The following is a 144,179-nucleotide window of genomic DNA, read 5'->3' on the forward strand; positions in this document are numbered from 1 at the left end:
CATGCTGTTATCTGGGGAACATGGCTACTTAACTTATGCATGTAGGGCGCACTTTGCTAAGCGTTAGAAAAGAGGACAGAGAGTAAATAACGAGCTATTTCCAAAAAAAGTAACCTCAGGCTTCCTTAAAGGGAACCAGAGATGAACGTTTTACACAAAATAAACATATCAGTTGATAGCTTGTAAAGAATAAATGCTCTACCTGATAATTTTGCCGCTCTGGTGTGCCTTTTTTAGTGTTTTTTATCCATTATTGCTGCAGGAAAAATCAAATATGGCCGCCGGCTCATATCCCTTCTCCTTCCGGGTTATATAAGTTGTTCTGGATGTGCTGTCTATGCTATATGAGACTAGGCTGCTATCTAGCCTATATGAGAAAGGCTCATCTGTGTGCTTTCATTTTGGTATGATGTACTGTAAGAAGTGTCTCTCATAGGAATGAAACTGCAGTCAGTATCTAGTGCACACAGAGCACACAGGGATCATATTACAGCCACAGAGCTTCTCTCTCAGCAGTGCAGCCCCTCCCAGTCATCACAGCTCTCAGTATGCAAAGCAGGAAATCTAAGCCAGGAGAGGGGAAGGCTTGGGCTTGAAAAGACTTCACAGAAGAGTGACTCAGCTATAATGATTCCAGGTCAAACCTCGACTGAATAGTCGGTGGACTCTTATCACAGTTGCTAATAGACTAATTAAGCAGATAACAATGAAACTAAAAGCAGGGTAGGTGTTTACTGTCATGTTCCCACTGATAAATGTAATAAAATACATGAGGGTGCTTCGTCTCTGGTTCTCTTTAAGCTCCCTTAAGGCCGCTAGTGCCTCGCCGTCTCCCTGGGCGGCTTCTGTCACCTACAATAGTGCCCGAAAGCCTAGCCGGCTCGTGATTCTACATGCATGCGTGGCTCGGTGCTCTCCCCCGTAGTGCTCTCCCCTGTGGATCTGTTTTGCGCCTGCACAACTGCAGAACGCTCCCAGCCGTGGGAGCGCGACGGGAAGCGTGCCAGACCGTGTATGTGTGATGAAGCGTGACTTGGCCAGGCTACTGGGCAGAATTGCGGGCGATAGAAGCTATCCTGGGAGATGAGGAAGGACAAGCGGCCTCAAGGGGGCTTCAGGAAGCCCCAGGTAAGTGTGGTACCTGAGACGCTTCTCGCCTCAGGTACACTTTATCTCTTCCAGCTGCTGCCTGGGATCAGCCTCTAGAAGGGGAATTTGGGGTGTAGGAAGTGGCTTCTCAGAAGTTAATTTTCTTACATGTAGCTGGTGACAGCTGGTGACAGCGACATCCATCAATCCGGCAGCACGGCGTGCCTCAGCAAAGTGTCTGACACACGGCACAGAGATGTTTGCCTCCCACTCACAAATGATTTGAATTGTTTGAAAGAGGGAGATAAACTTGGCAGGCGTATAATTTACTTTCCTCTCTGACCCGCCTCTATGTACTGGAGTAACTTGGCTGGCAACAGGCCTCTAAATTAAATGGTGTCTCTCCGATCACAGAAATAGGACTGAAGTGTATTGCTTTCCACATGGACAGGCTGATCCCCAGTATCCTGGGTATTGGAAAATATTTTAATTATATTCTAAAATTGCTGTTCAAGTTCCCGCCCACTCAACACTGATAACTTCCTTTGCTCCTTTAGAACATATCAGGACAGAGGGAGGCACCGCTGGCTCCACCCAGGCTGTTGACTGGAGAGCCATCCTAACCACCCCTGGGTGGGGCCAGGGCTGACACACACCAAGCCAGAGTGAGCTGACCCAGGCCTGCACAGCGCCATCTTGTGTCAAAATATTAGACATATACTCATGGGTGGACCTTTCATGACGCCACTTGAACAACGTGCATCAGGCAGCGTCTTCCATAGGGGCGACATCCTGCCCGCCCCCCTTCCTACTGGAGTTCCAACAGTCCCCTGATGTCTGACCCCCTCACTGCATGTCCAGCGTGGCATGTAGCAGAGACCTCAGCGGTGACCTGCAGTCAGTCAGACAGAAGAGCTGCTCCTCCTAGTGGCGGCAAGTATTCAGGAAGTACTTACATCCTGTATACGCTCCGTTACCAGTGGAACCGCTCTTCTATCCGACTGTCTACAAGTCACCGCTGAGGTCTTTGCTGCATGCCACGCTGCACATGCAGTGAGGGGAATTGGATCTGCAATCAGGAGACTGTGGTGGTGGAGAAGGTGGCTGCCCAACTCCAGGAGGTAAAGGAGTGATGGCTGGGGAGGGGGGGTGCACACTGGCTACCTATACTGGGGGCACCTACCTAACAAACCTATACTTGGGGCAACTATACCTGGCTACCTATTATGGGGCCACCTATACTTGGCTACCTATACTGGGGACACCTATACCTGGCTACCTATACTGAGGCACCTATACCTGGCTTAGTTATATTGGGGGCACCTATACCTGGCTACCTATACTGGGGGCACCTAAACCTGGCTACCTATACTGGGCCACCTACCTGGCTAACCTATACGGGGGGCACTTATACCTGGCTATCTATACTGGGGAAACTATGCCTGGCTACCTATACTGGGCCACCTACCTGGCTAATCTGTACGAGAGGCAATTATACCTGGCTATCTATACTGGGGAAATTATGCCTGGCTACCTATACTGGGGGCACCTACCTGGCTAACCTATACTGGGGAAACTATACCTGGCTACCCTATACTGGGGAAACTATACCTGGCTACCCTATACTGGGGGAAACTATACCTGGCTACCCTATACTGGGGGAAACTATACCTGGCTACCCTATACTGGGGAAACTATACCTGGCTACCATATACTGGGGGAAACTATACCTGGCTACCCTATACTGGGGGAAACTATACCTGGCTACCTATACTAGGGCTCCTATACCTGGCTAACCTATACTGAGGGAAACTATACCTGGCTACCCTATACTGGGGAAACTATACCTGGCTACCCTATACTGGGGGAAACTATACCTGGCTACCCTATACTGGGGAAACTATACCTGGCTACCCTATACTCGGGGAAACTATACCTGGCTACCCTATACTGGGGGAAACTATACCTGGCTACCCTATACTGGGGAAACTATACCTGGCTACCATATACTGGGGGAAACTATACCTGGCTACCCTATACTGGGGGAAACTATACCTGGCTACCTATACTAGGGCTCCTATACCTGGCTAACCTATACTGGGGGAAACTATACCTGGCTACCCTATACTGGGGAAACTATACCTGGCTACCCTATACTGGGGGAAACTATACCTGGCTACCCTATACTGGGGGAAACTATACCTGGCTACCCTATACTGGGGAAACTATACCTGGCTACCATATACTGGGGGAAACTATACCTGGCTACCCTATACTGGGGGAAACTATACCTGGCTACCTATACTAGGGTTCCTATACCTGGCTAACCTATACTGGGGGCACATATACCTAGCTAACAATTATGAGGGCACCTACACTTGGCTACCTATACTGGGGACACCTACCTGGCTACCTATATTGGGGGCAACTATACTTGGCTATCTACACCGCGGCTATAATGTGCGGTGCAAGTTGGCGGGTGCTGTAATTTACAGATATTCTACTAAGTTTAAAGAAGGATCGTAAAATATTGGTATTAAGTACCAATATTTTACTATAGCTAAACCTAACCCTACTCTCACAGAGAACCCTCCCTCCTGATGTTTAACGATAATCGCCCCCCCCCCCCCCCTGCCACCCCCGCACAAAACACCCTTCTTGAAGCCTAACCGCCCCTCCTTCCACAAACACTCCACCTGACACCAAGCCCCCGCCTCCACATCCCGCACAAACACCATATGCCCAATGTCTAACCTTAACCAACCTCCACGCCTAACATTAACCCCTCCCCCCGCTGCCAATCTTTTGGACGCCGCCATAGGTGCCCATTGAAACATTGAAATAGCGGCATTTGGGTGCCCTCTGTCCCATTGTGACAGGAGGTACAATGGGACAGAGAGATGCACAAGGGGGCAGGGGTAGCACAAGGGGACAGAAGGAGGCACGGGGTAACAGAAGGGGGCACAGGGGTCACAGAAGGGGGCACAGGGGTAACAGAAAGAGGCCAAGGGGGACAGAAGGTGTTACAAGGGGGAACAGAAAGAGGCACAGGGTGACTAAAGAAGGAAGAAGGGGACAGAAGGAGGCATAAAGGGGGACAAAAAGGTGGACAGAAGGAGGCAGTGTACTCCACCGGAGCGGTGACAGCTTCTGCTGGGCTATACGCTGCATTTACACACAGGGCTGGGGGTGTGCAGGAAGGGGATGTGCAACAAAATGTGACTGGATTGGTGGGTTATCTGTATCTCGGGCAACTCCTGCAACCACCTTATACACCACATGGTTCATACTCTTTAGTGTGGGTGAATGTTTTTGTTTTTGCGGGGGGGTGGGGGGGATTGATACAGGACTTCTTGGCTGGGGTGACAAAAAGGCTAGAAACGACACAGGCTGGAGGGCTGCCAACAATCTCATTTTTTGGGTTTTGTCTCACCAGAACTCCTTCCGCTGCAGGTACCTGCTTTAAGTCACACACCGTTCCTGTACTGTAAAAAGATGGCCAAGATACGTTTTCATCTTAATGACTTTTATCTACGATGGATGCAAGGGGGAAGGGGTGTGGGGAGAACAATTTTTAGTCTTGATGACTAATTTAAAGTTTTGTCAGTGACATATAAACTTTCAAAGAATTGATCTGCGCTGTGATTCAGGATCCTCCTCCCTCTCCCTCTTGTTAGGTGAAGCTGTTCGGAAGACGTGATTTGAAGTGACAGGTTGGTGGGGAAACACAATGCACACATCACAAAGAATTAGGAGCAAGGATAGAAGGTGGAGGTATTATAAAAATATCTCTTTGGTTGTCGCAGAATGTCTGACTCACACGGGGACGGCAGCATGTAGCTTCTGCTACAGCCCAGATGTGAGATTTCTGCCCTTTATCTATTATTTTGTTTAGCTGCCCACCGGTCTGGAAACACATGATAAAAGTACAGGCCTGTAAAACATATGCTAACCCAGTGGGTCTCCAACTTTTCCACTTCATAGCACCCTTATGGATTCGGATATTTTTTTTTAAGCGCCCCAGTGTGGAAACACATATCGAACTGCCGTTAGGACCTATTAGCAGTTAAAGGGGCACTATAGCGAAAAATTGTAAAATGTAAAATATGTGCTAACATAGACAAATAAGGAGTCCGTTTTTTCCAGAGTAAAATGAGCCATAAATTACTTTTCTCCTATAATGCTGTCACTTAAAGTAGGTAGTAGAAATCTGACAGAAACGACGGGTTTTGGACTAGTCCATCTCTTCATAGGGGATTCTCAGCAATGCTTTTATTCTTTATAAAGATATACAGTATATGCTGGCCAGCTTCCCTGCTCGCTACACAGTTTTTTGGCAGTTGGACAGAGCAACTGCCATTCACTAAGAGCTTTTGAAAATAAATAAATCCCTGAGAGTCTCCCCATGAAGAGATGGACTAATCCAAAACCTGTCACTTCTGTCAGATTTCTACTACCTACAGTGACAGCAACATAGAAGAAAAGTAATTTATGGCTCATTTTACTCTGGAAAAAACCTACTTATTTGTTTATGTTTGCACATATTTTTTAAATTTTAAAATGTTTTGCCATAGTGCCCCTTTAACCTCCTTGCCAGTTATCCCGAGCTCAGCTCGGGGTAACCTGCGTAGGAGGATTTCTCAGGCCCCACTGGGCCGATTTTCACAAATTTTTTTTCCTGCACGCAGCTAGCAGTTTCCGCTCGCCGCCGATTCGCCGCTACCCGCCGCGCCACCCCCCCCCCCCCCCCTCCAGACCCCTTGCGCAGCCTGGCCAATCAGTGCCAGGCAGCGCTGAGGGGTGGATCGGGATTCCCTCTGACGTCCCGACGTCCATGACGTGGGTGACGTCATCCCGCCCGGTCGCCATGGCGACCGGGGAAGCCCAGCAGGAAATCCCGTTCTGAGTGGATAGGAAGATGCCTGCTGCGCTGCCCCCTTGCCGCCAGAATTGTAACGGCAAGGGGGTTAAAGCATAGCTCCCTCTTTTGGAGGGACAGTCCCTCTTTGGGAACTCAATCCCTCTGCCCCTCTTTCTTTCTCATTTTCCCTCTTTCAGGACTTACATCTGTGTAAATACATTATACTGAAAAATGTGTTTAAATTATTCTACACTTCCCATCCTTTAAATTGATACATTTCTTAGAGGAGCATTCCATACCACAGTCTGAGCATTTCCGTGCCCACCAACTTCACCATTACACCTTATCTTTAGCTCCCGCAGGCCAAGAGATTAAAGTGTCAACCCTGGAAAGCATTTGTATGTGTGGCCCCCTGCATAAGGGAACTCTATCACTACTTTACTCAATGTTGAATGCGGGCCCTCAGGATATTACATTTCAATTCCAATTAGACTGGGAAAGAGATACTCACACTACATTAGATAATGAACTGTGGTTACAATCTTTTGATACCCTTTCCAAAGGTAGTTTATGTGTAACAGATATGGAGGTATCTATACGACTTTTACATAGGTCCTATATGGTTCCGGACAAAATACACCGTCTCTATCCTGACAGATCTGAGCTCTGCCTCAGAGGATGTTCAAATAAAGGTACCCTATATCATACAGTATATGGGAGACCTGCCCTGTGGTAGCTAATCTTTGAAGTAAAGTTAGACGTAAAACCAACTCTATCCTAGCTCTTCATCTCCGAGCTGACTCAACAGTCTGTCTTCTAGGATTGCAGCCAGATAAGTTGTCACATGCGCATCATAAGCTCATTTAATTTATCATGAATGCCACCACAACTTACATTGCTTCTCAATGATTGCAATCTTCATTGTCCTGTAGTTGTGTTCTCTCTAAAACACATATAACTATGCTAAATGAAAAGATAAAGGCAAATTTGCTGGACAGAACAGCCCCTTTTGAAAAGATTTGGGTCCCCTAGATCCAGACTACTTCTGTCGGTGTGCAGGAATGTTCTTGGGACTTTTTGATATAGCCTGGAAAGGTTTTGTATCTGGTTTGGATTGTTCTATGTACAGTATATGCATATTTTATGTTTGACATTTGTGGGTGCAGTGCAGACGACCACTGAATCTTAGTTCTAATTTTCTGCTGTTCTGATAAAGTTATTTTTAGAAAATCAGTAGCACTTTCCTTATAATGCTATACTTTTGTACCGAGGGTAATGTTATAATGCCATATACAACCATGCTGTCAGCTTTTGTGATTCTATTGTATATAGCCAACTATGGCTTATTATTATGCTGTACTGTTTGATAACTTTTTGCTACCAAATAAATACGTTTTTGAAACTAAATTGATACATTTCTTATTTTCAAATGCTATTATGAAGGAAAATAAACCAGGATAGAAAGTACCAGTGTGGTCTGAATAATACATTTTTTTAAATGAAATCTTTATGGTATGCGTGATTAAGGGTGTGTCTGGGGTGTGGCAGGGGCATGGCTTAAGTGTCCCTCTTTCTTATCTCAAAAAGTTGGGAGGTATAGTTAAAGGGACCCTCAGCAGTGGTTAAAAAAAAAAAGGAAATCTGGACTTACCTGGGGCTTACTCCAGCCACCATAGCCCGCAAGGTCCTTCGGTGTCCTTTGGGCAAATCTGGCGACTTCCACTGAAGTCACTCATGCGCGGCTGGTCCAGGCAACTAGCACACCATTGCGCTCATTGTCATAAGGGTTCTGCCCATGCGCTGTTCAGTCTTTCCGGTATACCACGCATGTGCAGGACCCTTATGGTGACAGGTGCGAAGATGCAATCAACAACAATCAACAGCTGCATCAGGTACTTTAAGGCTGGATTCACACTTAGATGCGTTGCGTTGATTTGTGCCGCGTTGCATTACATGCCATTGAAAAAAGCATGTTACAATGCAACTCAACGCAACACATCTAAGTATGAATCCAGCCTAAACGTTTTCATTGCAAAATCTAAACTTCTTTTTTAACTGCCTTATGACTTCTCCACGCCGATTGGCGTGAATGGCTCTGGGCGGAGATTGCAGGGGTTTGCGCACGCCAATGCGCGTGCATCCACGCTTCCGTCATCAGTCTCCCAGTGGCGATCGCCACTAGGGACTGTTAGATGGCGAAACCACCGTCTACAACATTGTACAGTACAGCGCTGAGATCTGAGGCAGCGCTGTACTGGGGACAGCCGTGTGACACGGCTGTCCCCTCTGTAGGCAGGGAAGTGATCCGCTGTCATAGGCTGAAGCCTATGACAGCCGATCATGCTGATTGGCTGGTGGGGGGAGGGAGGAAGGGAGGGAGAAAAAAATATTTAGAAAAAAAATCTTTATTTATTATAAAATGAAAGACATAAATATTTAAAAAAATAAACATCCTGGCAGGGATAAGAGCCCACCGACAGAGAACTCTGTTGGTCTGTTGGTGGGCAGAAAAGGAGGGGGGGAATCACTTGTGTGTTGAGTTGTATGGCCCTGCAGCAAAGCTTTAAAGCTGCAGTGGCCTATATTGTAAAAAATGGCCTGGTCACTAGGGGAGTGTAAGACCGCCATCCTCAAGAGGTTAAAGTATGTCAAAAAATATAAAATGCTTTGCTAATAAATGCAATTAGAAAAAAATGCCCTTGAAACAAGCTTTGAAAGGCAGAGGGTTCAGCACAAAAGCCAGGCAAAGGGAATTTTTTAAGAAACAAGACAATGGTCCCCTCCTTATTCCCCTCCATTCAGGTTTCCTTTAAATCCCCCCCCCCCCCCCCCCCCCATCTCATCACACAAGGACACATTATCTGTCACAAGCGTGGTGTCGGACTAAAGTGATCCTATTACATCCCTGAGCGGAGGGAGGAATTACACACGGATGTCATTTAAGAATCCTGGGCGATCGCTGCTGGGAAGCTCATTCTTCTCAGTTCAATACACGCTAATAGCTATTGTGACTGCGAGCGGTTCGGGCGAGCTGAAGTGTCAGAAATTAATAATGTGCAGAGATAAACCATGCATAGAGCTGTAATTAACAACGCAGAAAGCAGATTGCAAGAGAGATGCTCACACTCACATTAAAAGCACGCCGCTCTGGTGACGGCAGCCGCAGCAAAATGCGGACGAAGCTCATTGCTACACGCAAGCCCCGGGCAACAGTGGAGAGAAGAGGACTACAAACATTGTAACAGCAACAAGGGTCACAGCGGGTGTAGATGTGAAAGGGCCCCAGTGCTATCGGAGGGGCCACAAGGATCCTCTCCAGGACTGCTGTCTGCCAGGTCCAATAATGCAGGGGACCCCAATCACTTTTGACCCGAGGACCTCTGAGCAGTTTGAACTTTTTACTGGGGGAGAAAGGGGGGGAAAGTGTTTGTCTCAAGGGGCTGTGTTTTTTTTTTCCAGGGGAGGATCTTTAAGGTGTCCAGGTGGTCGTGACAGTGGTATTTGTCTGGAGGGGGGGGGCTCTTGGGGGGGCTGGCGTGGTGTTTTAGGGGGTGGGAGGAGATTTGTGGTGTGCAGTAGGGCTTGGTGGTGGTGTGCTGGTGGCCTTGATCACAGTGCCTGTCTCTTGGGGGGTTCGGCATGGTGTGGTGGTGTTGGGGGGAGGGGGCGATTTGTGGTGTACAGTAGGCCTTGGCGGTAATGTGCTGGTGGCCTTGATGGCGGTGTTTGTCTCTTGGGGGGGGATTTGTGGTGTGCAGTAGGCCTTGGCGGTGGTGTGCTGGTGGCCTTGATGACGGTGTTTGTCTCGGGGGTCCATGGTTATTCCCCCAAGGAAGAGTGGAGGTGAGGTATGGAGGTATGTTAAAAAGAGTAAGGGGTTAGGGAGAGGTGCAGGTGAATGGGATTGGGCCCTCTACCTCACACAAGCACAGTTTAACTGGGCCTGGTCTCGCCCCAAACCCAACACAGTGCACCCTGTATTTCCATGCAGAGCAGCGCGCAGCAGAGCAGTCGTACCATCAGGTGTGCCGGCCCATGGGCCTGGCCTCCCTCTAGTTTCATTCATGCAGAGCAGCGCGCAGAAGAGCAGTCATACTACCAGGTGGTACCAGGGGTCTGCCTTCTCTCTCTAGTTTCATTCATGTAGAGTAGTGTGCAGCAATGCATCACCTAGTGGCGCCATCCTCTCATTACAGCGCACTGTGCACACTTTCAGCCTCATTTTACCCAAAAAGGTATATCCTCGAAGATAAGTCAACCTCATGTTTAAGTCGGCTCCAATATTTAACCCTATTAAGCTAAATTTTTTTATTGACTCAAGTATAAGTCTACCCAGCAAAGTTAATAGCAGCACTTGGCGACCAGGAAGAATTTAAAGCTGCCCTTGGTATTACAGCCATTAACCCCTTTTGTCCCTTGAGTGCAACCAATAATTCCTTCAGGCCCTCAAGTGCAGTAATTAAACACTCCCCTTCCTTCAGCCCAATATTTTTCTCACTGCCCCTTTCCTTGATAATTGTTGTGGCCAAGACTTTCAGACCTGTGTTTTCTTGGCATTTCCTTTATCGAGAAAGTGAGTAAATTGCTGCAAATGGGAATGTCACTAATAGCACACACATTACTCAATGTTGCCTGTGACTCGTATATAAGTCGACTTATACTTGAGTATATACAGTATTTGAGCATGCATTAGATTCAATGCCTTGGGCAAGAGTTTGTGGCTGAATGTCGTACAGACGAGTAGCTAGCCCATAGGTTAACAATGCATTCGGGTTCCTATGGGTGGGCGGGGAGGACAACACAGCGATGCACAATGTAGCACCTTCAGACAGGAAGGGTATGGACGAGAATAATAAGCTGAGACAATCCAACGCAATGCATCAGGGACTTTGTAAACACTCTGGATCCTTGGCCGCTTTGGCCCCAAATTTTAACTTTATTTCAAACTCCATCACACAATGGACTGTATATCATTTTTTCAAATCTCCCCCCAATTAGATATATGATAACTGTAAAAAGGTGCCCATTAACTGCACAATTTTTCCTTCAGATTCAATGTTTCGACATGATTTTTATGATCGAATTGTAAAGAAAACTGCCCCATGTGTCACGCAAATCAATGTGAAATGATTCTTTGATTGATTGGAAAAGGAAAAAATATTGATTCATAAGTTAAATTTTATGATCGAATTGGAATTTAGAACCTTCTTAAATTGTTCCGTTAATGGGAACAATTGATTATCACCATCCAATTAGTTTTGATTGTTCAAATCGCGTCAAAAGATGAAATCTGAAGAAAAAATTTGACTGCTTCTTTTTGGGCGAGAAACAGCCGCCCCCACCCTCTATCATGGTGTGCTGCTCTGCTTGTAGTACTCCAACCTAGAAGTGTCCTTCTGGAAGCCTAGCAACGCCCTTGGACTCTTTTCGTAAATGACAATATGTTGGTTACCAGGTACCCAGGTCATGGTAAACAGCAAAGATTATCAATCCATCATTCAGAATCTTCTACAAAATCCCCATTGTCACCGGTCGGTAATTTATCACCCTCGGTGGCATCCTCCATCAGACTTAACCTTCAGGAAGTCTCACGGAGCTTGTAAACTCCCAGCTATAGCAGAATGGTCTCCTGAATTGTCATCTTACATTCACCGTCACATACCTTGTCTCAGCGGGTGACGTTCCATGGTAACCTTTTCCCATGTTGTCGCAGATCTCGCCCCACCACGCTGCTTCCAGCTCTCCGCGGCGTCCTGACAGAACTGAGCCATAGGGAAAGTGACATTTGGCTGCCGTGGTATTATTAGACAAGGCACAGTTTACAGAAATACAATGTTTATGATGACCAACTACTGAGAGTGAAGAAACATTTATTAATCAATCACCATAAAATATTTATTACTCATTGTAAACAGGCCAGCAGCTTCAACACATTCAGCATTAGCTCCTACTTAACGTACAGATTTTTTATATGTATTTAAAGCAGTGGTGTCAAACTCAAGTACAAAGTCGGCCGAAATTAAACACTGGGACCTAGTCGCGGGCCAAACGCAATATCTACTGGGCACCTCCCTCCCTTATAAAGTTCCCTGGTGTCTAAAGGATCCCCTCCAACCCTTATACAGTGCCATGGTGTCTTGTGGTCCTCCTCCCTCCTCTATACAGTTCCCTGGTGTTTAGTGTCCCCCACCCTCCCCTGTACAGTTCCCTAGTGTTTAATGCTTTTCCTCACCTCCCTCATATGGCTTCCCTGGTGTTTTAGGGCTTTACCTCCAATATAGCTTCCCTGGTGGTCTAGAGAGGGCCAAACATAATGCAAAGTGGGAAACAACTTGGGGGCCAAATTGAATGGCTCCGAGGGCCAGATTTGGCCCGCAGGCCGGAGTTCGACGTGTATGATTTAAAGGGACCCTGAGCACTCATTAAAAATGAAATCATGACTTACCTGGGGCTTCCTCCAGCCCACCGTAGGCCGCAAGGTCCCCCAGCATCCTTCTGGCTCCTCTCCTGGTCCTGCTGACGGCTCCGCTCTGTTATATGACTTCAGCCTAAAGTTGTCAGGGTTTCTTCCTGCTTTGGCGATATGCGTAATCATGCCGGCCACGCATCTTTACGCTGGCCGGCATGAGAGTCCTGCGCATGCACAGTAATATTGAACTGCACATGCACAGGACTCTGATTATGCATATTGGCAAAGCGGGAAGCAGCCCCGATGACTTCAGGTCGAAGTCGTACCATAATGGAGAAGCCAGCGGGACCGGGAGAGGAGCCAGGAGGATGCTGGGGGACCTTGCGGCCTACGGTGGGCTGGTGGAAGCCCCAGGTAAGTCACAATTTCATTTTTAATGAGTGCTCAGGGTCCCTTTAAAGTGAATCTAAAGTGACGTGACATGATGAGATAAACATAGTTACATATGATACTAGCCCTACTAAGAAATTAAAGAGAAGCAGAGATGAAGCACCCTCTTGTATTTTACCTTATAAATCAGTGGGAACATGATAGTAAACTCCTAATCTGCTCTTTGTTTTATTGTTCTCTGTCTAATCTGACTGTTATCACCTCTGATAAGAATCCCCGACTGAGCACTCAGTCTAGCTTTGCTATGGAAAGAATATAGCTGAGTCTGTCTTCTCTGGTGTCTTTTCAAGCCTAAGCCTGCCCCCTTGTGGCTCTGTTATAATGACTCAACTATAATTATTCCATGCAAAGCCAGACTGAATGCTCAGTCTGGGATTCTTATCACAGCTGATAACAGACACTTTTAGCAGTGAGGATGAAACAGAGAGCATGGTGTTTTCTCTAATGTTCTTACTGATATATATGGTAAAATACACAAGGGTGCTTTGTCTCTGGTTCCCTTTAAGTCCATTTCTGTTTTCACAGCCAAGAAATGGTGAGAGACAGCTCTAGATAAAGTTTTACTACAGAAAAGCTCAAAGGGTCATTAATTTGGCTTCGTCTTAAATAGAACCCGAGGTGGGTTTGAAAAATCCTATTAGGACACAGAGGAACATTCTGCATACAATGCCCAGCCTCTGTGTCCTTACAGTGTCCACCATGAAAAAAAAACGCCAGGCTAGCGACACGTATATTGTCGCTAGCAGGCTGTTTACTTGAAGGCTGTCAGTCACCGCCGCTCTCCCACCTCCTCTATAGCCCAGCTCCCCGCCTGTGTCCCTTCCCTCCCCGCCTCCGTAAGCTTCCTCCAATCGGCTTACGGAGGCGGGGACGGAAGGGACACAGGCAGTGAGCCACCCTATAGAGGAGGCAGGGGAGTGGCGGCGCCGGTGACAGACAGCCTTCAGGTAAACAGCCAGCGTGTCACTAGCCTAGCGTTTTTTTTATGGGGGACAGCAGAGCACGGGGGGAGACTGGGGGGACAGTGTAAGGACAAAGAGGCTGGGCATTGTATGCAGAATGTATACAGTGGATTGCAAAAGTACTCAGCCCCCTTGAAGTTTTCCACATTTTGTCACATTACTGCCACAAACATGCATCAATTTTATTGGAATTCCACGTGAAAGACCAATACAAAGTGGTGTACATGTGAGAAGTGGATCGAAAATCATACATCATTCCAAACATTTTTTACAAATAAATAACTGCAAAGTGGGGGTGTGCGTAATTATTCAGCCCCCTGAGTCAATACTTTGTAGAACCACCTTTTGCTGCAATTACAGCTGCCAGTCTTTTAGGGTATGTCTCTACCAGCTTTGCACATCTAGAGACGGAAATCCTTGCCCATTCTTCTTTGCAAAACTGCTCCAGCTCAGTCAGATTAGATGGACAGCGTTTGTGAACAGCAGTTTTCAGATCTTGCCACAGATTCTCGATTGGATTTAGATCTGGACTTTGACTGGGCCATTCTAACACATAGATATGTTTTGTTTTAAACCATTCTATTGTTGCCCTGGCTTTATGTTTAGGGTCGTTGTCCTGCTGGAAGGTGAACCTCCGCCCCAGTCTCAAGTCTTTTGCAGTCTCCAAGAGGTTTTCTTCCAAATTTGCCCTGTATTTGGCTCCATCCATCTTCCTATCAACAGCTTCCCTGTCCCTGCTGAAGAGAAGTACCCCCAGAGCATGATGCTGCCACCACCATATTTGACAGTGGGGATGGTGTGTTCAGAGTGATGTGCAGTGTTAGTTTTCCGCCACACATAGCGTTTTGCATTTTGGCCAAAAAGTTCCATTTTGGTCTCACCTGACCAGAGCACCTTCTTCCGCATGGTTGCTGTGTCCCCCGCATGGCTTGTGGCAAACTGCAAACGGGACTTCTTATGCTTTCTGTTAACAATGCCTTTCTTCTTGCCACTCTTCCATAAAGGCCAACTTTGTACAGTGCATAACTAATAGTTGTCCTATGGACAGAGTCTCCCACCTGAGCTGTAGATCTCTGCAGCTCGTCCAGAGTCACCATGGGCCTCTTGATTGCATTTCTGATCAGCGCTCTCCTTGTTCAGCCTGTGAGTTTAGGTGGACGGCCTTGTCTTGGTAGGTTTACAGTTGTGCCATACGCCTTCCATTTCTGAATGATCGCTTGAACAGTGCTCCGTGGGATGTTCAAGGCTTTGGAAATCTTTTTGTAGCCTAAGCCTGCTTTAAATTTCTCAACAACTTGATCCCTGACCTGTCTGGTGTGTTATTTGGACTTCACAGTGTTGTTGCTCCAAATATTCTATTAGACAACCTCTGAGGCCGTCACAGAGCAGCTGTATTTGTACTGACATTAGATTACACACAGGTGCACTCTATTTATTTAATCATTAGCACTCATCAGGCAATGTCTATAGGCAACTGACTGCACTCAGATCAAAGGGGGCCGAATAATTATGCACACACCACTTTGCAGTTATTGATTTGTAAAAAATGTTTGGAATCCTGTATGATTTTCCTTCTACTTCTCACGTGTACACCACTTTGTATTGGTCTTTCACGTGGAATTCCAATAAAATTGATGCATGTTTGTGGCAGTAATGTGACAAAATGTGGAAATCTTCAAGGGGGCCGAATACTTTTGCAATTGCAACCCACTGTATGTGTGTCCTAATAGGATTTTTCAAACTCACCTCGGGTTATCTTTAAGGTGCCCATAGATTACTTGACTTGGCAGGCGATCGACTATCTGATTTGATAAGTATAATCGAATAAAAATTGGTGCCAGGCAGGAGCATGCCGATTGAGGATGTGAACAATTTCAGGCCAAAATTGGTTGCATGTATCGATCGGACTTGCTGGAAAATCTTGGCCCAACATGCGTGAATGGGTGCTCATCGGTAACAGCGTGCGACAGAAACCCTCAGCCACTGTCCCTCCCCAATGTTTTATGTCACACATCCCCCATCCCCCCGTGCAGTTACACTTTACCTGTCACACCGTCTGCTAGTGTTCGCCACTGTGTCTGCCGTACTTCCACACTCTGGCCCCACGACGTGACTACCGACATATAGCATGTGGGGCACATATGTGACGTAACTCACGTGCCCCACATATTATAACATCGACAACCAAGTGGGGGAGCAAATGAGAAAGTACGGGGACCTCGGCAGTGCAGACATCAGCAGGTAAAGTGAAACTTCCCGGGGCACAGGGACATAAAACTTCAGGGGACAGTGGTCGGGGATCACATGCTGAAATTGATTGGGAAATCAGCCTGCAGTTTATGGCAGACAACAAATCTCTCTCCAATCAGATTCACAGAGAGATTTGTCTCTTGGTCAAAACGGCCTCCAAAATCGGTAGATGTACGAGCACCTTAACAACTTGAAAGATGTGGATTTTAAACTGCAACAGTCTGATACAATGTTATAAATAAAGCTATATAGTGCAAAATCAAAATTTAAGACTCTTTTCTTTGCTACTTATGTTCTATTTATTAACCGTACTACACATACAATTCATCATCTCATTAGTTTATTTTTGCTTCAGATTTGCTATAACCTATTAGCAGCCCTGCACGCATTATCTTGTCTTCCAACAGCATATCCTGTTTAGCTGCCTAATGCAACTATGCAGAGCAGCGCAGGGAGCTTCTTTATATTTACCTGTCCTGGACGGCTGGATTGGCTTCTCCTCTTCATCCACCGGGCGGCGCTGCACTCCCGGGATCCTCTTCTGAGTTCTGATCACATATAGGTGGCCATACACTGGTCGATTTGCCATCAGATTCGACCAACAGATAGAATTCTCGCTGATTGAATCTGATCAGAGAAGGATCGTATGGCCACCTTACTGCAAACAGTTTGTGAATCGATTTCAGCCTGAAACCGATCACAATCTGTGAAGCTGCCGCTTCTGCCGCCCCCCCCCCCCCCCCCCCCTCATACATTACCTGATCCGGCCGGCGCGAGTCCCCTCGTCCCAGCTGTCTTCTTCTCCGCTCCGGGCTCCAGACCGTTCCTGCAGCTACTGAACTTCCTGTCCAGGGGAAGTTTAAACAGTGGAAGGCGCTCTACTGTTTAAACTTCCTGCCGGGACAGGAAGTTCTGTGTAGCAGCAGCCGGTCTGGAACCCAGCGCGGAAAGAAGACATCGGTGACCCGCGCCGGCGGAGCAGGTAATGTATACCCGCTGTATTGCGTCGGTCGTCGGGCATTCGAACGCCGCTATCGACGCACTCCCGACCCGCCGGCAATCGAGAGAAATACTCCGCACAAACGGATCAACGGGAATCGACGGGAATGATCGATTTCGGACGGAAATCGATCGTTCTGTCAGCGGTGTGCGCGGTGATTTCACAGCCGATTCGATCATTGTGATCGAATCGGCCGTATATCGGCGGGAAAATCGTTAGATGTATGGGCCCCTTAAGACGTGATCGTAACCCAGGGGATGGTGCCAGGCTTGCAGCGCCACCTGGTGGTGGAAGAGGGATGATGGAAGTTATACGTTTGCCTTGTATAACTTTGTCCTAGGTTGTATAACCTTGTTACGTTACAACTGCCATCCTTCGTACCATTGTATGTATTTATTATCCAGCATTCCGTAATATTGTATATATGTTGGTGCTTTATAAATACATTACATAATAAATACAGATAATTGCCTGATGCATGTTCGCAGCTCTCCAGCCACTTCCTCAGAGGCTCAGCAAGGAATTGCAACCTTGAGTTTCCAATCAATTGTATATTACAACATACCAATCTAAGGATGATTCCTTCATACATTCCATAGTATGAATAAAATAAAGTATGCCATCAATCAGTTGTGCATTGCATCCCAGATTCGGGAGTCAGCCCGGTTTCTTAGTGTTACTGGTGTCTAGTGATGAACAGAAGTTACAATAATAATACAATACAATAACATTTGTAAAGCGCTTTTCTCCCACAGGACTCAAAGCGCATAGTTGTGTCTCAGATTAATACAGGGTTGCAGGCTGGGTTGTGTTACAGAGGAGATAGTCAGATGTTCATGAATGCCTGAAGAGGTAGGTTTTCATTTTAGACTTAAATGCTTCCAGGGATGGAGCTGTCCTGATTGGGTGTGGCAGGGAGTTCCAAAGTGTAGGAGCAGCATGACAAAAGGCTCTGTCTCCAAAGGTTTTGAGGTGGACTGGGGGTGATCAAGGTGTTACGTCCTTTTGATCTAAGATTGTGTGGGGGGGGGGGGGTGATGCAGTTGCAACAAGTCCTTCAGGTATCCTGGATACCAGAAGGACTAGATTGTGCAAGGATTTGAATGTCAGTAAGCCAATCCTAAACAGAATTCTCCATTTTATCGGTAGCCAGTGGAGTGAGCACAGGGTTGGTGTTATGTGGTGATGGCGGGGTTGGCTCGTTAACAGCCTTGCGGCGGCATTCTGTACTAATTGCAGGCGGCGTATGTCTTTCTTATGCAGGCCTGTGTAGAGGACGTTGCAGTAGTCTAACCTTGATGTGCAGGCCCGGCCCTAGACTTTTTGCCGCCTGAGGCAATTTTTAAAGAAATTGCTGACGCCCCCCCCCCCCCCCAGCCGTTGTTGTGGGGGGCCGCCCGGGCTGGAGGGGATAGCGGGCAGGAAGGGGGTATTGGGCCTAGCGGCGGGGAGGGGGGTCGGACCCCCCCCCCTCCCTCGCCTGTGTCCCCCGTCCTCTGCTCCCCTCCAGCTTTAAAAAGGTCCGTGCTGTGGCTGCAGCTATTCGTAAGAGGCAACGGGCGGGGATTACTCACCTCTTCCTCGTTCCAGGCCAGCGTGCGCTCCACTGACGTCACTTCCTGCTAGGCCCAATACCCCCTTCCTGCCCGCTATCCCCTCCAGCTCGGGCGGCCCCCCACACACATGGACGGGCGGGTGCCGCCCCCCCAGAAGTGCCGCCTGAGGCAAAAGTTTCACCCCGCCTCATGGGCGGGCCGGCCCTGTTGATGTGATGAAGGCATGAACTAGGGTTGGAAGATCCTCTGAAGGAATTAGGTGTTTAATCCTTGCAATATTCCTTAGATGAAAGAAGGAATGTTTCACAACAGCTGAGATTTGATTCCTGAAGCTTAATTTGCCATCAATCAGTACTCCCAGGCTGCGCACACAGTCTGAGTTGTTCAGGTCTGAGCTCCCTATCCTTAGCGGTGTTGGTTGAGACTTGGGCTGCTTTGCTGTTGAGCCCTGGCCCTCGATAACAAGAACCTCAGTTTTATCAGCATTAAGTTTTAGCCAATTGTTATCATCCACTCCTGAAGCTCAGCTAAGCATGCGTTTATTTGTGGAGTAGGGTCTGTGACGCCAGGTTTGAATGACAAATATAGCTGGGTGTCATCAGCATAGCAATGATATGTTAGGCCATGTTTTTGTATGATTTCTCCAAGTGGCAGCATGTATATGGTGAAAAGTAAAGGGGATAATATTGCGCCCTGAGGTACACCGTATTTTAGTGGTACAGGGTTGGAGAGGAAGGGCCCTAAGGCTACCCTTTGTGTTCTGCCAGCCAAGAAGGAGTTGAACCACCGGAGGAGGAGTTAAACTACCTCCTATGCGTAATTATGCATCGTAATTCGCAATTATGCATCCTAATCGTAATGCAACATTTCGAGGGGAAAGCGTAGCTAATTTCGTAGTTGTTAACATTCGTAATTATGCATAAATTTACATGTAATTTCATGCGGACTTTGGCGGTGAATAGCAAAACCACTAATCTATGAAATTACGCGTAAATTCACGTGTAATTAAACAATTGTAATTATGTACAGGCGTAATTGTGAAAAATTATGCGTAATCATAAGTAGCTGAGTACGATCATCACTACGGTGTCCCTCGTGGAACGCAATGTGCTCGGCAATTTGAATCTCTTGGCAGCACTAGATTCTTGGCAGAAGTGGCCCTGACCACTTGCCTCTGCCAAGGACCATACAGTATGTGAGCAAATTCTAATATACTTTTCTGCCTACCAGAGTTGTAGAGTGGTTATCTGAGTTATTGTAGCTTTTCTGTCTGCTTGAGTCAGAATCAGTCTGGCCATTCTATTATGCCCTCTCTCATCAACAAGACATACCTGTTACCAGAACACCTACTCACTGGACTCACTGGACTTTTGGCATATGCCACCATCCTGAATAAGCTCTAGATATTAATGTGCATGAGAATCCCTAGTGATCAGCAGGTACAGAAACACAAAGTGGGTAAACTTTATTAGGAACTCCTGTTTATTCCTATAAACAGGTTTATTCCTTTAAAGAGGAGCTGTTAGGTATAAGGTCTCAGAGAAAAAAAACACATATATCAGTAGCTAAAGATTGGCTGTACTTACATTACATATGCATTTCACTGTCCACGTTTGGATTTCACAGAATTTTTATATAGTATTTGCAGAGAATGATGCTCCTGACAGCTCATGGCAGGTTCCATGTTTGTCTGTCTCCTATGAAGCCAAATGTGTCGTCATGTCCTGCCTGCTTCCTGATGATTCCACTCACAAAAAAGATCCGTAATGGAAAACACTACTGTACAGTGAATATTGATTAGCCATGTGGCTAGGAACAATAGCGGGCTCCTGCAGTGTACTCTGCCCGGAGATTTTTCAGTGCTATGCTGTTGTAACATGAGCCTGTACTTTCTCACTAGCAGCCGAGGGGAGGACCCAAGCAGCCCCAGAATGCTTTGCAGTATGGTATGCGGCCTTTCGTCCTTTTGAGAGCTTGGGTCTAACAGCCTTGCAGTTCAGCACACATCAAAAGTAAGAGAGATTTTTAACTTCAGTATTGCCTTTTTGGCTTCCTTTTAAACTGTTAAACACAGGAGAATAGAGGTTTAAATTAGCTTTTGCAGTCTGACAGTTACTCTTTAAATAGGTGCTCCTAATACTACAAATAGAAATACTTACCTAAATAAAAAGAGCGAAGGCTCTGGATCCTAGAGGCTTCCCATGCCATCCTCCGGTTCCCCGTTGCTGAGCACGGACCCCTTCTGGGTAGGAACATCAGGCACAAGTGCTTCCATACTGTGCCTGTGTGGGTATGGCAGCTCCTTCACAGCAAGCTGGCCGCACAGGCAGTTCCATGCTACTGCACAGGCACAGCCGTGTCCACACACATGCAGCGTGGTTGTGCTCGTGCCAGAAGAGGAGTGTTAAGGAGGGTCCCAGGCAGCAGTTGGGGACTGGAGAACAGCACTGGGAGCCTCTGGAGGATCCTTAGGTATTAACTTTTTTACTTTTTTGATGACATGGATTCTCTTTAACTAATCTTGTCTAGACTCAACAATCAGGCCACAGTCCAAATTACTGAGATCATTTTTTCCCCCCATTCTGATCCTTCATGTGAACATCAGTTCCTGACCAGTATCTGTTTGATTCCATGCACTACACTGCTGCCACGTGATTATTTACTTACTTACTTACTTAAAGAGAACCAGAGATGAAGCACCCTCTTGTATTTTACCTTATAAATCAGTGGGAACATGACAGTAAACACCTAATCTGCTCTTTGTTTCATTGTTCTCTGTTTAATCTGACTCTTATCACCTCTGATAAGAATCCCCGACTGAGCTCAGTCTAGCTTTGCTACAGAAAGATTATAGCTGAGTCTGTCTTCTTTGGTGTCTTTTCAAGCCCAAGCCTGCCCCCTTGTGGCTCTGCTATAATGACTCACCTATAATTGTTCCCTGCAAAGACAGACTGAATGCTCAGTCCGGGATTCTTATCACAGCTGATAACAGACACTTTTAGCAGTGAGGATCAAACAGAGAGCATGGTAAGTGTTTTCTCTAATGTTCTTACTAGTAAAATACACAAGGGTGCTTCGTCTCTAGTTCCCTTTAATCCTGTGTCTCCCACTGGAGCAAAGAGCCTCAACAAATGTATGCCACCAGTTTCTGTCCTGGGCGATTTTTTTCTGTCTTGGTCCATGATGTCCATGCCTTCTTTATTTTTTCCTCCACAGTGCCATGTGATTAGCTGATGGGTTAGCTGTAGCAATAAACCGGTGTTCCTAATAAAGTGCTCAGTGAGTGTAGTTCTCTGTATTGGGTTTCCCTAGGTGGAAAAAGTAATAAAACTTTCCTTCATGGATGACATGATTGGCCGTAAATTAAACATAATTAGACACATTTGCATACATATTACATTATTCTCCCATGAGCTGCAATGAGGTTGATCTCACTAAGGCCGCATTTAGATGGGAGGCCAAGCAGTTCAGTCTCCCGGCAGTGCAATTCGGGGGGAGGGGGGCGGGGGACACCACGACATGTCAAGCCTGAGAATGGCTGCAGCCATGTTCAGATGTGACTCCATGGGGTGGCTGCCTGTCTGGTGTCGATACTGAGCGCTAGCAAGCGCATGGCCGGTGCAGGTGAGCAGCTGACAGGCAGAGAATTCACCACCTGTCATTCATCCGTGTGAAAGGAGCCTCAGGGCCCTTTCACACCGGGGCGGTGTGCCAAATTGCCGCACTGCTACGCAGTCTAATGCAACCCTATGGGGAAGTTCATACTTCCCATGTTGCGTACACCGGAAGTCCCTAATCTAACGCTAGCGCGAAACTACGTTACAGTGCGTGATCCACGGCGACCTGCCTTGGCTGGAAGTCATGTTAGTCTTTTGGCCACGCAGAGTTTTTTAAAAAGTCGACATCGTGGTGTTGCGGCGCGCATGCGCGAAAGCTTATTTTTACAATACGCTTCCGTGCACTTCCGCAAACCCCGAAGCAGGAAGTGACCGCAAGAGCACGCCTCTTCCTGCTTGGCTGGTAGCCAGACAGGAAACACCGCGTATTAGCGCAGTGTTCCCTGAAGGCTGCATCGCTTCCACCAGTTTGCAGTGTAAAACTCTCTCCCTGACACTGACATCGTACACGTGACCACGGACACACTTTTCTCTCCCCACATTGCAGTGGAAGTATTGTGGCTTTCGTCAATTATAAGTTCACCAACTCTGTTTAAAAGAGCACAGGAATGGTGAAGAGGAGTCCAGGATGAATACAAATTTAGTTAAAAAGCACAAGAAAGTAAGAGGTGTCTTACCTCTCCAATGACACTAACAAGGATTAAACGACTAAAGCTTTTTATTTGCACAGCAACGCGTTTCGTGCGTCCTGCCCACTTCCTCAGGCCAGTAACAGTGCCACTTAAACAAGCCAGATAGTTAGGGACGCCTCTCTGTTTTAAAGACAACGGAACCTACTGAGTTGTCCACATGCAGTTTATTGTAGAGCAACAGCTAACAGCGCGTCACAGCAGTACCATAAACTGTAATATCTAATTTCAGCTATGGGGGAACAGGATGTTTGAATTTGGTGCGGGCATCGATGTTTGGCAAGCAGTGTGACTGTTCAGCAAGTGGCACAAGGGTTTGGCAAGTGATTGGTAAGTGGTGCCAGGTTCCATAGGATGGGTAGTGTTAAGCGTATTGTAGAAGGGTTAGTGTTAGGCATGTTAATAGGAAACTTAGTGTATGGGCCTTTTCACATTGGCACGGTGCGGCAATTTACCGCAGCCTACCGCTTGATAAATGTAAGTCTATGGGGTAGTTCACATTGCCTGTGGTGCGCTGTGCTGGAAGTACCCTAATGCGAGGGCATACTAGGTTACCGTGTGGCTCCTGCGGCAGACCGTAAATCATTTAAGGAAGAACTGTCGCAAAAATCTTAAAATTTAAAACAGAAACAAATAAGAAGTATGTTTCTTCCTGAGTAAAATGAACCATAAATTACTTTTCTTCTATGTTGCTGTCACTTACAGTAACGTAGTAGAAATCAGACATTAACGAAAGGTTTTGGGCTAGTCCATCTCTCCATAGGGGATTCTCAGCATGGCCTTTATTCTTTGATGTTCCCTGAAAAATATTTATACAAAGATGCTGGCTAGCCTCTCTGCTCGCTGCACACTGTTTTGGCAGTTGGACAGAGCAACTGCCATTCACTAAGTGCTTTTGAAAATAAAGAAATCCCCGTGAACCCCCCATGAGGAGATGGGCTAGTGGAAAACCCGTCAGTTCTGTCAGATTTCTACTACCTACTGTAAGTGACAGCAACATAGGAGAAAAGTAATTTATGGCTCATTTTACTCTGGAAGTAACGTATTTCTTACTTTTATATGGTTACATATATTTTAAATTTTAAGATTTTCATGACAGAGGTCCTTTAAAGGGAACCAGAGACGAAGCACCCTCATGTATTTTACCATATATATCAGTAAGAACATTCGAGAAAAAAACTTACCATGCTCTCTGTTTCATCCTCACTGCTAAAAGTGTCTGTTATCAGCTGTGATAAGAATCCCGGACTGAGCATTCAGTCTGGCTTTGCAGGGAATAATTATAGCTGAGTTATTATAGCAGAGCCACAAGGGGGCAGGCTTGGGCTTGCAAAGACACCAGAGAAGACAGACTCGGCTATAATCTTTCCGTAGCAAAGCCAGACTGAGTGCTCAGTCGGGGATTCTTATCAGAGGTGATAACAGTCAGATTAAACAGAGAACAATGAAACAAAGAGCAGATTAGGTGTTTACTGTCATGTTCCCACTGATTTATAAGGTAAAATACAAGAGGGTGCTTCATCTCTGGTTCTCTTTAAGTCTATAGCGACGCATGTTTTTTAAAATGACCGAAGCAAGTTTTACATGTCATGCATGCATGGAAGCGTACTTTAGCAATACACTTCCGTGCAGGTTATCGCTTCGGCCACAGGAAGTGAGTGTCACTCACTGCTTTGCCAGCAGCCAGACAGGGATTACTGTGTACTAACACAGTAATCCCTGAAGGCCTTTTTTTTGCGGTGCGGTGCCTGGACCGCACCACACCGCTACCGCAAATATGCAGTGTGAAACTGGCCTAAGGCTCGTCTCCCGTGTATGCTGGTCTGTTCGGCACAGAGCAGAGTGAACCAGTGAGTCTGTTCTGCACCCTTTCCTTGTCTTGTTGGTGTCCGGGGCTGATGCAGACGCCATGGGTGACTATGGGAAATGCACCTGCTCGTTGGAAAAAATAGAACATGTCAGGAAAGGTACGGAACAGGTAAGTTTTCTGCTCAAGGGAGAAAAGAGTCTTAGGCTTATCGATAGGAAGGTTAGGGGTATCGGTAAGAGGGTTAATGTTAGGCCTAACGGTAAGAAGGTTAGTGTTAGGCGTATCGATAGGAAAGTCAGTGTTATCCATATTTGTAGGGTTAGTGTTAGTTGCATCGGTAGATGATCAACATAGAACTATAGCTAACTGTAGCAGGCTAGGTAACAGTATGTTAGCAATATTCAAAATAACAGCACAGTCTGTGCCAAATTTCCATTGTGTCGTTTATAAACGTACTCGTTCACTTTTGTGTGGTGTGGGGAGGCCCCTTTATTTAACCCCTTTTTCCTGTTCGTCTCTTAATCACAGTTTGCTTTTGCAGGACAAGAGCGCTAGGGAGGCTGCAGGTGGGAGCGCTAGGGAGGGGGCTGGCGGTAGTGCTGGAAGGCAGCGATGTGAAGGCTGCGGGCGGTAGTGTTGGGGAAGCTGCGGCCGGTAATGCTGGGGAATCTGCAGGTGAAAGTGCTGGGGAGGCTGCTGGCAGAGCGATGAGAAAGCTGCAGAGCGGAGCACTGAGGTGGCTGCAGGTGAGAGCGCTGGAGAGGCTGCTGGCAGAGCGATGAGAAACCTGCAGGGCGGAGCACTGAGGAGGCTGCAGGTGAGAGCGCTGGGGAGGCTGCTGGCAGAGCGATGAGAAAGCTGCAGAGCGGAGCACTGAGGTGGCTGCAGGTGAGAGCGCTGGGGAGGCTGCTGGCAGAGCGATGAGAAAGCTGCAGAGCGGAGCACTGAGGTGGCTGCAGGTGAGAGCGCTGGGGAGGCTGCTGGCAGAGCGATGAGAAACCTGCAGGGCGGAGCACTGAGGAGGCTGCAGGTGAGAGCGCTGGGGAGGCTGCTGGCAGAGCGATGAGAAAGCTGCAGAGCGGAGCACTGAGGAGGCTGCAGGTGAGAGCGCTGGGGAGGCTGCTGGCAGAGCGATGAGAAAGCTGCAGAGCGGAGCACTGAGGTGGCTGCAGGTGAGAGCGCTGGGGAGGCTGCTGGCAGAGCGATGAGAAACCTGCAGGGCGGAGCACTGAGGAGGCTGCAGGTGAGAGCGCTGGGGAGGCTGCTGGCAGAGCGATGAGAAAGCTGCAGAGCGGAGCACTGAGGTGGCTGCAGGTGAGAGCGCTGGAGAGGCTGCTGGCAGAGCGATGAGAAACCTGCAGGGCGGAGCACTGAGGAGGCTGCAGGTGAGAGCGCTGGGGAGGCTGCTGGCAGAGCGATGAGAAAGCTGCAGAGCGGAGCACTGAGGTGGCTGCAGGTGAGAGCGCTGGGGAGGCTGCTGGCAGAGCGATGAGAAAGCTGCAGAGCGGAGCACTGAGGTGGCTGCAGGTGAGAGCGCTGGGGAGGCTGCTGGCAGAGTGATGAGAAACCTGCAGGGCGGAGCACTGAGGAGGCTGCAGGTGAGAGCGCTGGGGAGGCTGCGGGCGGTAGTGCTGGGCAGGCTGCTTGCAGGAGCGCTGGGGAGGCTGTTGGCAGGAGCGCTGGGGATGCGGTTGGCAGGAGCGCTGGGGAGGCAGTGGGTGAGAGCATTGGGGAGTCTGCTGGCAGGAGCGCTGGGGAGGTTGCTGGCAGGAGCACTGGGGAGGCAGTGGGTGAGAGCATTGGGGAGTCTGCTGGCAGGAGCGCTGGGGAGGTTGCTGGCAGGAGCGCTGGGGAGGCAGTGGGTGAGAGCATTGGGGAGTCTGCTGGCAGGAGCGCTGGGGAGGTTGCTGGCAGGAGCGCTGGGGAGGCTGCTGGCAGGAGTGCTGGGGAGGCAGTGGGTGAGAGCATTGGGGAGGTTGCTGGCAGGAGCGCTGGGGAGGTTGCTGGCAGGAGCACTGGGGAGGCAGTGGGTGAGAGCATTGGGGAGTCTGCTGGCAGGAGCGCTGGGGAGGTTGCTGGCAGGAGCGCTGGGGAGGCAGTGGGTGAGAGCATTGGGGAGTCTGCTGGCAGGAGCGCTGGGGAGGTTGCTGGCAGGAGCGCTGGGGAGGCTGCTGGCAGGAGTGCTGGGGAGGCTGCTGGCAGGAGTGCTGGGGAGGCTGTTGGCAGGAGTGCTAGGGAGGCTGCTAGCAGGAGCGCTGGGGAGGCAGTGGGTGAGAGCATTGGGGAGTCTGCTGGCAGGAGCACTGGGGATGTTGCTGGCAGGAGTGCTAGGGAGGCTGCTGGCAGGAGTGCTAGGGAGGCTGCTAGCAGGAGCGCTGGGGAGGCAGTGGGTGAGAGCATTGGGGAGTCTGCTGGCAGGAGCACTGGGGAGGTGGCTGGCAGGAGTGCTAGGGAGGCTGCTGGCAGGAGTGCTAGGGAGGCTGCTAGCAGGAGCGCTGGGGAGGAAGTGGGTGAGAGCATTGGGGAATCTGCAGGCAGGAGTAATTGAGGCCCACGGGCAGAAGCAGTGGTAAGGCAATGGAGGGGAGGGACACAAGGAAGGGTAGGGGGGCAAGGAAGTTGGCCTAGGAGATGAGGTGTAGTAACTATCATTCCAACCAAGCATGACAGGTTCCCTTGCTGGCAGGGAATGATTTGGGTGATATCTTTATCCTTACCAGACAACAAGCATAAATCCAGCACAGGTAATAATTATGGCAATAATTCTGGCTACAGTCAGAGAAACAGAAGACCTGGTTTAGCTTTTATCCATCGGAGGAGATGGTTTTCCTGACGTGAATGGCAAGGTGACTGGAGAATTCTGTTAAGCAGATTAGTTTACAATGAGGAATATCCAGCGCCGGAAGCAGCAGCTATTCCGGCTGTGTCGCGGTTTTTGAAAAGAGTCAAAAAAATGAAAAGAGTCTTGTCAAATTCTGAGTGGGTATCCAGGAAACAGTCTGATTATGGATTCATTCAAGAATCTCTGAAGGGCAGATGAATGTACTTACAGGAGAGGATGGGGAGCTGAACTATTGGCAGTCACCAGACAGGGATTGCCGTTGTGAGTGACGACAGGCGACAAATGCATTACTGCCTTCCAAAAGATATACCCACTTCACACTGGTCCAAGTATGATGCAGCGTTACCGTCCCCCATACACGTTAACCTGAGTTCAACTATGCAATAATCAAACTATGGCTGTACTCACCACCACACCCACAGCCGCTAGCCTGAGGGCGGTTTTACACTGCATATTGGCGGTGCGGCAGCAACACCGCACCGCTAGAAACTGGCCTTTAGGGAATACCGCGCTACTATGCAGTATTTCCCATCTGGCCATAGCAGGAAGTAAAGTTTACTTCCTGTTCGGCAATCGATGACGTACGCGGACGTGTATCTCTAAAATACGCTTCCACGCATGTGCGACACAGATAATTGTGGCTGTTTTTTTTTTTTTTAAAGTGCACGCATTACCATAGACTTACATGACTTCCAGCCTGACGCAGATCGCCGCTCGGTAACATAGGTATTGAGCTCATTAGATAAGGCACTTTCGGTGCAGAGTACCGCAACGTGGGAGTATGAACTCTACCATATATTTTCATTAGGCTGCGGCAATTTGCCGAACCACACCGCCACAATGTGAAAGGGCCCTGAAGCTTAATTCCTGTTCCCAAATCACACACTTGCCTAGCCGCCCAAGCAGGATCATCCACCAGGCAACGGGTGCTTAGGGCCCAGTAGGCATCAAAAGGCCCACCTCCCATCTTCTTCGACCTCTCTCTACTTCAGCTTACCAAAAGGACCACAAGGGGGTCCCAACTTTACTACCTTGCTTAGGGGTGCATTACATGTTAATCCATCTCCACTAGCTGTATATTGCATTGTGGCCTATGGCGGTACCCAAATTACCAGGCACGCATCACACCCATTTTACCTGCTTCAGTAGTAATCCCCTGTGGCAATCAGCAGACACACACTAGATGGTTGTTGGTCGAGGCGGGGCCATCTCTGACCTTCCTCAGTGCCTTGCCCAGCAATCAGCCTGGCAGATCAACTCGGCCGTGCACTGGCCAAAGGCACCGTTCTCCCCACTCAACCCGCCCACTCTGTGCGCTCCATCATGGCCACTCCCATCAGCCCTCATCCCCCCACACATCCAGGGCCGGTTCTAGACTTTTTGCTGCCTGAGGCAAACTTGTGAGGATGCACCCCCCTCGTCTCAATTTGGAATGATCGCACAGCACCCGACAATTTACTCTGCTTCATTAAAGAAAACCTGTAACGAAAAAAACCTCCCCGGGGGGATACTCACCTCAGGTGGGGGAAGCCTCAGGATCCTATTGAGGCTTCTCCTGTCCTCCTTGGTCCCACGGCAGCGGCGACAAAGCTTCCCGAACGGTGGCGATGTGAATATTTACCTTCCCGGCTCCAGCGCAGGCGCAGTATCGGCTCTCCGCTCGGAGATAGGCGGAAATAGCCGATTGCTGTCGGGCCGCTCTACTGCGCAGGCGCAAGTCTCCTGCGCCTGCGCAGTAGAGCGGACCTGACAGAGATCAGCTATTGTCGCCTATCTCCGTGCGGAGAGCCGCAACAGCGCCCCCGCTGGAGCCAGGGAAGGTAAGTAAATCAGCGCTTATCAGGCTTGTCGAGGAGGATTCCGGGACACTTCGGGGGAGCCAGCGCTAGACTGCCTGCAGCTACAGGGGAGGGGGAAGCCTCATTGGGACCCTGAGGCTTCCCCCTCCCGAGGTGAGTACCAGGGGAACCCAGGGGAACTTTTTTTTGTTACAGGTTCTCTTTAATGTTTTCAGTCAGCAAAGAGAGCATATGCAACAACTTGAGACATGACAAGCAGCAGCTCAACACAATAACACACTGGCTGTCAGTCTGTGACAAAGTACTCACTCTCAGCCAGTCAGCTGTCTTCCATTCCTCCTCAGTCAGGACAGCAGTGCCACCTCCTCCCTTCTGCTGTGCAAGTCAAATGAAAAGATATATATAGAAATAATGCGTTAAAACCAAAAGTGTCCAAGACGGTGGTGCGCTAATCCAACATTCAAAGATATATATTATAAGTCACAGTGCACATATAAATGTCCAATATGAGCCTCAGACTTTATACTTCTGACGTATTCACTTGATATACTGTTACAGTCCGTGATGCAGATAGCCTTACAACGTGTGTATACCACCACCACACCCTCAAGATGGTGCACTCACCGCTATGTATTGACCCCTCTGTGAGATTGGGTCTTCAGCGCTTTCAGGAAAGTTAAAGGGGAACTGAAGTAAGAGTTATACGGAGGCTGCCATATTTATTTCCTTTTAATCAATACCAGTTGCCTGGCAGCCCTGCTGGTCTATTTCTCTGCAGTAGTATCTGAATAACACCAAAAACAAGCATGCAGCTAGTCTTTTCAGATCTGACTTTAAAGTCTGAAACACCTGATCTGCTGCATGCTTGTTCAGGGGCTATGGCTAATAGTATTAGAGGCAGAGGATCAGCAGGGCTGCCAGGCAACTGGTATTGCTTAAAAGGAAATAAACATGGCAGCCTCCATATACCTCTCTCTTCAGTTCCCCTTTAAAGGAGAACTGTAGTGAGAGGTATATGGAGGCTGCCATATTGATTTCCTTTTAAGCTATACCAGTTGCCTGGCAGCCCTGCTGATCTATTTGGCTGCAGTAGTGTGAATCACACCAGAAACAAGCATGCAGCTAATCTTGTCAGATCTTACAAAAATGTCAAACACCAGATCATACCATAGCTGGGAATCGAACCCAGATCTCACTGTGTGGTGGGCACGTCACCCTAAGCACTGTACCACTACAGAAGTAAGTGAAGCTTGCCTAAAATTTAACATTTATGCTCAATGCAATAGAACCATTAGGTTGCTTAAAGGAGAACTGTAGTGAGAGGTATATGGAGGCTGCCATATTGATTTCCTTTTAAGCTATACCAGTTGCCTGGCAGCCCTGCTGATCTATTTGGCTGCAGTAGTGTGAATCACACCAGAAACAAGCATGCAGCTAATCTTGTCAGATCTTACAAAAATGTCAAACACCAGATCATACCATAGCTGGGAATCGAACCCAGATCTCACTGTGTGGTGGGCACGTCACCCTAAGCACTGTACCACTACAGAAGTAAGTGAAGCTTGCCTAAAATTTAACATTTTTGCTCAATGCAATAGAACCATTAGGTTGCTTAAAGGAGAACTGTAGTGAAAGGTATATGGAGGCTACCATATTGATTTCCTTTTAACCACTTGAGGACCCACCCTTTACCCCCCCTTAAGGACCAGCGATGTCTTAGCTGATCTGTGCTGGGTGGGCTCTGCAGCCCCCAGCACAGATCAGCGTGCAGGCAGAGCGACCAGATCGCCCCCCTTTTTTCCCCACTAGGGGGATGATGTGCTGGGGGGGTCTGATCGCTCCTGCCTGCCGGGTGTTGAGGGGGGGGGGGGCACCTCAAAGCCCCCCTCCGCGGCGAAATCCTCCCCCTCCCTCTCCTACCTGGCCCCCCCTGGAGATCCGGGCTGCACAGGACGCTATCCGTCCTGTGCAGCCAGTGACAGGCTGTCTCCTGTCACATGGCGGCGATCCCCGGCCGCTGATTGGCCGGGGATCGCCGATCTGCCTTACGTCGCTGCTGCGCAGCAGCGCCGTACAATGTAAACAAAGCGGATTATTTCCGCTTGTGTTTACATTTAGCCTGCGAGCCGCCATCGGCGGCCCGCAGGCTATTCACGGAGCCCACCGCCGTGAATTGACAGGAAGCAGCCGCTCGCACGAGCGGCTGCTTCCTGATTAATCAGCCTGCAGCTGGCGACGCAATACTGCGTCGCTGGTCCTGCAGCTGCCACTTTGCCGACGCACGGTATAAGCGTGCGGTCGGCAAGTGGTTAAGCAATACCAGTTACCTGGCTATCCTGCAGATCCTCTGCCTCCAATACTTTTAGCCCTAGACCCTGAACAAGCATGCAGCAGATCTGGTGTTTGACATTTTTGTAAGATCTGACAAGATTAGCTGCATGCTTGTTTCTGGTGTGATTCACACTACAGTGGCTGGATAGTGTACTGGTTAAGGGCTCTGCCTTTGACATGGGAGACCAGGGTTTGAATCCTGGCTAGGTCAAGTACCTATTCAGTAAGGAGTTCAAGGCAAGACTCCCTAACACTGCAGGGTGGCCTCTTGAGCGCGTCCCTGTGGCTGCAGCTCTTGAGCGCTTTGAGTCTGACAGGAGAAAAGCGCTATACAAATGTTTGGATTATTATTACTGCAGCCAAATAGATCAGCAGGGCTGCCAGGCAACTGGTATAGCTTAAAAGGAAATCAATATGGCAGCCTCCATATACCTCTCACTACAGTTCTCCTTTAAGCAACCTAATGGTTCTATTGCATTGAGCATAAATGTTAAATTTTAGGCAAGCTTCACTTACTTCTGTAGTGGTACAGTGCTTAGGGTGACGTGCCCACCACACAGTGAGATCTGGGTTCAATTCCCAGCTATGGTATGATCTGGTGTTTGACATTTTTGTAAGATCTGACAAGATTAGCTGCATGCTTGTTTCTGGTGTGATTCACACTACTGCAGCCAAATAGATCAGCAGGGCTGCCAGGCAACTGGTATAGCTTAAAAGGGAAATCAATATGGCAGCCTCCATATACCTCTCACTACAGTTCTCCTTTAAGCAACCTAATGGTTCTATTGCGTTGAGCATAAATGTTACATTTTAGGCAAGCTTCACTTACTACTGTAGTGGTACAGTGCTTAGGGTGACGTGCCCACCACACAGTGAGATCTGGGTTCGATTCCCGGCTATGGTATGATGTATACTGGTTTTTAAAATAGTATAATTCCCTGGCAGAAGAGACCTGGGAGGAGGGAATAGGTAGAAAGGGAGGTGGGAGGTGGGAGGTGGGAGGTGGGAGGCCAATTAAAATCTCCCTAGCAGAGTGTGTAGCAGCTGTCCCATAACTAATTAGTGTAGGCAGACAACTGAGTCAAATGGTATAAAAGGACCTAGCTTGAAGGGAGGGAGGGTGGGGTCTTAAGCAGTGTGTTTCACAATAACATGTCTGCTGACAGTAAAATGGAGGCGAAAAATTTTGCTCAATACAGCTTTATGGGGCGAATCGAACTTCCACAAAAGTTCGCCTGATACAGGCGAACGCGAACCCCCAAAGTTCGCCTGGAACCGTTCGCCGGCGAACCGTTCGGCCCATCTCTAGCGAACACCACGCTACCTCACTTCCGCCTTGTGCGTTCCACTTACACGTGTACCGGCCCTACCGGTTTCGTCACTACCTGTGACTCATCAGGGGCATGCGCACACGTAGTATGACGTGGATTTTATATTACCGGCTCCATGTGCCGCATCACTAACTCCCTACGACTAGTATATTCGTTACCCCAGCAACCTACCATATGTACGGCTCCCCGAACACTCCGCCTACCAGACCGCGCACAATAGGGTCAGCCTTACATAAGATTCCAAATACAATACATTATGCACATCATTACAATATACATAAAAAATGAATAAAACCGCACTCTTACTAATGCAATACAGATCGATAATATAGGCAAAGCATCCATACAATTCATATTCTATTTATAAAGTCTTCCCCACTTAGTAAATGCCAACATACTTATATCCTGCAGCAAACACTTTATAATACAACAACATTTACCCTTTACAATTCACACAAAAAGATTATATAACTACTAGTTGACCTAAGCCCGTTTAAAACCGAGCTCTAGGTCTCTGTCCAGCCGCCGCTTGTCAGTGCGCAAGTGCGCACGCCCGTCCACCACGCGCGCACTCGCCCATTTGGCTCCTTGGCCCCGTCCTCCTCCTGTCCCCGTGTGGTACACATGCACAGTAGCACAAAACCACGGACAGGAGGATGACGCAAGGACACCTGCGGTTTTATTATATAGGATTGATAGAGGGCTTAGCTGCACCCGATTTCCATGTAGATCCCCATACACCAACCAACCCCAGTTGATGTACCTTATATTCAAATTGCTCACCCCTCCAAATACAATTACCACCTTCCATAGGAGATCAGGTCCAGCCTCCCCCTCCACCCTATTCCATTCCGATATTAAAGTGAACCTCCAGACTAAAAATCTACTCAGCAGCACTGAAAATGCTTAGTGTTTCTTTAACAGTTTCAAAGCATCAGAACTTTGTTTTTCTTACCCAAGCCTCATTTTTAACTACACAGAAGAAAACTGCCCGTGCATTTTTCCCCTGATGCTGTGCAAAGCATGATGAGATTTCTGATGTTGTTGTTCTCATTGCCTAGAAGCTGGGAGAGGTGATCAGGACATAGGTCAGTTGGAACTGTGTCTCATGCTCCCTGTCACCTCTTTTCAACCAAAAAGATGGCTGCCCCCATGAAATCACAAACATTTGCCTGTTCTTTTAAAACAGGGTGGGTAAGAGATTATATTACCTATCTATTTTAATTAACATAACTAATGTAACTTAATGACAGGCTGAAGTTCCTCTTTAAGTTTATAACATACATGAGATGCAGGGACTCTAGATCACCAAATCACACCCCACATACACACCATACCATACAAGGCCAATAACAACATAAACAGAAAAGCGCCGTAACTGGCATGCTTGTTTCAGGTGTGTAATTTAGACACTACTGCAGCCAAAAAGAGCGGCAGAACTTCCAGGCAACTAGAATTGCTTACAAGGAAATAAATATGGCAGCCTGCATATACTTCTCACTTCAGGTTCCCTTTAAGAAGAATTTCTCCAACATTGTTACTAACAGGAGCCGCCACTAGAGCAGAGCGCTCTACCGCCCGGCATCAAGTGCAGAAGTCCGTGGAAGCCAATCACAGCCTATCGCCTTCCCGATCTGCCTGAAGCCATTTGTAATGTGATGGGTTGCAGTGGTTACTGCACACAGGCACATCTTTTAAAAGACTTTATTGAACAAGCCCAGAGCTCCTCAGTAATCCTGTTCAGTAAATATGCCAATATGTAATCATTGTGTCTGAGTCAAAACCCTGGAACAAGCATATGGCTAATCCAGTAAAACCTGAGTTAGCTGAGTCAGAGTACCTGATTTGCTGCATGCCTGTTCAGGGTCTGTGGCTAAAAGTATGAGACACAGGATCAGGAGGACTGCCAGGCAACTGGTATTGTTTAAAAGGAAATAAATATAGCAACCTCCATATACCTCTCACTTCAGGGGCCTTTCCCACTGGTGCGGTGCAGTGGGTCATTTTACCGCACCTTACCGCTATGCTAATGAAAGTCTATGGGTGCTTTCATACAGAATGCTGTGCGGTGCGTCCGAAGTCGTCGATCTACCGTGAGCACATACCGCCGTTACCACGTGACCGCATTGATGACCAGTGGGGACCGGAAGTCATGTAAGTCTACCGACATGGTGGCGTAATGGTTAGCACTACTTGTCGGTGTGGGTTTCCTCCAGGCACTCTGGTTTCCTCCCTCATCCCAAAAATATACAGATAAGTTAATTGGTTTACCTCTAAATTGACCATAGACTATGATACAAACAGATTAGTTAGTTTGTGAGCTCCTCTGACAGTTAGTGACAAGAGACTATATACTGTATATATATATATATATATATATATATATATATATATATATATATATATATATATATATATAGTCGGCCGCTTTATAAATAATAAATGGCGGCGCAGGCATTGATGGCGGTGTGGCACATTTTCCAAGGCTGTGGAGTCGGTACTAAAATCTTCCAACTCCGATTCCTCTGGTTAGGACTCCACCGACTCCTCGACTCCTCCTCCTCTAATTTGCATATTACAATCGTGTTGATTGAAAGCATGTAACATAAAATGCATCTCTTAACTGCCAACACTTAGGAATTTTAAAAGACACCTGAACTGAGAAGGATATGGAGGCTGTCCATGTAAACAATACCAATTACCTGGCTATCCAGCTGATCCTCTTCTGCCTCTAATACTTTTAGTCATAGACTTAGGCCTCGTTCACATCATACGCGCTTCCGTGCGCATTTGAAAGCATGTATGATGTGGTAACATGCAAGAACGGCAGAAGGGTATAGACAGCCCTTCTGCCGTTCAGGCAGAAGGGTATAGACAGCTCTTCTGCCGTTCACATCAAATGCGCTGCGCAGAGATATAATGCGCTATGATGCGCTTTCGTACTGCTGCATGCATTCTGCCCGCAAGCGCAGAGCTGACACATTCACTGTCAATGGATGGGATCAGCAGTGGAGCGAGTAGCAGCGCAGATGGCATGTGATCGTACGCGTTGCGTTCCAATCGCATGGCCATTTGCGCTGCATAGATGCGAACGAGGCCTAAAACTAGTCCTTGGTAAGAGGACTTGTAGAAAGTACAGACAGGAACAAAGAACATCTAACAGGCCCTAGGCAATGTGACTGTGGGTACATGTAAGAGTGATGTGCAGGTACTCTGCAGGAGTATGAGGGAATTCTTCCTCCATTACACATTCTTCATGTACAATCTGAACCAGGTTTATGGGTGACAGACAACACCTCTGTGTTCAATGTGCACAACATTCATTATTTTTATAATAAATACAGTGGAATGCGAAAGTTTGGGCTACCTTGTTGATCGTCATGATTTTCCTGTACAAATCGTTGGTTGTTAAGATAAAAAATGTCAGTTAAATATATCATATAGGAAACACACACATTGATATTTGAGAAGTGAAATGAAGTTTATTGGATTTACAGAAAGTGTGCAATAATTGTTTGAATAAAATTAGGCAGGTGCATAAATGTTGTCATTTTATTGATTCCAAAACCTTTAGAACTAATTATTGGAACTCAAATTGGCTTGGTAAGCTTAGTGACCCCTGATCTACATACACAGGTGAATGCAATTATAAGAAAAAGTATTTAAGGGGGTCAATTGTAAGTTTCAATCCTCTTTTAATTTTCTCTGAAGAGTAGCAACATTGGGGTCTCAAAACAACTCTCAAATGACCTGAAGACAGAGATTGTTTATCATCATGGTTTAGGGGAAGGATACAGAAAGCTGTCTCAGAAATTTGAGCTGTCTGTTTCCACCGTTGGGAAGTGGGAACATATTGAGGAAGTGGAAGACCACAGGCTCAGTTCAATTTAAGGCGCAAAGTGGCAGACCAAGAAAAATCTCAGAAGCGACAAATAATGAGAACAGTCAGAGTCAACCCACAGACCAGCATCAAAGACCTACAACATCATCTTTCTGCAGATGGAGTCACTGTGCATCGTTCAACCATTTGGCGCACTTTACACAAGGAGATGCTGTATGCGAGAGTGATGCAGAGGAAGCCTTTTCTCTGCCCACAGCACAAACAGAGCCACTTGAGGTATGCTATAGCACATTTGGACAAGCCAGCTTCATTTTGGAATATGGTGCTGTGGACTGATGAAAGTATAATTGCGTTATTTGGGCATAATAAGGGGTGTTATGCATGGAGAAAAAACAACACAGCATTGGAAGAAAAACACCTGCTACCTACAGTAAAATATGGGGGTGGTCCCATCATGCTTTGGGGCTGTGTGGTCAGCAGTGCTGCTCGGCAGTGGTGCTCAAATACCCCTTTTTAAAATTCGAGTTTGGTCGAATTCGAATAGTAAATTATTCGAGGTCATTCGAATATTCGAGTCGAATAATTTTTACTATTCGATTCGACCTCGGACTTCGAGCTCACTATTCGAGTCGGTATTCGAGCTAACTATTCGAGCTGACTATTCGAATTGGCCTTAAATAGCTTCCAACACTTGTTTTGAGGGTGAATGATGCAAGAAACCTCTTTTTTTCCAAGTAACAACAGCAAGTGATTATGTGGGGATGTTCCTTTAAAAAAAAAATGTGGAAAGAGAAGTTGTGTCCTTAATTTTGTTCAGTAGTGTTACTGTATATTATTCCTCCTCCTCCTCCTCCTCCTCCTCCTCCTCCTCCTCCTCCTCCTCCTCCTCCTCCTCCTCCTCCTCCTCCTCCTCCTCCTCCTCCTCCTCCTCCTCCTCCTCCTCCTCCTCCTCCTCCTCCTCCTCCTTCTTCTTCATAGTCTTATTCTTCATAGTCTTATTCTTCATAGTCTTATTCTTCTTCTTCATAGTCTTATTCTTCTTCTTCTTCATAGTCTTATTCTTCTTCATAGTCTTATTCTTCTTCTTCTTCATAGTCTTATTCTTCTTCTTCTTCATAGTCTTATTCTTCTTCTTCTTCATAGTCTTATTCTTCTTCTTCTTCATAGTCTTATTCTTCTTATTCTTCTTCTTCATAGTCTTATTCTTCTTATTCATAGTCTTATTCTTCATAGTCTTATTCTTCTTCTTCTTCATAGTCTTATTCTTCTTCACGTATTTCTCTTTTCAATTTTTTTATAAATAAATAAATAAACACAACAGGAGGTCCCAGACAGCGGTCGTGCAGCCCACATTGTGTCCAATACACAACTGGGACAACACAGTTTTCAACCCGGGCACCTCAGAAAAATTAAACCTTTTTTTTTTTTTTATGGTTTTTTGGTTTTTGGTTTTGCAACCAATATAGCTATTGTTTGACGTAATAGCTGGTAGCAGAGTGGCAGCAGAAGGTAAATCATCTGTGTACCCTGGCAGTGGGAAACACAGACAGACAGCAGCAGCAGGAGGAGGAATGGAGGAGTAGGCGAGCAGCTATTGTTTGACGTAATAGCTGGTGGCAGAGTGGCAGCAGAAGGTAAATCATCTGTGTACCCTGGCAGTGGGAAACACAGACAGACAGCAGCAGCAGCAGCAGGAGGAGGTATGGAGGAGCAGTGTGAGTGTGGCAGCAGGTAGGCAGCGTGACATAATAGCCCTGGTACCTAGCGGTGATACCAGGGCTGTAAATAAACACAACAGGAGGTCCCAGACAGCGGTCGTGCAGCCCACATTGTGTCCAATACACAACTGGGACAACACAGTTTTCAACCCGGGCACCTCAGAAAAATTAAACCTTTTTTTTTTTTTTATGGTTTTTTGGTTTTTGGTTTTGCAACCAATATAGCTATTGTTTGACGTAATAGCTGGTGGCAGAGTGGCAGCAGAAGGTAAATCATCTGTGTACCCTGGCAGTGGGAAACACAGACAGACAGCAGCAGCAGGAGGAGGAATGGAGGAGTAGGCGAGCAGCTATTGTTTGACGTAATAGCTGGTGGCAGAGTGGCAGCAGAAGGTAAATCATCTGTGTACCCTGGCAGTGGGAAACACAGACAGACAGCAGCAGCAGCAGCAGGAGGAGGTATGGAGGAGCAGTGTGAGTGTGGCAGCAGGTAGGCAGCGTGACATAATAGCCCTGGTACCTAGCGGTGATACCAGGGCTGTAAATAAACACAACAGGAGGTCCCAGACAGCGGTCGTGCAGCCCACATTGTGTCCAATACACAACTGGGACAACACAGTTTTCAACCCGGGCACCTCAGAAAAATTAAACCTTTTTTTTTTTTTTATGGTTTTTTGGTTTTTGGTTTTGCAACCAATATAGCTATTGTTTGACGTAATAGCTGGTGGCAGAGTGGCAGCAGAAGGTAAATCATCTGTGTACCCTGGCAGTGGGAAACACAGACAGACAGACAGCAGCAGCAGGAGGAGGAATGGAGGAGTAGGCGAGCAGCTATTGTTTGACGTAATAGCTGGTGGCAGAGTGGCAGCAGAAGGTAAATCATCTGTGTACCCTGGCAGTGGGAAACACAGACAGACAGCAGAAGGGCAGTACACAGCAGCCCACTGTAGGTGTAAAATGTGTGGCTGCAGGCGACGTAATAGTCAAAGTGAACCAGGCTGGCTTAGTGAGCAGGAGCCAGGAGGTGGTAAAGGGTGGTAAGGCACATTAACGATGGTTCCGGCAGCCAGTTCATGTCCCCCTCTCGCCGACAACAGGGGCCAGGAACTCGCCTTCCACCCACGCCTGGTTCATCTTGAGAAACGTCAGTCTGTCCACAGACTTGTGAGACAGACGTGAGCGTTTCTCGGTGACCACGCCACCAGCTGCACTGAAGCAGCGCTCGGACAGCACGCTGGAAGGGGGGCAGGACAGCACTTCCAGGGCGTACTGCGCCAGCTCGCTCCAGATCTCCATGCGCTTGACCCAATACTCCATGGGATCAACAGGGGCATCGCTGTCAAGCCCGCTGTACGACCCCATGTAGTCAGCCACCATGCGGGTCAGGCGCTGGCTGTGACCGGAGGAGGATGCTGCTGCATGCATCTCCTCTCTAGTCACTGCTGCCGGAGCCTCTACAGTCCTGTAGAGCTCGTGGCTGAGAGACAGCAGGTCTGTGGGGCGCTTGCTGCTGCTGGATGCAGGCACCTGCTGCTGCCTCTGTGCTGGCTGCTGGACAGTGGGGGTGGAAGGCTGGGGGAAGGCTTCCTCCAAGCGCTCAACAAGGGCCTGCTGCAAGCTCCTTATTTGTTGCGCTGGGTCTCCTCCTGCAGGCGGCAGGAACTGGCTCAACTTCCCCTTGAGGCGTGGGTCCAACATCATGCTGATCCAGATGTCCTCCCTCTGCTTCATCTGGATCACCCTGGGGTCCCTGCGCAGGCACGTCAGCATGTGCGCTGCCATTGGGAAGAGGCGGGCCACGTCTGCTGGCACATCGACGTCAGTGCTGTCCTCATCCTCCTCCTCTGCCGCCTCATCCTCTCTCCACCCCCGCACCAACTCAGCTGCGCTGTGCTGATCCCCCTCATCAGCAGCCAGGTCAGGGACCTCCACCAAGTCCTCCTCCTCCTCCCCCTCAGAGGTGGACTGCGCAGCTGGTTGCCGCTCCTGCTGGTCCAAGGCTGCCGCTCCCTGTTCCAGCAAAGCATCGAGGGCCCTGTTCAGCAGAGAAACCAGGGGCACCCACTCGCAGACCATAGCATGGTCCCTGCTCACCATGTTTGTGGCCTGCAGGAAGGGAGCCAGCACTAAGCACACCTGCTGCATGTGCCTCCAGTCATCATCGGGGACGATGGACGGGAAGTTGCTGGTCTTGTCCCTTCTCAGAGCTGCGGAAACAGTGGCCAGGGCAAGGTACTGTTTGACAGCGTGCCTCTGTTCAACCAGACGCTCCAACATCGCCAGGGTGGAGTTCCAGCGAGTCGGAACGTCAAGGATCAGCCGATGGCGTGGCAGATCCAGCTCCTTTTGCACGTCTTCCAGGCTCGCACAGGCTGCAGCCGAGCGCCGGAAGTGACGCACAACATTCCTTGCCGTTTCCAGCAGTTCGCCCATCCCCTGGTAGGTGCGCAGGAACTTCTGCACCACCAGGTTCAGCACGTGGGCAAGACAGGGGATGTGGGTCAGGTTTCCCCTGTGTATTGCGGCAACCAGATTGGCCCCATTGTCGGCCACCACCTCTCCGACTCTGAGGCCTCTGGGGGTCAGCCAAATCCTCTCCTGCTCCTGGAGTTTGGCCAACACATGGGTTGCCGTCAGCTTGGTCTTCCCAAGGCTGACCAAGTGCAGCAGCGCTTGGCAGTGGCGGGCCTTCACGCTGCTGCTGAGGCGGGGGGTTTGGCCAGGTGTGCCGGAGGATGGCAGAGGATCGGAGGAACCTGCTGCAGTTCCCCTGAGCCTGCGGGGTGGCACCACCCACTGTGTTGCTGCTGCTGCTGTGCCCGCTGCTGCTCTCCCATCCTCACCCCCTTCCACCAAGCTGACCCAGTGGACAGTGAAGGACAGGTAGCGGCCTGTCCCGAAGCGGCTGCTCCAGGAGTCCATGGTGACGTGGACCCTTTCACCAACCGCGTGCTCCAGCCCTCGCTCCACATTGGCCATCACAAAGCGGTGCAGTGCAGGAATGGCCTTGCGGGAGAAAAAGTGTCTGCTGGGGAGCTGCCAGTCTGGGGCTGCGCAAGCAAGCAGCGCACGAATGTCGCTCCCCTCCTGCACGAGCGTGTACGGCAGGAGTTGGGAGCACATGGCCCGTGCCAGCAAGCCGTTCAGCTGCCGCACGCGACGGCTGCTGGGAGGCAGAGCCCTAACCACCCCCTGGAAGGACTCGCTCAAAAGGCTCTGGCGTGGCCTTTTGCTGACACGGGAATCAGCAGACACAGCGGAGGAGGCCACTGAGGACTGGCTGCCAGAACAGGCCTCAGTGTCGGCGGCAGGAGTTGCAGAGGGGGGAGGAGCAGTGCGTTTCCGCACTCCTGCTGGTGCTGCTGGAGGAGCAGGAGGGCGGGTGGCTGCTGTTGCTGCTGCTGAAGGCTGTGCAGTGATGGGTGTGGTGCCACTGCCAGCACCAGATGCCTTCAGCCTCTGGAACTCCTCATGCTGGTGGAAATGTTTAGCCGCAAGGTGGTTGATGAGCGAGCTGGTGCAGAACTTTAAGGGGTCTGCACCTCTGCTCAACTTCCGCTGACAGTGGTTGCAAGTGGCGTACTTGCTGTACACAGTGGGCATGGTGAAATATCGCCAGATTGGTGACTTAAACATCCCCCTACGGCATGGAAGCGCTGCTGCCTGTCTCCCTGTGGTGGTTGGGGGGGGGGCTTGGGTGCGGCTGGTGGTGGTACTGGCTGATGCTGTTGCTGCTGAGCCTGAGACACCAGCAGGGTGTGGGACGCTGCCAATGCTTGCAATGATGCGCCTCCTTGCAAGGCCCACAAGCGCATCCTCCTCCTCCTCCTCAGAGCTGCTGAGGACGACATCCCCTGGAGGTGGTGGCACCCAGTCTCTGTCTGTCACCGGGTCATCATCATCCTCCCCCTCCTGAAACATGTCCTGCTGGGATGAGGACCCCCCAAACTCCTCTCCTGATGCATGGATGGGCTGCTTGACTGTCGCCACAGTCTTGCTGTCCAATCCCTCATCCCCCAAAGTGCCCATCAGCATCTCCTCCTCAAGATCGCCAACAACAGCAGACAATTTACTCATGATGCCTGGGGTCAAAAGACTGCTGAATGACAGGTCGGCGAGTGACGGTGAACTGGCCTCCTCCCCAGACCCTGCTGGGCGGCTGCTGCGAACAGGGGTGGTGGTGATGGTGAGGGTGGAGGCCTCGGATGCAGAGCTGATGGCGGGCTGCTCATCCTCCGTCATGAGTTGCACCACAGTGTCTGCATCCTTTTCCTCAATGGGACGTTTCCGACCCGGCTGGAGGAAAATGGGAGCAGGTGCTACACGCTGCTGCTGCTGTGTCTCTGCAGCGTGAGTTGCAGATGCTCCTGCTGGGCGGCGCCCAAGGCGTCCACGGCCAGTGGCTATGGGAGGAATGTTAGCCACTGACGCTGCTGCTGCGGAACTGTGCATGGTGGCGCGCCCGCGGCCGCGGCTTGCCACAATGCTGCTCCCTCTCCTCCTGATTCCCTTGCTGCCCTTCCCCTTGCCCAAACCGCGCTGGCTGCCACTTCCAGACATCTTCAATGTTTTGGGCGTAGAGACAAAAGTTTTTTAAAAGGGCGGGTGAAAAGTGGGGTACTTTAATGGAGTGGGTTGGTTGGTGAGGTGACTGAGTGAGTGTCCCCTAGTACAGTAAGTAAGTAGTAACAGTCAGGAAGTACAACTAGCAGTTACAATAATCAGTAGTAATCACAAGTAAATTTAGTGTGTGTACACTCAGACAGTGAGTGCCCGCACGCAGGAGCTAGTAGCCTATGAACACAGTGACTGAGTGTCCTAGACTCCTAGTACAGTAAGAGTAAGTAGTAACAGTAAGTAGAACTAACTAATTACAATAATCAATCAGCGATCAGAAGGAAATGGAGTGTGGGTGGTGTGTGTACACTCAGACAGTGAGTGCCCGCACGCAGGAGCTAGTAGCCTATGAACACAGTGACTGAGTGTCCTAGACTCCTAGTACAGTAAGAGTAAGTAGTAACAGTAAGTAGAACTAACTAATTACAATAATCAATCAGCGATCAGAAGGAAATGGAGTGTGGGTGGTGTGTGTACATTTAGACAGTGAGTGACCGCACGCAGGAGCTAGTAGCCTATGAACACACAGTGACTGAGTGTCCTAGACTCCTAGTACAGTAAGAGTAAGTAGTAACAGTAAGTAGAACTAACTAATTACAATAATCAATCAGCGATCAGAAGGAAATGGAGTGTGGGTGGTGTGTGTACACTCAGACAGTGAGTGCCCGCACGCAGGAGCTAGTAGCCTATGAACACAGTGACTGAGTGTCCTAGACTCCTAGTACAGTAAGAGTAAGTAGTAACAGTAAGTAGAACTAACTAATTACAATAATCAATCAGCGATCAGAAGGAAATGGAGTGTGGGTGGTGTGTGTACACTCAGACAGTGAGTGACCGCACGCAGGAGCTAGTAGCCTATGAACACACAGTGACTGAGTGTCCTAGACTCCTAGTACAGTAAGAGTAAGTAGTAACAGTAAGTAGAACTAACTAATTACAATAATCAATCAGCGATCAGAAGGAAATGGAGTGTGGGTGGTGTGTGTACACTCAGACAGTGAGTGACCGCACGCAGGAGCTAGTAGCCTATGAACACACAGTGACTGAGTGTCCTAGACTCCTAGTACAGTAAGAGTAAGTAGTAACAGTAAGTAGAACTAACTAATTACAATAATCATCCAGCGATCAGAAGGAAATGGAGTGTGGGTGGTGTGTGTACACTCAGACAGTGAGTGACCGCACGCAGGAGCTAGTAGCCTATGAACACACAGTGACTGAGTGTCCTAGACTCCTAGTACAGTAAGAGTAAGTAGTAACAGTAAGTAGAACTAACTAATTACAATAATCAATCAGCGATCAGAAGGAAATGGAGTGTGGGTGGTGTGTGTACACTCAGACAGTGAGTGCCCGCACGCAGGAGCTAGTAGCCTATGAACACAGTGACTGAGTGTCCTAGACTCCTAGTACAGTAAGAGTAAGTAGTAACAGTAAGTAGAACTAACTAATTACAATAATCAATCAGCGATCAGAAGGAAATGGAGTGTGGGTGGTGTGTGTACACTCAGACAGTGAGTGACCGCACGCAGGAGCTAGTAGCCTATGAACACAGTGACTGAGTGTCCTAGACTCCTAGTACAGTAAGAGTAAGTAGTAACAGTAAGTAGAACTAACTAATTACAATAATCAATCAGCGATCAGAAGGAAATGGAGTGTGGGTGGTGTGTGTACACTCAGACAGTGAGTGACCGCACGCAGGAGCTAGTAGCCTATGAACACACAGTGACTGAGTGTCCTAGACTCCTAGTACAGTAAGAGTAAGTAGTAACAGTAAGTAGAACTAACTAATTACAATAATCAATCAGCGATCAGAAGGAAATGGAGTGTGGGTGGTGTGTGTACACTCAGACAGTGAGTGCCCGCACGCAGGAGCTAGTAGCCTATGAACACAGTGACTGAGTGTCCTAGACTCCTAGTACAGTAAGAGTAAGTAGTAACAGTAAGTAGAACTAACTAATTACAATAATCAATCAGCGATCAGAAGGAAATGGAGTGTGGGTGGTGTGTGTACACTCAGACAGTGAGTGACCGCACGCAGGAGCTAGTAGCCTATGAACACACAGTGACTGAGTGTCCTAGACTCCTAGTACAGTAAGAGTAAGTAGTAACAGTAAGTAGAACTAACTAATTACAATAATCAATCAGCGATCAGAAGGAAATGGAGTGTGGGTGGTGTGTGTACACTCAGACAGTGAGTGACCGCACGCAGGAGCTAGTAGCCTATGAACACAGTGACTGTCTGACTGAGTGTCCTAGACTCCTAGTACAGTAAGAGTAAGTAGTAACAGTAAGTACAACTAACTAACAATAATCTATCAGTAATCAGAAGGAAATAGAGTGTGTGTACACACAGACAGTGAGTGAGTGCACACACGCAGGAGCTAGCTAGTAGCCTATAAACAGTGACAGTCAGTGAGTGTCCTACTCCTAGTACAGTATAACTACAATACTATTAGTAAAGGACAGCAGAAATACTGGTATAGATGAGAGAAATAAACAGAGGACAGCTGCCCACAGAGGCAAGGCCCCCCTGAGGCCTAAACCTGTAAGCTTGCAGCAGCTGCCTGTCTCTAATGTAACACACAAGCTACTAACTAAAATACAATGTCTATCTAACTAACAACAATATAGGTGTATATGGCAGGTGTAGGTGAGCAAAAACGCTAGGTAAATGATCACAATAGAGCACTTGCTAAGCCAAAGCACAAAGGAGCAACTCTCTCTCTGTACAAGTCTCAGGCAAGCATGGAGAAACGGAACATGGCGGCCGCTATTTATAGGGTAGGGGCTGGCCAGGGTCCCCCTCTGTGATTGGCTGCCGTCAGAGGGCCTGGGAGCCCTCTGATTGGCTCTAAGGACATCAATCTGGGCTATGACGCTATTCGAGCTCGGTACCGAGCTCGAATAGCGCCGTTTGCTCGAATAGCTCGAATAGTGAATGGGCTATTCGAGTGTACTCGGATAGCCCATTCGAATAGCTACAGCTATTCGGAGCTCGAATACCGAGCTCGGATAGCTGAAAAAGAGCTCGAATATTCGAGCTACTCGAATATTCGAGCTCTGCTGAGCACCACTACTGCTCGGATACCCCTTTTCAAAATCCGGATTCAATTCGGATCCGGATACCCAGAAAGCCAATCCGGGTCGGATATCCGACTTCAAAATTTTCCGATCCAAATCCGAATTAGATATCCAACCTCAGTATCCGGGGTATCAGGCCGGATTCGGATATCCGGATAGAAAGACCGGAAGTGGCCTTTAAATTGCTTTAAAAAAAGTTTTTTAGGGTATATGGGGCATGTAGCATCATTATTTTTTAAAGTAGAACACTAATTGATGATGTGGGGACTTAAAATCCCCCCCCCCCCCACTACTAGCACTGACTGCAGTACTACAGTACTACTACAGTACTAACTACACAGGGTTAATCACTGAAAAGCTTTAGGTTTATAACTGTGTACCGCCCTTGCTAGGCCAGCAGCACTGGAGCATGTCTCTCAGTGAGCATTCAGCAAGCTAGGATGATATGTCTCATCATGGCAGCCCTCCTTATTATACAGGGGGGCTGGCCAGTGTTCCTTTCTGTGATTGGGTGCCAAGGTTTATGCTGGGAGCCCTCTGATTGGCTCAATGAGGTCAGGTGGGGCTGGCCAGGGTTCCCCTCTGTATTTGGTTGCTACTAGGGCTTCTGCTGGGAGCCCTCTGATTGGCTCCAGGACGTCATCTCCTTAGTTACAGTATTTCGGATCCGGATATCCGCGTTATGTGCCCAAATATCTGCAGATAGCTATCCGGATTTGGGCCCAGGTATCCGGAATCTGGTCGGATTGTTGAAAAAAGTTAGGATATCCGGGTTACCCAGATATCCGGAATCCTGATGAGCAGCACTGGTGGCCAGTGCAGGGACTGGGAATCTTGTCAAAGTTGAGGGACGCATGGATTCCACTCAGTATCAGCAGATTCTGGAGACCAATGTCCAGGAATCCGTGACAAAGATGAAGCTGTGCCGGGGCTGGATCTTTCAACAAGACAACGACCCTAAACACTGCTCAAAATCCACTAAGGCATTCATGCAGAGGAACAAGTACAGCGTTATGGAATGTCCATCTCAATCCCCAGACCTAATTATAATTGAAAATCTGTGGGTGAGTTGTCCATGCTCGGAAGCCATCAAACCTGAATGAACTAGAGATGTTTTGTATTTAGGAATGGTCCAAAATACCTTCAACCAGAATCCAGACTCTCATTGGAACCTACAGGAAGCGTTTAGAGGCTGTCATTTCTGCAAAAGGAGGATCTACTAAATATTGATTTAATTTCTTTTTTGTGGTGCCCAAATTTATGCACCTGCCTAATTTTGTTTAAACAATTATTGCACACTTTTTGTAAATCCAGTAAACTTAATTTCACTTCTCAAATATCGCTGTGTGTGTCTCCTATATGATATATTAATCTGACATTTTTTATCGCAACAACCAGCGATTTATACAGGAAAATCATTACGATTAACAAGGTTTCCCAAACTTTCACATCCCACTGTATGTGTATTTATTTATTTATCCTACCCTCCCTCCCCCCCCGCCAGCGGATCACTTCCTCCGTCATGCGGAAATGCACACGCCAATGCGCGCGCGATCTCCTGCAAAACAGTCGCTAAGTAGTTAACAATTAACAATTTTGTGAAATATCTTGGTAAAAATCCATGCAATGTATAGATCTGAACTGAGCGGATTTCCTTTCTTATAAATCAACAAAAGTGCAATATCACTTTCCATTTTTCTAGTCCTTTGTATACTTGCCTGAGATGATCGTCCTCATAACACAAACTCCACGGGGCCCGCTATTATAAATAGCTCGGCTTTCCTCTTTTCCTGAGACTACCAAGTCACACTGAAATGATGTTTTTTTCCGGCTATGTTTTGTGTTGCGGTTGGAAGCGGCTGAACGACTTTACATGAGAGTGAGTTGCTCTGTTGTTTCGCCCAGGGGTTGCGCTTTTATACATTGTATTTGAGATAATCGGAGAAGCTGTGTCATTATACGATGTGTTTTATGAGAGGTTTATACAGAGGCAGAGCGATTGTCTCCCGCAGGCTGGGAGTTTTGTAAAGCTGAATGCGGCATATGGTAAGTGCTGTGATATCGGGCGTCTGAGGTTGTCGCCGGCACGAAGCTTGGGGCAGGTTGCCCTGGTGAACTCCGAGGAGCGAAACACTGTGCTATAGGAAGGCCTGGTTCACATGGACGTTTTGCTTTCATTAACCGGTTCAGCACCGCAGTGCCGAAAATCTCATGCATCCGAGCAACGTTCACCTCCCATTCATTCGCCTATAACTTTATTGCTACTTATCACAATGAATTGATCTATACCTTGTTTTTTCCGCCACTAATTAGGCTTTCTTTGGGTAGTACATTTTGCTAAGAATTATTTTTTTCTAAATCCATTTTAACAGGAAGATTAAGAAAGAAATGAAAAAAATTCATTATTTCTCAGTTTTTGGCCATTATAGTTTGAAATTAATATACGCTACCGTAATTAAAACTCATGTATTTTATTTGCCCATCTGTCCCGGTTATTACACCTTTTAAACAATGTCCCTATCACAATTTATGGTGCCGATATTTTTTGTGCTTCCAGAGGAAAGCTGTGTGGAACGGGGCAGCTGATCTGTGGTAAATCAGCTGCTCAAGAAGCACAGTGCACACTTTTCCAGCCTGTCTAACTGCCGAGCCCGTTCTGCTAAACGGGATAATACACAAGTACCCTAAGGAACATGGCTGCTTGGTTCTTGTATCTGGAAGCAAGTGGCTAATTAATGCATGTATCTGGAAGCACATGGTACGAAGTTGTTTTATCTGGAGGCATGTGGCTATTTACTTATTGTATACTAGTTAAAAAACGGGCGCTAGGTCACAGTCGCTGCCCCCCGCAATGCACGCACATACGCATCCCGCTTGCTCGTTCCCCACCACTGTCTGAAGTATATGCACACAGGGAGCTGCTTGCTTGGCAGTTGGGAAAAGCTGTTATTTCCCACAATGCAATGAGAACCTGTGAACCACACACAGCAAACTGTCAGATCCGGTCCTGTGTCCTAACTGCCCTGGTTGCGCACATGCGCAGTACAAAAAAGCCAGGGACACACAACCATTCAGTTGATGACGCAGGGTCACTTGCATTTTATTGTATAGGATGGGGGGGGGGGGGCATCTAACTACTTAAAGCGGTATTGTCACCATAAAAATCAAATTTCAACAGCAACTGGTCTGAGTGTATTAAGTAATAAAGATGCTAATCCTGCATTTAAAACTTGCAAAACGTTTTCTGCTGTTAAGGTTTGTAGTTATCACATACTTTAGGAGCACTGGCCCTAGTGCCAAAGAGTTAAATGCTGGGAGTTCTCTTTATCTATAATATATTCCTCCTCTTTCATTTATTTCCCTGCCTAGCTGCTTAGCAGAAACACCCTCTGATTACTTGTGTTTACAAGCCAGGCTGAGGTGACTCAGTGATTGGATGTGTAAATAAAAAAAAGACAGTGCAGTTGTTAGTATACACCTCAGTGGGAGTGTCTGAAGACTCTGGGAGGTGGGCAGCTAATGAATACACAATGAGCAAAAGAAGGGAAAGGGGGGGGGGGGGGGGGAACAAGAGTCAGGGAGGATATGATGTCAGCATTAGCTTGGCAAGATGGCCACTGCCTAGAATAGGATTTTCTGCTTTTCCTTTATAAAATTCACAGGCATCATTACGTGGATAGCACAATACATCTGTTATGTAAGTAGAAGTATTATTTATCTACTTATATATGTGTTTTTTATTTCTAGGTTAGCATGGGTGTCGCTTGTTCTTGAAAGGACCACTGTCACAAAAAAGTTTTTAGTCCTTTCCCCGTCTCCCGCCACACACTCTGAGTCTCCGTAACTGCCAAGCCTGTGACAACTCGCGCTGTAACCTGCTCCTACAGCGCGGTCACTTCAAAAGGCCCGTGCACTCTCCACCCTGTAGGCATTCGTGGAGACTAGTGATGGGAGTTCCGGCTCTTTCAAGAGCATCGGCTCTTCTGGCGCGGCTCCCATTAAAGAGCCGGCTCGTATGGCTCTCAAGCGGCTCTTCATGTAATATCATTAGATGCCACTCAGATACGTAATAAAAGCCCCGCCCCATATCCATGACAACTCCAAGCTGCTTCTCTGGGGCAATCCCTCCTGCTGCTGCTCTGCTGCGCCCCATACACCCCTACAAGCTACAGGAGGACTACATCTCCTGGCATGCCTCAGCGCCCTTTATTACAGAGCTGTGTGGGGTGGCTGAGGCATCGGCTCCTCTGATTCGCGTCAAAGAATTGGCTCTTAGAGCTGGTGTAGTGAAAATTTTTGCAACTTTATCAGATTTTGCAACCGGTTGCACTTATTTATAGGTATAGCGATCAGAAAGTGCAACCTAACCATTGACTTCAACCTATCTGTATCAAAAAATGCAACCCAACCAAACCCTATTCTCACACAGAATCCTCCCCTCTTGCTCAACTAATAACCCTCTTGGAGGGAAGAATCCCCCCTTCTTGGTCAACTAATAACCCCCCCTGGAGGGAACAATCCCCCCTCTTGCTCAACTAATAATCCCCCCTGGAAGGAAGAATCCCCCCTTCTTGCTCAACTAATAACCCCCTCCCCCCTCAGTGGCGTAGCTAAGGAGTTGTGGGCCCCAATGCAAGTTTTACAATGAGGCCCCCCAAGAATTCTATACATAGCAATTGATACGGCACACCAAAACCTGCCAATGGCTACTACAGTGTCTGAGGTGCAAGAAGGGGATGGGGAACAGCTTGTTAATAATTACCACTATTCAAAGTATATATAGAAGTGATTGTTATGAGCACAGGACCAATAGAGAGCTGATACTGTAGTTGAGGGAGGGCCCTTCTGGGCCACTCTGGCCCAAGGGCCCCGATGCGGTGGCTACCTCTGCGACCCCTATTGCTACGCGGCCCCCCCTGGAGGGAACAAACCCCCTTCTAGCTCACTGGGATCTGTGGTTGCAAAAAATGACAGGCGTGTGAACAAAGAGAAGCCACGCCTACGCAGTCATACCACTATCCTCTATGGCAAGTTGCAAAACATGATGGGTTGTAAAATCTTTAATTACACCGGTTTGTTTGCGAACGACCCATCACTAGTGGAGACAGCTGTCTCCCCGCATACACGGCTGTGTAATGAGCCGCTCTTCCCCACCATGCGCTCGCCGCTTCTGCTGCCATGGCTGTGCAATGAGCCGCTCTCCGTCAGTGTAATCGCTGAAAATGCAGGGAGTAGTGATGGGTCCTTCGCGAACGAGCCGGCTCTTTGCTGCGAATGACAAGAGCCGGCTCTCAGTTTTAAAAGAGCCGATGCCTCAGCCACCCCACAGAGCTCTGCTTTGCTCTGTAATAAAGGGCGCTGAGGCATGCTGGGAGATGTAGTCCTCCTCTTCCAGCTTGTAGGAGTGTATGGGGCGGAGCAGAGCAGTAGCAGGAGGGATTGCCCTATTCAGAGAAGCAGTCTGGAGTTGTCATGGAGACGGGGGCAGGGCTTTTACTCCGATTCTGAGTGGTGTCTAAAGCTGGCCACTAACGGTTCAATTTCTAGCGAAAAATCGTTCGAGCAATCAGAAATTCTGATCAGATTGGTTGTAAATAATCTCCGTTGGTGGACACAATCGATTATGAACGAGTGAAAAAAATGTCGCCCAAATGAATTTTCGTCGAACGAAAATTTGGATTTTCTTGGTGGTCGTGATAGATAGGAAGCAAAGATTGGTTAGTTGATGGTGTAGTGAACGATTTTTCGTCCGATCAGAATTTCTGATCGCTCGAACGATTTTTCGCTAGAAATTGGACCGTTAGTGGCCAGCTTAATGATATTTAATGAAGAGCCGATTCAGAGCCGGTGTAATGTCAGATATTGCAGCCCGGAAGCAGCCTTCCTCACTGAGTATTGCGCATGCTCAGTGGGAAGTTAGACATTATTTACCTGAAATATCTCCGCTTCCGCACCACGTACACCCCCCGAAATTTTCAGGGGAGGGAGGGGACCCCCAGATCTAGCTCTGTGTCGAATTGCAGCCCCCTAGCCCCGCTAGTTCTAGAGGTCGTTCGCAGGGTCCTCTCCCTACCCTGAAAATTTGTCGAGTGTAAGAGGTGTGGGAGTGGAGACATTTAGTATTTTACATCCAGCAGCATCACTAACTTCACACTGAGCATGCGTGCTGCTCAGTGTGGAAGGGAGCTTCCGGGCAGCGCAATCAGACATTACACCGGAATTCCCATCACTAGCAGGGAGAGCGGTGTAATGTCTGATTGCGCTGCCTCTGGATTTGCGCTGCCCCGCATGCGCAGTAGGAGACTGTGCGGCCACATTTCCTATAGAACGATGCTGCTGGAGATAAAATACTAAATATCTCCGCTCCCACACCTCTTACACTCCCCAAATTTTCAGGGTAGGGAGGGGACCCCCCGAATGACCTCTATGCCAAATTGCAGCCCCCGAGACCCGCTGGTTCCCGAGATAGGTTACTGTACTCTCTCTCCTGAACCAGCGGGTCTCGGGGGCTGCAATTTGGCATAGAGGTCGTTTGGGGGGTCCCCTCCCTACCCTGAAAATTTGGGGAGTGTAAGAGGTGTGGGAGCGGAGATATTTCGTATTTTATCTCCAGCAGCGTCATTAACTTCACACTGAGCATGCGCGCTATTCAGTGTGGAAGGGAGTTTCCGGGTAGCGTAATCAGACATTACAGCGGCTCTCATTGCAGATGACAGATGACTGACTGACGCAGGACAAATTCTACTACGTGTCCCGTCATAGCCTGAACTCCGCCCACTACTGCTCTCAGTGCTCTGTCTTTCGGCAGGTAGGCGTGGCTCTGCTGCTCGGCGACGCAGCATCGCAACAGTCAGGAACCGAACCGAGGATTCTCCAGAAGAGAAGAGGGGGCGGCGCCTAGGTTTCGTCACCTGCTCTGATCGTCTCTCAGCAGAGAAGTAGCGCGAGCGTTACAGCTACGCTGCCGTCTAATCAGAGCAGCCAGCCTGGAAGTAGTGATGGCGGCTTTACCTACCTATGGGTGCACCATGTGCCGCACGCAGCGCTGCTCTCCACAGGAGATGGCTTTCCATGTCATGAGGGAAAAAGAGCACAGAAAGATGCTGGCCTTCTATGATCCGAAGGGGGTGAAAGAGTTGGCCAGGCTGCAGTACTTCCTGGACACCCACATGAGGGAGGAGCCAATCCTGGGCCTGGAGTACATAGTGGAGGAGCAGCTGGAGCCTGAAAAATACAGGTATACCTGCCAGCTCTGTCACCTGAGGGCCGACGCCTACACTATCTTTCGCCACATCCTGAAGGAGAAGCACACGATGGGCTACATAGCGAATCATCACCCGTCCCTCCTTAAAATGGTTGAAAACCCCAATAAAACCCATCACCTTAGAGAGCTGAGAGCCCTAGCTATCCAGAATGATCATGAGCGCAAAGAAATACAAAGGAAACAAAGTGGAACCCAGCTGGTTCCCTGTAACCGCCCTGTTGATGAGAAGGCCATACCAACTCTGATCACCCAGCGGGGTGTCCGCCCTGTTGATGAGAAGGCCATACCAACTCTGATCACCCAGCGGGGTGTCCGCAAGTGTCCCATCTACAAGCAGGCCTCGCCACCACCGGCCACCCAGCGGGTTTTCCTTGACAATCTTACCTGCAAGCAGGCCTCGCCACCACTGGCCACCCAGCGTGTTTTCCTTGACAATCTTACCTGCAAGCAGGCCCCACCACCACCGGCCACCCAGCGAGTTTTCCTTGACAATCTTACCTGCAAGCAAGCCTCGCCACCACTGGCCACCCAGAAAGTTTCGCATATCTGTCCCATCTGCAATGTGTATAATGATTCAGTCATACATTTGTTCTACCACATCTTCGGAAAACGACACAGAAAGGTTGCATACAGAGATGTGATTAAACTGGACAGGATGCAGTACATCCTGGACAACTACGTAAAGAAGGATCCCATAGTGGGCCTGGAGTATGTAGTGGAGAGGCAAGTCTCTGGATCGTACAGGTACACTTGCAGTCTGTGCGATGTTGAGGCTGACTTGTGTCAGTCTCTCATTCATGTTGTTGGAGTGGACCACATGGAGCGCTATATCAGAAAGCACTACAAAAGGATGCTGCCTAGAAGTCAGTTAACTACAATGGAAGATGTCAGAGAGAGTGCCTTAATTATCCAAAGCAAATACGGCCGTAAAAAAATTCACACCAAAAAGATAAAGAAAAATACAAAAAAAATTCACACCACAGATAGTTTTGTTAGTGGCTCATCCCCCACAGAGGAGGCCAGACCATCCCCCACAGAGGAGGCCAGACCATCCCCCACAGAGGAGGCCAGACCATCACCCACAGAGGAGGCCAGACCATTGCCCCCCAATGTTGTGAGTGAAGAAAGTTGGCTTTTCCTGCATGACGGAAAGGGATTAGATAACTACCACCCATGCAGACTTTGCAATGTGGTGTGTCTCTCACCTGTGGGTCTTTGGAACCATGTTGTGGGGAGTAAACACAAGAAGATGCTGAGTAAAACTTCACCCCAAGAGTTGAAGGAACTGGGCAGGCTGCAGTACTTCCTGAACAACCACATGAAGAAAGATCCTCTCCTGGGCCTGGAGTACATAGTGGAGGAGCAGCTGGACTCTACATCATACAAGTACACCTGCCAGTTGTGCAATGTGAAAGGGTACTTGCCTCAAATGATCATCCACATCAGCTGTGTAGACCACGTAGAGCGCTATATTGACAAGGATCACAGCGATCTCTCACTTCGAGTATATACTTACCCCGAGAGGGCTGACTACATCAAGGCTCTTACAAAAATAGCCCGTATTATCCTTGAGAAATGTGGCCGCCAAGATATTGTGCAGCTGTGTACCTGAAGCGAAATAAACACTAATGTGGATACTGAGTACAGTGCAGTAGTGGGAAACCTCTGGGTAGTCAAGAGGCTTCCTGGACCCTCCCGTAGCCCACCATTCCAGTGCTGGGTCCCTCTAAATCTATTTGTCAAGAGCTTGTTGAATAGGTTTCTTGTGGCCGCGTTTCTGCAGTGGATGAGTACATCCGGACTGGGCATGCAAGAGCAAGATACGGATATACCCAGTAGAAAGAAGCAATTGTGCACGGAGGAAGAAAGCTGTGCTCTAGTGGCTTTGTTTTACTGGGCATGCTTACACATGACCACATTGGATGCGCTCGTACGTGGCGGGAGTGCCGCTAAAGATGCGTTGAACGATGTGCTAAAAGAGAACATCTGAGAAACGTCTGGACTATTTAGAGTCAAATTTCCCCACCACCACCACCTTGGGTTTGCTTTAAAGTGTTTCTGAAAGTCATAAAACACCAAAATACCTAGCATCTTCATGCACAGTATTGTTTCAGTGCTGGGTCCCTCAGTGTCTTCAGAGTGTGAGCGTGGCCATGGCGCTGGCACAGTACAATGAAGGCACTTGTGCGTTAAAGGGACACTTAAGTCAAACAAAAAAAATGAGTTTTACTCACCTGGGGCTTCCAATAGCCCCCTGCAGCTGTCCGGTGCCCTCGCCGCCTCCCTCCAATCCTCCTGGCCCCACCGGCAGCCACTTCCTGTTTCGGTGACAGGAGCTGACAGGCTGGGGACGCGAGTGATTCTTCGCGTTCCCAGACACATTAGCACCCTCTATGCTGCTATATGGTATATGATATATGCTATAGCAGCATAGATGGCGCTATTGTGGCCAGGAACGCGAAGAATCACTCGTGTCCCCAGCCTGTCAGCTCCTGTCACCGAAACAGGAAGTGGCTGCTGGTGGGGCCAGGAGGATCGGAGGGAGACGGCGAGGGTACCGGACAGCTGCAGGAGGCTATTGGAAGCCCCAGGTGAGTAAAACTCATTTTTTTTGTTTGACTTAAGTGTCCCTTTAAAGAAAAAGCCTTACACGAGGATCTCCATTCTACTGGAGCTGTGCGAACCATACTCGCGGTACGGACACGCTCGCACACTGAAGGAACCTATTCAACCTGCTGGGTCAAATGTGTTTAGAGAGACCCAGTACTGTAACAGCATGATGTGCAAAGATACGGAAAGCCTCTAGACTTTACAGGCCGTGCTACACCCAGTATAGATATTGCTGTCAGATCAATGGAATGACTGGGTTTAGTAGACTGTGAACAGAGTTGGCCAATGATCTGCTAATTATTCCAGCTTGCATGCAGATGTAAATGGTTTGGAATTGAGCCAATCCGAACTGGCAGGAAGTGCATTTGATTGGCCCAATTCAAAGCTTACACATTTTGCAGTAAATTTGCTTGCAAGCAGGAATCTAGTATCTTAGCTTGGCAGGAAGACTGCAGAGTGGGGCATGTGTTTACTGTACTTCTGGGGGCATTTGGGATGTGTTGTTTTTTTTTTTGTTGTTGTTTTTTCTTTTCTATTAGGATGGGATTTGGGGTGTATTGCTAATGGGGCAATATCCTGTAGTAATTGAATTTCAGAGCCGCGACAGACTCTTTCACGTGGACGGCTGAACTGTGTGCTTGCTGTGCAGCCCACCCAACAGGTTTGCGCCTTTTGCCTGCAGCATTTGTAATCAGGCGGTGAAGTTACGAAGCAGGACAAAACTTTCTGGTGTCTAGGTGTGGCTACCACTCCGCTCCAGTGTGTATCCGTGAGCCAGACACCACCCCACAGCCCTGCTGAGCACTTGCAATTGACTGTGGATGCAATGCCTGCCAGCTGCTCATGTGAAAGAGGCCTGATATAAGTTAGGCTTCCTTTCCACGAACTATTGATAGACAGTGAAATGCCTCTCAAACTCTCTCAACCGCTCACTGCTGCCTGGTAACTGCTTGTTGCTGCATGATAACTGCTCACTGCTGCCTGGTAACTGCTGAGCACACAGCTCAACAATTCGTGGAACGGAGGCCTTATCTTGCTTTGGAAAAGGAGGCGGCTTTGACTTCTGTTGAGAGAAATGGTAGCTACCCACTGGAAAACCTCTAAAGCCCCCTCTACACCATCCAATTCCGCATGCGATCGATCAAATTCGATTGGATCGCTTTAAATCTGACATGTCCGATCAGGATTTGATCGGTAGTGTTGTCGAATTTTCATTGATAACCATGCAAAATCGACCACACTACCGATCAAATTTCGATTGTACATGTCGGATTTAATCGAGCCAATCGAATTCGATCAATCGCATTCGGAATTGCATGGTGTAGAGGGGGCTTAAAGAAGATGCATATTTGTGGTGTGTTTCATTTTTCTGCATATCTTCAGTAGCTCTAGAGATTAGAGGTGATGTCATTGGGCAAAGTGAGCTGAGCTTCCCTATTGGTCAGTGAAGTTATGAATCACTTTTAAAGGTCCAATGTGTGAGCTTTAAAGGGCGCTGAGCACCCAGGACACTTCTTTATTTTTGTTTTCCACTAAAGCTCCCTATAATGGAGGTTCGTAATGCAGTGTGCCATTTGGGTGCGGATGGTTGGGGGGGTCCATTGCTTACCTAAGGGGGCTACTGCTCTACTCCGCAGTTCAGATTCTGGCTGCAATGCGTGCCAGGAGATGTAGTCTGTCAGTCTCGGGCAGCAGTGCTCGTCCCTGGTTAGAATCTCAGCAAGGGCACTATCTGCATGGAGTATATGAGGGTTTCCTTCCATATCTAAAAAAAACCATACAGATATGTTAATTGGCTTCACCCTTACAGGGAACCCGAGGAGAGAGGTCTATGGAGGCTGCCATATTTATTTCCTTTTTAAACAATACCAGTTGCTTGGCAGTCTTCCTGAGTCTATAATACTTTTACCCATAGACCCTGGAACAAGCATGCAGCCAGTGGCGGCTCCAGGATTACTGTTATGCAGGTGCTGGGCCAATTTCCAGGGTAGCTGATGGGTGTGGCTACACCGCGGCAAGAGAAATGGGCGTGGCCATGACAGGATGAGGGCGGAGCTAACTGTAATTTAAAGTGAACCCGGGTTGAGAGTGATATGGAGGCTGCCATATTTATTTCCTGTTAAACAATACTAGTTGCCTGGCAGCCCTGCTGATCTATTTGGCTGCAGTAGTGAACTGAATTACACCAGAAACAAGCATGCAGCTAATCTTGTCAGTTCTGACAATATTGTCAGAAACCCCTGACCTGCTGCATGCTTGTTCAGGGTCTATGGTTGAAAGAATTAGAGGCAGAGGACCAGCACGGCAGCCAGGCAGCTGGTATTGCTTAAAAGGAGATAAATATGGCAGCCTCAATATTATTCTCACCTCGGGTTCCCTTTAAAAGTGCAACGCAAAGACAGAGGGCCCAAGTTTTGGTGACCCTTTCCAGAGAAAATTCACATAATTGTGCAGGTTTTCTCAAGAAAATACACGTTAATGTGAGCATATTTGAACAAAAAATATGTTCATTCATTTGGCAGATCTGACCCCAATATGCACAATCGTTAGCAAGATATATGACCCTAATATGCACAATCGTTAGCAGATATGACCCCAATATGCACAATCGTTAGCAGATCTGCCCCAATATACACAATCCTAAGCAGTTCTGACCACAATATGCACAATCCTCAGCAGTTCTGACCACAATATGCACAATCCTCAGCGGATCTGACCACAATATGCACAATCCAGATCTGCCCCAATATGCTCAATCCTCAGCAGATCTGCCCCAATATGCACAATTGTTAGCAGATATGACTTCAATATGCACAATTGTTAGCAGATATGACCCCAATATGCACAATTGTTAGCAGATATGACCCCAATATGCACAATTGTTAGCAGATATGACCCCAATATGCACAATCTTTAGCAGATATGACCCCAATATGCACAATCTTTAGCAGATATGACCCCAATATGCACACTCCTCAGCAGATCTGACCACAATATGCACAATCCTCAGCAGTCCTGACCACAATATGCACACTCCTCAGCAGTCCTGACCACAATATGCACACTCCTCAGCAGATCTGACCACAATATGCACAATCCTCAGCAGTCCTGACCACAATATGCACACTCCTCAGCAGATCTGACCACAATATGCACACTCCTCAGCAGATCTGACCACAATATGCACAATCCTCAGCAGATCTGACCACAATATGCACAATCCTCAGCAGATCTGACCACAATATGCACAATCCTCAGCAGATCTGACCACAATATGCACAATCCTCAGCAGATCTGACCACAATATGCACAATCCTCAGCAGATCTGACCACAATATGCACACTCCTCAGCAGATCTGACCACAATATGCACACTCCTCAGCAGATCTGACCACAATATGCACACTCCTCAGCAGATCTGACCACAATATGCACAATCCTCAGCAGATCTGATCACAATATGCACAATCCTCAGCAGATCTGACCACAATATGCTCAATCCTCAGCAGTTCTGACAACAATCAGCACCACCTGTTGAAAAAGAAAAACCCATTTACTCACCTACAGTCAGAAGACCTCCTATCCCGACCTCCTTGTGGCGCGCAGCTCCCACTGTCTGTCAGCCGACGACTTCGCATCATACTTTACAAGCAAGATTGATGCAATACGTAATAGCTTCAACACGCAACCATTTTTACCAGCTCAACCGTCGCCTATAAATACCTTCTGTCCGCCTGCACCCTCACCCACCACTAACTGCCTTCCCCCCGCTCCACAAGACCACTCTCCCACTCTAACATCTTTCACCACACTAACTGAACAGTGTCTTTCCTCACTAATCTCCAAAGCGCATCTCACTACCTGTGCCCTGGACCCTATCCCCTCTCCTCTAATCCCCCAGCTTTCCTCCTCCTTTAATCCCGCTCTAACAACTCTATTCAACCTTTCTATCTCCACTGGCACTTTTCCTTCCTTATTCAAACAAGCTATAATCACACCACTAATCAAAAAACCCTCTCTTGATCCAACTTCTCTATCCAACTACCGTCCTGTCTCTCTCCTCCCCTTTGCTTCTAAACTGCTGGAACGTCACATCCACTCAGAATTGTCTGCCTTTCTCTCTACCAACTCCTTACTTGACCCCTTTCAATCTGGATTCCGCACACACCATTCCTCTGAAACTGTCCTCGCGAAAGTTGCTAATGACCTACTGGTAGCTAAATCCAAAGGCCAGTTCTCCATTCTAATACTCCTTGACCTTTCCTCTGCCTTTGACACGGTTGATCATGCTCTACTTCTGCAGACACTGACATCTCTAGGAATCAAGGTATCTCCTCTTATCTCTCTGGACGCTCTTATACTGTCTCCTTCTCTAACACCAATTACTCTCCACACCCACTGTTTGTTGGTGTACCTCAAGGCTCTGTTCTTGGGCCACTACTTTTCTCAATCTACACCCGTGGCCTGGGACAACTAATTAACTCTTTTGGCTTCCAGTATCACCTCTATGCGGATGACACCCAAATCTATCTCTCAGCTCCTGACCTGTCCTCACTACTATCCAGAGTCCCAAACTGTCTACGTGCCGTTTCTGCATTCGTGTCCTCCCGCTTCCTCAAACTCAACATGAGTAAAACGGAAATTGTGATTTTTCCACCATCGCTATCTACACCCCCACCAATTGCAACCATTACGGTAGACAACACCCCAATGACCTCAACCACTAAGGCCCGCTGCTTGGGGGTTATACTTGACTCAGAGCTCTCCTTTAAACCTCACATTGCCTCATTAACCACCACCTGCTATTTCCAGCTCAAAAATATATTCTGTATCCGTCCCTTCCTCACACAAGAAGCCACCAAAATGCTTGTTCATGCCTTAATCATCTCCCGCCTAGACTACTGCAACACCCTGCTCTGTGGCCTACCAAAAAACAGGCTAGCACTTCTCCAATCCCTACTAAATTCAGCGGCCCGCCTCATTCACCTTTCCACACGCTCTTCCGATGCAGCCCCACTGTGCCGTCCTCTCCATTGGTTACCCATTACCCAGAGGATCCAGTTCAAACTCCTGACTCGAACATACAAAGCCCTCCACGAGTTGTCTCCTCCATACATCTCCTCACTAATCTCAAGATATTGTCCCTCCCGCAACCTCCGCTCCTCCCAACAAATTCTCCTGGCCTCTAAGCTGATCACCTCCTCTCATGCTCACATCCAGGACTTTACACGAGCATCACCCCTTATCTGGAACTCTCTTCCACAGCCTGTACGTCATGCTCCAAACCTGGACATCTTCAAACGCACTCTTAAAACACAACTTTTCAGACAAGCTTATAACATTCTATAGCCCTTATTTACATCTCTGTCACAATGTAATCAGAGGCAAAGAATCACTGCCTCATCCATCCTCCACCCCCTTACCTAGTGTGTCCCCCACTACCCATTAGATTGTAAGCTCGCAAAGGGCAGGGTCATCCTCCTAATGTTTACTGTTCTTGTAACAATATTTGTGCTGCTTGGAACTCTGCTGTACATTTTGTTAGTGTATCTATGTTCCCCTTGTCGTCTTATTTTGTGTTTTGTAAAGCGCTGCGGAATATGTTGGCGCTATAAAAATAAATAATAATAATAATAATACTCTTCCTTCCCGACATCATGTGACTTCCTGCTTGCATTATCCTGCGCTGAGAGCAGGGCTACGGGAAACTGGCCGCCCGAAGCCCTGCACTGCAGACTCGAAATCTGCAGAGCAGGGCTTTCGGAAGACATCTTACCGTAGCCCTGCTCTGCTGCTTCGGGCTGCCGCTGTGAAATGACTCGGCGTCTCTTAGACGCCTGAAGTCAGTTCACGCCAGGGGGTGCTTTGGGGGTGCTTGGACAATTCTAGAGGGTGCTTGAGCACCCAAAAGCACCCCCCTGGCGCCGCCCCTGCATGCAGCATTTCAGGTACTCAAGTTTTACTGGATTAGTCATATGCTTGTTCCAGGATTTTGATTCAGACACTACTTATGGCTGAAGATCAACAGGGCTGCTAGGCAACTGGCATGGTTTACAAGGGAATAAATATGGCAGCCTCCATATCCCTTTCACCTCGGGTTCCCTTTAATTGGCCCTAGGCTATGGTGGACATAGGACTATGGTAAGGACTAGATTGTGATCCCCTCTGAGGGACAGTGAGTGACAAGACTTTATACTATGTACAGCGCTGCAGAAAATGCCAACACTAAATAAATACTAAATAATAATAATACAGTTGCTGGCAAGCACTGCCTCTGGGAACGTGCTCCACAGGTGAACTGTGGTCTTTGAACTGAACTGTGGTCGTTGCAGATGCAGAATTCACACTCCACATGGATAGAGGACTAGAGGAGCAACGCCCTTAGGTAAGGAATGGTGCTTCCCCGCCCCAACAGCATACTGCATCACAAACTCCCTTAAAGTTCTTTGTGTAAAAAAAAAGTACAACTGGCTCCTGAATTTGACAGACTAAATTCTGTATTCCTTTTTTTTTTTTTTTTTTTTTCACCCCCACTTTTAGAACTGAAATTTTCAAGCTAAGTGGATGTCCATCTTTCCATACAGACTTTAGGCCTGGGACCCTCCACATGCGCTCTGCACACAGAAGTGCTGCGATCGCGATTTGGCTACTGCACAGTGGCGTAGCTAAGGAGCTGTGGGTCCCGATGCAAGTTTTACAATGGGCCCCCCCCCCCCCCCCCCTAAGCACTCTATACATAACAATTGATACGGCGCACCAAAACCTGCCAATAGCAACTACAGTGTCAGAGGTGCAAGAAGGGGATGGGGAACAGCCTGCTAATGATTACCACTATTCAAAGTGATTATTATTATGAGCACAGGACTAATAGAGAGCTAATACTGTAGTTGAGGGAGGGCCCTTTGGGGCCCCTCTGGCCCAAGGGCCCCGATGCGGTCGCTACCGCTGCACCCCCTATTGCTACGCCTCTGCTACTGCAGCCACTGATGCGATCGCTTCCAAAATCCCGCAAGCAGCAATTTTTGTTAATGGCTGCAAGTGGGATAGGGATTCATTGGTGTAGCGCGTTGCCAATTACTGCCGATTGGCAAATGCTGCAAAGGTGCTCCCAGTGGGTCCCAGGCCTAAGACTAGGAAAAGTCAATGATATGCTGATATAGTACATGCAAGCTCATACAAATGTACCCAGCTTGGTATTGGGCCGCTCAAATGCAGCAGATGCTGTATCAGGTCAGCTTGCATAAAATAAATTACAAAATTACATCAACTTGGAATTATTTGTATGTCATTAACCATCCCATTTAAAGTGAACCCGAGGTGAATATAAACTGATGAGATAAACCATTATATTCTCCTACTCCTAAACTTGATTTTAAGTATCGCTTGGCTGTCTTTTATATTTAAACATGTATAAAGTAGGTTGAATGTTTTACTTTCTCTAATAAGTGGCAGCCTATTAAGTGTCCCAGACTTAAAGGACTTCTGAGGCCAAATGACAAAAAAAAGTTAAATACCTGCATCCTATTTTAAGGCACGGAGGACGCCGTTCCGCCGCTAAATAGCCCTCCGGGCCGGCTCCCGACCTCACGGCCCGGGTTGGGCTCTCCTGCATGCACTAATATGGCCGCTGGAGCTGGCCTCGGCTGCGCAGTCTGCATAGCCGCCAGTGCGGCTGCGCAGCTCTAGGGCCAACCCCCCGATCCACGCAACAGGAAACAGCCTGTAGCGTGGATCGGGGGGATGGCCCTAGAGCTGCGCAGCCGCGGCCAGCTCCGGCGGCGGCCTTATTAGTGCAGGCAGGCGAGCCCGACCCAGGTCGGGAGCCGGCCCGGGGGGCTATTGAGCGGCGGGGACCCGGTGGAACTGCACGGAGGGTATTTAACTTTTTTTGTCATTTGGCCTCGGAAGTCCTTTAAAGAGACTCTGAGATGAAGAAAGGGGGTGTGGTTTTTTTTTTTTTTTACTTACTGTACCTGGAGCTTCCTGCAGCCCCATAAGCATGGATGTGTCCCTCGCCGTCCTGCAGTCCTCACGGAATCCTCCGTTCAGCCGCAATCAAACCCCGGTACGCGGCTCTGTCTGCCTGAATGACATCAGCCAGGGCCTTCTGTGCTTGCGCAGAAGCTCTGCGCATGCGCTGAAGGCCCCCTGCTGACATCACTGAGCAGCTTACTGGAGAAGATTGCGGCTTAACAGAGGACGACGAGGGAGGCATCCATGCTTATGGTACTGGAGAAAACCCCAGTTAAGTAAAAAAAAAAGTCCCCTTTCTTCATCTCTGGGCCTCTTTAAAATAAATGAACTATTCACCTTTTTATATCTCTGAGCTCAGAATTCTTGTTGTATTCTGCCAGGAAAACTTTTATGGCTGTTATTAGCTTATCAGTGATGGTTACTATATTCCCTACAAGCTACTGACAAGACAGAAGCTGTCACTTCCATGCCTAGAAATTAACTCTTTCAGGCAGCAAAATAAAACAAGTAAAATAGCCTGGTTATTAATGTTTTGTACTGTACATGCAGCTTTATCTCATCATGTCACGTGTCATCTTGGGTACATTTTAAAGTGGACCTGAACTCAGAACTTCCTCTCTGCTCTAAAAGATAAGCAACAGCATAATAAACTTTAAACAAAAAAACATTTCTTTGTTACAACTGATACAAATCCTGAAATGAATCCGCACTGTTTCTGCTTCCTGACTCATGGAAGCAGACATATTGTCAACAGTGCTTTCAAATGAGCTTATCTGTCATATCTGCCGTGGCAGACACAGGGGAGATGTCAAATTACAGCTTATGGTTAGACAGAAATGAGGGGTAATTAGACAGGCTAAACTCTCTAATTACATACAGGGTGCATTTCTCTGTTTTTCTTCTGTCCTGTGCAAGAGTTCAGGTCCACTTTGAGACCTTTCCTCTCTGTTGGTTTGTTGGCAGATTGGGGTCTTACAATTGTGTTCAGACTACTTAATGTGATCTACAAGTCCCGCCTCCTTTTCCACCATCTGGAGGCAGGTAGTGGAGCAAGGTGATGAGCTGGAGGAATGAACTACCAGATTGTGAGATTGCTTTGGATTGCTAATTGTGTATTTGGGGGGGATACTTTATGTTTAATTGTGCTATTGAATGACACGTGGCCAGTGGCGTATCTAAGTAAAAAGGCGGCCGTAGAAGTAGTGATTTTGTACCCCCCTCCAAACACGCCTTTTTTTTATCACGTTTTCTCTTATATAAGTTAAAAAGTACAATTAAAGCTTTTTAATAATTTTCACGTTACAAGGGGTTCAATTCACACTTTTTTCCAGGCTGGAGGTAAAATTTCGAACATCTCACTTGTTTTACCGAATGCTCTAATCTTTTTGAATTGACATTTATAGATGTATTTGCCGCATAAGTCCGCAACTTTACTTTTCCATGCCGTAACAGCCTTAGTGAATTTACATTTAACAAACTGGTAAAATCAGCTGTTTTCTGCATTACTGAATGTGGTAATGCTTAGTGAATTGAGCTCTATGTACCATATTTTTTTGAACCATAAGATGCTCCTGACCATAAGACGCACCAGGGGAAAAAATATACTAAACTTGGTGCATCCCCGGTGCAGGGGGTGTCTCTTGGATCTTCCATGTATAATTGTATTATTTGGGGGGGACATGCTGTATAACATGTGGGGAGCGCCTTCTGTGTAATTTTGTTATTGAGGGATACATTTTCAATGTATTATTGAGAAATGCTGTGTAATTTGCATTGTTTGGGGGACACATACTGTGTAAAAGTCATAAGGGACAACTGCTGAATAAATGTGTTAAATGGGCACGACATGTAATTGAGTTCTATTATTAGGGGTCACATGCTGAATAGTAGTATTAGGCAGAGTGAACGAAGCAGAACATCCGGCACTGCAATGCATATCTAAAGATTATTCCAAGTGAGGCTGTACCATTAAAGTGCTCTGAAACTCTGACATAACATTCAGTAAAAATGTGTTTTCCTACTTTTTATTACTCGTACAGTTATCATATTTGCTTTTGTGCGCACGTAATATTGTCTGTTTACAAATGACAAGTTTCCAAAGTGTCGTTTTTCTTGCCCTGAAAGCTGTCATTGCATTTTATTCTTTTTTTTTTTTTATTATAACTGCTTTCTATTATATATTAAAATCTTCTAATGAGCTATTCTGAACACTGTGTGCCTGAAGCAGAGTCAGTTTCTCAGTGTTTGTTTACATTCCAGTGTTAAACAAGTAAAAAGATACTGTTATCTCCAGTTTGGATGGATTTGAAGCTGAATAGCAGGAGAAAGTGCTCTGTTTAACCATTTCAGTGATGTTCTACTTGATTTTTATTCTGGGATAGCAGCTTTCAAGCTGTGAGGAATCTTTTAGAGCAGAGTTCCCCAACCCTGTCCTCAAGGCTCACCAACAGTACATGTTTTGCAGAAAACCACAAACATGCACAGGTGAGGTAATTAGTGTCTCAGCAGAGCTGATCAACTTCCTCTGTGGACATGCACTGTTGGTGGGCCTTGAGGACAGGGTTGGGGAACACTGTTTTAGAGCAAAGTAGAAATGCTGGCTTTCAGACCACTTTAAACATGCGTGCTACAGGTAATTCAGTGTGAACAATTTAGTCCTACCATTGGGTGAATGGATGGCAGCAGCAGGTGCAGGGTGTGATTCGTGTGCAGGGCCGTTTTGCGTGGCAGTACTTCTTCTGGGGGTCAATCACAGAAGCAGCACTGCTGTTCGAAACGTCCGTTTTCTGCCTCTTTCAGTCTGCCTAGGAGTATTGTTGATGTGTCCTGAGCATGCATGCTAAAATCATTGGGTGAGCCAAGTCTGTGGTTCCTGGCTATGTGCCATCTATTACTGTACTGTCATGTAGTGCCGAACCACTCTTGCTCTTTCTCATTTGTTCCACTGAATAGTAGTATTAATGGTGCACAAATGATAAATGTGTCTTTTGGGGGATAGTTGATGTGTAATTGTGCTATTGAATGACACGTGGCCAGTGGCGTATCTAAGAAAAAAGGCGGCCATAGAAGGTAGTGACTTTGCACCCCCTCCAAACATGCCTTTTTTTTCAGCACGTTTCCTCTAATATACGTTAAAAAGTACAATTTATGCTTGTTAATCATTTTTACGTTACAAGGGGTTCAATTCACACCTTTTTTCCAAATTCAATAAGCTTTTCACACATGCGGTGATAGTTGGTAGTTCACAGAAAGACACGGCTTCAATTCACTCAGACCTGTTCTAATCGGTCTCGGCAGTAAGCTGGGTGCTGCTAAGGAGATGCTCTCCCACTTCTGGCCACTATTATAATGCTTACAATAGTAAAAGGCATCCCACTTCAAGACACACAAAAAGAGCGCTGCCATAGACTGTAGTGTGAATTACAGCTATAGCGGTGCTCAGAGGGTAATTTGGGTGCCGGCAAAAGACAGTCCAAATGAAAAAAAAAAAAAAAACACTGCATTTCAGCTGGCAGCCGAATTGCATTTTTCTCCTGGATCAATGGCGGCCTGCACGTATGCATCCCACGTGTCCCTTCAATCTGCATGCAAGCCACTAGAATACCCCGTTTGTATTATCCTATACATCTTCATATCTAAAAGGGATGCAGGGGACATCTCTTTGAATTGCTCCTGCATGTCGTGTTTTGTTTTTTTTACTTTTTGATGTCCGGCCCAGCAGTATATCGGCACCAACGGAGGGAGGAGTAGGACGGGTTGGCTCCTCCTATTGGCTGTCTGCTTTGCCAGTCCAGTTTATCACATGGCTGATTGTCAGTTCCGTGGCTCCGTTTTTTGGCCCTGATCAAAAACAGAGCCACGGATACCAATGTCAAAAATAGCAGCGGAGGACGGCGGTGAGGGAGCGATCTGTGTGGAGGGGCTGGAGGTAAGTATAACATTTTTCCATACTTTCTACTCAGATTTACTTTAACAAACTGTTATTTTTATGGTGACAATCCCGCTTTAACAAACTGGTAAAATCCGCTGTCTTCTGCACTACTAGATATGGTAATGCTTAGTGACTTGAGCCCATAGGCCTCAATTCACTAAACTTATCTCCTGTCTTTAATAACTATTCTAGAGTTGTTACCATGGTGATAAGGCATGTAGTATTCAGGAAACATTTTACCTCAGGCAAGCCTAAAGTTAACTTTTCTGTCTTTAAATTAACTCTCCAATCCTTAAAATAACTCCAGAGTTAAAGACAAGCTGTTAATTAGCTGCATGTGAAAATAACTACAGAGGGGGTAAATTAACTACAGAGGAGGTAAATTAACTACAGGAGAGGTAACTTAAGGAATGAAGAGGTAAGATAACTCCGTCACGTGTGGAGGTAAGTTTTCTCTTGCCTTATTATCTCTAGCATGATCTTAGTGAATTGAGGCCATACCATATATATATTTTTTTAACCATAAGACGCTCCTGACCATAAGAAGTCCCAGGGGAGAAAAATATGCTAAACCTGGTGCATCCTCGGTGCAGAGGGCGTCTCATGGATGTTCTATGTGTAATTGTGTTATTTGGAAGACAGATGCTGTATGATTGTATTTGGGGGACAAATACTGTATAATATGTGGGGGCACCTGCTGTGTAACTTTATTGGCAGATTTATTTTAAATGTATTAATGGGAGACGCATGCTGTATAATTGCATTATTTTGGGGGGGCACATACTGTGCATTTGTGTTGTAAGGAAGACCTGTGGAATATTGTATTAAACTCCTTAGAGGTAACCCAGAGTCAGACTGGGGGTTGGAAATCCGCAGCTCAGATCGGTAAGACTGAGCCTGACTCGTGACTGCTGCAAGGTTAATGCAGAGCAATAGTGTGCAGCGGGTGTTTCAACTCACCTCCCCGGGGATCCAGCCGCCAGCAGCCATTCTTCTTCCTGCCTTCCGAGTGTCTGCATCCCCATGGTGAGATGGCTGCTTGTCGTCATGACAACAGCCGGCAATCTCACTACAGGGTTACAGAGCCTGGAGGGAAAACTGCAGTGCTGGGTTCCAGGGAGGTGAGTAAGTGCAGGGGCTGCTGCAGGCTTTCTGGCGGCATGATTGTTTTGCAGTTTTAGGGTCTGAAAAGGTGCAAAAAAAATATGTACCACTTTTAGACCCAAAAATCTGAAAATAATCATACCGCCAGGGAGGTTAAAGTGTACCTGGTGTTTTAAATAAGATTTATAATTTTCTAAAACTCAGAATTTGTTATTCTTGGTTAAGTATATCAAGCCCAAGTACCCCCTGAAACCACCAGAATTACCCCCTGGGGTAAGCATACCACACTGTAATGAAACGCGGAAAAGCCGCCACGTGTACTGACAGCAAGGCGGCTGATTCCGCGTCCAGCGCGGCGGTTTGCACGCAGTAGCGTGCATCTGGTGTGGCTGGGTCTGTTACTGCACACAGATTGAGAAATACGCGCGCGCGCTGAGAGGCAGAACCTTTATGACAGCCGAGGAGGGATCAGCTGACCATGTTGGTCAGCTGACCTCAGAGCAAGTTACTATTGGTCAATCACTGATGGGTGGCGCCGGAGAGCGCTGCTCTATATATAGTTACTGCTGGTCAGTCTCAGGTTGTCTGCCGTTGCGAACACTTACGTGGAAGCACTCAGACCTTAGTCAGATCCTACAGTGTGTTAGAACCAGGAGGACCTGGGAATTCACACTGAGCCAGATTACTTCTGTTTATCATTGTGTTATACTTCAGACTAGTACCAGGGTGTCGAAACCACGGACCTCACACCCAAGATTAGGGACTTTGTGTTATTATTGTGTTATACTTCAGACTAGTTCCAGGGTGTCGAGACCACGGACCTCACACCCAAGATTAGGGACTCTGTGTTATCATTGTGTTATACTTCAGACTAGTTCCAGGGTGTCGAGACCACAGACCTCACACCCAAGACTAGGGATACTGTGTACCATCATATTATACTCCAGACTAGTTCCAGGGTGTAGAGACCACGGACCTCACACCCAAGACTAGGCATTGTTTGATATCTGTTATGACCTACTGCTTTTCTGACTATCCCTCTGCTTTCTGATTCGGTACCTACGCATAACTGATTATCTGTTGCCAACCCTGCCTGCCTTTGGATACCGAATCAGCCTTCTGTCTCTGTACCTTGTCTGTCCGTGTGTTGCCGACCTGGCTTGCCCGACCTTGAGAGCTATCTCTCTCCTTAAGAGATAGTCTCCAGACCTGCTAGTGACGATAGTCTCCAGACCTGCTAGTGACATCCACCTTCAGGTGTCACTCACTCACAGGTCCTTCCTACCTTCAGCCTGGGACTCCACCCCTTTGGAGGTCTCAGGCTGCTGGAAGGTTTTTACACTTCTCAGAAGGCAGTATCGCCCATACTGCCAAAGACCACCTGCTCCTCGGGTGGTCTTACTCAAAGTCATTACTGTTGCACCAAACACTCACACTATATAGGTGTCCAGAGGTTAGTTATACTTGGATCATCGGTGATTCTGCAGATCACCAATAATCAGATTCTCTCTGTGTGCTGACACCGATCGTTTCACACACGTTGAGAACCTAGGCAGTAGGTAGAGAGAAAGGAGCAGTATAACAGAGGGAAGTCACAAACCTGAACATGTCTGAGCTGGAAATAATGGAGGTGGGGATGATGGGTAAGGACAGAGGATTGCATTGCTGGAGTGTGTACAGGTGAGTTACCTCTCAACACGTGGGCGCATATGGCTACTTAATTAACAGAGGCACATTTGGCTCCATAATACTGGGGGCAAATCTAGTTTTCTAATATGTGGGGCTCTTGCTGCCCTTATACTGGTGGGCAAATATGACTAGCTAATACAATTTGGGAGGTGTATGTAGATACTTAATACTATTGGGGGAACATCTTGCTACCTAATGCTCTCTGGGGGCTCATAGGACTATAATACTGTTGAGGGCACATTTAGCTACCTAATACTAATATCTAGGGACACATCTGGCTAGTACCAATGGGCTTGAAGGGGGTGGAGGGGTGGCTTACATGGCTTCCTAATACTGATATCTGATGAAAACATCTGGCTACCTAATACTGACATTTGGGGCATACTTCCCAACCTTTTGAGATGAGAAAGGGGGACACTTAAGCCACGCCCCTGCCATACCCCCATAACACCCCTAGTTGCGCATACTATAAAGATTTCATAAGAAAAATTTTGTTTTATAATTCAAACCACACTGGTCCTTTCTATCCTGGTTCATTTTCTTTCATATTAACATCTTAAAATTAGTAATATATCAATTTAAAGGAATAAGGTTTAGCGTAAATCAAACACATTTGTTAGTAGAAAAATATATATATTTACATAAAAAGAGGGACAAAGTTCGGAAATAAGGACAAATGAGGATGAAAGAAGGGCAGAGGAACAGGGCTCACAAAGAGGGACTGTGCCTCCAAAAGAGGGACAGGTGGGAGCTATGATTTGGGGGCATAAGTCTTATTTTCTTTTTCTTTTTTTGTATCTAGGAGCAAGTGGCTAATTAATTTATGTATCTGGAAGCACATGCCTATGTAGTTTTTTTTCTATCTGGAGGCATGTGGCTACTTACTTATTGTATACTAGTAAATGGCCCACCCGTTAAAAAACAGGCACTAGACCATAACCGCTAGGACCCCCCCCAAATAGCGCACAGACGCGTCCCACTAGACGGTCCCCTACCGATGTCTGAAGTATATGCACACAGGGAGATCTTGCTTGGCAAGTTGGCAGCTGGAAAAATATTTTATTTCCCACAGGGCATTCGGAGTTGGGAGTTTCGGAGTCGGAGCAATTTTGGGTACCTGGAGTCGGTGATTTTATAAAATGAGGAGTCGGAGTTGAATGATTTTTGTACAAAATCCACAGCCCTGGTAAGTATTAGACTAAGGAGTCAGAGTGGAGGAGTCCAAGCCATTTTGGGTAGTCAGTCGGTGGTTTCATAAACTGAGGAGTTGTAGTCGGAAGATTTTTGTACCGACTCCACAGCCCTGATTTCCCACAATGCAATGAGGTTCAAAGACAGCAAACTGTCAGGTCTGGAAGCACGGACACAGGAGGATGCAGAGACACGGGTTTTATTATATAGGATGGGGGCATCTAACTACTTAATTCTTTTTAAAGAACAGCTTGTTTGTGTCTGATCAGTTAACACTCGCTTCATGCAGGTCTTAAAGGGGCACTACAGGGGTAAAACTTAAACTACATAGGTAAGAATACGTAAGATATGTGCATTTGTTCGAGAGTAAAATGCACTGTAAATTTGTTTCTATCCAAGTAGCTGTCACTTACAACAAGTGTTTTTAACCTGATGCCTCTTACTTTTTATCAACAACTTTTTGGACCAGTTCTTCTCGGGGGGGGGGGGGGGGGGGGGATTTTAACAGCAATACCTGGCCAGCATCTCTACAAAGATGTCAGCCAGCCAGCCTACTCGCTTGCACAGTATTCTGGCAGTTGGACCGAGCAACTGCCATTCAGTGGGTGCTTTGAAAATAAAGAAAACATTGAGAATCCCCCATGAGAAGATGGACTAGTCCAAAATCTGTCAGTAAGTGGTTTTGGTGTAAGCTACCTCGAAAGAAATTTACAGTGCATTTTATTCTATGACAAATGCACATCATATACATATGTGCATACCTCACAACTTTTGGAGTAAGGAAACAGGTACACTATGACTTGGCCATGCCCCATTTTTATATGTGGCATGCCCCCTCCCCTATACAGTTCCCTAGTGTCTAGTACTCTCCCCCATAGTTTTGTGGTGTCTGGTGGTCCTACCTTCCTCATATTCCTTGTGTCAAGTGGTTCCTCCCTCCCCATAGGACTTTCCTGGTGGTTTAGTGGTTCCCCCCTTCCCCATATAGCTTCCCTGGTGTCTAGTGGTTCCCCCTTCCTCCACTATAAGGCGTTTCCTAGTCTCTAGTGGTTCTCCTTTCTTGCCTCATATACCTCCCCTGGTGTCTAGTGGTCAACCCCCCCACACCTCCATATGGCTTCCCTGGTGACCTACCAGTTCCCTCCTCCCTCCCCATATAGCTTCCCTGGTGTCTAGTGGTTCCCTCCACCATAAAGAGTGCTCTGGAGTCTAGGAGCGCCTTCCTTCCCCATACAGCTTCCCTGATGTCTACTGGTTCTCCTTTCCTTTCCAGTGTAGCTTCCCTTGTGGTGTGCAATGGCCCCTCCATCATGTACTCCCCCAGCCTGAGTATATGCAGGCTATCGGCACAGTGGTAATTGTGCTTATCTCACCTTCTCCAGGCTCAATGTGCAGCCACTCATTACCCGCTGTTTGCTCTGTATCCAGCATCTCTATCTCCTCTCCTTGCTTGTAATCATGTGACATAGGAGGAGAATCAGCAAGTAGTGCAAGTGATCAGCTGTAGCAGATGGATGGATGTTGCTGGAGCCCACAAGAGGTGACTAAAGCCTAGTACACATCATGCAATTTCCCATCAGATAGATTGATCAATTAGATAATTTCCAACAGGTCCGATCTGATTTCCGATCTATTTGCATAGAAGTGATCAGAAAAAACGACCAAAAATCCGATCGGAACTGTCAGAAATCGACCCATCTATCTGATGGGAAACTGCAGGGTGTGTACCAGGCATTACGAGTGTCTGACGCTGCACATACTGGTGCTGAGGAAACACAGGACAGGGGGCATGCCAAGACAAAGGTGGGGGGGTTTACATGCCTTGGGGACACAGGAAATCTTGGACGCTCTCGGGGGACACTGCATGGCTGGGACACACTTTGGGGATAAAGGAAGGCTGAGGCACATCTAGGGGACCCAGGACACAGAAAGACTGGGAAACACTTTGGGGACACAGAAAAGCCAGGACACACTTCAGGGATACAGGAAAGCCAGGACACAGGAAGGGATTTTGCACACTACATGCGATTCCAATTTTACATGCGATTCAGAGTTGCGATTTTGAATTGTTAGCATCCAGGGAAAATCATAATCGCAAATCGTATTTGCAGTGTGTAGGGGGCCGAAAGCTGGGACACAGGACAGCTGAGACACACTTCAGGGATACAGGAAAGCTGGGAGACACAGGACAGCTGAGACACACTTCAGGGATACAGGAAAGCTGGGACACAGGACAGCTGAGACACACTTCAGGGATACAGGAAAGCTGGAAGACACAGGACAGCTGAGACACACTTCAGGGATACAGGAAAGCTGGGAGACCCAGGACAGCGGGGACACACTTCAGGGATACAGGAAAGCTGGAAGACACAGGACAGCGAGGACACACTTCAGGGATACAGGAAAGCTGGGAGACACAGGACAGCGGGGACACACTGCGGGGATACAGGAAAGCTGGGAGACACAGGACAGCATAGACACACTTCAGGGATACAGGAAAGCTGGGAGACACAGGACAGCGGGGACACACTTCAGGGATACAGGAAAGCTGGAAGACACAGGACAGCGGGGACACACTTCAGGGATACAGGAAAGCTGGAAGATACAGGACAGCGGGGACACACTTCAGGGATACAGGAAAGCTGGAAGATACAGGACAGCGGGGACACACTTCAGGGGTACAGGAAAGCTGGGAGACACAGGACAGCGGGGACACACTTCGGGGATACAGGAAAGCTGGGAGACACAGGACAGCGTAGACACACTTCGGGGATACAGAAAAGCTGGGAGACACACTTCAGGGATACAGGAAAGCTGGAAGACACAGGACAGCGGGGACACACTTCAGGGATACAGGAAAGCTGGGAGACACAGGACAGTGGGGACACACTTCGGGGATACAGGAAAGCTGGGAGACACAGGACAGTGGGGACACACTTCAGGGATACAGGAAAGCTGGGAGACACAGGACAGCGGGGACACACTTCGGGGATACAGGAAAGCTGGGAGACACAGGACAGCGTAGACACACTTCGGGGATACAGAAAAGCTGGGAGACACACTTCAGGGATACAGGAAAGCTGGAAGACACAGGACAGCGGGGACACACTTCAGGGATACAGGAAAGCTGGGAGACACAGGACAGTGGGGACACACTTCGGGGATACAGGAAAGCTGGGAGACACAGGACAGTGGGGACACACTTCAGGGATACAGGAAAGCTGGGAGACACAGGACAGCGGAGACACGCTTCGGGGATACAGGAAAGCTGGGAGACACAGGACAGCGGAGACACACTTCGGGGATACAGGAAAGCTAGTAGACACAGGACAGCGGAGACACACTTCGGGGATACAGGAAAGCTGGGAGACACAGGACAGCAGAGACACACTTCGGAGATACAGGAAAGCTGGGAGACACAGGACAGCGGAGACACACTTCGGGGATACAGGAAAGCTGGGAGACACAGGACAGCGGAGACACACTTCGGAGATACAGGAAAGCTGGGAGACACAGGACAGCGGGGACACACTTCGGGGATACAGGAAAGCTGGGAGACACAGGACAGCGGAGACACACTTCGGGGATACAGGAAAGCTGGGAGACACAGGACAGTGGGGACACACTTCGGGGATACAGGAAAGCTGGGAGATACACTTCGGGGATACAGGAAAGCTGGGAGACACAGGTAAGTGGAGACACACTTCGGGGATACAGGAAAGCTGGGAGACACAGGACAGCGGACACACTTTGGGGATACAGGAAAGCTGGGAGACACAGGACGGCGGAGACACACTTCGGGGATACAGGAAAGCTGGGAGACACACGACAGCGGAGACGCACTTCGGGGATACAGGGAAGCTGGGAGACACAGGACAGCGGAGACACACTTCGGGGATACAGGAAAGCTGGGAGACACAGGACAGCGGGGACACACTTCAGGGATACAGGAAAGCTGGAAGATACAGGACAGCGGGGACACACTTCAGGGATACAGGAAAGCTGGGAGACACAGGACAGCGGGGACACACTTCGGGGATACAGGAAAGCTGGGAGACACAGGACAGCGTAGACACACTTCGGGGATACAGAAAAGCTGGGAGACACAGGACAGCGGAGACACACTTCAGGGATACAGGAAAGCTGGAAGACACAGGACAGCGGGGACACACTTCAGGGATACAGGAAAGCTGGGAGACACAGGACAGCGGGGACACACTTCAGGGATACAGGAAAGCTGGGAGACACAGGACAGCGGGGACACACTTCAGGGATACAGGAAAGCTGGGAGACACAGGACAGCGGGGACACACTTCAGGGATACAGGAAAGCTGGGAGACACAGGACAGCGGGGACACACTTCGGGGATACAGGAAAGCTGGGAGACACAGGACAGCGGGGACACACTTCGGGCATACAGGAAAGCTGGGAGACACAGGACAGCGGGGACACACTTCGGGGATACAGGAAAGCTGGGAGACACAGGACAGTGGGGACACACTTCAGGGATACAGGAAAGCTGGGAGACACAGGACAGTGGGGACACACTTCGGGGATACAGGAAAGCTGGGAGATACACTTCGGGGATACAGGAAAGCTGGGAGACGCAGGTAAGTGGAGACACACTTCGGGGATACAGGAAAGCTGGGAGACACAGGACAGCGGACACACTTTGGGGATACAGGAAAGCTGGGAGACACAGGACAGCGGAGACACACTTCGGGGATACAGGAAAGCTGGGAGACCCAGGACTGCGGAGACACACTTCGGGGATACAGGAAAGCTGGGAGACACAGGACAGCGGAGACACGCTTCGGGGATACAGGAAAGCTGGGAGACACAGGACAGCGGAGACACACTTCGGGGATACAGGAAAGCTAGTAGACATAGGACAGCAGAGACACACTTCGGGGATACAGGAAAGCTGGGAGACACAGGACAGCAGAGACACACTTCGGAGATACAGGAAAGCTGGGAGACACAGGACAGCGGAGACACACTTCGGGGATACAGGAAAGCTGGGAGACACAGGACAGCGGAGACACACTTCGGAGATACAGGAAAGCTGGGAGACACAGGACAGCGGGGACACACTTCGGGGATACAGGAAAGCTGGGAGACACAGGACAGCGGAGACACACTTCGGGGATACAGGAAAGCTGGGAGACACAGGACAGTGGGGACACACTTCGGGGATACAGGAAAGCTGGGAGATACACTTCGGGGATACAGGAAAGCTGGGAGACACAGGTAAGTGGAGACACACTTCGGGGATACAGGAAAGCTGGGAGACACAGGACAGCGGACACACTTTGGGGATACAGGAAAGCTGGGAGACACAGGACAGCGGACACACTTTGGGGATACAGGAAAGCTGGGAGACACAGGACAGCGGAGACACACTTCGGGGATACAGGAAAGCTGGGAGACACACGACAGCGGAGACACACTTCGGGGATACAGGGAAGCTGGGAGACACAGGACAGCGGAGACACACTTCGGGGATACAGGAAAGCTGGGAGACCCAGGACTGCGGAGACACACTTCGGGGATACAGGAAAGCTGGGAGACACAGGACAGCGGACACACTTTGGGGATACAGGAAAGCTGGGAGACACAGGACAGCGGGGACACACTTCGGGGATACAGGAAAGCTGGGAGACACACGACAGCGGAGACACACTTCGGGGATACAGGGAAGCTGGGAGACACAGGACAGCGGAGACACACTTCGGGGATACAGGAAAGCTGGGAGACCCAGGACTGCGGAGACACACTTCGGGGATACAGGAAAGCTGGGAGACACAGGACAGCGGAGACACGCTTCGGGGATACAGGAAAGCTGGGAGACACAGGACAGCGGAGACACACTTCGGGGATACAGGAAAGCTAGTAGACATAGGACAGCGGAGACACACTTCGGGGATACAGGAAAGCTGGGAGACACAGGAAAGCTGGGAGACACAGGACAGCGGAGACACACTTCGGAGATACAGGAAAGCTGGGAGACACAGGACAGCGGAGACACACTTCGGGGATACAGGAAAGCTGGGAGACACAGGACAGCGGAGACACACTTCGGGGATACAGGAAAGCTGGGAGATACAGGAAAGCTGGGAGACACACTTCGGGGATACAGGAAAGCTGGAAGACCCAGGACAGCGGAGACCCAGTTCAGGGACACAGGAAAGCTGGGAAACACAGGACAGCGAAGACACACTTCGGGGATACAGGAAAGCTGGGAGACACACTTCGGATACAGGAAAGCTGGTAAACACAGGACAGCGGAGACACACTTCGGGGATACAGGAAAGCTGGGAGACACAGGACTGCCGAGACACACTTCGGAGATACAGGAAAGCTGGGAGACACAGGACAGCGGAGACACACTTTGGTGAAATCTGGCACACACGACAGCTGGGACAGGCTTTGGAGACACAGGGAGACTGGGATACACTTTAGGCACCAAGGACACCCTGGGCACACTTTCAGGACACCCAGTTAATGTAAGGCTGGGGCACAGTTTGAGGATACAGGACGGCTGGAACACTGGTGGACAAGCGCTGGGAACACAGGATGGGGGAGACACTCTACAGCTACAACATACTGAACGAACGGCAGTGAACACGCCGCCCACTACTACAAGACTAGTGTTCTGTCGTTCGGCAGGTAGGCGTGGCTCTGCTGCTCGGCGACACAGCATCACAACAGGAACCGAACATTCTACATAAGAGAAGAGGGGGCGGCGCCTACGTTTCGTCACATTCTCTGATCATCTCTTAGCAGAGAGACGTCGCGAGCGTTACAATACAGCCACGCTGCCGTCTAATCAGACTCAGAGCAGAGAGCAGCAGCCAGCCCGGAAGTAGTGATGGCGACTTTACCTACGTATGAGTGCACCATGTGCCGCACGCAGCCCTGCTCTCCAGAGGAGATGGCTGGCCATGTCCTGAGGGAAAAAGAGCACAGAAAGATGCTGGCCTTCTGTAATCCGAGGGAGGTGAAGGAGTTGGCCAGGCTGCAGTACTTCCTGGACACCTACATGAAGGAGGAGCCAATCCTGGGCCTGGAGTATATAGTGGAGGAGCAGCTGGAGCCTGAAAAATACAGGTATACCTGCCAGCTCTGTCACCTGGGGGGCGATGCCTACACGGTCTTCCGCCACATCCTGAAGGAGAAGCACACGGTGGGCTACATAGCGAAACATCACCCGTCCCTCCTTAAAATGGTTGAAAACCCCAATAAAACCCATCACCTTAGAGAGCTGAGAGCCCTAGCTATCCAGAATGATCATGAGCGCAAAGAAATACAAAGGAAACAAAGTGGAACCCAGCTGGTTCCCTGTAACCGCCCTGTTGATGAGAAGGCCATACCAACTCTGATCACCCAGCGGGGTGTCCGCAAGTGTCCTACCTACAAGCAGGCCCCACCGGCCACCCAGAGGGTTCTCCTTGACAATCTTACCTGCAAGCAGGCCCCACCGGCCAGCCAGCGGGTTTTCCTTGACAATCTTACCTGCAAGCAGGCCCCACCACCACCGGCCACCAAGAAAGTTCAGCATATCTGTCCCATCTGCAATGTGTATAATGATTCACTCATCAATTTGTTCTACCACATCTTCGGAAAACGACACAGAAAGGTTGAATACAGAGATGTGAATAAACTGGACAGGATGCAGTACATCCTGGACAACTACGTAGAGAAGGATCCCATCGTGGGCCTGGAATACGTAGTGGAGAGGCAAGACTCTGGATCGTACAGGTACACTTGCAGTCTGTGCGGTGTTGAGGCTGACTTGTGTCAGTCTCTCATTCATGTTGTTGGAGTGGACCACATGGAGCGCTATATCATAAAGCACCACAAAAGGATGCTGCCTAGCAGTCAGTTAATTAAGATGGAATATGACAGAGAGCTCAGAGAGAGTGCTTTAGTTATCCAAAGCAGATACGGCCGTCAAAAAATTCACACCACAGATAGTTTTGTTAGTGGCTCATCCCTAGAGGAAGCCAGACCACCCCCCACAGAGGAGGCCAGTCCATTGCCCCCCGATGATTGGAGTGAAGAAAGTTGGCTTTTCCTGCATGACGGAAAAGGATTAGATAACTACCGCCCATGCAGGCTTTGCAATGTGGTCTTTCTCTCACCTGTGGGTCTTTGGAACCATGTTGTGGGGAGTAAACACAAGGAGATGCTGAGTAAAACTTCACCCCAAGAGTTGAAGGAACTGGGCAGGCTGCAGTACTTCCTGAACAACCACATGAAGAAAGATCCTCTCCTGGGCCTGGAGTACATAGTGGAGGAGCAGGTGGACTCTACATCATACAAGTACACCTGCCAGTTGTGCAATATGGTAGGGTACTTGCCCAGAATGATCATCCACATCAGCTGTGTAGACCACGTAGAGCGCTATATTGACAAGGATCACAGTGATCTCTCACTTCGAGTATATACTTACCCCAAGAGGGCCGACTACATCAAGGCTCTTACAAAAATAGCCCGTATTATCCTTGAGAAATGTGGCCGCCAAGATATTGTGCAGTATTAAAGTGTACCTGAAGCGAAATAGACACTAATGTGGATACTTAGTACAGTGCAGTAGTGGGAAACCTCTGGGTAGTCAAGAGGCTTCCTGGACCCTCCCGTAGCCCACCATTCCAGTGCTGGGTCCCTCTAAATCTATTCGTCAAGAGCTTGTTGAATAGGTTTCTTGTGGCCTCGTTCCTGCAGTGGATGCTTCCTAGTGGGCATGCTTACACATGACCACATTGGATGCGCTCGTTCGTGGCAGGAGTGCCACTAAAGATGCATGGAACGATGTTCTAAAAGAAAAGATCTGAGACTATTCAGAGTCACATTCTCCCACGACCACCATGGGTTTGCTTTAAAGTGTTTCTGAAAGTCATAAAGCACCAAAATACCTAGCATCTTCATGCACAGTATTGTTTCAGCGCTGGGTCCCTCAGTGTCTTCAGGGTGTGAATATGGCGATGGCACAGTACAATGAAGGCACTTGTGCGTTAAAGAAAAAGCCTTACACGAGGATCTCCATTCTACTGGAGCTGTGCGAACCATACTCGCGGTACAGACACGCTCGCACACTGAAGGAACCTATTCAACCTGCTGGGTTAGAGAGACCCAGCACTGTAGCAGTATGATGTGCAAAGATACGGGAAGTCTCTAGACTTTACAGGCCGTGCTACACCCAGTATAGATATTGCCGTCAGATTAATGGAATGACTAGGTTTAGTAGACTGTGAACAGAGTTGGCCATTGGTGTGCTAATTATTCCAGCTTGCATGCAGATGTAAACGGTTTGGAATTGAGCCAATCTGAACTGGCAGGAAGTGCATTTGATTGGCCTAATTCAAAGCTTATACGTTTTGCAGTAAATTTGCTTGCAAGCAGGAATGATCACTAGTATCTTAGTTTGGCAGGAAGACAGCAGAGTGGGGCATGTGTTTACTGTACTTCTGGGGGCATTTGGGATGTATTTTTTGTTGTTTTTTTTTCCTTGAAAAATTGAATTTCAGAGCCACGATGGACTCTTTCATGTGGACGGCTGAACTGTTTGCTTACTGTGCAGCTCACCCAACAGGTTTGTACCTTTTGCCAGCAGCATTTGTAACCAGGCGGTGAAGTTACAAGGCAGGACACAACTTCCTGGTGTCATGTCTGGGTGTGGCTACCACTCCGCTCCAGTGTGTATCCGTGGGCCGGACACCACCCCCACAGCCCTGCTGTGCACTTGCAAATGACTGTGGATGCAATGCCTGCCAGCTGCTCATGTGAAAGAGGCCTGATATCAGTTATCTTGCTTTGGAAAAGTAGGTGGCTTTGCCTTCTGTTGGGAGAAATGGTAGCTATCCACTGGAAAACCTCTAAAGTCCCCTCTACACCATCCAATTCCGCATGCGATCGATTAAATCTGACATGTCCGATCGGGATTCCATCGGTAGTGTGGTTGATTTTGCATTGATAACTATGCAAATTCGACCACACTACCGATCAAATTTCGATCGGACATGTCGGATTTAATCTAATCGAATTCGATCTGCATGGCGTAGAGGGGGCTTAAAGAAGATGTATATTTGTGGTATGCTCCATCTTTCTGCATGTCTTCTGTAGCTCCAGAGATTGGAGGTGATGTCATTGGGCCAATTGAGCTGAGCATCCCTATTGGTCAGTGAAGCCATGCATCACTTTTAGGCCTCTTTCCCACTAAGACGTTGCGTTAGATGTGACGTCAAGGTCGCATAACGTGCCCCTAACGCAACGCATGGTGGTGGTATTAGAGGACGCTACATAGAGCCGCGTTAAGCTGCTCTTGATGCGTCCGTGATGTGTACTATTTGACGCATGCGCCGGTGGAGACCACGTGAGTGGAACACTCCGCATCACGTGGTCCCGCCAGCCAATAAGCGGCCGCTCCAGGAAGAAAGCAGTGCAGTGAATATTAATTAGCCATGTGGCTGGGATCACTATCGGACTCTCCCCTCCTCCTCGTGCACGGAAAAAACAACATTACTGAGCATGTGCACACAGTCTAACACGGCTAATAACGTGTATAAAGTACTGCATGCAGTACTTTCACTTAACGTGCAGCGTTACAATGTAACGCAATGTGGGCACTGTGAACAGCCCATTGATTTTTTCATTACTGTGTGTTGGGCTGCGTTACAGGCTGCACTAACGTGCGCCTGTAACGACCCACTGTGAAAGCAGCCTTAAAGGTCCAATAGGTGAGCTTTAAAGGGCGCTGAGCTCCCAGGACACTTTTTTGTTTTACACTAAAGCTCCCTATACGGGAGGTTCGTAATGCAGTGTGCCATTTGGGGGCGGATGGTTTGGGGGAGTACTATTGCTTACCTAAGGGGGCTACTCCTCTACTCCGCAGTTTAGATTCTGGCTGCAAAGCATGACAGGAGATGTAGTCTGTCAGTCTCGGGCAGCAGTGCTCGGTCCCTGGTTAGAATCTCAGCTAGGGCACTATCTGCATAGAGTTTGTGTGGGTTTCCTTCCATATCTGAAAAACCTACAGATAAGTTAATTAGCATCACCCTTAAAGGGAACCCGAGGAGAGAGGTCTATGGAGGCTGCAATATTTATTTCCTTTATAAACAATACCAGTTGCCTGGCAGTCTTCCTGAGTCTCTAATACTTTTAGCCATAGACCCTGGAACAAGCATGGTTTTACTGGATTAGTCATATGCTTGTTCCAGGATTGTGATTCAGACACTACTTATGCCAGAAGATCACCAGGGCTGCTAGGCAACTGGCATGGTTTACAAGGGAATAAATATGGCAGCCTCCATATCCCTCTCACCTCGGGTTCCCTTTAATTGGCCCTAGGCTATGGTGGACAACACTATATAAATACTATATAATAATAATACAGCTGCTGGTATGCACTGCGTCTGGGACCGCGCTCCACAGGTGGAATCTTTGAACTGCAGTCGTTGCAGATGCTGATTGTACACTCCACATGGATGGAGGGCTAGAGGAGCAACGTCCTTAGGTAAGAAATGGTGCTCTCCCCCCAACAGCATACTGCATCACAACGTTTTTTGTGAAAAAAAAAAAAAAAGTGCCGTAGGAGCGAGGTGGCGAAGACTTACAAATGACAGAGGTCTCCAAAATTATTTTATTCCTAAAAAATGTTCAACTGGCTCCTGAATTTTATTTGACAGACTAAATTCTGTATTCTTTTTTTTTTTTACCCCCACTTTTACAACTGAAATTTTCAAGCTAAGTGGATTTTCATCTTTCCATACAGACTGTAGGCCTGGGACCAGGCAGGCATGGGCAAAAATTCGGATTCGGGTTAATCCAGATAGTTGCTATCCGGATTCACCCAGTAATGCAGTACGGGCTGGGTGGGGGTAGTCAAACTTACCTTTCTGACGTCTTCTTTGTCCGTCCCTCGTCGCCTCCCACGATGCGTTCCACTCGGCGCTCACGTGACTACAAACACTTCCTCCTTCCGGGTTGATCTGGATTCACCCGAATCCGAATTTTTGCCCATGCCTGCCTGGGACCACCCACATGCGCTTTGCACACAGAAGTGCTGCGATCGCGATTTGGCTACTGCAGCCACTGATGTGATCGCTTCCAAAATCCCGCAAGCAGCAATTTTTGTTAATGGCTGCAAGTGGGATAGGGATTCATTGGTGTAGCGCGTTGCCAATAACTGCCGATTGGCAAATGCTGCAAAGGTGCTCCCAGTGGGTCCCAGGCCTAAGACTAGGAAAAGTCAATGATACACTGATATAGTACATGCAAGCTCATACAAATGTACGCAGCTTGGTATTGGGGCACTCAAATGTATCCGGTCAGTTTGCATAAAATAAATTAACACAAAATTAAATGAACTTTGTATGTCCTTAACCATCTCTATTTAAAGTGAACCTGAGGTGAATATAAACTGATGAGATAAACCATTATATTTATTTTCCTACTCCTAAAAAATGACTTAACGTATCCCATGGCTTTCTTTTATATTTAAACCTGTATAAAGTAGGTTGAATGTTTTACTGTCTCTAATAAGTGGCAGCCTATTAAGTGTCCCAGACTTAAAGTTACTCTGAGATGAAGAAAGGTGTTTTTTTTTTTGTTTGTTTGTTTTTTACTTACCCGGGGCTTCCTGCAGTTCTCATGGAATCCTCCGTTCAGCCGCAATCAAACCCCAGTACGTGGCTCAGTCTGACTGAATGACGTCAGCCAGGGCCTTCTGTGCTTGCGCAGAAGGCCCCCTGCTGACATCACTGAGCCGCTTACCGGAAAAGATTGCGGCTTAACGGAGATTGGCGAGGGATGCATCCATGCTTATGGGGCTGGAGGAGGCCCCGGTTCAGTTAAAAAAACGGCCCCTTTCTTCATCTCTGGGCCTCTTTAAAATACATGAACTATTGACCTTTTTATATCTCTGAGCTCAGAATTCTTGTATTCTGCCAGGAAAACTTATGGCTGTAATTAACTTATCGGTGATGGTTACAATATTCCCGACAAGGTACTGACAAGACAGAAGCTGTCACTTCCATGCCTAGAAATTAACTCTTTCAGGCAGCAAAATAAAACAACTAAAACAGCCTGGTTATTAATGTTTTGTACTGTACATGTAGCTTTATCTCATCATGTCACATGTCATCTTGGGTACACTTTAAAGTGGTCCTGAACTCAGAACTTCCTCTCTGCTCTGAAATTGCTTTGGAGGACACTTGCAGGCTAATCCTGTTACTTGGGGGATACCTGCTGTAGAATTGTGTTATTTTGGGGTCACATGCTTTATAATTGTCATTGGGGGACACCTGCTGTTTAACTTTGTTATTAGGGGATACATTTTAAATATATTATTGAGACATACTGTGTAATTGGCATTTTTTGCGACACACATACTGTGTAATTGTGTCATAGGGGACAACTGATGAATACATGTGTAATGTGGGCAACATGTCCGTGTTCTCCCCAGAATTTTTTTCCCATCCGGGTGGCATGAAAAAGTAGTCGGGTGGGGGGAGATGAGAGAATGCAGGGCTGGCACTCCCCTGCTTACAGCAGAGGAGGGGGCGAGCAGATAACAGCCGGGTGCTCCCCAAAACTAGCCGAGCGGAGCACCCGGCTAAAAGAGCCTGGGGAGAACACTGCATGTAATTGAGTTATGTTATTAGGGGACACGTGCTGAATAGTTGCATTAATGGTGCACAAATGCTAATTGTGTATTTTGGGGGATAGTTGATGTGTAATTGTGCTATTGAATGACACGTGGTCAGTGGCGTATCTAAGAAAAAAGGCGGCCATAGAAGTAGTGATTTTGCATCCACCTCCAAACACACCTCTTTTTCAGCACGGTTCCTCTAATATAAGTTAAAAAGTACAATTATAGCTTGTTAATAATTTTTGAATGACAAGGGGTTCAATTCACATTTTTTTCCGAATTCACAAAAATTTTCACACATGTGGGGATAGTTGGTAATTTACAGAAATACACAGCTTCAGTTCTCTCAGACTTGTTCGGCAAAAAGTAGAACGAGCCCTGGAATAGGTCTCGGCGGTAAGCTGGGTTCTGCTGTGGTGATTCTCTCCCACTTCTGGCCACTATTGTAATGCTTACAATAGTAAACGGCATCCCTCATCGAGACAGGCAAAAAGGGTGGTGGACTTTTGGGCGCCACCATAGACTGTAATGTGAATTAGCTATGGCGGTGCTCAGAGGGTAATTTGGGCGCTGGCAAGACTGAGCCCAAATTATGAAAAAATACCACTGCTATTCCTGGTGCCCTTTTTGCATGTAGGCATCCCACATGCCCCTTTAATCTTTATGCAAGCCACTAGAGGGCCCTTCCTGTATTAGTCTATAAATTGGCGTTTCTAAAGGGGTGCAGGGGAAACCTCTCTGAATAGCTCCTGCATCTCATTATTTTTTTATTTTTAACATTCTGATGTCCCGCCCAGCAGTATATTGGCACCAATGTAGGGAGGAGTAGGACGGGTTGGTTCCTCCTATTGGCTGTCTGCTTTACCTGCCCAGTTTACCGCATAGCTTATTGTCAGTTACTGACAGCTCCAGGCTGGAGGTAACATTTCTAACATGTCACTACTTTTACCGAATACTCTAATCTTTGTGAATTGATATTTATAGATGTATTTACCGCATAAGTCGGCAACTTTACTTTTCCATGCCGTAACAGCCTTAGGTAATTTACATTTAACAAACTGTTTGGTAAAATCAGCTGTTTTCTGCATTACTGGATGTGGTAATGCTTAGTGAATTGAGCCCTACGTACCATATTTTTTGAACCTATAAGACGCTCCCGACCATAAGACGCACCAGGGGAAAAATATACTAAACTTGTTGCGTACACGGTGCAGGGGGCGTCTCATGGATGTTCTATGTGTAATTGTGTTATTTGGGGGACAGATGCTGTATGGTTGTATTGTTTGGGGGACACATGCTGTATAATATGTGGGGGCACCTGCTGTGTAACTTTGTTATTGGGAGATATATTTTAAATGTATGTAAAATTAATGGGAGACACATGCTGTGTAATAGCATTATTTGGGGGGCACATACTATGCATTTGTGTTGTAAGGGACATCTGTGGAATAACATTTGTTATGTGGGTGACACTTGAAGCCTGATGCACAAAGGCATAATAATATTGCCATGCACAGACAGCGCACGGCAATATTACAGTTACTTCTGGCTGCATGTAACGTGCCCTTGGTACTCTAACGTGACCGTTGCTATGGTAACTTAGACTGATTATGATTACATCAGCTATGTAAAGCGCTATATTGGCAAGGATCACAGTGATCTCTCACTTAGAGTATATACTTACCCCGACTGACTACATCAAGGCTCTTACAATCATTTATTATCCTTGACAAATGTGGCTGCCAAGATATTGTATTAAACTCCTTAGAGGTAACCCAGAGTCAGGCTGGGGGTTGGAAATCCGAAGTTCAGAGCGGTAAGACTGAGCCTGACTCCTGGTGACCGCTGCAAGGTTAATGCAGAGCAATAGTGTTCAGCGGGTGTTTCAACTCACCTCCCTGGGGATCCAGACGCCAGCAGCCTTCTTCCTTCTTCAGCCTTCTTCTTCCTGCCCTCCGAGTCTCTGCATCCCCCTGGTGAGATGGCCGCTTGTCGTCATGACAACAGCCGGCAATCTTACTACAGGGTTACAGAGCCACCCGGAGTACAGAGGGAGAACTGCAGCGCTGGGTTCCAAGGAGGTAAGTGCAGGGGCTGCTGCAGGCTTTCTGGCGGCATGATTGTTTTGCAGTTTTAGGGTCTGAAAAGGTGCAAAAAAAAAAAAAAGAAAGTAAGTACCGCTTTTAGGCTTTTAGACCTTAAAACCTGGAAATAATCATACCGCCAGGGAGGTTAAAGTGTACCTGAAGCAAAAAACAACAACACAAAATTGAATATTTACCTCAATAGTGGGTAAACTCAAGATAGTCTAGAAGCTTCCTGGACCCTCCTGTAGCCCACTGTTCCAGCGCACGGTCCCTCTAAACCTATTCGACAACAGCTTGTTGAATATCGTATTTCCCGCCGTATAAGACCCTAACAAATGGGGAGAAAAGGTCCTTGCGTCTTATACAGCAAATGCAGGGAATCCCCGACTTATGAACGTCCGCCGATACGACCCACTGCCACAATGAGGATTCCCTGCCTGTGCGGCCGCTCCTTCCCTGTGCCTCCACTCCCTCCCCCTTGTGTCTCCTGGTCTCTCGGGTGTTTATCGGCAGCTGGCTTACCTAATCCGCCATGCCCGCGGTGATTGCAGACCTCCTTCACATCCGTGCAACTTGCTCTAGTTATTGGCTTGTGATGATAACGCGATTCTCACAAGTCAAAAACTAGGGGGAGCCGCGCGGATGCAAAGGAGGTCTGCAATCCCCGCGGGTATGGTGGATTAGGTAAGCCAGCTGCCGATAAACACGCGGGGGGGGGGGGCAGTAGACACAAGTGGGAGGGAAATACACATGCAGGGATACATGGGGGGGATGCAGGAGGACACCATTTGGGGGAGAAGATATACAAGCTGTTCCTGGAACATGGATGCACCAGGTTTAGTATATATGTTTTCCCCTGGTTTTTGCCCTCTAAACCTAGGTGCGTCTTATATTCCGGAGTGTGTCATACAGATTTCTTGTGGTAGATGCGTACTTCCGGACTGGGCATACGAGAGTAAGAGGCGTATATGCCCAGTAGAAGGAAGCACTTGTGCACAGAGGAAGGAAGCTGTGCACAAGTGGCTTTGTTCTACTCGGCATACGCAGTCTTTACTCGCACATGACCAGATCGGATGTGCTTGTACGTGACGGGAGTGCTGCTGAAGATGGGGAGAGTCCTGTGCTGGAATGGTGTGCTCAAACAGGCTCTGAGAAATTTCTGTACTATTCAGAGCCCGTTGCCGTGCGACCGCATGATGTAAATCATGATGTCATGCGCAGAGGGCTTGCGGACACGCGCAGGCACAGTGATCCCGGCGATCATATACTTAGTGATGACACATATAACTTAGTGATGAGTTACAGTGGAGGAAATAATTATTTGACCCCTCACTGATTTTGTAAGTTTGTCCAATGACAAAGAAATGAAAAGTCTCAGAACAGTATCATTTCAATGGTAGGTTTATTTTAACAGTGGCAGATAGCACATCAAAAGGAAAGTCGAAAAAATAACCTTAAATAAAAGATAGCAACTGATTTGCATTTCATTGAGTGAAATAAGTTTTTGAACCCCTACCAACCATTAAGAGTTCTGGCTCCCACAGAGTGGTTAGACACTTCTACTCAATTAGTCACCCTCATTAAGGACACCTGTCTTAACTAGTCACCTGTATAAAAGACACCTGTCCACAGAATCAATCAATCAAGCAGGCTCCAAACTCTCCAACATGGGAAAGACCAAAGAGCTGTCCAAGGATGTCAGAGACAAAATTGTAGACCTGCACAAGGCTGGAATGGGCTACAAAACCATTAGCAAGAAGCTGGGAGAGAAGGTGACAACTGTTGGTGCGATTGTTCGAAAATGGAAGGAGCACAAAATGACCATCAATCAACCTCGCTCTGGGGCTCCACGCAAGATCTCACCTCGTGAGGTGTCAATGGTTCTGATAAAAGGTGAAAAAGCATCCTAAAACTACACGGGAGGAGTTAGTGAATGACCTCAAATTAGCAGGGACCACAGTCACCAAGAAAACCATTGGAAACGCATTACACCGCAATGGATTAAAATCCTGCAGGGCTCGCAAGGTCCCCCTGCTCAAGAAGGCACATGTGCAGGCCCGTCTGAAGTTTGCCAATGAACACCTGAATGATTCTGTGAGTGACTGGGAGAAGGTGCTGTGATCTGATGAGACCAAAATAGAGCTCTTTGGCATTAACTCAACTCACTGTGTTTGGAGGAAGAAAAATGCTGCCTTTGACCCCCAAAACACCGTCCCCACCGTCAAGCATGGGGGTGGAAACATTTTGCTTTGGGGGTGTTTTTCTGCTAAGGGCACAGGACAACTTAATCGCATTAACGGGAAAATGGACGGAGCCATGTATCGTGAAATCCTGAACGACAACCTCCTTCCCTCTGCCAGGAAACTGAAAATGGGTCGTGGATGGGTGTTCCAGCACGACAATGACCCAAAACATACAGCAAAGGCAACAAAGGAGTGGCTCAAGAAGAAGCACATTAAGGTCATGGAGTGGCCTAGTCAGTCTCCGGACCTTAATCCAATAGAAAACCTATGGAGGGAGCTCAAGCTCAGAGTTGCACAGAGACAGCCTCGAAACATTAGGGATTTAAAGATGATCTGCAAAGAGGAGTGGACCAACATTCTTCCTAAAATGTGTGCAAACTTGGTCATCAATTACAAGAAACGTTTGACCTCTGTGCTTGCAAACAAGGGTTTTTCCACTAAGTATTAAGTCTTTTATTGTTAGAGGGTTCAAAAACTTATTTCACTCAATGAAATGCAAATCAGTTGCTATCTTTTATTTAAGGTTATTTTTTCGATTTTCCTTTTGATGTGCTATCTGCCACTGTTAAAATAAACCTACCATTGAAATGATACTGTTCTGAGACTTTTCATTTCTTTGTCATTGGACAAACTTGCAAAATCAGTGAGGGGTCAAATAATTATTTCCTCCACTGTATATGTGATTTCATGTAGACGGCTGAACTGTGTGCTTGCTTTGCAGTTCACCCACAGGTTTGCTGGCCAGCTAGCACCTTTTGCATGCAGCATATGCAACCAGGTGCCTGCAGCATTTGCAACCAGGTGGTGAAATTACGAGGCAAGACACAACTTCCTGGTGTCATGTCTGGGTGTGGCTACCATTCCGATGTGCATCCATGGGCCGGACACCACCCCACAGCCCTGCTGAGCACTTGCAAGCACCTGGCAGGTACACCAGAGCCAGCGACGGTGGATGCAATGCCTGCCAGCTGCTCATGTGAAAGAGGCCTAATGTCTGTTATCTTGCTCTGGCAAAGGACTTGGAAGTGGAAGAAGTGTCCCAAGAAGCAGAAGATGCAGATGCAGGAAGAGGGGTACAGCACTTCGCAGACATTTAGAAGAAGAAAAGGTGGCTGCTGTAGATTTCTTGCGCTGTAATGCACACCATTTTTCATTGACGATACTTAGCCTATAAAACAAATACATGTATGTTAAAAATATAAAAACGAATTATATAATATACATGTATTTAGATGTCTGTGTTTTATATATCCAAATTATATAAAACACATATAACTTAGTGATGATGAATGGCCTGAGTGTGGGTGCAGTTTTAGCCTAGGTGCTGGTATTGGTGCTGGGCCTGGCCTATTATTTTTGGATGACAGGGGGTATGTTATGGTGTCTCGATCACTCCGTGGGCGAGCAGGTCCATGTGGCCATGAACTCTTGGAGCAGCTGGGACGGACAGGACCGCTACCTGTCCTTTACTGCCCACTAGGTCACTTTGGTGCAGTAACACAATAGCAGCGACAGTAGCATGTGGCAGCAGCGTAGATTGTAGACCCTGGGGGAGGGAACACAGCAGGAGGAGTAGTGTGTGGCAGCAGCGTAGACTGTGGCCCCTGGCAGTGGGAGCACAGCTATAATTGAATAACACCATGAGGTTTTGGGAAGCGGTCATGTAGCTGCAGTTAGGACGTCCCCAGTACTTGGACTGCACAGTTTTCATCCCAGTCACCTCCAAATAAATTTTTTTTTTTGGGGGGGGGGGGGGGAGGAAATAACAGCGCTATTGCAGTAACACAATAGCAACAGCAGTAGCATCTGGCAACAGCATAGACTGTGGACCATGCCGGTGGGAACACAGACAGCAGGAGTAGTAGCGTGTGGCAGCAGCGTGGGCCATGGCCCCTGACGGTGGGAGCACAGCTGTAAAAAACACAACAATATCACTATGAGGTTCTGGGAAGCGGTCGTGCAGCCACAGTTGGGGCCTCCCCACAACTTGGACAGTTGTAAGTGTTAGATTCACACTTATCTCATCCAATTACAGTCCATAATCCAATTCTCTATGTCTGTGTCCAATCCATGTCTGTGTCTCGATCTCATTCAGGAATGAGGGGTGGATATCTTTATTGTCATTTCCTGTCTGCACAGGTATATATTTGCATATGATGTATTGACTTATTTGGCATTGAGGAAGGTTGTGGAACGGCCAAAACGTTTGCCTGTATATGATTTATTTGCTCAAATAAAGAGCTGTGTGCTGCAACTCCTCATTTCTTTCTATATGATTCAGAGGGATTGGGCTCCCTCAGTTAAGGGCACACACACATACAAGGGACTACCTGTGTGAGCTGCTGATTCCTCCCCCCCCCCCCCCGGATTGTGTGTATGTATGTATGTATGTGTGTGTATATATATATATATATATATATATATATATATCAAGCTTTTTTTTTGGGGGGGGGGGGGGGGGGTTGAAATAATAAAATGAACTTTGCCAATATTTCACATGGAAGTGAACCCAGTAGGATTTCATGGATTGTCAAGGTAGGCTTGAGTGAGGTAGAGACAGGGATCCTAGCCACTTCAGGCACTCCTCTCACCAACAGCTGGGGCCAGGAACTCGCATTCAACCCAAGCCTGGTTCAATTTCATGAATGTGAGTCTGTCCACTGACTGGGTGGACAGACAAGAGTGCTTCTCTGTGACCACGACACCGGCCGCACTAAAGCATCTCTACAAGATCATGCTGGAAGGGGGGGCAGGACAGGCTGTACTGGGCAAGCTCCCTCCAGATGTCCAGCCTCTTGACCCAGTACTCCATGGGGTCTTCGAGGTCACAATGTCAAGGCCACTGAAAGACCTCATGTGGTCATTGGCGCAGGAGACTTGGGCGCAGGATACAGCCGATATAGGACTGATACTGCTGTTGCACAAGTTCCTGACCATGTTAAATACTATTCCCCCTCCAGGCCGCCATGGATGGCGCCGAAGTTACTCACTGTGCGCTGCTATAGCTGTAATTCCTATTATGGTCTATGGTGGCGCAGGCTGCGCCCAAGTCTCCTGCGCTGGATTAACAGTGTTCGGCTGGAAGGGAGTAAACACTAGGCACACCTGCTGAATCTGCCCCCAATCCACATTTGAAATCACCTGGACGCTTGTGCCACTGCCAGACGTGCTTATAAATTATGTAGTGGGTGACAGTACTCCCGTGCTGGCACAGCCGCTCCAACATCGCCAGGGTGGAGTTCCAGCGAGTTGGCAAATCGATGACAAACCAGTGTACTGGCAGGCCTTCACACTGCTGCAGCTCAGGTCGCTGAGGCAGTGAGGGAGCGGCAGAAATGGCCAACAATTTTCTGCGTTGCTTCCAGCAGATTCTCCATCATTGGGTAGTTGCGCAGGAACCTCTGCACCACCAGGCTCAGGACATGGGTCAGACTGGGGATGTGGGGCAAATCTCCCATGCTGAGCACGGCCAGCAGGTTTGCCTCATTGTCGGACACCACACAACTGACTCTTATGCCAGGCATACACGGTACGTTTCGTACCGTGTAATCGAGCCACGGATGGCTAGATTGATAATTTCCGACTTGTCAGATGACCCGACGGATCGATTCCGTGCTCGATACCGGCGGGCAGGACAAAAGAAAAAACGAACCGAAAATAAGGAAGTGCCCACGAGGACGAGCGGGAATCAATCCGGGGACGCGCCGGAATCTCGATTACATGGGTGAAAACGTACCGTGTATGCCCGGCATTAGGCCTCTGGGGTCAGCCACCTCTGCTCCTGGAGGCCGGCCAGCACGATCTCGCCTGTCAGCCTCCTGGTTCCCAGGGTCACCAATTCTAGCAGTGCTTGGCAGTGGTGATGCGTCATGCTGCTGCTGAGGCGGGCATGCTTGCAGGGTGTGCCCGCACCAGTGGACGGAAAGGGATCAGAGGAGGCTGCTGCATCTTCCCTGACCCTGCAGGGTAACTGGGCTGCTAGTAGTAGTCCTGTCCATTCTAGCTGCTCCAAGAGTTCATGGTCACATGGACCTGCTCGTCCACGGAATGATCGGGTCACGTTCTGGACCATACAACATCATTGAGCTACATTTTGTCCCTGCAGGCACATGGCAGCCAATCAGCCTTCACTCCCTCACGGACCCCCTGCCCCCTATAAAAACGCTGCAGTGCCCGTCATGTTCCATTCTGTCTTTGGCTGGAATAGAGAGAGGAAGGGAGAGACATTGCTGGGCGAGCATTATTAATTAGGCTTGTTTATTTTGATCCTCGCTGGCTGATAGTTTAATTATGCCAAACAGCCCTTCTAAGGGATACTTCATCCTTGTGCGTGCGTGACACACCACAGCCCACAGGCACCCGTGCACTGCAAATCCAGCACAGGAGATTTGGGCGCAGCCGATGCCACCATAGACCGTAATAGGAATTACAGTTATATCAGCGCACAGTGAGTAACTTCGGCGCCGTCAGAAGACGGAGCTCAAGTTGATTTTAAAACACTAATTCGTCCGGCAAGCAATAGCTGGAAGCTGAATTACATCATTCCCCAACATCCACACGGACCTAGAGGGGAAATAGTCATTAACATCACCGGGACTTGTGCAGCAGCAGGATAAGCCATATATCAGCTGTATCCTGCGCCCAAGTCTTCTGGCAGCGAATTCTCTCGTACACCAGGCACCCAACATTGTGCCCACTACAAGCACTAATGCTCCAGTGCCTGTGTTATTATCACTATTGTGAACTACTGGTTGCAGCATTCTCAGTGTCTGTGTGTGTTAGTGCACAGACAGCACACAGTCACACATGTGCTAACTTACTCTGAATCGAACTGTGTGCCACATAAAAGCACCTTTTTTACACAACTGCTGCAGGGCATTGTCCGCTCGATTTCCGTTAACTTTAATAGGAAATGGATCGGAAATCGACCGGAAAGCAAATCGGACATGTTGGAAATAATCGATCTGACAGTATATCGACCATAAATCTCATAGTGTGTACCCAGCATTACAATCCATACACAGAAGATCAGAAGTATCGAGGTACACAAGGAGCAGGCAATATCAGGCAATATCACAGTCAGGCAATTCAAGGTCAGTTCAGGCAGAGATCAAAGAGTCGTCAATTCCAGGCAAATAGTCGAGGCAGGCAGCAGACAGAGAGTGGTCAATATCCAGGCAGAGTCGGTACATAGAATATCCAATAACAATATAATCGCACCCAGCAGAAGCACACAGCCAAAGCTATCACGGGCAATGACAGAAAGCACTCAGCAGGATTAAATACTTCATGCAACCAATCAGTGACCGGCCACATGCACACTGCAGCCAATATTCCTGTTTAAGGCCTGGTGCACACCAAAAACCGCTAGCAGATCCGCAAAATGCTAGCAGATTTTTAAACGCTTTTTTTTATTTTTCTATGGCGTTTTGCGGATTGCTGCTGCGGATTTCAGTATAGTAGATTTCAGATATTGTTACAGTAAAGCTGTTACTGAACAGCTTCTGTAACAAAAACGCCGGCAAAACCGCTCTGAACAGGCGTTTTTCAGAGCGGTTTGCGCTTTTCCTATACTTAACATTGAGGCAGAAACGCATCCACAATCCAAAAAATGCCTCAGCCCGGGAGTATGCGTTTCTGCAAAACACCTCCCGCTCTGGTGTGAACCACCCCATTGAGATACATTGACCAAGCAGATCCGCAGCCGCAAGTGGCTGCAGAAAAAGCCGCTCGGTGTGCACCAGCCCTAAGTGTCAGCTGACAGAGAGATCAGCTGACACAGGTAGCAATACAACCAGCAAAAAGTGTGTCAGCTATAACATACTGGTTAAGGGCATCGCCTGCGATGTGAGAGACCAGGGTTCAATCCTGGCCAGGGTCACCATCCATTATATTTATTAAATAAACCCCTGCCTCAGACCATACTGCGGCCGAGAGGAGCGAGACATCCGCCCACCAGTACGCGCAGAGCGATCCCCAATGCGCGCATCACCAATGGAGAAGGGCTTTTATCACTGTACTGTGTTTGACCTCACCTGTTGCATAGTCTTAGTGTTGTCTGATAATCCACAGACAGAGCCCACTGGAGGAGGAGGAGACGAGTTCTTGAAACTAGCAGGGGAAGCTCATCACAAGGAGCTAGAGACACTGGGCCAAATGCAATTCACTTTTTCACCTGAGTTTTCTCCCAGGAGATACTTTTTCATCTTTGATTTAAAGTAATTTTCCATGACTTTTCAACTAAAAAAGTACCAAAAAATTGGTGAAAAAGTACTAACAAAATTATTTTGAGTATTTTCTTGCTTTCTGGTGGTTTAAAGGGTATTTTATTGACAAGTTTAAAAATATCACCTTGGAGAAAACTCAGGAGAAAAACGTAATTGCATATGGGCCACTGTCTGACAGCATGTATCGGCACCTGGGGTCAGCCAGCCAACACACTCTTTAACGCCTGCTGTTGCCCCCACCAGAATGCTGACATTCCAAAGCTCACCAATCTGGCATTTTTTTTTGTTAGTGTGCCTCTGATACCAGCAATGCCATCTGCAATCTCTGCCTGAAGAAACTGAGTCATGGGAAGTCCAACACCCGCCTAGGATCAGCTTTCTGAAAAGGAAGTTTGTGAGCGGAAGAAGCCAATGTCTGCCAGTCACCCCCTTGCCCGGCGTCTGACAGCTGGCTTGTTGGAACTGCTAGCCCGCCAGCTTCTACCATACAAGTTTGTGGATTCTAAAGCTTTCAAGAAATTTGTCGTGATTGAGACACCTCAGTTGAAGGTACCGGGCAGAGACTACTTTTCAAAAAAGGCAATCCCCAACCTTTACTGTAAAGTGATAAGACAATTCGTGGCATCTCTGCACACAGTGTTGGGGCAAGGATCCATATGACCACTGATACCTAGTCTGCAAAACACGGTCAGGGCAAGGGCAGGTATATCACGTACACAACGCATTAGGTCAACCTGTTGACACCTGCCAAGCATGGAATGACACCACCACGACTTGCAGGCAGCCTTGCTGCTACCTCCTCCTACTCCTCCTCCATCCTCTTCGCTATCCCCCTCAGTTGACTCTACAACTACTACTGCACCCCCCCCCCCCCCAGGTCCCCATGACCTATAACACCTCCCACCATCCTGGCCATGACTTGCCTGCAAGCCGAGATTCACACTGGACCAGCACTCCTGGCCGCTCTGAACAAACAGGTGGATCTTTGGCTGACTCCGCACCAACTGGAGATTGGCATAGTTGTGTGTGACAATGGAAGCAATCTGTTGGCGGCGTTGAGGTTGGGCAAGTTAACACGTGCCCTGCATGGCACATGTGTTGAATCTCATTATACAACGATTTGTGTGTAAGTACCCAGGCTTACAGGATGTCCTCCAGCAGTCCAGGAAGGTATGTGGCCATTTTAGGCATTCCTGCATGGCCATGGCACACTTTTCAGACTTTCAGTGGGAAAAGAACCTGCCAGTGAGGCACTTGATTTGCGACAGCACGACTCGCTTGAATTCAACGCTCCTCTTGTTCGTTCGCCTACTGCTACATGAAAAAGCCACTAATGAGTATCTGGACGAGTACAGTGGAAGGACAGGCCATGGGGATCTGGGAATTTTTTAGCCGCGTTACTGGAGGCCCATGCACAATGCCTGCAGGCTTAGGCGCCCGTTTGAGATGGTGACACACCTGATGAGTTGCAGTGAACGCACCATCAGCGACCTTATCCAATACGCGTTCTTCCTGGAGCGTGCCCTGCGAAGAGTACTGGATGAGGGAACCACCACCACAACCAGGCTTGTCATCGACACCTGCTGTACTTGCGGCAACACAGAGGGAGGAGTCAGAGAAGAAAGGTGGCTTTGAGGAGAAGGTGGAAGATCAAACGCAGCCCGACGTCCCAGGGAGCTTGCGGTCACCCTTTGGCTACCTGTGGTCTTGTACGTGGCTGGGGGGAGGAGGAGACCTTGTGTGACCTCAGTGATGAAGAGTAAGAGGGGCTGTCTAGCTTGGCATTCAACCTTGTACAAATGGGGTCTTTCATGCTGACCTGTCTGTTGAAGGACCCCCATATAAAAAGCTGAAGGACAAGGACCTGTACTGGGTGGCAACACTACTGGAACCTCGGTATAAGCACAAAGTGGCTGAACTTTTTCCAAATAGAACTCAGTCAGATATGATGCACAATTTCCACAACAGGCTGTGAAGTATGCTGTACACTGCGTTCAAAGGTGATGTCACAGCACAACAGCAAAGAGGTGCCCAGAATCATCCTCCTCCCACGGCCACACCGACAAGGACAACACAGTCTTCGGATAATATGGTGATGTCGGACATGCAGTTTTTTTTTTATCCAACGCATGGCCACAGCTCTTCGGGATCCACCCTACGAGAACGCCTCAACCACCAGGTAGCGGACTACCTGGCCTTAACTGCCGATATCGACACTCTTAGGAGCGATGAACCCCTGGACTATTGGGTGCGTGGGCTTAACCTGTGGTCTGAACTCTCACAATTTGCCATCAAACTTCTCTCTTGCCCCGCCTCAAACATCCTGTCAGAGAGGTCCTTCAGCGCTGCTGGAGGGATTGCCACTGGGAAGCACAGATTACCTCACCTTTATAAAAATGAATGAGGCATGGATCCAGGAGGACTACTGCCTGCCCGAAGACTTTTAAATCACTCCCCACCAATCATCTCTGCACGCCGCATGACCGCCTGACTGACTGACTTCTCCGCCACCACCAACAGTGTCCAGACAAGGACTAAGGACTCCACTCCACAGGTGCATCCTGAATTTTTAAGGCCGCTGCTTTATATACGGGAGGGCATAAATTCCCCTCTTCTGATTGGTTGCTTCGGCCTCGGCTGGGGGCTCTGTGATTGGCCCAACAATGTAATTTCCTTGGTTACGAACGATTACGGCTCGTAATTATGGCTTGTAATCTGGAATTACGGGCCAAATGCTGATGCAATTACAGGTGCATTCGAAATTGCGGCTGATCACGAATAATGATTTTGGGGTCGAAAAATGCAATATCGGCCAGTAATTATGAGCATCCCTGATGGTAGCTACCCACTGGAAAACCTCTAAACAAGATATTTATTTGTGGTCCTTGTGGTGTGCTCCATCTTTGCATGTCTTCATTTGGCCAAGTGGACTAAGTTTCCCTATTGGTCAGTGAAGCCATCCATCATTTTAAACGGCTAATAGGTGAGCTTTAAAGGGCACTGAGCACCCAGGACATTTTTTTATTTGTTTTACAATAAAGCTCCTCATAAGGAAGGTTTGTAATGCATTATGCCGTTTGGGAGTGGGTGGTTAGGGGAAGCACTGTTGCTTACCTAGGGGGGCTACTCCTCTAACCAGTAACCACCCCATCTGTGTGGAGATCGACATCCATGATGTCACGGCAGTTCAAAGATGTCATCTGCATGCTGGGAGATGCAGTCCATCCAACTCACCGGTGGGAGATGTATTCGCATCTACATTCGTGGGCAGCACAGTGGCGTAGTGGGCAGCACAGTGGCGTAGTGGACAGCACCCTTGCCTTGCAGCGCTAAGTTCCTGGCTGGAATCCAAGCAAAGGCACTATCTGCATGGTGTTTGTATGTTCTCCGCGTGTCTGTGTGGGTTTCCTCCAACATCTCAAAAACATACAGATAAGTTAATTGGCTTCACCCTTAATTGCCCTTGGCTATGGCGGAATTAGGGCTATGGTAAGGATTAGTTTATAAGCCCCTCTAAGGGACAGTTACTGACAAGACTATATATTATATACAGTGCTGCAGAAGATGACAACACTATATAAATACTGTACTAAATAACAATACAGCTCCTGGCAAGCACTGTATCTGGAAGGCACTCCTTAGGCAGAATCTTTGAACTGCGGTCATTGCGGATGCTGAATGCACACTCCACACGGATGGAGGGCTAGAGGAGCAGCCCCCTTAGGTTGGCAATGGCGCTCCCCCCCTAACCCCTGCCCCACTCCCAACAGCATACTGTGTCACAAACTCCCATATGGGGAGGTTCATTGTAAAAAAAAGTGGCCCAGGAGTGAGGGAGGTTGTAAAGGCTTCTTAACCACTTCCCGACCGCCGTATTGACAATTGGCGGCAGGGAAGTGGACCCCGCAAGGACCGCCGTAATGACAAATGGCGGCGGTCCTTTTACGGGCATGGGCGGTGCGATCGCGTCATTCGTGACGCGATCGGCTGCCGGGGACTGGCTCCGCCCACCTTGCGCTGTAACCCGCCGGCCGTTCAGAAGCGCCGGCGGGTTACTAGCACCCGGATCGCCGCATACAAAGTGTATAATACACTTTGTAATGTTTACAAAGTGTATTATACAGGCTGCCTCCTGCCCTGGTGGTCCCAATGTCCGAGGGACCACCAGGGCAGGCTGCAGCCACCCTATGTCGCACCCAAGCACACTGATTCCCCCCCCCCCCTGCCCCAGATCACCCACAGCACCCCTCAGACCCCTGTTTGCACCCAATCACCCCCCTAATCACCCATCAATCACTCCCTGTCACTATCTGTCACGCTATTTTTTTTATCCCCCCCCCTGCCCACTCCTGATCACCCCCCCCACCCCTCAGATTCTACCCAGACCCCCCCCCCCCCCCTGTGTACTGTATGCATCTATCCCCCTGATCACCTGTCAATCACCCATCAATCACCCCCTGTCACTGCCACCCATCAATCAGTTCCTAACCTGCCCCTTGCGGGCAATCTGATCACCCACCCACACCAATAGATCGCCCGCAGATCCGACGTCAGATCACCTCCTAAGTGCAGTGTTTACATCTGTTCTCTACCCTAAACATCCACTAATTACCCATCAATCACCCCCTGTCACTGCTACCTATCAGATTAGACCCCTATCTGCCCCTAGGGCACTCAATCACCCGCCCACACCCTCAGAACGCCCTCAGACCCCAGCCCTGATCACCTCGCCAGTGCATTGCTTGCATCTATTCCCCCCTCTAATCACACCTTGAGACAACCATCAATCACCTCCTGTCACCCCCTAGCACACTCACCCATCAGATCAGGCCCTAATTTGCCCCGTGTGGGCTCCTGATCACTCGGCCAAACCCTCAGATCACCCTCAGACCCCCTTCCGATCACCTCCCCAGTGCATTGATTGCATCTATTTTCCCCTCTAACCACCCCCTGAGACACCCATCAATCACCTCATGTCACTCCCCTAGCACTCCTATCCATCAGATCAGGCCCAATACAACCTGTCAACTAAAAGGCCACCCTGCTTATGACCGGTTCCACAAAATTCGCCCCCTCATACACCACCTGTCATCAAAATTTGCAGATGCTTATACCCCTGAACAGTCATTTTGAGACATTTGGTTTCCAGACTACTCATGGTTTTGGGCCCGTAAAATGCCAGGGCGGTATAGGAACCCCACAAAGTGACCCCATTTTAGAGAAAAGACACCCCAATGTATTCTGTTAGGTGTATGACGAGTTCATAGAAGATTTCATTTTTTGTCAAAAGTTGACGGAAATTGATTTTTATTGTTTTTTTTTTCACAAAGTGTCATTTTTCACTAACTTGTGACAAAAAATAAAATCTTCTATGAACTCGCTATACACCTAACGGAATACCTTGGGGTGTCTTCTTTCTAAAATGGGGTCACTTGTGGGGTTCCTATACTGCCCTGGCATTTTAGGGGCCCTAAACCGTGAGGAGTAGTCTAGAAAACAAATGCCTCAAAATGACCTGTGAATAGGACGTTGGGCCCCTTAGCGCACCTAGGCTGCAAAAATGTGTACCGCCGTACTCAGGAAAAGTAGTATAATGTGTTTTGGGGTGTATTTTTACACATACCCATGCTGGGTGGGAGAAATCTCTCTGTAAATGGACAATTGTGTGTAAAAAAATCAAACAATTGTCATTTACAGAGATATTTCTCCCACCCAGCATGGGTATGTGTAAAAATACACCCCAAAACACATTATACTACTTCTCCTGAGTACGGCGGTACCACATGTGTGGCACTTTTTTACACCCTAAGTACGCTAAGGGGCCCAAAGTCCAATGAGTACCTTTAGGATTTCACAGGTCATTTTGCGACATTTGGTTTCAAGACTACTCCTCATGGTTTAGGGCCCCTAAAATGCCAGGGCAGTATAGGAACCTCACAAATGACCCCATTCTAGAAAGAAGACACCCAAAGGTATTCCGTTAGGAGTATGGTGAGTTCATAGAAGATTTTATTTTTTGTCACAAGTTAGCGGAAAATGACACTTTGTGAAAGAAAACAATTTAAATCAATTTCCACTAACTTGTGACAAAAAAATAAAATCTTCTATGAACTCACCATACTCCTAACGGAATACCTTGGGGTGTCTTCTTTCTAAAATGGGGTCATTAGTGGGGTTCCTATACTGCCCTGGCATTTTAGGGGCCCTAAACCGTGAGGAGTAGTCTTGAAACAAAAATGACCTGTGAAATCCTAAAGGTACTCATTGGACTTTAGGCTCCTTAGCGCAGTTAGGGTGCAAAAAAGTGCCACACATGTGGTATCGCCGTACTCAGGAGAAGTAGTATAATGTGTTTTGGGGTGTATTTTTACACATACCCATGCTGAGTGGGAGAAATATCTCTGTAAATGGACAATTGTGTGTAAAAAAAAAAATCAAACAATTGTCATTGTACCCCTTACCCCTCTTGGGGGGAACCCCTTTGTTTGGAGTGCCTCCCTGGCCCCAATAGAATATTTTCCCTTTCTTGAAATCGTCCTGGTCCCGATGGTATTTCTTCAGTTTCCTTGCCTTCAAATCGTTCTGTATGGGTAAGATCTTTTTCTCAATTTTGGTGATTATTGCTTCAAAGTTTTCTTCTGTTGTTGTATCCTGCAACAACTCTCTGGTCTCTTGTAGTTCTCCTGAAACCTTGTTATGTTCTATCACCGTCCGCTCCCTCACAATCTCCTGCAAGGTCCTGCAGTAATTCAAGTGGGCCGTCTCCCACTTCTCCATGAACTGCTTGTCCTCCCGGTACTCAGAAGGCTCCCTATAGGACCTGAAGCCCCGGGCGATATATCCTGCTTCCTTGTATTTGTTGAGCGTAGTGGCAGTCCAAAACAGCTTGGTCTCTCTCTCACACAGACCTCCCAACCTCAATTCCAGCACCCTGGTCACTACCTCCCGATTGGCTGGTGCAGGACTAACGCTGTGGTCAAAGATTGTGCTTGCTCCAGCGCGACCTTCGGATACACCTTGACTGATGAGTGGATAATCCAGGGAGGAATCACTGTCACTCCCTGATTCCTGTAATTCCACATCCGGTGTCCCCCCTTCTGCAAACATCGATGCGACTGGTGCTCAGGGCTATAGTTTGTAATGCAGTACACAAAGGCAGGGATGATTGCCCGGCACTCAGTAGCGGGGGAAGAAAAGGTCTGCTGCACCTATAGTGATAAACAATCCCGTCCCTTTAAGATTCCCTGCTGCAACCTGGATCCACCTTCCAGCACCTAGGGACCAATGGCGTGCGTGGTGGGCGGGGCTTCCGAGCAACATCACGGAAGCCCGTACACGCCGCCATTTGCCCAAGGACTACTGCACGTGAGCAAGCGCCGCATCGGCGCGAAACGGCTGTCGCGCAGTCCTATCTTCCCCTGGTCACCCTCCCGCACCTGTCCATGGCACAGGTTTGATGTATCCACGACTATGTCTAAAGAGCATAAAGCGGTGATGTACATGTGTCTATCCATTTGCTGATTTTCCAACACTGGAGGAATAAATGTGTTTTAGGAAGCGGTGCACGGACTGCTCTTTATGTACTGGTATTTACACTATCCTGGAATTCTAGCCCCTCATGAAACATGTCAGGTGGTCAGAAAAGGCAGAGATGCTGGAAAATGGGAAAATTCACTTTTTGCACCATAGTTTGTAAATGCTATAACTTTTACCCAAACCAATAAATATAGACTGAATGGGTTTTTTTTAATCAAAAACATGTTTGTCCACATTTTTCGCGCTGCATGTATAAAGAAATTTTACTTTATTTGAAAAATGTCAGCACAGAAAGTTAAAAAAATCATTTTTTTTGCCAAAATTCATGTCTTTTTTGATGAATATAATAAAAAGTAAAAATCGCAGCAACAATCAAATAGCACCAAAAGAAAGCTTTATTAGTGACAAGAAAAGGAGCCAAAATTCATTTAGGTGGTAGGTTGTATGAGCGAGCAATAAACCGTGAAAGCTGCAGTGGTCTGAATGGAAAAAAAGTGCCTGGTCCTTAAGGGGGGTAAAGCCCACGGTCCTCAAGTGGTTAAAAAGGTCTCCAAAATTATTTTGTTCCTAAAAAAGTCCATCTGCTTCCTGAATTTGATAGACTAAATTCCATAATCTTTTTTTCACCCTTGCCTTTAGTACTGAAATTTTCAAGCTATTATAACCTTTCCATAACACACTGCCCAGGGAGGCCAGTTCCTCGGTGAGTGCTGCTTTCAGCAGCAGCTCTGGGTGCAACAATGTCCTTGTGGGTACTTTCATCCCCCTGATCTGTGTCAGCAACATCAGCACTCTCAGGATCAGGAGTACCTGGTCTCGCTTGACCAGGTTGTAGCGAGGCCTCCCGCATGGGAGTGGATTCCTCCATCGGCTGGCAGTCTGCTTCTATGAGGATTCTCCTCATCCCAGCTTGGGTTTTTGCTTGAATATCGATGTCCCGCACCTCACAATAGCTTTGTAGGTCAGGGAAGGACATGTTTAGGTAATTGACTTGCTCAGACATATCCAAATGTAAGATAGAAAACAAAAGATAGCGAGGGAACTATATCAATCTTGTTCAATTATATATCAAAATGCACAGTCTATGTGCTCAGAACTTCAGTTCTGTAGAACAGTTACCTAACCTCCCTGGCGGTAATCCTGAGCTATGCTCGGGCTAGCCGCCGGGAGCTCTATGCAGTGTATAGCATGCAGCGAGCATTTTTACTCACCTCCCAGGAGATCCACACGACGGTAGCCGTTCTCCTTCCTGTCCTCTGAATCACTCTGGTGAGATTGCCGTCAGTGATCTCACTTCAGAGTTAGTGCGGAGGTCGATGGGAAAATTGCAGTGCTGGAGCCCAGGGAGGTGAGTGAGAGCAGGGGCTGCTGCAGAGACTTTGGTGGCATGATTTTTTTTTCCTGATTTTAGGGTCTGAAACATTTTAACAAGACCCTAAAATCCAGAAATAATCATACTGCCAGGGGGGTTAAGGACACAGGAAAGCTGGGACACTATGTGGGGACACAGAACAGCAGAGACACGTGACATCAATGGAAAGCTTCAGGGACACAGGAAAGCTAGAAAAAAATTGGAGACAATGGAAAGCAGGAACACATGTTGGAAACACAGGACAGCTGGGACACAAAACAGCTGTGACACGCTCTGGGGACACAAGAAAGCTTGGATTTATTTTAGGGACACAGCGGACAGCTGGGACACACTTTGAGGATAATGCAAAGCTGGGACACTTTGGGGCTAAAGGACAGCTGGGACAAGCGCTGGGGACAAGACGCATTTTGGGGATACAAGACATGAGACATGCTCTGGGGACACAGCACTATACCTCCCAACTTTTTGAGATGAGAAAGCAGGACACTTGAGCCACACGTATACGATAAAGATCTAATTAGAAAAAAATAATGTTGTTTTAGAATTCCAACCACACTGGTCCTTCCTATCCTGGTTCAATTGCCTTTAAAATTAGTAATATATCAATACCCAAAGGATGGGAATACAGTTTGGAGTCAAACACATTTTTTAGTAGAGAAATATATATATTTACATAGAAAGAGGCACAAAGTCCTGAAAGAGGGACAAATGAGGAGGAAAGAGGTACAGAGGGACAGGGCTCCCAAAGAGGGACTGTCCCTCCAAAAGAGGGAACTATGCATGCAGCACAGCTGTAACGGGCGGCAGAAGAAGCTGAACAGTACGTATCATCCCATAGCCTGAACTCCGCCCACACCTCACTCTCCCGGCAGGTAGGCGGAGCTCTGCTGTGCAGCGACGCAGCGTCACAGCAGAGACTGAACATTCTCCAAAAGAGAAGAGCGTGCGGGGCGGCGCCTAGGTGTCTTCACGTGCTCTGATCATCTTTCAGCAGGGAAGTATCGCGAGAGTTACTCGTCTCTTCTGTCAGATCAGAGCAGCCAGTAGTGATGGCGGATTTACGTACGTATGAGTGCACCATGTGCCGCGTGAAGTGTCGCATTCCTGAGGAGATGGCTGTCCATGTCCTGAGGGAAAAAGAGCACAGAAAGATGCTGGCCTTCTATAATCCGAAGGGGGTGAAGGAGTTGGCCAGGCTGCAGTACTTCCTGGACACCCACATGAAGGAGGAGCCAATCCTAGGCCTGGAGTATATAGTGGAGGAGCAGCTGGAGCCTGAAAAATACAGGTATACCTGCCAGCTCTGTCACCAGGGGGGCGACCCCTACACGATCTTCACCCACATCATGTCTAAGGAGCACATGCAGCGCTACAGAGAGAAGCATCACCCGTCCCTTCCTGTGAAAGTAGTGGAAAACCCCAGTATAGCCTATTACCTAAGAGAGCTGAGAGCTAGAGCCCTTGCTATCCAGAATGAGCGCAACTGCCCTGTCGAGCGGGCCATACCAACTCTGATCACTGAGCGGGCTACTCGTAAGGGTCCTACCTACAAACAGGCCACCCGTAAACGGGGTAAACGGGCCACCCGTAAGCGGACCCCACCACCACCGGTTATCCAGAAGCTTCCTCGTATCTGTCCCATGTGTCCCATCTGCAAAGTGATTTGTGATTCAACCTCAACTCTTTGCCATCACATCTTGGGAGGTAGACACCTATACATGCTATGGAAGGTTGCACCTGGAGATGTGAAACAAATGGCCAGGATGCAGTACATCCTGGACAACTACATAAAGGAGGATCCCGTCCTGGGCCTGGAGTACGTAGTGGAGATACGGGAGTCTGAATCGTACAGGTACACTTGCAGTCTGTGTGGTGTGGTGGCTGACTTGTCTCAATCTCTCTTTCATGTCGTTGGAGAGGACCACATGGTGCGCTATATCAGTAAGCACCACAGCATGATGCTGCCGAGAAGACTACCAGATAAAATGGAATATGTCAGAGAGCTCAGAGAGATTGCCTTAACTATCCAAAGCAGATACGGCCGTAAAAACATTCAGACTGCAGATAGTTTTGTCAGCTGCCCATCCCTGACAGAGGAGGCCAGACCATCACTTACAGAGGAGGTCAGAACATCACCTACAGAGGAGGTCAGAACATCACCTACAGAGGAGGTCAGAACATCACCTACAGAGGAGGTCAGAACATCACCTACAGAGGAGGTCAGAACATCACCTACAGAGGAGATCAGAACATCACCTACAGAGGAGGCCAGGCTATCTCCCACAGAGGAGGGCAGACCATCTCCCACAGAGGAGGCCAGACCATCTCCCCCCGCGGATTTGAGTGAAGAAAGTGGGACTTTCCTACACGATGGAGAAGGATTAGATAATTGCCGTCCATGCAGGCTTTGCAATGCGGTGTTTCCCTCACCTGTGGATCTTTGGAAACATGTTATGGGGCGTAAACACAAGGAGATACTGAGTAAAACTTCACCCAAAGACTTGAAGGAACTGGGCAGGCTGCAGTACTTCCTGAACAACCACATGAAGAAAGATCCTCTCCTGGGCCTGGAGTACATAGTGGAGGAGCAGGTGGGCTCTACATCATACAAGTACACCTGCCAGTTGTGCAATGTGAAAGGGTACTTGCCTCAAATGATCTCCCACATCAGCTGTGTAGACCACGTAGAGCGCTATATTGACAAGGATCACAGTGATCTCTCACTTCGAGTGTATACTTACCCCGAAAGGGCTGACTACATCAGGGCTCTTACAATAATAGCCCGTGTTATCCTTGACAAATGTGGCCGCCAAGATATTGTGCAGTATTAAAGTGTACCTGAAGCAAAAATAGACACAAAATTGGATACTTGTCTAGTACAGCAGTTGTAAACCTCTGGGTAGTCAAGAGGCTTCCTGGCCACTCCTGTAGTGCTGGGTCCCTCTGTACCTATCCGACAAGAACTTATTGAATTGGTTTCTTGTGGCCGCATTCCTGCCATGGATGGGCATATCTAGATTGGGCATGCAAGAGCAAGATGCACTAATGCCCAATAGGAGGAAGCGCTTGTGCACGGAGGAAGAAAGCTGTGCACTAGTGGCTTTGTTTTACTGGGCATGCTAACACATGAACAGATCCTATGCTGTTGTCCGTGGAGGGAGTGTCACTACAGATGGGGAGAGTCCTGGATTGGTGTGCTCAAAGAAAAGAGGATCTGAGAAATGTCTGTACTATTCAGGCCAATGAGATGCTAATTACAGTATTCCAGCTTGCATGCAGATGTAAACTGGTTGGAATTGAGCCTATCTGAATTGGCAGGGAGTGCATTCGATTATCCTTATACATTTTGCAGTAAATTTGCTTGTAGGCAGGAATTACTACTATCACTAGTACCTGAGTTTAGCAGAAAGACAGCAGAGTGGGGCATGTGCTACTGCTTACTGTGCTATGTTCGTGGGGCAATATCCTGTAGAAATTGAATTTCAGAGCTACAAAGGACTCTTTCACATGGGCCGGACACCATCCCACAGCCCTGCTGACCACTTGCAAGCCCCCGGCAGGAACACCGGAGCAAGTGACCATGGATGCAATGCCTGCCAGCTGCTCATGTGAAAGAGGCCTAATGTCTGTTATCTTGCTTTGGCAAAGGAGGCGGCTTTGCCTTCTGTTGAGAGAAACGGTAGCTACGCACTGGAAAACCTCTAAATAAGATGTATATTTGTGGTCCTTGTGGTGTTCTCCATCTTTCTCCAGAGATTGGAGGTGATGTCACTGAGCCATATGAGCTGAGCATCCCTCTTGGTCAGTGAAGCCATCCGTCACTTTAAAGGTCCAATAGGTGAGGTTTAAAAGGCACTGAGCACCCAGGACACTTTTGTTTTTTTCTTTTACAATAAAGCTCCTCATAAGGGAGGTTTGTAATGCATTATGCCGTTTGGGAGTGGGTGGTTAGGGGAAGCACTGTTGCTTACCTAGGTGGGCTACTCCTCTAACCAGTAACCACCCCATCTGTGTGGAGATCGACATCCATGATGTCACGGCAGTTCAAAGATGTCATCTGCATGCTGGGAGATGCAGTCCATCCAACTCACCGGTGGGAGATGTATTCGCATCTACATTCGTGGGCAGCACAGTGGCGTAGTGGGCAGCACAGTGGCGTAGTGGACAGCACAGTGGCGTAGTGGACAGCACCCTTGCCTTGCAGCGCTAGGTTCCTGGCTGGAATCCAAGCAAAGGCACTATCCCCATAAGGGAGTTTCATAGTGTAGTATGCCATTGGGGGGGGGGGGGGGGGGGGGGGGGGGCGGTTAGGGGGAGTGCCGTTGCTTCCCTAAGGGAGCTACTCCTCTAGCACTCTGTCCGCGTGGAGAGGAACATCCGTGACCGCAGTTCAACGATTCTGTCTGCAACGCCTGCCAAGAGATGTAGTCTGGTTGGAGATGTACTCACATCTACGTTCTTGGTCAGCACGATGGCGTAGTGGACTGCATTGTCGCCTTGCAGTGCTCTGTTCCTAGTTACAATCCAAGAAAGGGCACTCTCTGCATGGTGTCTGTATGTTCTCGGCTTGTTTGTGTGGGTTTCCTTTCACATCTCAAAAACCTACAGATAAGTTAATTGGCTTCACCCTAAATGGGCCGTAGGCTATGGTGGACATATGGTTATGGTAGGGATTAGATTGTGAGCCCATCTGAGGGACAGTTAGTGACATGACTATATACTCTGTACAGTGCTGCCTTATGCTGGGCATACACGGCTCGTTTTTGCCACTCAATTCTCCCGTTCGATCGTTTTGCCGCTTGGTTCTGCAGTCAATTCTCTTATCATCCGCTGGTTTTTCTTATCTTTTTCCATTCACTGCTATTAGAAATCGAGCGGCGAAACGATCGGGCGGGAGATCGGACATGTTGAAAATTATCTATCGAGCCATCTAAATGGCTCAAAAACAAGCCGTGTATTCCCAGCATTAAGCCTCATACACACGCTCAACAGCGATCTTTTATGCAACACAACTATCAAACAACTTTTGTTGCGCATTATTGTTCACACAAATAAAAGACGTCATTCCAACTGTTGGATTGGCGTCTTGTCAGTCTTATGAGTTGTGTGAACAATAGCCAGCAACCTTTTTTTTTTTGGTTGCTCTACTTGTTTCACAACAAAAGTTGTTTGATTGTGCTGCATAAAAGACCGCTGTTGAGTGGGTGTATGGGGCTTTAGATGCCAGCGCTATATAAATAATAATACAGCTGTTGGCAAGCACTGCTTCTGGGAACGCGTTCCACAGGTGGAATCTTTGAACTGTGGTCGTTGCAGATGCTGATTGCACACTCCACATGGATGGAGGGCTAGAGGAGCAACGTCCTTAGGTAAGCAAAGGCGGTCCCCCTGGCCCCCCAATGGCATACTGCATCACAAAGTTCATTGCAAAAAAAACATTTAAAAATGTGCCCCCGGAGTGAGGTAGCGAAGACTTCTTAAAGGACGACTAAAGTGAAAAAAGAATATGGAGGCTGCCATATTATTTCCTTTACCAAACAATACCAGTTGCCTGGCAGCCCTGCTGATCTATTTAGCTGCAGTAGTGTCTGAATCACACCAGAAACAAGCATGCAGCTAATCTTGTCAGATCTGACAATAATGTCAGAAACGCCTGATCTGCTGCATGCTTGTTCAGGGGCTATGGCTAAAAGTATTAGACAGAGGATCAGCAGGATAGCCATGCAACTGGAATTGCTAAACAGGAAATAAATATGGCAGCCTCCATATCCCTCTCGTTACAGTTGTCCTTCAAAATTACAGAGGTCTCCAAAATTATTTTGTTCCTCAAAAGGTTCAACTGGATCCTGATTTTAACAGACTAAATTCTCAATTTTAGGCCTGGGACCCTCCACAGAACGCTTTCCGGCAAATCTCAGAAGTGCCGTGATTTCAAGGCGATTCCCGGAGTGATCGCGATTTGGCTACTGCAGCTACTGATGCAATTGCTTCCAAAATGCCGCAAGCAGCAATTTTTGTTAATGGCTGCAAGTGGGATAGGGATTGATTGGTGTAGCTCTATGCCAAAAATGCTGCAAAGGTGCTCCCAGTGGATCCCAGGCCTAAGACTAGGAAAAGTCAATGATACACTGATATAGTACATGCAAGCTCATACAAATGTACGCAGCTTGGTATTGGGCCACTCAAATGCAGCAGATGCTGTATCAGGTCAGTTTGCCAGCTGCTTCAGTTTGCATAACATAAATTACAAAATTACATCAACTTGGAAATATTTGTATGTCATTAACCATCCCTATTTAAAGTGAACCTGAGGTGAAAATAAACAACTATATTTATCCTCTTACTCCTAAAAATGACTTTAAAGTAAACCAGAGACGAAGCACCCTCATGTATTTTACCATATATATTAGTGGGAACCAGAGCTGTGGAGTCGGAGCAATTTTGGGCACCTGGAGTTGGAGTCGGAGTCGTTGATTTCATATACTGCTGAGTCGGAGTGGGGAGTCGGATGATTTTTGTACAAAATCCACAGCCCTGTTAAGTATTAGACTAAGGAGTTGGAGTCGAGGAGTCCGAGTCTGAGCCATTTTGGGTACCCGGAGTCGGAGTCGTGGTTTCATAAACTGAGGAGTTGGAGTCGGAAGATTTTTGTACCGACTCCACAGCCCTGGTGGGAACATTAGAGAAAACACATACCCTGCTCTCTGTTTCATCCTTCACTGCTCAGCCTGCTTGTTATCAGCCCTGATAAAATCCCCGACTGAGTATTCAGTCTGGCTTTGCTCAGGAATCATTATAGCTGAGTCTGTCTTCTCTGATGACTTTTCAAGCCCAAGCCTGCCCCCTTCTGGCTCTGCTATAATTACTCAGCTATAATGATTCCTGAGCAAAGCCAGACTGAATGCTCAGTCAGGGATTTTATCAGGGCTGATAACAAGCCGGCTGAGCAGCGAAGGATGAAACTGAGAGCAGGGTAGGTGTTTTCCCTAATGATCCCACTGATATATATGATAAAATACATGAGTGTGCTTCGTCTCTGGTTCACTTTAAGTACTTTAAGTATCCCATGGATGGATATATATATATATATATATATATATATATATATATATATATATATATATATATATATATATATATATATATATATATATATATAAATTTACAAAGTAGGTTGAAAGTTTTACTGTCTCTAATCAGTGGCAGCCTATTAAGTGCCTCAGACTTAAAAACATGAACTATTGACCTTTTTTTATATATCAGTCTATCTATTTTTTTATCTACCTTGAGCTCAGAAGTTGTATTCTGTCCAGAAAACTTTTATGGCTGTAATTAGCTTATCAGTGATGGTTACTATATTCCCCACAAGCTACTGACAAGACAGAAGCTGTCACTTCCATGCCTAGAAATTAACTCTTTCAGGCAGAAAAATAAAACAAGCAAAACAGCCTGGTTATTATATTTTGTACTTCACATACACATGATTATCTCATAATGTCGCCCCGGGTACACTTTGAGACCTTTCCTCTCTGTTGGTTTGTTGGCAGACTGGGGTCTTACAATTGTGTTCAGACTACTTCATGTGATCTACAAGTCCCGCCTCCTTTCCCGCCATCTGGAGGCAGGCAGTGGAGCAAGGGGATGAGCTGGAGCAATGAACTACCAAATCGTCAGACTGTTTTAGTGGACACTTGTAGGCTAATCCTGTTACTTGGGGTGCTCATGCTGTGTAATTGTCACTGGGGGACACCTGCTGTGTAACTTTGTTATTGATCCAGACGAAGCAGGCACCACCTTCAGTAGATTATTAGCTCTTTATTGAAAAAGTCATAAAAAATGACAAGTCATCGATAAAAATGGCTTTAGCGGCTGACAGCCCGCTGTTTCAAGCTCAGTAGCTCTTTTTCAAAGCCAGAAGCCATACCATATGGTATGGCTTCTGGCTTTGAAAAAGAGTTACTGAGCTTGAAACAGCGGGCTGTCAGCCGCTAAAGCCATTTTTATCGATGACTTGTCATTTTTTATGACTTTTTCAATAAAGAGCTAATAATCTACTGAAGGTGGTGCCTGCTTCGTCTGGATCTGCATCTTTGGATCATTGGTACAGTGGTCTTAAAGCTACGGCACACCCCATATCCTTTTGCATGGGTGCTCCTCCACTTCTGTCGTTTTAACTTTGTTATTGGGGAATATATTTTAAATGTACTATTTAGGCCTCGTTCACATTACAGCCGCGTGCTTTGCTAAAAAATGCGTGCAGTATGCGTTCGTGGACTGCACTGGTCTGCAACGCATGTAAAGTGAACATCAGACAGTGTAGTCTATGCACTTCTGATGTTCGTGCGCGTCTGCCTCCCACATGCGTTGCCAAAATACGGACAACACGTGTAGTGTGAGACCTGCTGTGTAATTTGCATTATTTGGGATACACATACGATGTAATTGTGTTATAAGGGACAACTGCTGAATAAGGGCTGGTGCACACCTACAGCGCTTCTCGAAATGCTAGTGCTTTTTTTTTTTTTTTTTTACTAAAGATGTATACTTGCAGCTCTACTGTACAAAAATAAAAAATTGATTTAACAAAACACTCCAAAAATAGCTAGGCATAACTAGAAAACCACTAGGCACATGCCTAGAATTGCTTAGAAAAAAAATCACTTCTAAAAACCCTGAGCGTTTGCGATTACGCTTTCATGTGTGCACCAGCCCTAAATGGGTTATGTGGGCAACACATGTAATTGAGATATGTTATTAGGGGACACGTGCTGAATACTGCATTAGGGGGTCACATGCTGGATAGTTGTATTAAAGAGAGTCTGAAGCCAAAATATATTCTTCTTTATTTTACAGGCTTATTTATCTTCAGCCATCCATGTCAAACTCCGACCTGCGGGCCAAATTTGGCCCTCAGAACCATTACATTTTTCCCTCAAGTGGTTTCCCCACTTTGCATTATGTTTGGCCCCCTCTAGACCACCAGGGAAGCTATATTGGAGGTGAAGCCCTAGAATACCAGGTAGGCCATATCGGGAGGTAGGGGGTAGGCATTAAACACTAGGGAACTGTATAGGGGAGGCTGGGGGTCTCTAGACACCAGGGAACTGTGTAGGGGAGGGAGGACCTTTACACACCAGAGAACTTTATAAAGGAGGAAGGTGGCCAGTAGACATTGAGGTTGGCCCGCGATGAGGCCCCAGTCTACAATTTTGGCCCACGACCAGGCCCCAGTCTACAATTTTGGCCCACGACTAGGTCCCAGTGTACAATTTCGGCCCACTTTGTATTTGAGTTTGACACCCCTGTCTTAAGCAGTATGAGTAGACCTGAAACGCCGCATTCCCGCAGCAGAATAAGGTTTTATTACCCCCTAAATCCCCAGGGCAAAATGTGGGCAGTGCATCCTGGTAGAGGCAGAGCTTAATGCTGTAGCTCTGCCTCTACTGGACTCAATCTCCGCTTCTCCCCGCCCCTCTTTTTTTCACTGAGAGGGGAGAGGCAGAGATCCGCGTGCAGATTGACTTCAGTCAAGGCAGAACTACAGCTCAAAGCTCTGCCTCCCTGGGCAGCAAAATCCATGACTGAAATCCCACGACCCCCGGGATTTGGGGGGTATAAAGCCCTTGGGAATGCAGTGTTTCAGGTCTACTCATACTGCTTAAGATAAATAGAAGGTAAAAAGAAGACTTTATAATGACGTCAGACTTTCTTTAATGGGGCACAAATGCTAAATGTGTCTGGGAGGGATATTTGATGTGTAACTGTGCTATTGAATGATACATGGCCAGTGGTGTACCTAAGAATAAAGGACGGCCATAAGTAGTGATTTTGCGCCCCTCCCAAATGCTCCTCTTTTTCAGCACTTTTCCTCAAATATAAGTTAAAAAGCACAATTTAAGCTTGTTAATAATTTTTCAATGACAAGGGGTTCAAGTCACACCTTTTTTCCGAATTCACTAAGCTTTTCACACATGCGGTGATGGTTGGTAATTTACAGAAAGACACAGCTTCAGTTCACTCAGACCTGTTCTGTAAAAAGTAGAACCAGCCTTGGAATAGGTCTCGGCAGTAAGCTGGGTGCTGCTAAGGTGATGCTCTCCCACTTCTGGCCACTATTATAATGCTTACAATAGTAAAAGGCATCCCACGTCGAGACAGGCAAAGTGGGTGATGGACTTTTGAGAGTGCCATAAACTGTAATGTATATTACCGTTATAGCGGCGCTCAGAGGGTAATTTTGGTGCCGGCAAAAGACAGAGCCCAAATTGCAAAAAAAACCCACTGCAATTCAATTGCATTTTACCCCTGAGTCCATGGCGGCCTGAAGGGGGAATAGTAATTTACGCCACTTGGAAATTTGCAATAGCAGAGTGTGCTGTTTTTCTACATCGCCCTGCTCCCAAATTTCCCAACACCCTTCTTGCATGTAGGCATCCCACGTGTCCCTTTAATCTGCACGCAAGCCACTAGATAGCACATCTTCACATTTAAAGGGAAACAGGGTAAAACCTCTGTAAACTCCTGCTTCTCTTTTTTTTTTTTTTTTCTTTTTTTTTTTTTACTTCCCGATGTCCCTTCCAGCAGTATATTGACACCAATGAAGGGAGGAGTTGGATGGGTTGGCTCCTATTGGCTGTCTACTTTGCCTGTCCAGTTTATCGCATGGCTGATTGTCAGTTACTAACAGCTCCAGGCTGGAGGTAAAATACCGAACATTTCACTTGTTTTACCCAATGCTTGAATCTTTGTGAATTGACATTTATTGATATATTTACTACACAAGTCGGCAACTTCACTTTTCCATGCCGTAACAGCCTTATTGAATTTACATTTAAAGTAAACCTGAGACAAAAGCATGTAAAAGATTTATACATACCTGGGGCTTCCTCCAGCCTCCTCCACGCTGATCGCTCCCTCGCCGCCGTCATTCGCCTCCTGGATGGTTCCGGTAGATGCCTCGTTATCTTCGGCCATTGGGGCGGTACTGTACATGCATGTCCCAGCTGCGCGCTCCCCGCCGGGAGCACGATGGGGGAGTGTGTGCGGACACCTACTGGACCATCCGGGAGGCGGAGGACGGCGGCGAGGGTACAATCTGTGTGGAGGGGCTGGAGGAAGCCCCAGGTATGTATAAAACTTCTCAGGTTTACTTTAATAAACTGTTTGGTAAAATTAGCTGTCTTCTGCATTACTGGATGTGGTAATGCTTAGTGAATTGAGCCCTTTGTACCATATTTTTTGAACCATAAGACGCTCCTCACCATAAGACGCACCAGGGTTAAAGTATACTAAAACTGGTGCGTCCACGGTGCAGGGGGCGGCTCGTGGATGTTCTATGTGTTATTTGAGGGACAGATGCTGTGTTATTGTATTATTGGGGGTATAATATGTGGGGGCACCTGCTATCTCTTTAAAGGATAGCAGAGCCGAAAGAAGGAGAAACGTGGGGAGCAGGCATGTAAGGATAGCTATGCTGATGCCCACCACTCCCACCATTCTCCTCTGCACCCCTCCTTTCTTACCTAAAGTGTCACTGCGCCTGCGCTGGCCCAGCTGTGTGCGTCCTACAGTGATGTGACGTCATGCGCAGAGGGCTGTAGTACGCGTGCAGCAGTGGTCCCAGCAACCCGAAAGAGGCTGCCGGAGGGTCTTTAGGTAAGAATGGGGGGAGCAGTGGGCATCAGCAAGGCTTCCCTTACCTGCTTCCCCCCCCCCCCCCCCCCCCGCCAGTTTCTCCTTCTTTCAGCTTTGATATCCTTTAAAGTGATCCTGAAGTCCTAAAAAGCAGCATTACGAGGCAGGACAAAACCTCCTGGTGTCATGTCTGGGTGCGGCTACCACTCTGCTCCAATGTGCATCCATGGGCCAGACACCACCCCACAGCCCTGCTGAGCACTTGCAAGCAACCGGCAGGTACACCGGAGCAAGTGACAGTGGATGCAATGCCTGCCAGCTGCTCATGTGAAAGAAGCTTAATATCAGTTATCTTGCTCTGGCAAAGGAGGCAGCTTTGCCCTCTGAGAAGAGAAGTAGCCAGTGATGCTGGTAAGGGGCCAGTTCCAACTTTGAGTGGTTTCAATTACGACTTCATATGCTTTCGATTCAACCATAATCAAAATTATGAATCGCAGTTTCGCTTCGATCCCGATTACAGGTCTGAATTACGCGTTGTACCCTTTTTTTTATACATGCATACATGCTAAAAATAAAATTTATATTAACAATACAAAAAAACAATTGTGTGATTTGTCTATAATTATATAGTGTGTATGTATCTTTACCTGTCACGCGGGAGACCGGGGTTTAATTCCCCGATTGTGTTGGAGCAAGTTAACTTACAACTTAACTTACAACTGTCCATCTGAGTGTAAGGTCGAGGTGAGTCTCTCCCTTTTCATAATCAAGTGTGGTAAAACAAGTAGTGCTTTCATAGTCGGAACCCAAAGCTTCAGCTGCATAGCAACTGTCATCTTCCAGCAAGGACTCAATCTCAGCCACCGACAGTGATTGCAGAGCATCATCTTCATTATCTCAAGGTTCCATCAAAAAGATCTGGATTTTGTTCCACTATATTGCGGCTAATCACAACACTTCCTGAGAAAAAGGCGTGCTGTGATTGGCCGCAATGACGAACCGTGATGCCGCCTCCGGGACCAGCACTTTCAATCAACGAACAGACTGGCAGTGTGTGGATTTAATTCAGCGTGGAGAAGAGAGGGACGATCTAGCTGCCATGCAGATTTTAATCAGCGTGAAGGAGAGTGGGACAATCTAGCTGCCATCACCGCAATGCTGCTGCTAAGGATGCTGGCCGGAATGTAATCAATCCCCATCGCTTGCGGCTGCATTTGGGCTCCGTGAACTTTGATGCACACTAGCCCCCAGCAGGCACATAAAGCGGCAAGACATGACAGAGGTGGCGGGGAGAGAGAGATGCTCGTTGCGTAGGTCGACATAAGATAGCGGAGGTAAGAGCAGGAAAAACCAAGCACTTCTAGAGCAGGCCGCAGCAGCGCTGTCACCAGTTTACCTGCTATTGCCGCTAGTCAAAATTTTAGTATTCGTACCATAAGACTTTTTCTCTCCACTTTTGGGGGAGAAAAAGTGCCTCTTATGGTCCAAAAAATACGGTATATACATGTGAATGTCTGTAATGAAAATATAATATATTTAACCTCAGCCTCTCCACAGACACCTTCCCCTCTGGCTTCAAACAGGCCACTGTACTTCGCTCTACTTAAAAAAAAAACCTCACTCCAATCCAGCTACCACCCATCACCCTTTTGCATCTAAACTACTGGAGCATCTAGTACACAACACATGACCTTGGCTCCAACTCCCTGTTTGACCACTCCACTGAGACTGCCCTCACCAAGGTCAATGACCTCCCGCTCACCAAGGCCGAAGGAAAATACACCATCCTTCTCCTCCTTGACCTCTCGTCAGCATTTGGCCTCTTGCACACTGCAAGCGATTCAGATTCCGCTTTTTAATCAGTTTTTACATTCGATTCAGATTCTGATTTGCAGTTTGCTCCCTGCACACTGCAAATCGGAATCTGAATCTGATGTAAAAACTGATTAAAAAGCGGAATTGGAATCGCATGCAGTGTGCAAGAGGCCTTTGACACGGTCGATCATTTCCTGCAATCTGCGGCTATCCACGACTTCGCCCTAGCTTGGTTCTCCTACCTCTCAAATCGCTCTTTTAAGACCTCCTTCAATGTTGCCTCCTCTACCTCCACCCCCCTTTCAGTTAGGGTCCCCCAAGGCTCTGTTTTTGGCCCCCTGTTGTTCTTAATTTACACCTTTTTCATCGGCAAACTTATCTCCTCTCTGGGCTTCTACTATCACCTATTTGCAGATGACACCCAGATTTACCTCCATACCATGGACCTCTCTACCACCATGGTATCCTTTTGCATCTCAGCTATCTCATCCTGGATGTCTGCAGGTTCCTAAAGTTAAACCTGGATAAAACAGATCTCCTAATCTTCCCGTCATGTGCAGTCTCACTCCCCACGGACATCTATAAATGCCACTGTCAATGGCACAATCATTCGCACAAGCCCACTGCCTGGTTGTCATCCTGGCTCGGGCCCTTTCCTTCAACCCCCACATCCAAACCATTGCTAGGGTCTGTAATTTCCATTTACGTAATCTTTCCAAGATCCTGACCTCAGACGCTGCCAAACTCTTTGTCCATGCCCTCATCACCCACCTGGACTACTGGAACAACCTTTTGTCAGGCTTTCCTCAGAACTGCATCGCTCCCTACAATCGTTATGAACACAGCAGCCAGACTAATCTACTCCTCCCATCGTCTCTCTGTCTCCACAATTCCCCTATGCAAATCCCTTCACTGGCTTCCAATTCAGAATCCACTTCAAGATCCTATTTTTGGCCTACAAATCTATAAAATCCTGCCCGTCCTACATCTTTGACCAGGTCAGCAGATACACACCTGGCCACCCACTTCGCTCCTCCAACAACCTCCTAAACACCCCACACATCTCGCCCTCCCGGCTACAGGACTTCACTAGAGTTGCCCCATCCTGTGGAACTCTCTTCCACTGCCCATCAGGCTTGCCCCTCCTTCAACAACTTCAAAAAAGCCCTCAAAACTCACCTCTTTAAGGAGGCCTACCCCACCTTGACGCTACTTTAAAGCGGATCCGAGATGAAAAACTAACTATAACAAGTAACTTGTCTATATATCTTATCTAAAGTTTAGATAGTTTACACAGCAAATCTAGCTGCAAACAGCTTTAATAGAATATGATTATTTTTTCTGTGATACAATAACAGCAGCCATGTTGTTTGTAAACATTACACAGAGGCAGGCTTATCTGCATCTTGAGCACTCTGCCTGTGAAAAAAACCTAATCCCCCCCTCCTCCCCTCTGCCTCTGAAATCTCTGGCTAGTAATACCTCCCCATCCTCCTGCCCAGCAAGCCCAGTGACTGAGCTCCCATGAGCCCTTGCTACTGCCTGAAAATGCCTTGGCTCTCTGAAAACCTGTGGGTGTGACTTGTTTAGTTTATAGGGAATTAGAGTATTAAAACAAAAACAAAAAAGTATTTGGCTTGAGGAATGCCCTATAAACAATAGGAAAGGAACACAATTATGCAATGAGTAAAAGTTCATCTCGGATCCACTTTAACGCTCTCTGCCGTGAACCTTTTGATGCATCCCCCCTCCCTTTGTGTCACCACCCCCTCCCTCTAGATTGTAAGCTTTTTGGCAGGGCCCTCTCCCCTTATGTATCCTACTTGAATGTACACTCTAACCAGAATATGTGAACTTGTATTATTGACACTAGCACTCCAATGTATGATCTGGCATTGTATTATGAGTCTTATTGCTTATCACCTGTATTGTGCTGTCACCTCTGTTATCATTGTCTGTAATCCTATGTATTGTACAGCGCTGTGTAACATGTTGGTGCTATACAAATCCAATAAATAATAATCGTGTATAGATATACATCTCAAAAATCAAGCACCTTATCTCCCCAGAAGATCTACCAACCTTAGTTCATGCCTTCATTACATCCTGACTGGACTACTGCAATGCTCTCTACACTGGCCTTCCAAAAAAGGACTTGTACCGCCTACAGCTGATACAGAATACTGCTGCCAGACTGCTAACCAACCAACCCCGTCACTGCCACATAACGCCAGTCCTGCACTCCCTTCACTGGCTACCTATTGAATGGAGGGTCCTATTCAAGATTGGCCTACTGACATTTAAATCAATAAATAATCTGGGCCCTGGATACATGAAAGAAAGCTGCATTACAGCTGCGTAGCAATACCTGCAATCTCAGATCCACAGGTTCTAATAATCTAGTCATACCCAGAGTCCACTTGGAAACTTTTGGTCCCAGAGCCTTCTGTCATGCTGCTCGTACGTTTTGGAACGCCTTACCTCAGCAGATCAGGACAGCTCCCTGGACGTGTTTAAATCCAGACTGAAAACCCACCTGTTCAGTTTGGCATTTGCAGAAATACCTTTTTTGTTGAGTGAATACTTTATCCTACTACCAGCTACTGAATGAGAAAAGCGCTATAGAAATGTCATTGTGTTGTAAATATTATAGGTATATCCATATAATAAGATGTAAATGTGTGTGTGTGTGTATATATATATATATATATATATATATATATATATATATATATATATATATATATATATATATAAAATAGCAGAAGACTTGGCGTTGCCAGGGTATGTTTTTGGCTGCTGTTGGCTCCGCCCACAATTTCTAACCTTAACACACAAACACTGGAAATAGGGCTATGGTAAAGATTCGATTGTGAGCCCCTCTGAGTAACAGTTAGTGACAAAACTAAATATACTCTGTACAGCGCTGCAGAAGATGCCAACACTATATAAATACTGTACTGAATAATAACAATACAGTTCCTGGCGAGCACTGTGTCTGGAAGCGCACTTCGTAGGCCCCAGGAGTTAGGGAAGTAGCAAAGACATCTTAAAAGTGACAGAGGACTCCAAAATTATTTTGTTCCTAAAAAAAGTGCAACTGCTTCCTGATGTTGGCGGACTAAATTCCATAATCTTTTTATCGCCCCTGCTTTTAATACTGGCATTTTCAAGCTATTCACCTTTCCATACAAACTGCCCAGGGAGGCCAGTTCCTCGGTGAGTGCTCTCAGCGGCAGCTCTGGGTGCAACAATGTCCATGTGGGTACTTTCAGTCCCCTGATCTGTGTCAGCAACATTTGGATTGTCCAAATGTGCTTTAGCATACCTCAAGCAGCTCTGTTTGTGCTGTGGGCGGAGAAAATGCTTCCTCTGCATCACTGTCGCACACAGCATCTCCTTGTATAAAGTGCGCCGAATGGTTGAACAATGCACAGTGACTCCATGTGCAGCAAGCTGATATTGTAGGTCTTTGGTGCTGGTCTGTGGGTTGACTTTGACTGTTGTCACCATTCGTCGCTTCTGTCTATCCGAGATTTTTCTTGGTCTGCCACTTCGAGCCTTAACTTGAACTGAGCCTGTGGTCTTCCATTTCCTCAATATGTTCCTAACTGTGGAAACAGACAGCTGAAATCTCTGAGACCGCTTTCTGTATCCTTTCCCTAAACCATGATAGTGAACAATGTTTGTCTTCAGGTCATTTGAGAGTTGTCTTGAGACCCCCCCCCCCCCCCATGTTGCTACTCTTCAGAGAAAGTTAAAAGAGGGGGGAAACTTACAAATGACCCCCTAAATACTCTTTCTCATAATTAAATTCACCTGTGTATGTACGTCAGGGGTCACTGAGCTTACCAAGCCAATTTGAGTTCCAATAATTAGTTCTAAAGGTTTTGGAATCAATAACATAACAGTGCCCAAATGTATGCACCTGCTTAATTTTATTTAAACAATTATTGCACACTTTCTGAAAATCCAATAACTTAATTTCACTTCTCAGATATCACTGTGTGTGTTTCCTATATGATATATTTACCTGACATTTTTTTATCATAACAAGCAACGATTTATACAGGAAAATCATGACAATTGACAAGGTTGCCCAAACTTTTGCATCCCACTGTATCACTCTTGTTCTATTCTATATCAAAATGCATAGTCTATGCGCTCAGAACTTCAGTTCTATAAAACAGTTACTTAAGCCTATATGAATACTCGTCCAGATAGGCTCAGCTAAAGGCAAACTGGACAAGTATTCTCGTCCAGTTTGCAAGCGGCAGTACCCGCGGGGCTGCGCACCCCGGCGGTTTTCCATTTCGGCGGTTGGGTAAGAGAAGTAAAGCTTCCCGGGAACCAATCTCAGTGCCTGTAATGAATGGACATGAACCCGATCATGGGCCATGTCCATTCATAAGAATGAGCGTGAATGAAAAAGGGAAAAAACACTTCCTGGTAGTGCAGGGAGTGTTTCTATCGCCATCTATTGTTCGAAAAGTTAAATTAAAAGTTACCTTACACAGCACAGATTTTATTTATTAAAAAACAAATAATAAAACTAAATCACTTTCAAAGCCCCATGCCAGTTACCAAGCAAACAAATGTAAAAATGTTTTTTTTTTAAATCCATAAATAGTTGCCTTAGGAACTTAGCTTTTTTTAATATGTATGTCATGAGGGTATATTACTGTTATTTTAGTACATAAGGGCTTACAATTGATGGGACACAAAAAAAACCCAGAAAAAATACACCTTTATTTCCAAATAATATATTGTCGCCATACATTGTACTAGGAACATAGTTTAAATGTTGTGATAGCCGGGACTAACAGGCAAATAAAATAGGTGGGTTTTATTTATAGTAGCATTGCTTATTTTAAAACTATAGGGGGTGGAATTGAAGAAATGGTGTATTTTTTCCTTTTTTTGTGTGTGTTTGTGTATTTGCCTATAAAATGCATAGAAAATAAAGTAATTACTGAAAACAAGTAATGCTCACAAAAAGCTTAATTTGTGGTGAAAAAGCGAAAAAAAAGATATAGATCATTTACGTGTGATGAGTGGTGATAAAGTTATTGGCGAATGAATGGGAAGAGCGCTGACAGGGGAAAATTGCTTCTGTCCTGAAGATTGAAACACCTGCGGGCTCAAGTGGTTAAATAACAATGTCCTATTGTTCTGAATATGAGCTCTGATCTGCCAACATTGTAACAGCAATTTGGGCTCTGTTCTGACCGCTGCCCACCAATGTGACGTCACCCTCCAATTTCTGTTCCCTTTGTCGCAGTTTACCATTCAGCCTCAGGCCGGTTTCCGACTGCGGATTGGTGGTAGTGGTGTGGCCCGCACCACCAAAAACATGCCTTCAGGGATTACCGTGTTAATACGCCGTAATCCCTGTCTGGCAGCCGGCCAAGCAGGAAGTGATGCTCACTTCCTGTGGCCGAAACAATCGTGCGCCGAAGCGTATTGCTAAAATACGCTTCCGCCCATGTGCAAAGCGAATTCTTGCAGCCGGTATTTTAAAATAGACGCGTTGCCACTTATATGAGTTCCGGTCTGCTGCAGGTCGACGCAGAACCGCACGGTAATGTTTGTGCTCACGTCAGGGATGCGGCAAAAACTTCACTTCCATTGCATCAGGCCGCACTGCGTCGGTATGAAAGGCACCATAGCCTTTCATTACCCTGCGGTGGGGTGCAGTAAAAATACTGCACCGTCCCAGTGTAAAAGGGCCCTAAGGGAATTCTGAAGGCATTCAGTGCTGCAGGCAAAGTAACCTTTTGGATTGGTTGGTGAGTCCACATACAATACAATTTCGATTGTGTGTATTGAAAAGATTGCTAAGGAGGTGGGCTAATGTCTGATAAGGACCAATAATTGTAAACACCAAAAACATCACACCCTTTTCAGAGCATGTAAACCAATAGAATTCACCAATAAATCCTTCACATGCACCATTATGTCACCAAACAAATATGAACTAGCACAAGAAAAGGATTGACTCTTGGGTGCATGTGAAGAGAGAGAAAAATCTTTAATATATCAAGCTATTATAAATACACCAACACATAAATATTAAAATCAATACACAATAGCATTAATGATCTCATATACTAGCATCTTAAATAACTATATCCCACTGACTAAAGAGAAACAAGGGGCTGCAGTCCCCTGTATCCAATAGAGTTGTATCCTCCTGGCTTGTCAATCACAAGTTACTGTAATATTTGCTCCCATAGGTAGTAGAAGGAGCTAGACGAGAAGGGGTCTTATCTCAGGACCATATACTGTATCTCCAATTATTTATACCACACTGTCATGTTCTAACTTCACTGATAGTCCCACTCGCAGGTATCGCTGTATACATAAACAGGTTATTCACTGTTCCTTGTTGAACCTCCAGAGCCGTGAACAAAATCCTTGCAACAATTCAGGCGTCAACACCATAGCACTTGAGCAGAGGCAGATAGCAAGCCATGCGATTAGTGCAAAGAGTGTTTGCAGACTTCAGATGTTATTAAAGTTCAAACATGATGTTAAGGCATATATGCATATAGCAAGTAGCAGCCATGCAGGTTAGATGTGCAGTACACCACCAGTCTGTCATTCAGAATGAATAGAAACAGCAGTTGTCCTCACAAGAATAGCAGCATGCATAGGGCCACACGTGGTCCCAATCACAAAACAAGGACAGTGGCAAGCTTGAGAGATTATGCACATGTAGTAAGCAATAGTTCATACAGGCATACAAGGAGGTAGATGTGGTCCAGAACGTTACCCCATACTCCAATGTCCTTATGTATAGATGAACCGGTATGCCAGGAGGTATTGGAAGTCTCTGGTGGTCAGTGGGTAATCGGATGCCTACTTGCTCAACATGTTTCGCCGAACGATTTCGGCCTCACCAGGAACTGGCATCCTGAGATCTGTAGTGCCTCTGAGTTATGGCGTCTGAGTTGGCGCCTTTCAAAGACATGCGGCGGCCGTTCACCCCCCCTCCTGCGTCCCAGACCAACACGCCCAGGTCTCCACCCAAATCCTCCCAATCACACGCGGCCATAGGACAACGTGCGAGGGGTCGTTGTGCGCTCCAAGCGCCGCCGGCTGACAGGAAGTACGCGCTCCAAAAGGCGGAAGCGCGTATGTACAATCGATACAATCTGCAACCTCCTATAGAGATCAGGTAGCTTCCACCAATTTGCAACAGCGTGCGCAAATCTAACACGAGCTAGACTTGTAAGGAAAAGGGTTATTTCAACGGATACATATGAATTGGCTGCATATTGACTTGGGCGCAGGATACAGCCGGTATATGGCTTATCCTGCTGCTGCACAAGTCCCCGGCGGCGTTAAATACTATTCCCCCTCTAGGTCAACGTGGATGGTGGGAAATAATGTAATTTGGCTTCCAGCTACAGTGATGTGAAAAACTATTTGCCCCCTTCCTGAATTTCTTATTCTTTTGCATGTTTGTCACACTTAAATGTTTCTGCTCATCAAAAACCGTTAACTATTAGTCAAAGATAACATAATTGAACACAAAATGCAGTTTTAAATGATGGTTTTTATTATCTAGTGAGAAAAAAAACTCAAAACCTACATGGCCCTGCGTGAAAAAGAAATTGCCCCCTGAACCTAGTAACTGGTTGGTCCACCCTTAGCAGCAATAACTGCAATCAAGCGTTTGCGATAACTTGCAACGAGTCTTTTACAGCGCTCTGGAGGAATTTTGGCCCACTCATCTTTGCAGAATTGTTGTAATTCAGCTTTATTTGAGGGTTTTTTAGCATGAACCGCCTTTTTAAGGTCATGCCACAACATCTCAATAGGATTCTGGTCAGAACTTTGACTAGGCCACTCCAAAGTCTTAATTTTGTTTTACTTCAGCCATTCAGAGGTGGATTTGCTGGTGTGTTTTGGGTCATTGTCCTGCTGCAGCACCCAAGATCGTTTCAGCTTGAGTTGACGAACAGATGGCCGGACATTCTCCTTCAGGATTTTTTGGTAGACAGTAGAATTCATGGTTCCATCTATTACAGCAAGCCTTCCAGGTTCTGAAGCAGCAAAACAACCCCAGACCATCACACTACCACCACCATATTTTACTGTTGGTATGATGTTCTTTTGCTGAAATGCTGTGTTACTTCTACGCCAGATGTAACGGGACACGCACCTTCCATAAAGTTCAACTTTTGTCTCGTAGGTCCACAAGGTATTTTCCCAAAAGTTTTGGCAATCATTGAGATGTTTTTTAGCAAAATTGAGACGAGCCTTAAAGAGACTCCGTAACAAAAATTTCATCCTGTTTTTTATCATCCTACAAGTTCCAAAAGCTATTCTAATGTGTTCTGGCTTCCTGCAGCATGTTCTACTATCACAGTTTCTGTAATAAATCAATGTATCTTTCCCCTGTCAGACTTGTCTGCCTGTGTCTGGAAGGCTGCCAAGTTCTTCAGTGTTGTGGTTCTGTGATGAATCTCCCCCCTCCAGGGCCCTCTCTGCACACTGCCTGTGTGTTATTTAGATTAGAGCAGCTTCTCTCTTCTCTCTTATCTTTTACAAGCTGGATAAATCGTCCTCTGAGCTGGCTGGGCTTTCACATACTGAAGAATTACAGACAAGGGCAAAGCTGTTTGCAGGAAGAAAAGAGCAGCCTGAAACTTCAGTGCATGAGAGCAGAAGGGGGAAAGAAACACACAAATGATCTCTTGAGATTCAAAAGGAAGGGTGTATCCAGCCTGCTTGTGTATGGATGTATTTTCTATGTGTGGACATACAGTACATCAACCTACTTCCTGTTTTGGTGGCCATTTTGTTTGTTTATAAACAAACTTTTTAAAACTGTTTTTAACCACTTTTAATGCGGCAAGGAGCGGCAAAATTGTGACAGAGGGTAATAGGAGATGTCCCCTAACGCACTGGTATGTTTACTTTTGTGCGATTTTAACAATACAGATTCTCTTTAATGTTCTTTTTGCTTAAAAGTGGTTTGCGCCTTGGATATCTGCCATGCAGGCCGTTTTTGCCCAGTCTCTTTCTTATGGCGGAGTCGTGAACACTGTAAAAGTAAAATACACCTGCACACCAAAATGTATGTTGCAAAAAGTATTTGTATTAAATATACATAATCAAAAAGATAGACAATCACATGTAACAACAATATTGCACAAGCTGAGACAAACACTCAATATAGACACTCTGTCAATGGTAATACATCATAGAAATCAATATAATGTAGAGCATTAAGCAGTGAGCAGCAATAAGTCCATCATGAATAGGACAAGGTGATGCCGGGGATGCCAAAAAGTAGATAACTATGGTAATAACCAGACAGACCCTGAGAATGCAGCAATTTTAGATCCTAGTAAAGCAGACATAATGTAAGCTGGGAGGCACAGGGTCCTATAGAGTCTGTAGCAGAGTGTCAAATGTCCATTACCCAGACAAATCCTTCGTCAGAGGGTCAGCAGATGCCCAAGGAGTGCTGTAACGTTATGAACGCCATTGTGCCATATAAATAGTAGAACTGATTGCTAATGTGGCCAGCCTGGACACTGGGGCCAGCCCTCTGACGCACATGACATCACGCGGCGTGCGCCGCGGCGTCATGACGTCACTTCCGGTTTCGGTTGGCTCCGCATTGTGCAGCAGGCCATCCAGCAGACTCTTATACAGGAGTCGTGAACACTGACCTTAATTGAGACCTTCCAAAAAGTTCAACTTTTGTCTCATCGGTCCACAAGGTATTTTCCCAAAAGTCTTGGCAATCATTGAGATGTTTTTTAGCAAAATTGAGACGAGCCTTAATGTTCTTTTTGCTTAAAAGTGGTTTGCGCCTTGGATATCTGCCATGCAGGCCGTTTTTGCCCAGTCTCTTTCTTATGGTGGAGTCGTGAACACTGACCTTAATTGAGGCAAGTGAGGCCTGCAGTTCTTTAGATGTTGTCCTGGGGTCTTTTGTGGCCTCTCGGTTGAGTTTTCTCTGCGCTCTTGGGGTAATTTTGGTCGGCCGGCCACTCCTGGGAAGGTTCATCACTGTTCCATGTTTTTGCCATTTGTGGATAATGGCTCTCACTGTGGTTCGCTGGAGTCCCAAAGCTTTAGAAATGGCTTTATAACCTTTACCAGACTGATAGATCTCAATTACTTTTGTTCTCATTTGTTCCGGAATTTCTTTGGATCTTGGCATGATGTCTAGCTTTTGAGGTGCTTTCGGTCTACTTCTCTGTGTCAGATAGCTCCGATTTAAGTGATTTCTTGATTGAAACAGGTGTGGCAGTAATCAGGCCTGGGGGTGACTACAGAAATTGAACTCAGGTGTGATAAACCACAGTTAAGTTATTTTTTTAACAAGGGGGGCAATCACTTTTTCACACAGGGCCATGTAGATTTGGAGTTTTTTTTTCTCACTAAATAATAAAAACCATCATTTAAAACTGCATTTTGTGTTCAATTATGTTATCTTTATTAATAGTTAACGGCTTTTGATGAGCAGAAACATTTAAGTGTGACAAACATGCAAAAGAATAAGAAATCAGGAAGGGGGCAAATAGTTTTTCACATCACTGTATTTCTGGAAGCCGAATTACTGTGTTTTAAGAAGTTACTCCCTGTGCGCTGCTATAGCCTCAATTCCTATTACGGCCTATGGTGGCGCCGGCTGCGCCCAAATCTGCTGCGCTGTACTTACAGCACTCGTATTTCAACAACCTTTCTAGAGATAGCAAAAATGTAAAAATATTAATAAAAACAGTTATGGTAACGTTCTCTCAGAAAAGCGGGACTCGGTATGGCCTTAATTTGGATGGCCATATACATGCTACCCAGAAAGAGTTTCTGGAAAATGCCTTGTGAATGGTCAGCCAGGGAACCGTTTTTCTCTGTAATATAACTTCTCCCAATCAAAGCAGAGGCAGCACATTCCTCCCTGGCTCGACAAAGAAAAGAAGATTAGATATATTACAGAGACAGTGCAACTAGAAAAGGCTGCAGTAATCCAGACCACATTAGAACAGTTATAGGAACTTATAGGATACAAAAAATAAAGGTGAAAATTTTGTTACAGAGTCTCTTTAAAGTGTACCAGAACTGAAATAAGTAAAAAAAAAAATGTATACATACCTCAGGCTTCCTCCAGCCCCATCCGCTCTGATTGCTCCCACGCCGCCGTACTCCGCTGCCTGCAGCGTAGACTGGAGCCAACTGACATAAGTGACGGGACGCGGGTTCCCGAAGCGGCATGGTAGCGATCCGAGCGGATGGGGCTGGAGGAAGCCCCACGTATGTATAAATCTTTTTATTTATTTGAGCTCTGAGTCCCTTTAACATAGAAGATCCTGCTTTTTTTCTATGTACCTCTTTTGTATTGCGACTGTATTACAGCATAGTATAAGATGTGCAGAGCTCCAATACTCCTGGACTAACATACACACCAACACTCAGTGTTGGTGTGTATGTTAGTCCAGGAGTATTGGAGCTCTGCAAATCTTATACTATTAAATCATTCAGGTATGAGTTTCTGAAAGCGCTGCCATTCCTTTTGCTGTATGAATTGAATGTGTGTATACTAGTGGCTAGCTGCATTCACTGATTTACAATTATTCCCAAAGCTTTAGATTAGAATTAGCACACAATTTGCATCTGTTTTGCATTCAGGGCGTGTATTTAGTCCAGAGGGGCTGTGCATTGCCTCTGTAGGTTTGCAAACGAATGCATCCATGAGCGCTGTCACCAGTCTGTATGCATAGATATAAAAAGCCCAAATCCTTGATGGTATGATAGGCTAGCAGCAGGGACTCTCGACAGCTTTTGTGTCCACATATTTAACCCTCTATTCTCTAGGGGTGATTTAACCCTCTATTTGCTAGAGGTGGATCTTGTTAGGAGAGATAATGCCCCCACCTCTAGCAACCCGACCTCAGGCTAAGACCCGCCCCTTGCCTTAGGGAGTTTTGGTATTTTGTCAGATTATGCCATAACTCAATGGATATCATATAAAAACCAACATTTTAGGCTCTGTCATAATGCGCTAAAACTGCAAGTACCAGTCATGCTTGTTTACCAGCTTCCCTATCTAGGGGATTGATATCTCAGGCTGTGGACCAGCTAGAAAAATCATTGACCTCTTGAAAGGTGTATCGCCTTGGCATATGGCACATGGTGAAACACGAACAGCTGCACCCATTCGGTTCATACATATTCCTCAAATTATGACATCATGTGGAATTATACATCTCAGAGTTTAATCATGGAACAATGGATTCCATCTTCCCCGACAGGAAATGTGGAGGAATGTAGCTTTCAGCAGTTAGGGATTTACGACCGGTGATCTGGTTTTTGGTTCCCTTTGAAGTAGACCCAAGGAATGTGAGGGGAGTCATTAGGTGGAGAAACAAGGCCAGTGGCGATCCTAGGGCATTTGACACCCGGTGCTGGGTATTAAATGACCCCCCCCCCCCCTTCAAACTAAAAGTAAAGAAGTGAGTGCAGCATGCTTAGCGCAGCATGGCAGGTAATGCCAGGTATAGGTGCCCCCAGTATAGGTAGTTACCCGCAGTATAAGTAGCCTGGAATAGTTGCCCCAGTATAGGTAGCCTAGAATCGTTGCAGCCAGTATATATAGCCGGGAATAGGTACAGCTTTTATAAATAGCCAGGAATAGGTGTAGCTCTGAATAGGTACAGCCAGTATAGATATTCAGGAATAGGTGTAGCCAGGAATAGGTGTAGCTCGGAATAGGTACAGCGAGTATAGATATTCAGGAATAGGTGTAGCCAGGAATAGGTGTAGCTCGGAATAGGTGCAGCCAGTATAGATAGTCAGAAATATGTACAGCCAGGAATAGGTAGCCAGGTATAGATAGCCAAGAATAAGTAGTCAGGTATAGGTACAGCCAGTATAGATAGCCAGGAATAGGTAGCCATGTATAGGTGCAGCCAGAATAGATAGCCAGAAATAGGTGTAAGCAGGAATAGGTAGTGAGGTATAGGTACAGACAGTATTGATAGCCAGGTATAGGTGCAGCCAGTATAGATAACCAGGAATAGGTGTAGCCAGGAACAGGTAGCCAGGTATAGGTACTGCCAGTATAGCTAGCCAGGAATAGGTAGCCAGGTGCAGCCAGTATAGCTAGCCAGGAATAGCTTCTAATATTCCCACCCTGCACAGCTGCACCCCTCCCAGATCTGCACATCACTATTGAAAATACTACTATACACCCTACCTCCCAAGCCCGCTGTCTAGGCGTTACTCTGGACTCTGAACTTTCCTTTACAGCCCACATCCAAAGTATTGCCAGATCCTGCAACTTCCACCTCCGCAACATCTCCAAGATCCGCTCCTACCTGTCCCCTGACACCACTAAACTCCTTATCCACGCCCTTGTCATCTCCCGCCTAGACCAGGGCTTTTCAATCTTTTCACTAATTGTACCACTTTTATCACCTGAAAATTTAGAAGTACCACTCGTGGGCCTGCGCAGTAGAGCGGACCCGATCAGGCTCGGCTGTTTCCACCAAAATCAAAGCGTAGAGCTGCTACGGCGTATGCGGGTATACTGACAAGGAGATCTTTGGGCATCCTTTTGCTGGATCCCCTCTACTGTGGAGGAAGGTGGAAGCCTCTTTAACCCCCGAGGTCCTCGCTGTGCTGCCCTGCAGAATAGTTCAGACCTCAGATCTGCAGTAACCCGACTGTCACTGTGCACCGATTGCCTGGCTGTCTCTTCACCACTGATCTGACGTCTGAAGTATGCCGCAGGGCAGCACAGTGGGGAGCAAACGAGGGGAGCTGAACTTTGTGGAGGCAAGATGGGATGATGACAAGTGGCAGACAAACCTGGTGTGTACCACCTGGCCAACAGCAAAGTACCACTGGTGGTACGCGTACCACAGGTTGAAAAGCCCTGGCCTAGACTACTGCAATTCTCTTTTATCTGGCCTCCCCTCTAACCGTACTGACCCACTTAAATTGGTAATGAATGCGGCAGCCAGACTGATACATTCTTCTCACCACAGCGCCTCTACAACTCCGCTCTGTAAAGCACTACACTGGCTCCCCATCAGCTTTAGGATCAATTTCAAAATCCTGTGCTTGGCCTACAAATCAGTGCACAAGACCTGCCCGACCTACATCTCTGATCTGGTCCAGAGGCACATACCAGCCCGCCCCCTCCGATCCTCCAATGACCTGCGCCTAGTCGCACCACGCATAACTCAGTCACACACACGATTGCAGGATTTCACCAGGGCTGCCCCTACTCTCTGGAACTATCTCCCACCAGCCGTCAGACTCGCCCCCACCTTTAATACCTTCAAACAAGCTCTCAAGACTCACCTCTTCACGCGCTCGCATACCTCCCTACACCAGCACCATAATATGTTCTGTTAGATCCCCTCTCAAAAGACGCACCTATTGTCTCCACCCCACCCTTTAGATTGTAAGCCTCTGGCAGGGCCCTCCTCCCTAATGTATCCAGCTTGATTATGCAATCTTACTCACAACCACCCTTCTTGTAGACTTGAACAGTCTCTATTTTGACCTATGACACTGTATTGTTATCAAATCATTTGCATGATCTTGTTTTGTTGTGAGTTTCCGTATGTTCTACCTGTATGTTGACCCATTTATCTATTGTGCAGCGCTGCGTAATATGTTGGCGCTTTATAAATACAATAAATAATAATAATAATAATAGGTATAGCCAGGTATAGGTACAGCCAGTATAGATAGCCAGGAATAGGGACAGCCAGTATAGGTAGCCAGGAATATGGAGAGCCAGTATAGGTAGCCCCCCCCCCCCCTTACCTTTCCTGCTGCCTCCCGGTCCCCTCCTCCAGAAAGCCTGGATCCCCCTCCACTGCCTGATACTCTGCTCCACATACAGTGGTGTGAAAAACTATTTGCCCCCTTCCTGATTTCTTATTCTTTTGCATGTTTGTCACACTTAAATGTTTCTGCTCATCAAAAACTGTTAACTATTAGTCAAGGATAACATAATTGAACACAAAATGCAGTTTTAAATGATGGTTTTTATTATTTAGTGAGAAAAAAAACTCAAAACCTACATGGCCCTGTGTGAAAAAGAAATTGCCCCCTGAACCTAATAACTGGTTGGGCCACCCTTAGCAGCAATAACTGCAATCAAGCGTTTGCGATAACTTGCAACGAGTCTTTTACAGTGCTCTGGAGGACTTTTGGCCCACTCATCTTTGCAGAATTCAGCTTTATTTGAGGGTTTTCTAGCATGAACCGCCTTTTTAAGGTCATGCCACAACATCTCAATAGGATTCAGGTCAGGACTTTGACTAGGCCACTCCAAAGTCTTCATTTTGTTTTTCTTCAGCCATTCAGAGGTGGATTTGCTGGTGTGTTTTGGGTCATTGTCCTGCTGCAGCACCCAAGATCGCTTCAGCTTGAGTTGACGAACAGATGGCCGGACATTCTCCTTCAGGATTTTTTGGTAGACAGTAGAATTCATGGTTCCATCTATCACAGCAAGCCTTCCAGGTCCTGAAGCAGCAAAACAACCCCAGACCATCACACTACCACCACCATATTTTACTGTTGGTATGATGTTCTTTTGCTGAAATGCTGTGTTACTTCTACGCCAGATGTAACGGCTGGACACGCACCTTCCAAAAAGTTCAACTTTTGTCTCATCGGTCCACAAGGTATTTTCCCAAAAGTCTTGGCAATCATTGAGATGTTTTTTAGCAAAATTGAGACGAGCCTTAATGTTCTTTTTGCTTAAAAGTGGTTTGCGCCTTGGATATCTGCCATGCAGGCCGTTTTTGCCCAGTCTCTTTCTTATGGTGGAGTCGTGAACACTGACCTTAATTGAGGCAAGTGAGGCCTGCAGTTCTTTAGATGTTGTCCTGGGGTCTTTTGTGGCCTCTCGGATGATTTTTCTCTGCGCTCTTGGGGTAATTTTGGTCGGCCGGCCACTCCTGGGAAGGTTCATCACTGTTCCATGTTTTTGCCATTTGTGGATAATGGCTCTCACTGTGGTTCGCTGGAGTCCCAAAGCTTTAGAAATGGCTTTATAACCTTTACCAGACTGATAGATCTCAATTACAGTACTTTTGTTCTCATTTGTTCCTGAATTTCTTTGGATCTTGGCATGATGTCTAGCTTTTGAGGTGCTTTTGGTCTAATTCTCTGTGTCAGATAGCTCCTATTTAAGCGATTTCTTGATTGAAACAGGTGTGGCAGTAATCAGGCCTGGGGGTGACTACAGAAATTGAACTCAGGTGTGATAAACCACAGTTAAGTTATTTTTTAACAAGGGGGGCAATCATTTTTCACACAGGGCCATGTAGATTTGGAGTTTTTTTCCATACTAAATAATAAAAACCATCATTTAAAACTGCATTTTGTGTTCAATTATGTTATCCTTGACTAATAGTTAACAGTTTTTGATGAGCAGAAACATTTAAGTGTGACAAACATGCAAAAGAATAAGAAATCAGGAAGGGGGCAAATAGTTTTTCACACCACTGTATTAGCGGTGACAGGCAGCAAGGCAGTGCCCAGTAGCACCAACCGCATACAGGAAGTGACGTGTTTACTTCCTGCATGCAGCTGGCGTTACTAGGCAACGCTCACTGCTTGCCGGTCACCACTGATATACGGGGCGAAGCATCAGCCGCCAGAGGAAGACCAGGAGGCAGAGAGGGCCACAAAAGGGGGGATGTGAATGGGTTGTGACCACGGCTGCAGGGGGACACACTGTCACCCCCACCACCCGCTGAGTGGGGGCGGGACGCTCCTGGCGCCACCCCTTTAAGACGCCACAGAACCAGACCTGTTAAGGTAATGGTTTTATGGCTTTTCCCTGTGAGGGGAGTTTTACAGCCCTGCCCAAGTAATGTGTACACCTTCTATAGGCACATTTTCCTTTTTAAAGCAAACTAAACGTAAACGGGTACTGCACACAGTACACCTTTGTGCGCATATTTTAATGTGATGGTGCAGGTGAATCAGTCACAGCCCCTGCTTCAGCCATGTCCCATTTTTATATGTGGCACGCCCCCTCCTCTATACAGTTCCCTGGTGTGCAGTGCGCTCCGCCATACAGTTCCCTGGTGTGCAGTGCGCTCCGCCATACAGTTCCCTGGTGTGCAGTGCGCTCCGCTATACAGTTCCCTGGTGTCTGGTGGTCCTCCCTTCCTCATATAACTTCCTCTGGTGGTTTAGTGGTTCCCCCCTCCCTTCAGCTTTCCTGTGGTTACCCCCTTCCTCCACTATAACTGGTGGCGGGACAGTGTACTGGTTAAAGTGTACCTGTACCTCTACAATTCGGAGTGCCACAAGGATCAATCCTATCCCCTCTGCTGTTTGCAATCTACATGTTGCCACTCGGTACACTTATCCTACGTCATGGCCTGACGTACCACTGCTATGCCGATGACACACAGCTATACCTGTCCTTCAAACCTGGTGGAACAGACCCTACCCCAAAAATAAACTCTTGCTTAGCTGAGCTACAGGCATGGATGAATGATAACTGGTTGAAACTGAATGCTGACAAAACTGAGGTCCTGTTTGTCCAAAGCCAACACTCGCCATCAAAACAGCTCTATCCTAAAGCAACACCAATCAGGATTGGGAATTCAGACATAAACAGCTCCAACCTTGTGCGCAGCCTTGGCGTACTAATCGATGGGGAATTGAGTTTCAGAAACCAAATTTCATCTGTAGTTAAATCTTCCTTCTTTCATCTGAAGAACATTGCAAAGATTAAACATCTGATTCCCCCAGAGGATCTTCCAACCCTAGTCCACGCCTTCATCACATCACGGCTGGACTACTGCAATGCCCTTTATGCTGGCCTCCCCAAAAAGGACCTGCGTCGCCTGCAATTAGTGCAGAATGCTGCTGCCAGATTGCTAACAAACCAGCCGCGCCACTGTCACATTACACCGATCCTTCGCTCACTGCACTGGCTACCAGTAGAATGGAGAATACTCTTCAAGATTGGACTGCTGACATTCAAATCCCTGCACAATCTGGGCCCTGGATACATGAAGGACTTGCTGAAGCTGCACCACACCTCTCACAACCTCAGATCAGCAAGTTCTATAAACTTGGTCACTCCCAGAGTGCACCTCAAAAAATCTGGAGATAGAGCCTTCTGTCATGCTGCCCCTACTCTTTGGAACTCCCTACCAAACCCAGTAAAGACAGCACCATCCCTGGAGCTATTCAAATCCAGACTGAAAAGCCACCTGTTTAGCCTGGCATTTGCAGATTTATAAAATTCTTCCTCTGTACCACGATGGTCGGAGCCATGCTTATGCGCTTTGAGTCCCACGGGAGAAAAGCGCTTTACAAATGTTATTTGTTGTTGTTGTTGTTAAAGTTAAAAATACAAGATTTTAGAAATAAAATCTATTTTCTAAATTATAATAATAAATAGCAGCATTTTTTCAGCTGCATGATGACAAATATAAAATATTTTACATTTTTTGTAGAAACCCCTCCCTTCCTTTCATATTGCTGGGACAGAATCCGGCAAACTGGTGTAGTAGATGGTGTCTGGCAAAGGAGGAATTGCTAATGGCTGCCACCTGTATAACACTAGCTAGCTATCAAAAGAGAAGGGTGAAAAGCACGCAATGAAATGCTCCTAGGCTTGAAGGAGTGTTTAGTTATCTTTGTATGTGTCAGAGTGGTGCAACTAAATATTTTGATTTAAAAAAATGTTTGGTTTGGGTCCGCTTTAAGGGCTCTGGCTTTGACATGGGAGACCAGGGTTTGCATCCTGGGCCAGTACCTTTTCAGTAAGAAGTGCTTTGGCAAGACTTCCTAACACTGCAGGGTGGTCCCTTGAGTGCGCCCTAAATGGCTGCAGCTCGAGTCCAACAGGAGAAAAACACGATACAAATGTTAGGATTACTATAAGGTATACCCTGGTCTCTAGCAGTTCTCCCTCCTATATATATCTCCCCTGGTGTCTAGTTGTCAACCCAACCCCCCATATGGCTTCTCTGGTGGTCTACTGGTCCTCTCCTCCCTCACCCATATAGCTACCCTGGTATCTAGTGGTTCCCTCAACCATAAAGAGTTCCCTGGAGTCTAGGGGCCCCTCCCTTCCCCATATAGCTTCCCTGGTGTCTAGTGGTTCCCTCCACCATAAAGAGTGCCCTGGAGTTTAGGAGCCCCTCCCTCCATCCCTGGTGTCTAATGATTCCCCTTTCCTGTCCAGTGTAGCTTTCCTGGTGATTAGTGTTGTCCGGATCATGAACGATTCGGATCTTTGATCCGAATCTATTTTGTGAGTCGAATCATCCGAATCATCAAAATGAGTGATTCGGATCGCAAAAGGGGCGGGCCAGGAGAGACACGCCCCCTCTCAGCGGGCAGCGGGGTCTTGGAAGCAGAGCAGAGATGGATCGCTCTGTTGGAGGGGACTCAGGGGAGCCAGCCTTGCAGGGACAGGTAGAGGGGACATGGGTGCCACTGCCAGATATGTGTAGAGCACACATACTGGCTGTAATGTGCTGCTGATTATAGGCTGTCTGTTCCGTAGTTGTGCAGTGAACACATTGGAAGCTTTTGGCTCAGCTCAGCACAGCTCAGTAACTTTGCAGGCACTGTGATTGCAGGGCAATATGATCCTCCTGCACTCGCTCTAAACAGCTGCACTTATCTTCTGGGAATCATGCTTTGGGGAATGCTTTCTTTCAGTGCGACGTTTACATGACCCGGGCATGGCCCAATGAGGCGACCCCACCCTTCACCCAAACAAGACGCTGTGACACTCCATTGACGTAAAAGGCCACAGCTTTATTAACATTTTATTTTTCCAAAACACTGTGATACATAGTACATTCATATTTTGGATAATCATAAGCACGCGCTCTACAGGTCCTTTGACAATGCCTCCGCTTTTTTACACAACCGCCGTACCAGCCACTAGCCATCCGGTTTCTTAAACAAGCACAGTGGGTACATATTTAAAGATGAGGTAGCAGCCACTAGCCGTCCTGTTTCTTAACCAAGCACAGTGGGTACATATTTAAAGATGAGTCGGGATATCCACCCTTGATCTTATTGGAACAATAAGGAACGGCATTGCCAAGGACCCGCCTTCTAGCTGTGACGAACTGTGGAGAGATGACATGAGTATGTGTTAGCAAAATGTTGTGTGCCCCAACACCCATCTGTTCCTTGCCACAACTCGACAAGCAACAGTAAGGGGAGGGTGGGGGGGACTACTTTGCTTGTGTCCTGAAAGAGGCTGTTTCCTGCCTCCTCCTGCTTATCTTGCATCCTGGCCGCCCAGGGCACTCCACCTTTTATCGACACCTTGTGAACCTATGGATTCCAGGCTTGATCACCTCTGGGCCAGCCCAAGGTCATGCCCCCTTTCGCCTAAGCTACGCCCTGCTCTGGGGATCCTTTCAAAGTACACAGATGAACATGTAGGTGAAATACATGTAAAGCATATGATTGCAGCATGTGGGTATTGTGTGCAAACATTTCTGCTCTCTGCTCGTCCCTCCTCCCTTCTCTGTCCACTCCCTGCCCTCTGTCCATCTTCTCCCCTTCTCTCCGTGTCCACCCCCCTCCCCTTCTCCCGTCCTGCTAGTCATTTCACCCCCGAAATGCTTCCGTAGTAAAATGATCCGAGATTCGGATCAAAGATCCGGATCTTTTCAATGATCCGATTCGAATCATCCGGATCATTGAAAAGATCCGAACTTCCCATCTCTATGTCTAGTGGCCCCTCCATCCTGTACTCCCCAAGCCCGAGTATATGCAGGGTATCAGCACAGTGGTAATTGTGCTTATCTCACCTTCTCCAGGCTCCAACAATGTGCAGCCATCCATTACAGCTCACTGTTCGCTCTGTGCCCACTATTTCTATCTCCTCTCCTTGCTTGTAATCATGTGACACAGAAGGAGAATGAGTAAGTAGAGCGGATGGACAGATGTAGCTGGAGCCCAGAAGAGGTGACATATGAATGGCTGACGCTGGGTCAATTTACATATACCAGGGCTGAGGAGACACAGGACGGGGGCATGCCAAGACACAAAGGTGGTGGTGGGGGTTTCACAGGACCATATCGCCTAACCCGGGACAGTCCTGGTCCAATCGGAATAGTTGGGAGGTATGCCTTGGGGACACAGGAAAGCTAGGACATACTTCAGCGACACAGAAAAGCTGAATTGAACACACTTCAGAGATACAGGAAAGCTGGAACAAACTTCAGGGACACAGAAAAGCTGAAAACACTTCAGGGATACAGGAAAGCTAGGGCACAAGGATGCTGGGACACACTTGGGGGACCCAGGAAAGCTGGGACACACTTCGGGGGCCCAGGAAAGCTGGGACACACTTTAGGGAACACCAAAAAGCCGGCAAAAACTTCAAGGACACAGGAAAGCTATGACACTCTTCAGGGACAAAGAATGGCTGGGACAAACTTCGAGGACACAGGAAGGCTGGGACACGGACACATTCTGGGGACACAGGACAGCCGGGACACATGTCTGTGACAGGAAGACTGGGGCACACTTTGGGGACACAGGAAGACTGGGGCACACTTTGGGGACGCAGGAAGACTGGGGTACACTTTGGGGACACAGGAGGACTGGGACACACTCTGGGTACGCGGGAAGACTGGGCACACTTTGGTGACGCAGGAGGACTGGGGCACACTTTGGGGACGCAGGAAGACTGGGGCACACTTTGAGGACGCAGGAAGACTGGGGCACACTTTGGGGACGCAGGAAGACTGGGGCACACTTTGGGGACGCAGGAGGACTGGGGCACACTTTTGGGATGCAGGAGGACTGGGACACACTTTGGGGACACAGGAGGACTGGGGCACACTTTGGGGACGCAGGAGGACTAGGGCACACTTTGAGGACGCAGGAAGACTGGGGCACACTTTGGGGATGCAGGAGGACTGGGGCACACTTTGGGGACGCAGGAGGACTGGGACACACTTTGGGGATACAGGAGGACTGGGGCACACTTTTAGGACGCAGGAGGACTGGGACACACTTTGGGGATGCAGGAAGACTGGGGCACACTTTGGGGACGCAGGAAGACTGGGGCACACTTTGGGGACGCAGGAGGACTTGGGTCAGACTCTGTGGACACAGGGCAGCTTGGACACGCTCTGGGGTCATAGGAAAGCTGGGATACACTATAGGCTGGGACACATTCTGGGGACACAGGAAGGCCGGGGCACTCTGGGGGCACAATACAGCTGAGAGACACTTTGGTGACAATGATAACTTGGGACAGACTCAGAGAACACAGGACAGCTTGGACACTATAGGCTGGGACTCATTCTGGGGACACAGGACGGCTGGGTGTCAGAACAGCAGGGACACACTCTGGGGCTAAAGGATCACTGGTACACGCTCTGGAGACACAGGGGGACAAGTGCTACGGACACAGGACGGATGAGAAGCGCTGGGGACACAGGACGGCTTGGACGCGATGACGGACTGCTGTAAAATATGATTGAATAACGGCAGAAGACGCAAAACAAATCCTAGCACGTGTCCCAGCAAAGCCTAAAAGTCTCTCCTAGTGTTGTCCGGATCATGAACGATTCGGATCTTTGATCCGGATATTTTTTGTGAGTCAAATCTTCCGGATCATCACAAGGAGTGATTCGGTTTACACTCTCCCTCTCTCTCCCCCCCCTCCCTCTTCCAGGTAGGCGTGGCTCTGCTGTGTCACACAGCATCGCAGAAGGAACTGAACATTCTCTAGAATAGAAGAGCGTGCGGGGCGGAGCTGTTCAGCTCTCAGAAGTATCGCGAGAATAACAGCTACTCGTCTCCTATGTCTGTCTGATAAGAGAAGCCTGTAGTGATGGCGGATTTACGTACGTATGAGTGCACCATGTGCCGCGTGAAGTGTCGCCTTCCTGAGGAGATGGCTGTCCATGTCCTGAGGGAAAAAGAGCACAGAAAGATGCTGGCCTTCTATAATCCGAAGGGTGTGAAGGAGTTGGGCAGGCTGCAGTACTTCCTGGACACCCACATGAAGGAGGAGCCAATCCTGGGCCTGGAGTATATAGTGGAGGAGCAGCTGGAGCCTGAAAAATACAGGTATACCTGCCAGCTCTGTCACCTGGGGGGCGATGCCTACACGATCTTCCGCCACATCCTGAAGGAGAAGCACACGGTGGGCTACATAGCGAAACATCACCCATCCCTCAGTGTGAAATTATCTGAAAACCCCAATAAAACCAATTACCTTAGAGAGCTGAGAGCCAGAGCCCTGGCTATCCAGAATGATCATAGGCACAAAGAAATACAAAGCAAACAGAGTGCAGCAAATAGCCCAGTTGAGCAGGAGCAGCCCCCACCACGACTGGTCATTCCCCGTAACTGTCCTGTTGACGAGCAGGCTATACCATCTCTGGAAGCCCAGCGAGGTCTCCGTAAGTGTCCTATCTACAAGGAGGCCCCACCACCACCGGACGGCCCGCAGGGTTGGCGTTGGTGTCTAGTCTGCAATGTGTGTTCTAGTTCAGTCATATGTTTGTGCAACCACATCTTGGGAAATAGCCACAGAAAAATGCTAATGAAGGTTGCCTACAAAGAAGTGAAAAATCTGGACAGCATGCAGTACATCCTGGACACCTACATAAAGCAGGATGCTGTCCTAGGCCTGGAGTACGTAGTAGAGTGGCAAGTCTCTGGATCGTACTGGTACGCTTGCAGTCTGTGCGATGTGGAGGATGACTTATCTCATTCGCTCATTCATGTCGTTGGAGAGGACCACATGGTGCGCTATATTGGTAAACACCACGGCATGATGCTGCCGAATAGACTACCAAATAAAATGGAATATGTTAGAGAGCTCAGAGAGATAGCCTTAACTATCCAAAGCACATACGGCCGTAAAAACATTCAGACTGCAGATAGTTTTGTCAGCTTTCCATCTCCCCCTGAGGATATTATTGAAGAAAGTGGGCCTTTCCTGCATGATGGAGAAGGATTCGATAATTTCTGCCCGTGTAGACTTTGCAATGCAGTGTTTTTCTCACCTGTGGATCTTTGGAAACATGTTGTGGGGAGTAAACACAAGAAGATACTGAGTAAAACTTCACCCAAAGACTTGAAGGAACTGGGCAGGCTGCAGTACTTCCTGAACAAACACATGAAGGAGTATCCTCTCCTGGGCCTGAAATACGTAGTGGAAGAGCAGTTGGACTCTACATCATACAAGTACACCTGCCAGTTGTGCAATGTGGAAGGGTACTTGCCCCAAATGATCACCCACATAACCTGTGCAGAGCACGTAGAGCGCTATATTGACAAGGATCACAGTGAGCTCTCACTTCGAGTATATACCGGTACTTACCCAGAAAGGGCTGACTACATCAAGGCTCTTACAAAAATAGCCATTATTATCCTTGACAAATGTGGCCGCCAAGATATTGTGCAGTATTAAACTGTACCTGAAGCGAAATAGACACAAAATTGTATACTTGTCTAGTACAGTAGTGGGAAACCTCTGGGTAGTCAAGAGGCTTCCTGGACCCTCCCGTAGCCCACCATTCCAGTGTTGGGTCTCTCTAAACCTATCCGACAAGAGCTTGTTGAATAGGATTCTTGTGGCCGCATTCCTGCCATGGATGACTGGGCATGCGTGAGCAAGATGCGCATATGCCAAATAGATGGAAGCGCTTTTGTACGGGGGGAAGAAAGCGGTGCACTAGTGGCTTTGTTTTAGGGGGCATGCTAACACATGGCGCTTGTACATGGTGGGAGTACCACAAATGATGGGGAGAGTACTGTGCTGGAATGGTGTGCTCAAAGAGGATCCGAGAAACATCTTGACTATTCATGGCCAGTGATTTGAATAGTGCTTGGCTAATGTTACCCTATGAGGGTGTTCCCACATCAGAGTTGTGACTGATTTTTTTTTTTTCAAATCGCAAATGCGCTGCATGTAGCATTTTTTTTGGGAGCGATTCAGTTTGAACGATTGAGCAAAAATGCTCATTCATTAAAAAATTTCTTTTCAAAATTGCAGTCGCTAAGCGCTAGTGATTGCTATTGCGATTTTGGTGTGCGCTAGCCCTATCTTAGTTTGGCGGGAAGACAGCAGAGTGAGGCATGTGTTTACTGCATTTATGGAGGCATTTGGGATGTATTGTTAAAGAGACTCTGAAGTCTCTAAAAAAACGTATTTTTTTCATTAATCTCTTTAATACATTAGTCCTAACTAAACTGCCGCATTCCTGCCGCTCTAAACTATCTTAATCCCCTGCAAAATCCACGTCTTGGTCGTGGATTTTGCTGCCCTAAGCGCTTCCATGTGAGGCAGAGCTATGAGCTGCAGCCCTGCCTCACACGCGTCTGTCAGCGGCAGATCTCCGCCTCTCCCTCGCCCCTCTCAGCGAAGGAAAACTGAGAGGGGCGGGGGAGAGGCGGCGACTACTCTGACAGACGCGTGTGAGGCAGGGCTGCAGCTCATAGCCCTGCCTCACACGGAAGAGCTCAGGGCTTTTTTTTTTTTTGCTCAAGATACAGATAAGCCTGCCTGTGTAATGTTTACAAACAACATGGCTGCTGTCATTGTATCACAGTAAGAAATAATCATATTCTATTAAAGCTGTTTG

General features: G+C 47.4%; 1 protein-coding gene across 1 annotated transcript; it reads left to right on the forward strand.

Moving 5' to 3' along the window:
* The first annotated feature begins 53,076 nt into the window (after positions 1-53,076).
* On the forward strand, positions 53,077-87,044 carry LOC137504415 (uncharacterized). Its single transcript, XM_068232817.1, has 2 exons — positions 53,077-55,692; positions 81,020-87,044. Exon 1 carries the CDS (start codon positions 53,249-53,251, stop codon positions 55,124-55,126), a length of 1,878 nt encoding a protein of 625 aa, XP_068088918.1. The 5' UTR covers positions 53,077-53,248; the 3' UTR covers positions 55,127-55,692; positions 81,020-87,044.
* The last annotated feature ends 57,135 nt before the right edge of the window (positions 87,045-144,179 follow it).

Source organism: Hyperolius riggenbachi, chromosome 4 (assembly GCF_040937935.1).
Source record: "Hyperolius riggenbachi isolate aHypRig1 chromosome 4, aHypRig1.pri, whole genome shotgun sequence".
Taxonomy (NCBI): domain Eukaryota; kingdom Metazoa; phylum Chordata; class Amphibia; order Anura; family Hyperoliidae; genus Hyperolius; species Hyperolius riggenbachi.

What these genes read in the sequence shown, in the direction of transcription:
- LOC137504415 (XM_068232817.1), top strand. Translation starts at nt 53,249, where the DNA reads ATGGCGGCTTTACCTACCTATGGGTGCACCATGTGCCGCACGCAGCGC.